Here is a 114,041-nt window from a genome sequence, read left to right on the forward strand (position 1 = left end):
GGGAACGGAAGCTGGCCAACTTCATCCCCTGGGGCCCTGCCAGCATCCAGGTGGCCCTGTCAAGGAAGTCTCCCTACCTGCCTTCGGCCCACCGGGTCAGTGGGCTCATGATGGCCAACCACACCAGCATCTCCTCGGTGAGGCTCACTGTTTGCACCTGTCTTCCCATACTCGCTTCCCTGGTTGGGGCTCACCTCTCCACATCCCTGCTGCCCCTGCTTCTGGCTCTCTTAATGTGGGGATTGCCCCGCACTGGTTCCCCAGCCCTCTGGGCCATACTGCTACTCTAAGTTCTTTGTGACCCCTGCTTTCTGCACACACCAAGCTCTTTGAGCGGACCTGTCGCCAGTATGACAAGCTGCGGAAGCGGGAGGCCTTCCTGGAGCAGTTCCGCAAGGAGGACATCTTCAAGGAGAACTTCGACGAGCTGGACACGTCCAGGGAGGTTGTGCAGCAGCTCATCGACGAGTACCACGCAGCCACGCGGCCAGACTACATCTCCTGGGGCGCCCAGGAGCAGTGAGGACCCCAGGACGGGGACCTCATCTGCCTTACTGGTTGGCCCAGGCCCTGCCTGACTGACCAGCCCCTCAGAGAACCGATCAGGGACCTCACATATCTCTTCCTCATAAATACACACACACAGCTCTCTATTGGCCTGGGGACATGTTTATGTCTCCTCTTATGAGACTATTTATGTTTAATAAAGCACTGGACATAATAAGTCACTGGTCTCTTAAAGGCTTGTAGATTTGGGGAAGGGGGATGCTTGTTCTTTCTCCATCACAGTGAAAGGGTCCTTCCCGACTTCCAGCCTCTTCAACTCTGAGCAAATGCCTCCCCTAGCTTCTCCTCCCTCCCTCATTTTGGAGAACGTGGGTGGGGTCCACTCATGTGAGACATTTCTTTCCAGGGTAAAAAGGCCAACAGATATTACCTTACTCTCTCCTGACATTCTGGGTCCCAGGTTCCACCCCCCACCCTTCCCTGGATCAGGTGATCATGCCACCAGTTTCATGTTCCCACATCAGAGTGTCCTGTTAATCATCACAGTAGCAGGCCCGAGGCCACCACCCCCACCACCAGGCCCTGGGCAAGCAATAGAGTTGGTCCAAGTGCCTTTAATCTTGTAAGCAGAGTGTGCCAGAGAGCCAGTCCAAGAAAGCCACTGGTCAGGCAGCTGGAGTCCAGGACAGCCAGCTCAGGAGACCAAATCCAAAGCCTAGACTTTAAGCAGGGCCCAAAGTGGGCCATAGCTAAGGCTCCATAATTCTGTGTACAGGTGGTCTCCAGTTTAAAGGGCCAGTACCCTCCACTCCTGGTGGAAGATTGCAAGGAAGTAGTAAATATGTAGTGACCTAAATTTTCAGAATCACAAGGGCAAAGCAGGTTGTCCCTAGATCATGGTGGATTGTCAGGACCCCTCTTAGGCCCTTATGCACCCCAAAGGTGAGGTTTGGGTAACAACAGCAAACATGTATATTGGCACTATGCTAGGCACTTCACATTATTTTGTTCAATTCCATGAAGCGATAGATATTTTTTTTTTTTAAGGTTTTATTTATTTATTTGGCAGAGACACAGCGAGAGAGGGAACACAAGCAGGGGGAGTGGGAGAGGGAGAAGCAGGCTTCCCATGGAGCAGGGAGCCCGATGCGGGGCTCGATCCCAGGACCCTGGGATCATGACCTGAGCCGAAGGCAGACGCTTTTAACGACTGAGCCACCCAGGTGCCCAGAAGCGATAGATATTATTAATCCCATTTTATAAACGAGGAAACTAAGACTAATCATGGTTAATTTACCGGTCTCCCACCTAGTAAATGACAGAGTTGGGAGTCAAATCCTGATTTGACTGACTGGTATCAGTATTCCTAACCATTGCATGTCCTGCCTTTTGTGATATCTTACGGGTTAGTATAGAATCATCCCATTCCTGAGGTCTGGGGCCACTGGATGAGCCCATGGTTGTCAGAGGATGTGAGGACGTTGAACACCTGTGCAGATGGGGCAGGTGCAATCCCAGGCTTGGAGGGAGGGTCAGCCTCAACTGACTTCAGGTAAACCTACCAAGTGTCCCCAGCACCCAGGGCAGGGTAGCTGGGGACCCGGGCCTGCCTTCTCATGACTGTCACCACCAGGGTCTCTGGGGCCCAAGCCAGAGGGTCAGCCCAACGGATCAGGATTGGGGCTGGCGGAGCTCAGCACGCAGGTGAAGGACCAGCCCAAGAAGGTATCTGTGAGTCCCTACGGGGGCTGAAGAGTACCCAGGAACTTTGGGTAAATTACGATTTTTTTTTTTCTCCCGGTTCATTGTTGACCTGAGGACATCTTTTACCTTCCACGGACCTACTTATGTTTAATAAAGCTTTGAATATGAACAGTGAGAAACATTTAGGCCAGGCCCTTATGAACAAAAGGGACTGACGGGCAGAGAACGGGCAGTCAGAGGCTGGGCCCTGGACTGCCTGAGGGGTGGCAGGGAGGCCGTTAGCCTGTCACCACCACAGTCAAAGCATGAACTTGTCACCTTCAGTTGCAGGGCCCGCAGGAGGCTGACTCAGGAGAGCCAGCCTGGTCGGTGTGAAGCAGCCGCCTATCGCCCCAGTACAGAGGATGACTTCGGGGGAAACCGGCGTGCACCTGGTGCCTTCTGGGCTCCACCTCTGGCCCCTGCACCACTGGGCTCCTTGCCCGGCTCCTCTCCCTTTACCGCCTCTGCCCCTGATGACCAACCTCTCATCACCTGGGGTATCTGCGTGAGTGACTGGTGCTGAGTGGCGGTCAGGAGCACTGGCGGATGTGGCCACAGGCCCAGGGCCTTCCTTTGCCAGACCCAGTTAAAGGGTGTGGAGCCCCCGGGGGAAGGAAGCACCAGGTAGTCCAGAGTAAAAGTACTCCAGTCCCCAGCCCCGAGCGGGGAACACCCCGCGCAGGTGGGCCTCCTGGGAAAGGGGCGCTGGATCTGCAAAGACGCCTCCGTTTTCCCACTGCCCAGGGCCAGACGCTACCAGCACGGACACACCTCGGTGCCAGCTTCAAAGCCAGGCCCCTCCCCCAAGGCTATTTGCAGATCACCCATCACCCCGTGCCAGCACAGCCCCTCCCAGTTCTGGGCCAGCGGCAAACCCCGAAGCGTGTCAACTAGGGGGCAGCGAGGAGGCCAGGTGGAAAGGGAGGAGGGCCTCTGGGGATCAGGGCAGCAGGTGGTGCTCGCGGGGAACGATCCGTGGTCCGAGAGACTGCGTGCGAGCCGCCCAAGTAACCGTCCCGATGAGAGGCGCGGGCAGCTGCCCAGAAAGACCGCTCACGCCCAGAGCAGGAACGTCTCCGACTGAACAAGTAAGAGAAAATCAGCCATTTCAGGGTAATATCCCCAGGACACCCGTGTGATGTGACCCAGGGACAGAGATCTGGTATCAGGAAGCACTTTATAATAGAAAGAGAGTGGTATAAGCGAATCTGGAATTTAGGATTGTCACTTTGGCAAGTGGACTGGGATGAGGGGAAGAGGGGATGAGCACAAGGGTGGGTCGGGAGCTCACAGCGCAGACGCCGGACAGGGGTGGTGAGTCAGTCCGCTGAGCCTCATCCGTGGTCTCCGCTGGTCACCAGCACGCTCCATCTCCCTAGAAAGGGGCCCTCTGCAGTGGAGAGTCAAATCCGACACCAGTACCCCTTCCAGGAAGGCCCATCTCCACCACTTGCTCACTTTCCATTCCTCTTGGGTATCTTAAGCAGGTAAGGGGCTGCCCTAGGAAAGTAACCGGAACATTTTAAACTAACATTCTGATTTTCTAATCCATCATTTATAAGTTTTAACGAAATGCCCTAGGGCCTGATCGCTGCCGCGTGAATTGGTAAAATCGAGTTTCTTGCAAAGCTGCATGCTCTGTCAGTCAAGGTCTCATACCCCCGTGAGACCCAGCTGGAAATACCCTCCTCGTGTCTCAGGCACTGCTGGAGTAGTGACCCTGGCCATGGGCTCCAGAGGTAGGCAGGTTGTCCCTCCAACCTTCAAATCCATTATGAATTATGAATAGGGTGGCCAGCTCATCCTGGTTTTAGCACTGAAAGGTCCAAGTCTTAAGAACCCCTCAGATTCGGTTTTAACTAAAATTTCCACATTCCCTCAGTCCTGAGAAAACCAGGATGGTTGGTCATCCTAAATGAAGGAACACCACAGAGAACAATGAGAAAATCTTGACGCAGTATAGATGAGTGATCAGGGCTGAATTAAGGTCCGGTAGACAGTTGTTACTTTTGTTCATTAATTAAGCAAGCATTCATTAAAAATAGAGACCAAGTTGTCCATCCAGCTTCATAATGAACACTACATAAGGGGCTTTCTAATTTTATTGGGGGTAGGAAATATAATATATAATTAACTTAAATGGAATATCTATAATATATTAATATAATTTTTGCACGTGATCATATATTTTATTATTCTGCCTTTTTTTTTTAACTACGTAAGCTGCTCACTCAACATGGGGCTTGAACTCATGACCCTGAGATCAAGAGTCTTATGCTCTACCAAGGTGCCCCTGTTACTCTATTTTCTTAATTAAATGTCTTAAAATATACGTTGTAAAATTTTAAATGCTATAGGTAAAATATTATACAAAATAATATTGAAATCATTATTGAGCATTTAATATACGCCAACTACTGTTCTAAGCACTTTACATATATGAGCTCATTTAATTTTGACAACAACTATATAGATAGGTACTGTCTTATCCGGATTTTTACAAATAAGGACACTGAAGCTCAGGGTCACACAGCCGGGCAATGGTCTTTCCTCCCCTGGAAAGAGAAAACTTAGGGGGATGCCTGGGTGGCTCAGTCAATTAAGTGTCTGCCTTCGGCTCAGGTCATGATCCCAGGATGGTGGGATCGAGTCCTGCATCGGGCTCCTTGCTCAGAGGGGAGCCTGCTTCTCCCTCTGCCTGCCGCTTCCCTTGCTTGTCCTCTCTCTTATCTCTCTAACAAATAAATAAAATCTTTAAAAAGAGAGAGAGAGAAAACTTAGGAAGAGATGCATTAGCTGCCACATATATGGTGGGCTCTCAACTGCCGGAGTGAAGGGCATCTACCGTGACCCTCCAGGGAGCAGAATGGGCCTGGTGGAGGGAACTATGAAGGGGCAGGTTGCCGCTCTGCGGCAGGAAGAACATCCACATGGTTGCTGCTGTCCTCAGGTGGAATGAGAGGCCACATGGACTGTGAGTCCCCCTTCACTGAACTCAGGCAAGCAAGTTCTGCATGATGACTAGCCTGGAACAGTCGAGTCCTAGGAGATGGATGAGATGACCTTCAATGTGCCTTCCAGCCTTAAGGATTTAGGAATTTCTTGGAAACCAATTTCATTTATAATAAAATGTATTCATTTTTAATTTGTACTTATTTGTAGTTACATTTATTTTTTAACGAGGCTCCATGCTGGGTGTGGGGCAGGGGTTGAACTCACGACCCTGAGATCAAGACATGAGCTGAGATCAAGAGTCGGACACACTCAACCGACGGAGCCATCCAGGCACCCCATGCATTCGTTTTAAAAACAATACAGGGGCACCTGGGTGGCTCAGTCGGTTAAGCGTCTGCCTTCGGCTCAGGTCATGATCCCAGGGTCCTGGGGTCGAGCCCCACATCGGGCTCCCTGCTCGGCAGGAGGCCTGCTTCTCCCTCTCCTGCTCACCCCTACTTGTGTTCCCTCTCTCGCTGTCTCTCTCTGTCAAATAAATAAATAAAATCTTTAAAAAAAAATAAAAATAAAAATAAAAAATAAAATAAAAACAATACAAATACATTAAGACCTACTGTGTGCCTGAACCCTTTCCAGGAACTGGGGATCCCTAGGTGCGTAGGCCAAGGTCCTGAATGTCAAGAAATTCACAGCCCGAGACACCTACGCAGCAAAGTGACAGTTAAGGTGGTAAGGACACAGCAGCAGGATCGCAACAGTGTGTGCTCAGTAAATATTTACTGAGTGTTAGCAAGAACGAAAGGCTATGGGAGGCCAGTGTGGGAGTCACACAGAGCAACGATCATCTGACAGGGTCGTGAATTCTGAGGAAAGCTTTCCAAGTGGAGACATACGAAAAGGTAGAGGGGCTATAGCATGTGCTAAGGTCCTTGCTGGCAGGGAAGCGTGAGATGGAGTTTACTTCTCTTCTGCGGCTCAGCCACCCCCTTCCTGTCAGCTGGGGAGGGGAAGCTCACACCAGGCAAATGAGGTCACCAGAGCCCACCTGGGGCCGAGGGAAGGCCAAAGGCAGAGAAAAGGGGTCATGGCCTAACCCAGGTATGACAGAAGGCTTCCCAGAGAGAAACCAATGGGGACTTGTGTGCAGGGGAGCATTTAATGTGTTGACATCCAGAGGGAAAAGCATGGTAGGCAAAGGGAAAAGGACCTGAGGGGGCCGGAAGGCCTAGAAACTGGACAGTGGGTTCCGGAAACTGCAAAGGCCCAGAAGGTGCATTTGGGGAAGCAGCAGGAGACAAGGTCAGGTTGATATTCCAAGACCAGACAGGTCATGCAGGGCCTTTTATGCCATAGAGTTTGGACTTTATTCTCCGAGCAAAGGGGAACCCCTGAAGGCCAGCTGGGAAGCTAGAGCCACCAGCCTGCCCTTTCTGGACTTTTCACCCAAAATGACACCATACCCCTGCCCCACCCCTGCTTTCTATTCCCTCCTGTTCCCTAACTCTTTCTGCAAACCGGTATTTGGCAGAATCTGATATCAGAACTCTAGCCTACATCTTGCTGCTCCTTCCTAAAGGTGGATTCTTAGGGGCTCCTGGGTGGCTCAGTCGGTTAAGCAATTAAGCGTCTGCCTTTGGCCCAGGTCATGATCCCAGGGTCCTGGGATGGAGTCCCACTCCCTGTTCAGTGGGGATCCTGCTTCTCCCTCTCCCCCTGTCCCTCCTCCATGCTCGTGCTCTCTCTCTCGCTCAAATAAATAAATAAAATCTTTAAAAATAATAAAGGTGGATTCTTAGATACTGCTGCCCATGCAGAGGGCCTGCTTTTTAACATTTTGTTCTCAGGTACCATGGCCTGCCCTGCCTTGCCCTGAGCTGCCCCAGACCAGCTCTGCTCAGTAGACTGCCCCACTTTCTCCCCTCCCCCAAAGCCCTCACAGATCATTTCTGACCAGGCACCCCCGGGGCCTCCTGCCATGTTCAACCACGACAAGCCCCTTTCTGTCCCCAGTCCACCACATGCATAATTTCACGTTATTTTGTTAGTCTTATCATTGTATTTTTGTCATGTAATTTCCTTTTATAATACTCTCAATACAACCCCATGTGTTCTATAGAATGTTCAGGCAATCTGGCAAGAATTAAGTTCCAACAAATCATAGATTTAAAAATATGTACCCTCAGGGCTCCTGGGTGGCTCAGTTGGTTAAGCGTCTGCCTTCAGCTCAGGTCATGATCCCAGAGTCCTGGAATCGAGTCCCGCATCGGGCTCCTTGCTCGGTGGGGAGTCTGCTTCTCCCTCTGACCCTTGCCCCTCTCATGCTCTCTCTTTCTCAAATAAATAAAAAAATCTTAAAAAAAATATGTACCCTCAAAAAAAATGTTTAAGGGGCACCTGGATGGCTCAGTCAGTGAAGCGGCTGCCTTTGGCTCAGGTCACGATCCCAGGGTCCTGGGATTGAGCCCTGCATCGGATTCCTTGCTCAGGAGGGAGTTTGCTTCTCTCTCTCTCTCCCTCTCTTCTCTCTCCCTCTCCCCCCACTCATGCTCTCACTTGCTTTCTCTGTTTCTCTCTCTCAAATAAATATCTTAATAAATTTAAAAAATTCTTAAAAATAAACTACGTACCCTCTTCTTAACAGTTAACTCAAATATATCAAGAGAGCTTTTTTTGGTTCATTTTTGAGAGCAATCAAGACACGTGGATATGAAACTTGGACCTTCTCTTTCTGTTAAAAATGAAAAAAATATATATCACATATATAATATAATACATATAAAGGGGAAATGTAGGGCATAAGATTCTAGCTACAGATTGATTTTCTTTTTTGAAATAATGATAGATTTACAGGAACGTGCAAGGCAATGTGCAGGAGGTGTCCTGCACCCTTCACCCGTCCCCCATATTAACCTGTGTAACTGTAGTACGATATCAAAATCAGGAAAGTGATGCTGGCACAGCCCACAGAGCCTATGCCTGTATAGGATGCTATATATAGTTCACTCATTTGTGTGTGTGCAGCTCTATGCAATTTTACCACATGTCTACCTTCCTGTAACCACCACCGTAATCGAGACACCTTATTGTACCAACAGTGCAGGACTCTCTCCACCATCTCGTGACTCACTTTAATAGCCATACTCACCTTCCCCCTGCAGCCTGAATTAAATATGAAAAAGTATTAAATGGGGCACAGAAAAAATGCTACAAGAAAATACACAGAAATGATTACCAACAGATGTCTGGGTTGTTAGATAATGCTTAATTATTTTTTACTTCATTTTACAATTTTTCAACCGTTTCTATTTTTCTTCGGTGAGAACGCATTGCTTTTTTTTTTTTTTTTTTTTAAGATTTTATTTTTAAGGGGCACCTGGGTGGCTCAGTCGTCAAGCGTCTGCCTTCGGCTCAGGTCATGATCCCAGGGTCCTGGATCGAGCCCATTGGGCTTTCTGTTCAGTGGGAAGCCTGTTTCTCCCTCTCCCACTCCCCCTGCTTGTGTTCCCTTTTTCACTGTGTATCTCTCTGTCAAATAAATAAATTTAAAAATCTTAAAAAAAAAAAAAGATTTTATTTTTAAGTAATCTCTATACCCAACAAGGGGCTCGAACTCACAACCCTGAGATCAGGAGTCGCATAGCTCGCTGACTGAGCCAGCCAGATGCCCTGAGAACGCATTACTTTTATGACAAAATTCTCCTGAAAAGAATTTATAACATATACCATAATATTTATCATAGTGTGATCCAACAAATTTCAAATTGGAAAAAGATCTGGTGGATTTTAAACTGTCTTATTTATTAACTTAAAGTTTGCTTTACCAGCAGATCGAAATAAGCCCTTCCATTCCATGTGTACAATTTTTTCCATCTCCCATAGAGCAATTTAAGTAAACCATCCACTCCTTGTTCAGAATTTTATCTCAGCCTGCCTTTAAAGTGAAACTGGAATAATGTAAAAGGACATTGTTTCTGTTATATATTGCTGCATAAAATCCACTGCAAAACATAGAGGCATAAAACAGTGACTTACTGGGGCGCCTGGGTGGCTCAGTCGTTGAGCGTCTGCCTTCGGCTCAGGTCATGATCCCGGAGTCCTGGGATCGAGTCCCACATCGGGCTCCCTGCTCGGCGGGAAGCCTGCTACTCCCTCTCCCACTCCCCCTGCTTGTGTTCCTGCTCTTGCTCTCTCTCTCTCTGTCAAATAAATAAATAAAATCTTTAAAAAAAAAAAAAAAAAAAAAAAAACAGTGACTTACTGTTTCTCTTGATTGTGTGAGTTGATAGGGCAATTTTCCTGCAGGTCCCCTCTGGCTTACTTGGGCCATTACAGATGGCTGGGACAGGTGGAAAGTCCAAGTTGGCTTCATTCACATGTCTGGCAATCGGTGCTGGGTAGGGAGCCTCAGCTCTCCTCCTCATGACCTCCCAACTTCCAGTGGACAAGAGCTGCTTCCTTGCATAGCAGTCTGGGACGGTGTTCCAAAAGGACAAACCCCAGGGCGCAAACACTACCCTCTTGGGCTTGTGTCATGCCTGTTGGCCAAGGCAAGCTTTATGGTCAAGCCCAGAGTCAACTCTGGAGAGAGCTACACAAGGGCATGAATACTGGGAGACAGAATTCATTAGGGGCCATTGATGCAACAATCTACAACAGATATAAAGGCTTGCCCTTTTATAAGAATTTAAACATGGTTGAAACAAAATACTGCTTTGGGTTCAATGGTAAGGTTAAGTAATCATAAGGCAATTTCACATCTGCATATAACTCTGATTCTTTCAAGATAATTAGAAAAGGCCAATTTCCCTGTAGCTAACTTAAGAACTAGTGTCTTATACCATCCAAATGGCCAACAGACACATGAAAAAGTGTTCAATATCGCTCGGCATCGGGGAAATCCAAATCAAAACCTCAATGAGATACCACCTCACACCAGTCAGAATGGCTAAAATTAACAAGTCAGGAAAGGACAGATGTTGGCGGGGATGCGGAGAAAGGGGAACCCTCCTACACTGTTGGTGGGAATGCAAGCTGGTGCAGCCACTCTGGAAAACAGTATGGAGGTTCCTCAAAAAGTTGAAAATAGAGCTACGGTATGACCCAGCAATTGCACTACTGGGTATTTACCCCAAAGATACAAAAGTAGGGATCCGAAAGGCTACGTGCACCCCGATGTTTATAGCAGCAATGTCCACAATAGCCAAACTGTGGAAAGAGCCAAGATGTCCATCAACAGATGAATGGATAAAGAAGATGTGGTATATATATACAATGGAATATTATGCAGCCATCAAAAGGAATAAGATCTTGCCATTTGCAACGACGTGGATGGAACTGGAGGGTATTATGCTGAGCGAAATAAGTCAAACAGAGAAAGACATGTATCATATGACCTCACTGATATGAGGAATTCTTAATCTCAGGAAACAAACTGAGGGTTGCTGGAGTGGGGGGTGGGGTGGGAGGGATGGGGTGACTGGGTGATGGACACTGGGGAGGGTATGTGTTCTGGTAAGCGCTGTGAATTGTGCAAGACTGTTGAATCTCAGATCTGTACCTCTGAAACAAATAATGCAATATATGTTAAGAAAGAAAAAAAGAAGAAGAAGAATGTAGCAGGAGGGGAAGAATGAAGGAGGGGAAATCGGAGGGGGAGAAGAACCATGAGAGACAATGGACTCTGAAAAACAAACTGAGGGTTCTAGAGGGGAGGGGGTTGGGAGGATGGGTTAGCCTGGTGATGGGTATTGAGGAGGGCACGTTCTGCATGGAGCACTGGGTGTTATGCACAAACAATGAATCATGGAACACTATATCTAAAATTAATGATGTAATGTATGGGGATTAACATAACAATAAAAAAAAAAAAAAGAACTAGTGTCTTATAAGTGAGTTGCATAATCTCTTACCCAAGCAATTAGATGCTACATTCAGTTACACATCATGGCCTGAACTTCAAAAATCTATTTCTATAGGTAGAAAATAATAAAGAACTTCTGTTTTCTTAACATCCTCCAAATATAACTCGCTCTTTATTATTTTTTTTAAGAACGAGAGTTTTTTTAATAAAGATTTTATTTATTTTTTGATAGAGAGAGACAGTGTAGAGGGAACACAAGCGGGGGCGGAGTGGGAGAGGGAGAAGCAGGCTTCCCGCTGAGCAGGGTACCCGATGCGGGACTCGATCCCAGGACCCTGGGATCATGACCTGAGCCGAAGGCAGACACTTAACGACTGAGCCACCCAGGCGTCCCACATTCTTTATTTTTTTTAAAGAGTTATTGTTTAAAAACAAGTATTTGTGAAAAGTCTAATTCCCAAAAGTTATACATGAAACCAACTTTCACCTCAAAACTAATTTCTGCAAATACAGGAAATACAAAAATGGATAGGTTTTAAAATTTTTTAATGAATACATTTCTTTGTTTCCTCAAAGCACTTAGGCAAATAAAACTTAAATCCCCTGGGAATTTGGGGGCGCCAATGTTTCAACTGACCTTGAGCCTAGAGTAGTTCCTCAGACACCTGCCAGGACGCGTGTTCCCTCACCTGGAAGATGCTCCCTCCGGAAGAACTGGTCCCTGGCCAATTCTGCGCCACATCTCTCCCTGGCTCCCTTCACTCCAGCCACATTGGGCGTCACCCCAATCCTTCAGCCACTCACACTCTGGCTTCCCAGCCTTCTTCACCTGTCTCCTCCTCTGGGGTCTCTCCTCCTCACTCCACTTCCTTCATCTGGCTGGCTCCTTACTCATCCTCCAGGTCACTTACAGGTCACTTCCAGTGAAGATTTCTGGTTTCTCCATAGACATTCCACCAGGACCCTGTACTTTCTTTGCCACACTTTATTATTTTATGTTTTGGGTTTTGTTTTTTCTCCTTGAGGGCAAGGACTGACCTGTTCATCGCCATATCTCTAGTGTCTGATACATGGCAGGAATTCAGAAACATTTCTCAAAAGAATGTAAATACCAAGCAGAAAGAAAACGATAAAGAGGTCATCTGGATAGCCAAGTTCACATACTCAAGATTAGGTACTTTACCCATAGGTGAGCCTGGCAAGTCTTGACTCATAGTCTACTCACTTTTTTTTTTTTTAAGATTTTTATTTATTTACTTGAGAGAGTGAATGAGAGCATGAGTGGTGGGAGGGGCAGAGGGAGAGGGACAAGCAGACTCCCTGCCGAGCAGGGAGCCCAGTGTGGGGCTCGACTGGGAGCTTGACTGGGCCCTTGATCCCAGGACGCCCGGAGCACAGCCTGAGCCAAAGGCAGCCGTTCAACCAACTGAGCCACCCAGGTGCCCCTACCCACTCTTATTTTAAACATAATTCTAACCTATTTAGATGTACAAATTCCTAGACTAACACAAATTTGCAAGGAGAAAGGAGAGGGGTACTAAGGACTTTTTTTTAGAGTTTTTTTTTTTTAAGATTTTATTTATTTATTTGAGAGGGAGAGGGTTCAAGCAGGAGGGAGGGGCAGAGGGAGAAGGAGAAGCAGACTCCCTGCCAAGCTGGGATCCCGATGCAGGGCTCGATGCAGAGCTCAATCCCAGGACCCTAAGATCATGACCTGAGCCAAACGCAGATGCTTAACCAACTGAGGCACCCAGGCGCCCCTAAGGGTACTAGGGACTTTAAAGTAAAAGCAGTTAGGACCTGGGCTATCACCCCGATAAGGAGAAAAGAGACAGAAAAATGACAAAAAGCCATAAGGAGGGGACCAACTGGCGTAAGGGTGAACACACCTCCAAAGGAGTCCGTGGGCAGCTTAGCCAGATGCCAAGGCTAGTGTTCATGCCCATGCCTTGAGTCAACAAGAAAAGATTGAATTTCATTCAGTATATTCCACTTAAGGAAAAAGAGTGAAGAATACATTTTACAAATATTCCCACCAAAAATAATTTTTAAAGTTTTTTTTAAATATTTTATTTTTAAGTAATCGCTACACCCAACGTGGGACTTGAACTCACAACCCCGGTATCAAAAGTCACATCCCCTACCAACTGAGCCAGCCAGGTGCTCCCAAAATAATTTTTAAATGTTTTAAGTTATGGGACCTAGAGAGATAAGCCTGGTTTTCTGGGAAATTCACTTATCTACATGGAAAATCTTTCTTTTTTTTTCTTCTGATAAAAATGTAACAGTGGTCGAAAACAATAGTAAAACAATGAGGGGCTACTGCTCTTCCACTGGAAGAAGCAGTGACCTTCCTCAGGGATACTTGCACTCTGTTCCTGCTCTCCTAGCAATTACCCCTTATATTCCAATTAATGGTTCACTTCCCTGTCTTCCCCACTGGCCAACGCATTTCTTGTGGGCTGGGACAGCATCTTTTATCTCTATATCCCTGATAACTACCACAGGTCCTAGGACATTGGAGCTGCTGAGAATGAGAGAATGATGTCAAGGTCAGCTTCTCTTCCCTGCCTCTCCTTTAACAAGAAGACATGAAAAGGCTTGCCACATGTGGGACACCTGGCTGGCTCAGTCCATAGACCATGTGACTCTTGATCTTGGGATGATGAGTTCAAGCCCCAGGTCAGGTGTAGAGATTACTTAATAACAAAATCTTAAAAAATAAATAAATAAACTTTATTTAGGATAAATTCATGTGTTCACCACATTGGCCTATAGATCAGGAATATTATGACTTTAACCCTCATCAGTTTTCAAAGATAGGGGAAAGGTATGGGGTGGGAGGGGGAAGAGATGTCATTTCTGCACCTTTAGAAATGAAGTTTTTCAATTCCTTTTATGCATGACATAAGAAAAAATATCCCAAGATTCTTACACAGAGTAGCTATGGTGTCAAGGAACCAAATGGCATGATGTTGCTGAATTTCTGATATTTGATCCTTTGGAAATATTCCCAACAGATACATGATACAATATCCCATTAACACCTGAATGGAAACAGACTAGTGACAACAAGTATCTTACTTCCTACAATATCAAATAATCGTCATGAATCATGAACTGGATCTGTAGACAGCCACACCAGAATGTAGAATCAGCGGAAGGCAGGGCAGTTTCAAGACCCGACCTGCAAAGTGGGCTGGGAAGAGGGAGGGGTCAGAACCGGCACAGCTGGAAGGTCATCCATGGGGTAAAACAAAGTTGCCTACTGGATGTGTTCCTCTAAAACTACCTTGTGGTAGCTTGTCTTGGTCCAGGAGCACAGCCACTGTGAAGAGATGGCAGGGAGGAGGTGGTGAGGAGTGAGAGAGAGCCTCAGGGGACCACCAAACTACAGCAGGGCCAATGAGAAAAACACTGGGTCAAACACCACCAAATCTTGCCCAAGGCTTGAAAACTATCTTCCTTTCCCTAACCCGCAGTTCTCTCTGAGGACTTCCACTCCCTTTATGGGCCATCCTTGCTTAGGATTCCTGAACCTAGAGGGAACTGCTCCCCAAAATCTTCCCTTACCTACTTAGATTCTGGTTCTAGAAAAGGCACTATTCTGAGTAGCCCGTTGGCCTGGACCCCAAGGATGGAAATGAGTCACAGAGAGCACCGGCTTATAGAGATGGTATGAAAAAATACCAGGTTCCCTGAGGTTCATGAAAAGGATGAGTAGAGACGAACATAATAGTGTGTAGGGGCCCATGAAGGCCAGACTACTACCTCTGCTTCTAGGTCATAACCACAGGCAATGCACTTAAGGGGGTCCCCCACTCAGAGCCAGGGAGCAACCTTAACCAAAGTCTCGTGTGGCCCCTGGAAATCCTTGTGACCTGGCCCTCTTATATAAACTGAATCAATCCTAAGAGCACGATAACACTCTGTCTGCTCCATCCAGTTATGTTCGGGGATCTCCCCACAGATGGTCTATTCCAACCATCTGTGTTCCTTTGGCCACACAGTATTGTAGGCATTGCAGGGGTCCCCTGCTCATTCAGCAGGTTTCTGATCACCACCTCTAACCCATGTGTGTGGATATGCCTCTGGATTACTACTATTGTCAGATGATACAACAGCTGTTAATCCATAGGCCCTGAGCCACCAAACTGATAATTATTACACTACCATATTCCATTCATTTATATCCCTCTCACATGAACAAGGGCCCTATAAATGCATGCATTCCTTCGGCTGAGCCCTACACCAATGGTTCTTAACCTTTGCTGATTCGTGGATCTCTTTGAGAATCTGCTTTGAACCTCCCCAGAAAAAATAGACATATGGATTTGAAAACAATTTCACAGAATTCTTGACTCATAAAGCCCATCCTTCAGACCCCAAGCCAATGCTAACAATTCCTGATGGCAAGAAATGATGACATTTCTAAAGAGAAGGTAGTCAGAAGGGGGAGAGCTTCAGCTTAATTCTTCCCTACTTGTTTTCCATAGGCATAAAGGCCTCCAAAGGATGTGGGAACCCGAGTTGGTCAACCTCATCTGTGAGGTCTAGGCAGGTGCTGTCCTCACCCTGTCCACCTAGCTGAGGCAGCAGGCTCATAAGGACCAACTAAGGCAGCAGCTCCCGTCTGAGACTGACACAGGCCTCTCCCTTGCCCACCCCAATACACTCCCACCTGAGTCTAGCCTGGACCTTACACACCTTTCCCTATGGCCATCCAGGCAAGCCAGGTAGGTGACTTTGATGCTCACCTTGTCACCTAGGAATAGTGGATGAAAAGGACCTCTCCTGGGTCTGCTGGGCTACTGCTGGGTCTGCTACAGCTTCTCTATTCCTCCTTCTTCTCCCTTCATCTCTCTCTCTCTCACACACACACACATGCACACACACACACACACGCACTCCAGCCATCACTCAGAAGAGCCAGAGTCAGCATCTTGAGGGCTCCCTGTAGCAGATCTCCCAGAGCACACCTTCAGGTTGGACTCTGCCGAATTTAATGGGGACTGCCACCCAGCCACTGGCCAGATTACATTTTTTGGGTCACTCTGACCTCCTCAAAGGCCAAACATTCTCATCTGATATCTCATCTGATGCTCCAACCCTCTCTGTCTCAAAAATAACAACAACAAAACAGCCTTGATCTTGGCACAAAACTAAATGTTCACACACGCACACACACACACACACACACACACACACACAGGGTTGCCACCAGCCTTCCCCAACCTCTGCCAAAAATGATTACATATTTCTAACAAAGACTGTCTGTGAATATAAACAAGGGTCTGTGGACCCCAGGGATGGGAAGAGGTCTCCCTGCGCTTCCATAGATTGGGGACTTCTCCCACTCTAGCCTTTCCCAATCACAGGAAAGACAACCAAGGTGGCTTCCTCCTCACCATAAACATGTACCCATCATTCTAACTGATAGAGTGTTAGCAAGAAAAGCAACACTCTCAGGTACCAAAAACACCTCTCGAGATGGACCTCAGAGTCAACTCTTGATGCTGTGGACTATCACATGAATTTCCAATTCTGTGAATAACCAGGCACCAGAGTTTTATTCCAAGATCCAGTCCAATTCTGGCCTCTTACCCTGTGCTTTCAAGTAATGCAATGTAATTAAAGTGTTATCATAACCTACCTCTCAGAACATTACTAACTAGACTTATGATCTTAGGCAGGTCACTTCCTGTCCCTGGGCCTTGGTTTCATCATTCATTCACTCAACAAATACTTGTTGAGAAGCTAGTAAGTCCCAGGCACTGTGCTAAGTGCTGAAGACAACAAAGATGAGCGAGATACAGTCCGGCTGAAGAATGTCTCACTCTATTGTTTATGTGTTAATGTAAATGACTCCTCCTTCGCTGTAAGATCAGGACAATAATGGAGGTTGGACAAGGTATGACAGGAAAGCTCGGAGTAGCTTTTTGTATATTCCTTAGGACTTTCTGCGTACAATCATGCCTTACATCTTCTGTAAATAAAGACAGTTTTATTTCTTCCTTAAAAAAAAAGAGGCACCTTGGGGTGCCTAGAGGACTCAGCTGGGGGAGCTTGTGACTCTGGATCGCAGGATTGTGAGTTCGAGCCCCACGTTGTGTGTAGAGATTACCTAAAAATTGTGTGTAGAGATTACCATACCCAGGGGCATGGGGGTTTGTAAAAATAAGGGAGTTGGACTTCTTAATCAAAGAGTCTGTTATTCTTAGATCGTGCTGCATTCCAAAAGGACACAGAAGCCCCCATTTGGATATTCCACTCCGGGGCTATGTGTGCAATCCCAGCCCTCCACTAGTACAGATAAGGAGTTCACTACTGGCACTTTACCACTTGGCACTAACACCTCTCTTTCAGAGGGAATAGAAGCCAGATTCTCTTTATCAGACTTTTGCACTATCCAGTCCCAGTGATCACCTAGGAGTGTAAATGACACTTGGTCAAATCAAGTCCCTTCCAGTTCAAAGGTCAGCAAAGACATTAGGTACACTTGAGCCATACATATGCTTAACCAGCTGATGAAACAAACATGTCATTTGGGAGGGGAAAAATCCAAACCCAGACACACATAGAATGAATCCCTCATAAGGTCTTCTTTCAAACAAAGCCAGAAATAAAACCTACTGATCTCTTATTGCCGGAAACTCAATAGTCACCCCAAGATGCTGTTGAACAAAAGTCTGCTAATTGGGGCTTATGATTAACTCATGCACCAGCTATCAATAATATCCATCCTTCTAGGTTATTTTTTCTGCTTACCTGTATTTTCTATATTTACTACAATAAATATATTTTGATGTTGTAATGTTTGAACCTGGTAGAGGTTATTATTTTACATAGAATAAAGTGTGTCCTCTCCCATTAAAATATTTATTAGTTTTTTTCCTGTCTTGTAAATATAGTGGGAATCTCATACTGCCACATGCGAACTGCCTGGTAAATTCGTTATACGTAAAATTCAATTCCTACATTTTGTTCTATCTTGAAGTAGAAATGCAGGTAGAGCACACAGCTTCTCCATTCCATTTTTAATTCATATATACATCGATGTGTATAATATATATTTATTGATCAAAAATTTTATGTGTTAAGAAGCCATCTTGATGGTTGTGCATCAGTGTGAATGTATTTAATGACACTAAATTGTTCACTTAAAAATGATTAAAATGGTAAATTCTATGTTATGTATATTTTACCACATTAAAAAATAATTTAAAAGTTTTTTCAAATTAAAAATTGCAATGGACTTGTGTGTACCTTGTAACCTTTCTAAACTCACTTATTAGTTCGAGTAGCTTTTTGTATATTCCTTAGGACTTTCTGCGTACAATCATGCCTTACATCTTCTGTAAATAAAGACAGTTTTATTTCTTCCTTAAAAAAAAAAGAGGCACCTTGGGGTGCCTAGAGGACTCAGCTGGGGGAGCTTGTGACTCTGGATCGCAGGGTTGTGAGTTTGAGCCCCACGTTGTGTGTAGAGATTACCTAAAAATAAAATCTTTCAAAAAAGAAAGAAAAGAAAAAAAGGCCTCTCTACATTAACAAAGCAAAGGCTACCAGAGTCCACGATCTTTTTCTCTGTACCCTCAGATGCTTCTAAAATACACCAGGGAGGAGGAAACATGTCACAAAGATGTCAACTCAGATTAGAGAAGATAAGACTTAAATTGCTTTGATTCCAAAACGTGAGAACAGTTTGAGAATAACTCTACTTCAACCTGTGATTCACAGAAAACCACCTTAAGCCATGCATGGTTTCTGAGCCACGGAGGTGCTATGGCCCGAGGAAGTGGACACAGGTTGTTTCCAGGCTCCTTGGTTCATCAGCTCCTTATTTGATGACAGAGTGATTCAACCAGGGAGCACTGCTTCAGCCTGTTTGGTCTGGATCAATCCAGAAAATACACTCGCTGACGTCCTTCTATCCCTAATTCATAGGTGGTGACGAAGCAAATCAGGGAAGGGACTTTTCACTCGGGAATGCTCAGAACGGTCACAGACCCGCCCTGAGAACCTGCACAAAGGGATCGCCTGAGACCTGAAGGCCCTCGGGTCAACAGCTAGTCTTAAACTGGAGAGGTGAGGAGCCAGAGGGGCAGGCCGGCCAGGACTAAGAAAACAGGAGCTCCGAAACAAGCAAACAAAAACGATTCCTAAGAAGTCTGGGGAAAGAAACTGAGGGTTACCGAAGGGAGGGGGTGGAGGGAGGGGGTAGCCGGGTTATGGGTATTAAGGAGGGCACATGTTGTAATGAGCACTGGGTGTTATATGCAAATAATGAATCGTTGAACACTACATCAAAAACTAATGATGTACTATATGTTGGCTAACTGAACATAATAAATAAATAAATAAATAAATAAATAAATAAATAAATAACTATTCATAAGAAGTGCTAAAAGGTGAGCAGTGCCTGGCTGGCTCAGTCGGTAGAGCATTCACCTCTTGATTTCGGGGTTGTGGGTTCAAGCCCCCATTGGGTATAGAGATTATACACATTGGGTGTATAAACCTTAAAACAGTAAAAGTACTAAAAGGTGAAAATAGGGCTGGACCTTCCAAATTGCAATTAGATTGCTCAGTAACTATTCTTAGAACTTTGTCATGTTGATTTAACAAACCAACTTAGCAGCAGACTAAAACCTTGTCGAAAATTAATTTTTAGGGGCGCCTGGGTGGCTCAGTCCATTAAAGTATCCAACTCTTGATTTTGGCTCAGGTCATGATCTCAGGGTCCTGGGATCGAGCCCCTCTGTCAGGCTCCCTGCTCAGTAGGGAGTCTCTGCTTCTCCCTCCACCCTTCCCCTCCCCCCACCCACTTGCGCTCTCTCTCTCTCTCTCAAATAAATAAATCTTTTTTAAAAAAGTTAATTTTTGGGGCGCCTGGGTGGCTCAGTTGTTAAGCGTCTGCCTTCGGCTCAGGTCATGATCCCAGGGTCCTGGGATCGAGCCCCACATCGGGCTCCCTGCTCAGTGGGAGGCCTGCTTCTCCCTCTTCCACTCCCCCTGCTTGTGTTCCTGCTCTCATTATTGCTCACTCTCTCTCTCTCTCTCTGTCAGATAAATAAATAAAATCTTTAAAAAAAAAAAGCGTTCTACCTTTAAAAAAAGTTAATTTTTAATAACCTCCTAAATAGTCTTATTTTTAAAAAATTTTATTTGAATATAGTTGACACACAGTGTTAACATTAGTTTCAAGTCTACAACATAGTGGTCCGACATCTCTGTATGTTATGCTGTACCTAAATAGTTTTAATTAGCCAAATACCCTAGCCTGGCATAGCTGGAGGGATGTATTGATAGCATAATAAACATTAGTAGAGAGAAAATGGACCAAAAATTTCAACATACATATAAAAACAATGGAAGCTCTAGAAAATAAAGGAATGATAACTCAATCCCAGATGCTTGAAGAGATCAATTTATAAAATATAACAACACATTAAAGCAGTCGTAGGAAATATTGTATCTTACCATATTGGAGATATTTTTAAATTTCATCAGAAAAAGAAAAACCTGTGAAGGCATAGAAGCGCAAACGACAAGGATCAGAGTCTGCTTCTCCCTCACCCTCTCCCTCTGCTTCTAACCTGCTCATGGTCTCTCTCCCTCTGTATCTCTCAGTCTCAAATAAATAAATAAAATCTTAAAAATTTAAAAAAAAAAAAAAAAAAAGAGTGAGAGAGAATCCTAAAAGAATATTCTCAAATTTATACTTGGGATACGTTTTTTGTTTAAAATCAATATAAAGAGGCGCCTGGGTGGCTCAGTCGTTAAGCGTCTGCCTTCAGCTCAGGTCATGGTCCCAGGGTCCTGGGATTGAGCCCCACATCGGGCTCCCTGCTCGGCGGGAAGCCTGCTTCTCCCTCTCCCACTCTCCCTGCTTGTGTTCCCTCTCTCGCTGTCTCTCTCCCTCTGTCAAATAAATAAATAAATAAATAAAATCTTTAAAAAATATATTTAAAAAAATCAATTGTGAAGCACATAGGTTGTAATCACAGGATACTTGCTGCTTTTTATGTTTTTAAACTTCCAAAATCAAAACTTTGAAAGTTCAGTTGTGGACTGTATCTTTTTAATTTTAAAATGTTTAGGTTTTTTATTTTTATTTTTATTTATTTTTTTTTTTAAAGATTTTATTCATTTATTTGAGAGAGAGAATGAGAGAGAGCACATGAGAGGGGGAGGGTCAGAGGGAGAAGCAGACTCCCTGCCGAGCAGGGAGCCTGATGCGGGACTCGATCCAGGGACTCCAGGATCATGACCTGAGCCGAAGGCAGTCGCTTAACCAACTGAGCCACCCAGGCGCCCAAAATGTTTAGGTTTTTTAATGTGAAGTGCATTGGCTGGATCCTGAGTGCTTGATTTCAGCCTGGTCAGTTATGTTGCTTTTTAATGCTCTGGCTTCAATAAGAGAAATAAAAAGACTCAATTAAGCATATTGCAGAGCAGTGCTCCTTACACTTTAATGCGCATACAGATAACCCAGGGATCTGAAAATACAGATTCCATTCAGGGGATCTGGGGTGGGATCTGAGCTGATGTATTTTCACGAGCCTCCAGGTGATGCCAAGGGAGACCACAGCTAGAGATCAGTGGCTCTCCAAATGGGTGCGTGAGAATCACCCGGAGGGAGGGCTTGTTAAACCAGATTGTTGGGTTTCTGATTTAGAAGTTTAGAAATTCCGCATTTCTAACAAGTTCCCAGGCAATGCGGATGTTGCTTGTCTGGAAACCACACCACTGCTGTCAAGGAAACACTATTAGATTGTGAGACAGAAAACGTGGGTTTAGGGGCGCCTGAGTGGCTCAGTCGTTAAGCGTCTGCCTTCGGCTCAGGTCATGATCCCGGGGTCCTGGTTCGGGCTCCCTGCTCAGCAGGGAGCCTGCTTCTCCCTCTCCCTCTGCCCCTGCTTGTGTTCCCTCTCTTGCTGTGTCTCTCTCTGTCAAATAAATAAATAAAATCTTAAAAAAAAAAAGAAAAGAAAACGTGGGTTTAGCCTCAGCTGTTGCTAACTGGCCCTACGACTCCATCAGGCAGAAATACATTCAGCGGCAATTAACAGAACAGTCAATTAACAGTAGGCTACACGAATAGTATAGTTTGTTTTTCTCACTTGGTAGTCCACAGGTGGACAGTTCAGGGTTGGGACATCTATTAGGAAGCCACCCAGGATACCTGGCCTGTCTATCTTTGTGTCCCACCATCACTCATGTGTGGCCTTGGTGCTCATGGATACAAGATGGTGGCTGGACCAAGTTCCAAGGAGAAGACTAGGAGCAGAGCAAAAGAGGCAGGGGCCTCCAGCTGCACTTGCCTTTTTGAAAAAGTTGCCCCAGGAGTCTTGCTCCATGACTTCTCTTTACCTTCCACAGGCAAGAACAGAGGCAACCGTACACCCATCATTGAGAGGTGACTAGGGAGAGGGGGCTGGATTCGCCAACCAACATTAATTACCACAGTGACCTCAGACATACACACAGATCTTAATATAATATCAAAACTAGAGAAGTTCCAAAACCTAAGTACACATCTCAGCTCTCTGAATCCTAGCATCCTCATCTGTAAAGTGTATGGGATGCACTATGGGCATTTTGGGCAGGACGGTTCATCACCGTGGGGCTCTTCTGCACACTGCAGGATACTGCATCTCTGATCTCTAGGTACCAAATGCCGGGATCCCCCACCCCCACTACTGTGATGAAACCAAATAGGCCTCTGCTGGTTTGCAAATGCTTCCAGGTTGGGGTGGGGCATGGGAGGGGACTATCTTGTGGGATTGGAAGCCACTGTCCTAGATCAGGTCTGGTCCACAACTGTCTGATTCTCTCTGGGCTCTTTCATAAAAGCTAGTTAGTTCTTGAAGTCCTGGCTACACAGCAGGAACATGGATCCCCATTCTCCACCTCATGGTGGATAGGTATTCCTTTAGCTCCTTATTGCTACTTTTAGACAATTACTATTGTACCTTGCTGAAAAGGACCTCCTCCTCCTTTGAGGCCCATGTTATCCACCACCATCAGATTCTTCTACCACTGGCTCCAATCATCTACCTATTTCTAAATCACTCCTCCACGTCCTCCAGAACTTCCACTCCAAGCTTCAAATTCCTCCTGGGTGACTTTTAGATCCATATGGTTGGTCTTGGCTGGACTTGACCTCCTCACCTCTAATGCCCTTTACTACTTCTCTCCTTGTCACCCACACAATGGATGGACCTCAGTACTTGCCATCCTGTGAACTACTTAAACTTAAACTTGACCGGCTCCTTCTTGCGCCACTATTTCCGGGACCTCCACGTTCTCCTTCCCTTTGTCCCATTCGTCTTTCTAATGTTGATAGGTGGATTTTACTCCAAGCTAGCAGCCCCTTCCTAGCTGCACACCCTTCTCCACACAGCTTCTGGACAAGCTGGGTCATCCCTCCTGTAGTCCCCTGATCTTCACCCCATCCTCCTGGTAAAACCCCAGCCCCGGCTTTAGCTGCCTTTCTGCCCTCTGACTTATACACTTGAGCAGCTGAACACAGCCGGAGACAGTGCACACCCACGCAAAGTGTTGCCGTGACAACCGGGTGGTGGGCCTGTGGTCCCTCTGCTCGTCCTTGTCTGCCTTCTTTGGTTCCCTACCTTATCACCTCCCCTGTCATTCTCACTCTCAGCAGATAACTTCACTCCTACTTGACAGTGAAAATAGAAGCCATCAGTCAGAAGCCCCCTCAACTTCCTGCCCCCCACTGCCACCCCACTAAAACACTTATTTTTATCTACACTCATCCTTTCCTCCCTTTTATTGTGGGAAAAGTTTCCTTCCTGTGGTTAATCCCTCCACCTGAGCCCTGCATCCCAATAGCTCCAGCCTCCTCAGGGACCTCGGCTCTCAAAGTCCCCTCTCTGTGCCTGCAGCACCACCACACTGAAACCTCTCCCATGTCCTCGAACGCAGTGTTCTCCAGACCCCACGTTCCCATCTCCACGGTGCAAACCTCCCCTTCTCTCTTTTCCTTTGCAGCTGGAGTTCCTAGCCTTTTTCACACCATGGATGCCTTTGGCTGCCTGGTGGATAATGTTCTTGAATGCCTCAATATGCATAGAATTACCATGGACCTCAATTACCGGGAAATGCAGTTGTTACAATAGATTTTTAAAATTTGTGACATCGTCATACATGTGCTTCTTTCTTTTATTCTTGTGTGTCCTTTGTTAATGCATTAAATAGCAAAATCTTGACGTGGGTCTATAATAACGCCCATATTTTTAAGTAGTGATGATTATAAACACTATTTCGCAACAGCTGTGTCAACTGTAATGTGAAGTAAAAATAGCTGTGATTTTTACAGGTGACAAAGTCACAGTTACTACTCATACTACTGAAGATTGATGCCTGCAGTCATAATTGAAGGGGAGACGATATTTTAATTAGAGGTGGGTGAAAAATCAAGGTGTAATTTTCTTCCCATCCAAGTTCATGGGTCCCCTGAATTCTTTCCATAGACCCCCTGCAGGGGATCTGTGGGCACCAGATTAAAATGCCGTTTTAAAGTCCATCCTCCCTGCCCACCTTCTTACCTTCCATTTGTGTCTCAATTTTATGATTCTCCACATATCCATTAGTGCCAACTATGTATAATGGTAAGTAAGCTTTTGCAATCTGGTTTTTACTCTCATGGGCCAGGGTCAATATCTCCACCAAAGTCACCAATGGTCCCCCAAATGTGAAGGTCCTTTTCCATCTCCATATTACTCCAAATCATTTCCTCCTTGGAATTTTCTCTTTCCTAGGCTCCTACAGTATCCTTCCCCATGGCTGTGCCTTGAGCTGCAAGTAAAAACAGAATCCAAATCAAATAGCTTAACCGTAAGAAAAAATGTATTCTAAGTTTTTAAAAAAGATTTTATTTATTTATTTATTTGGATAGCAAAGCAAGATTTTATTGAGCAATAGTAAAGCATATTGAATGATAGTACAAAGCTCCTGAAGATGGAGAGGACCTGAGAGGGTTACCTATTTATTTATTTTAGAAAGAGAGAGAGCTCGTGCTTCTGTAAGCAGGGCGGAGGGGCAGAAGGAGAGGGAGAAGGAGAAGGCAAGGAGAGGGGAGGAAGAAGAGGGAGAGAATCCCAAGCAGACTCTGGGCTGAGTGTGGAGCCCTCGAGCAGGGCTCGATGAGGGGCTCGATGTGGGGCTTGATCTCACGACCCTGAGATCATGATCTGAGCTGAAACCAAGAGTCTGACGTTTAACCGACTGAGCCACCTAGGCACCCCAAAATAAATCCTACATTTTAAGAAGTCCAGCTATGAAGCTGCTCCTGGGCTGATCAATTCCATGGCTTAGCAATGACATCCGGGACCCAGTGCCTTCCATCTTTCTGCTCTACCACCCTCAGCATGATGGCTTATCCTCAAGATGCTCTCCTCTACACATTAAAGAATGACTGTGGCAGTTCCAGGTGCCATATCCAAATGTGATAACACACAGCTAAAGAACAGAGCGTCTCTTCCTGTATGTCTATTTCTAATCAGGGAGGAGACCTTCCCCAGGAGCCCCCAGAAGACTTTCCTCACATCACATTGACCTCAGTTGCATCAGATGTCCCTTCCTAAATCAGTCCCTGGCAAGGAAACTGTGATGACCATAATTGGCTTGGATTAATCAGGATTTATTGCCAAACCACTTGGAAGAAGGGTGGAATGCAGAACAAAATCAGGGCTCTGCCAGAAGTAAGTAGGCAATCCAACCTCACTGACACACTAGTTTTTCTTCTGCTTTTTGCTGGCTCCTTCATTTTGTCCTTGCAATGCACTCTTCCTTCCTACCCCGTATGTGTTGTATTCTATCGGGTTCTCTTCCAGTCCTTTTCCAGTCTAGGACCATCCCACACCATAAATTCTCCCTGAGCGACCCTATTCACCCCTATGGCTTTAACTGCCACTTGGGTATTGCTCACTCTCCATCTAGAACTCTCTCCTTAGCTCTAGACCTGTGAATTCTCTGTCACCTACTGGGCCCCTAGCTCCATCTGGATATTCCCAGGCATCTCAAACTCAACCTGTGTATCCATGCTCCTCCTGACTTCCTTGTGTCTCAGTAATCACCCAGTGATTGAAATCTGTCCTCTCACACTCCTTCCTCTCCCTTACACCCATTACAGAATCTGTCATCTTAAACTCCTATAGATTCTTCCCACTCAGTGTTTCTAGAATCGGTCCCCTCCTCTTCAAACTTGGGCAAGGCCCTGCTCCTTTCAGGCCTGGGTGGTAACCTTGCCCCTTGTTTTACTCCAGCATACCTGTGTCACTGATGCTGGAGGGATCTTTCTCCAGCTCAGTGCCTGGTTCAGCAACCTTCAGCAGCTTCCTGTTTTGCAAGGCACATCCAGGTCTGGTCCTGGCTGACTTCTCCAGTTCACTACCTGACGCTTTCCTCCTTCACCCTAAACTCAGCATGCCATCTCTCACATCCAGCCTGCACACGTGCTGCTTCTTCCACACCAGCAGCCCCCTCAACATGCGCACATGCACAGTGCACGCACATACACATCTTTTTTTTTTCCTCCGTGTGCACTCAAAAATACTTTCATTTTTTGACAAAACTTATTTTTGTCACCTACCATGTGTTGGCCACCTTTCCATGCTGATGATAGTTCTACCTTATATTTCTTAAAAATGGCTCCTTTGTGTTCCTTAATAGGGATCACTATAAGTTTATCTAAACCCACCCCTCTGGATGGACACATGGACGGCCAGGTTGCTGTTCAGCATTATGAACACCGCTGCAGCACACATCCCTATATATATACATCTTTGTGCATATGTTCCAGCACATGTCCCTAGTTATCAGGGACCCAGGTTATTCCTGGAAGTAGAATCGCTGGGTCAAAGGTTATGTGATTTTACATATCAAGAGAACTGCCAGTTTACCCTCCAGAATGTATCCATTTAAACTACCACCAATATAAAAATACTGTATTAAAGCATCCATTTCTCAGAAGCCTCATCAACACTAGATATCTTTAAATTTTTGCTTATCTAATATTTTGCCTTAAGTTTGAATTTTTCTGATTACTAGTTAGACTGAGTATCATTTTACATTTTTATTTATCATGAACCGTTTATTCCTTTTACCTATTTTTTTGACTATTCATTCTCTCCTCCCTCTTCTTCTTCTTCCTCTTCTTCTTCTCCTTCTTCTTTTTATTAAGAAACTCTACCCCAACATGGGGCTCGAACTCACAACCCTGAGATCAAGAGTCACATGCTCTACCAACTGAGCCAGCCAAATGCCCCCTTGCTTGTTTTCTTCTTATTGGTTTGTATCCCCCTCCATTTTCTCCACCTGGCAGAAATGGAAAGCATAACCTGCTAATAACCGGGAGGATTTATGTTCAGCTCTGTATGTAAGCGTATCTCCAACCCATTTCTACAGGTGAGAAGGAGCCTCCGGCTGGTCAGAGATGGCTTCTTCGAGGAAACCCACCTTGCAATTTCTCCAGCTCAGATCAAGTTACACGTTCTAACCTGTTTGCCTATAACTAGGATTTGAAGAAGTTTTCCCACTTCTGGGAAACTAGAAGGAGGAGCAAGGCACTGTGATTAATCACAAGAAAAGGTTGAAATTAAACTCTCTCATTTCACAAGTGTTCCTAAACTGCTTACAGGTTAGTATTTTAAAGGAAGCAGACAGCCGTTCCAGACTCACGAGGAAGGGAGGGCTGGCAAGTCTACTCTCATCTCTAAAGCTTTCCTCTTCACCTGGGCACTTAGAGAGGGGCCTAGCAGAGGCTCTGAAGACAGCCAGCCCTTAGGAGCAGCTCCATCAGGGGGAGTGAGCCCCAAGGAGGAGCTCAAACTTCAAAGGGAGCACCCAGGCCCTCCCTGAAAGGGCGAGGCTGCCAGTCCTCCCAGGGGACACCCCCAACAGCCTGGCCCAAGTGGAGGAAGTGGGCTGGGAGGCTGGCGTGGGGTGAGGGGAGGGAAACTGAGCAGAGGCCTGGGAGGGGACGGGTATGGGGTAAGCCAGAGTCTTCTAAAGAAGCCCAGAGGATTCTTGGCATCCAGGGCTGGAAGGTGGCCGAGTTCTCATAAAAAAAGAGAAAGTGAGAGAGAAAAGAAAACAAAAAACTTCGTCTGAGCATGACTCTTGGCAGTGGTGCCTTCGCCAGGGCCTCTGCAGCAACTCTGAGAGAGCCCGCCAGACAGGGACAGACAGACAGCCCAGTGGAGCAGAAGAGCAGCCAGAAGCCAGCCCCGCACCAGACTGGGGGATTAGAATGTTCTGGGGGGGGGGGCGCTGCACCCACTCTTCAGTAATTGGCTTGGAGACCATTGGCCATCCATATGGAAAAGATAAAGTGGATCCCTATCTTACAGCAGGCCTCCAAATAAGTTCCAGATGAACAAAGACCTACAGGGTGTTTTGTTCAAGGCCAATTATGCTCAGAGACTAAGTTCGTCTTTGCCAATAATTTATTTAACACAGGTTGACTGTAAGAATTATAATTTATAGTAATAATATTTCACAAGCCAAGAGCATGCAGGATAATAATACACCAATAAAGAACTAACATATTCCAAACCAATGATAGATTAATTACATTACTGTTCCAGGCAAAGGGGAGATGAAAGAAATAATGTTCAATATTAGTTGAGGTGTACCTTTCTATGAGTTGGTTCTCGGTAGTGTCAGTCCTTCCGACTAAAAGCTGGGCATCAGCTGCCTGCTCAGGTCCCTCTCTGCTGGGGCACGTAGCTAGCAGGAGATGGTGCCAGTGTTGGCAGGCAAGATAGCTGCTCTGAAGATTATTCCTGCAGGGATGGCTAGACAGCTTGCACCACCACTACCTAGGAGGAGTAGCCTCACTAAGGCAGAAGCAGATGTCCCTTCTCTTCCTGAGACCGCTGTGTGGTTTAACACCACGGCCGACCAAGGTAGCCTGGCCACAGCGGGAGTGTCTCAAGATCTCCAGAGAACTATTTAGGTCAGCAAAGAGTAGCCTTGTCCAGACCAAACACTTCTGAGTTGCTGGTCACACCTCTTGATTTTTAAAGTTTAAAAAAGTCCACCATGTGATGGACACCATGGCTTGGCTGTTACTATGGTGGCAATGATGTAATGGTCCTCTCCATTCCAGGTGCTAAGAGTTCGATAAGAAAGTTCTAATACCCAACTTCAAAACAATTTCATGAGAACAAGTTCAAACCACAAACAACTTTGTCCAAAACAAGTTTTCAAAACGTGGATTTGAAGTCGTAACAAGTCAGTACACAACACAGGGAAGAAGCAAAACTACTATGGGGGATTTGGAAGGAAACATAGAAGGACAGATTTATGATACTGGGAAAGGGGATGATTCTTTAACAAGGTATAAAACATACAAAACAGAAAAGAAAAGTAGGATAACTGTCTACATTAAAATCTTCACTATCCCAAAAGACACCCAGATGCAAAATATAAAGACAAGCCATAGGGGTGCCTGGGTGGCTCAGTCGGTTAAGTGTCTGCCTTTGGCTTGGGTCATGATCCTGGGGTCCTGGGATCAAGCCCTGCATCAGACTCCTTGCTCGGCAGGGAGCTTGCTTCTCTCTCTCCCTCTACCTGCTGCTTCCCCTGCTTGTGCTCTCTCTCTCTCTCGCTATCTCTCTCTCTCTGTGTCAAATAAATAAAATCTTTTAAAAAAAAGACAAGCCATAGACCAAGTGACAATATTTGTGACCCATACAACTAAGAAGAAATTCGTAGAATATCTTATGTCTAAAAAAAAAAAATAGCCCAATAGAAAAATGGGCAGGGCGCCTGGGTGGCTCAGTCGTTAAGCGTCTGCCTTCGGCTCAGGTCATGATCCCAGGGTCCTGGGATCGAGTCCCACATCAGGCTCCCTGCTCAGCGGGAAGCCTGCTTCTCCCTCTCCCACTCCCCCTGCTTGTGTTCCCTCTCTTGCTGTCTCTCTCTCTCTGTTGAAAAATAAATAAAATCTTTAAAAAGAAAAGAAAAATGGGCAAAGGATATGAATAGGCAATTCTGAAAGGTCTAACAACCACAACAAATCAAGTCAACCTCCCTTGTGATCAGACTGTGGGGAAATTGCAATCATGAGATCCCACTGGGCATCCATGGGATGGACAAAAATTAAGATCTGATAACCCAGGTGTGGATGCGGGTATAAGGAAATGGAAACTCCTTTGCTGGTAAGAGTGTAAATTGGTACATCAATCTAGGAAAAAATATGTGAAAACTTGTAAAGTTTGTAAGCTTTCTAAAGAAGATGTACATGCCAGTGGTAGAGAACTTCATGTTCAGAAGTGACCAATCCTGTATTCATTCTATGTAATAGGGGATAAGTAGAAATAATCTAATCACCCCCGTGTTGGAATAGAATAAACTATTTTATTCATCCAGTGAAATACTACAAAGCAGTTAAAAACAATGAAATAAATCTACATGTATCAACATTGCCAAATCTAATGTAGGGTGAAAAAAGCAGGTTACAAAAGGCTAGTATACTCTGATACCATTTACATAAAATTTCAAAACAGAAAAAAACATATAATAAAAATACAAAATCATGCTTGTATGTTTAAAACTTTCTGTAATTTAAAGTAAAACAGAGGGGCACCTGGGTGGCTCAGTGGGTTAAGCCACAAGTCAGGTTCTTGATTTCAGCTCAGGCCTTGATCTCAGGGTCGTGGGATGGAGCCCCTTTTTGGGCTCCACACTCAGCGGGAAGTCTGCTTTGCCCCTCCCCGCCCCCCTCTCTTTCTCTCAAATAAATAATCTTCGAAAGAACTTTTTTTCTTTAAAAGAATTAAAAAAAATAAAACAGAAACCACAATGAGATACCACTTCACACTCAATAAGATGGCTATTATAAAACAAAACAAAACAAAAAATAGAAAGTAACAAGTGTTGGTGAGGATGTGGAGAAATTGGAACCTTTGCACATTGCTGGTGGGAATAAAATAGTGCTGCCACTCTATAAAATGGTACAGCAATTCCTCAAAAAATTAAACACAGAATTACCATATGATCCAGAAATTCTGCTTCTGGGTGTCTACCCAGGATAATGAATACCTGAAAGCAGGTACTCAAACTTATTTGTACAACCTTGTTCATGGCAGAATTATTCACAATAGCCAATAGGTGGAAGCATTCCTACAGAGGAATGGATAAACACAAAATGTGGCATATACATGCAATGGAATATTATACATCCTTAAAAAAGAATGAAATTCTGACACATGCTACAATATGAAGTCACCCTGAGGACATTATGCTAAGTAAAATAAGCTAGACACAAAAGGACAAATACATATAATTCCACTTACATAAGATGCCTGGTCAATGAGGTGCCTGGGTGGCTCAGTGGTTAAGCATCTGCCTTTGGCTCAGGTCATGATCCCAGGGTCCTGGGATCGAGCCCTGCATCGGCCTCTCTGCTCAGCGGGAAGCCTGCTTCTCCCTCTCCTACTCCCCCTACTTGTGTTCCCTCCCTCGCTCACTGTCTCTCTCTGTCAAATAAATGGGCAAAGTCTTTAAAAAAAAAAAAAAAAAAGCCTGGTCAAAATTGTGGAGACAGAAAGTAGGCTGTTCATGGGGATGAGGATGGAGAGTTACTATTTAATGGCACAGGGTTTCATTTTGGGAAGGTGACAAAGTTCTGGGGGATGAATGACAACGATGGTGGCAGAACACTGTGAACGTACATTATGCCACAGAACTGTACAATTAAAAATGATTAAAATGGTAAATTTTATGTTAGGTAGATTTAACTTAAAAATAGAAATTTAAAAAAAAGACTGGCTTGAACCCAGCCCCTCTGTCCAAAAGAGCCACCAACCGGCTTACCTACCCGCAACGCCCAGCTGACCGGGCCCACCTGGACCGCCCCTCCCCGCCCCGACACCCGGGTCTCTACTCCCCGCCTCCCCAACAAGTCTCACCGCGCAGGCGCGGAGCTGGGGGGGAGCGGTGAGCAGAAGGGGGCGTGGCCTCACACTGCGCTTGTGCCGAATTCCAGCTGTAAGTGTTGTGGGGGAAATGATGTCCCGGTTGGGCTCCTCGGCCCGGCGGCAGCCGGGAGACCCGCACTGCACAGGCGCAGACCGAGCACTCGCGTCAAAAGACGAAGAGAGCGCGCGCTCCCCACGTCCTGCGAGCCGGGCTGCCAGGCATTCGTCTCCGCCGTGACTCCCGCGGGGCGGGGCTGAAGAGCGATGCCCCGGGAGATCATCACCCTGCAGCTGGGCCAGTGCGGCAACCAGAGTGAGCGAGCGAGCGAGCACCGGGCCCCTCCAGTCTCCGGTTCTGCCCCTTCGGGTCCCACCCAGTGCTTGGCATCCTCCAGTCCCCCTTTCCCTTCCATGAATCCCCTGCCCTATTGCGCATGATGAACACGTCCCAGATGGAGAGCCGCGCCTGGGCCGTGACAGCTCCCAGATCAGGTGTCTTGGGAGCAGCCTCTGAGTGTGACAGCTTCTGAGCCTAACCCTGGGCTCCTGAGGCCTTGTGACTAGCAGACCCAGGCATCTCTCCCCATCCCCCAGTTGGGTTCGAGTTCTGGAAACAGCTGTGCGCCGAGCATGGTATCAGCCCCGAGGGCATCGTGGAGGAGTTCGCCACCGAGGGCACTGACCGCAAGGACGTCTTTTTCTACCAGGTGCCCCCAGCGACTTGGCCAGGGGGTCTGAGGGAAGGGCAGAGGCCTGGTAGCGGGAAACCCGCTGGGCAGAAGAGCCAGGGCGGCTGGCTTGAGGGGGTGGGGCAGACAGGAGCCAGAGCTGGGAGGATGGAGGACTGGGCCTTAGCTGATTGGGCCCCCTTGCTGGATGCCCCTTGACAGGCAGACGATGAGCACTACATCCCCAGGGCGGTGCTGCTGGACCTGGAGCCCCGGGTGATCCACTCCATCCTCAACTCCCCCTATGCCAAGCTCTACAACCCAGAGAACATCTACCTGTCGGAGCATGGCGGAGGGGCTGGCAACAACTGGGCCAGTGGATTCTCGCAGGTATCTGGGTGGCCATCCCAGAAACCCCTGATGTTCCCTCCCCAGGGCAAGGCAGGCTCAGGCAGCCTGGGGATTTGACTAGACCAGACTGACAATAAATAAGAGACGAAGGGATACCCTGACAAGAGGGACAGCCAGGGAGAGGTTTATGCAGACTGCAAATCATTTGCAAAATAGCTTTTTTGGGTTGAGGGTCACGGCTGAGGCTCTGCTTGAGGGTAGCAGCGGTGTCCCAGGGTAGAGTTCTTGGTGCTGAAAAGAGATACTCCCCAGAACCTTCATCCTGACCCTCCCTCCCATGTCTCTCTCTACAGGGCGAGAAAATCCACGAAGACATTTTTGACATCATAGACCGAGAAGCAGATGGAAGTGACAGCTTAGAGGTGAGGCTCTGCCCCGCTGAAGGGAAAACAAGGCTGAAAAGTGCTGGGGAAAGGTCAGGACGTACCTGAACAGGTGGTGTGATGGGGCAATTCTATTCAAAACTAATTTTTTGAGTATCCTATGTGGGATATCGAAGTAAATAAGGTACAGTACTTGTCCTCAAGGAGATCCTAATCTGGATGGCATCAGCTCCTTAGGCATGAGTCTTCCTTCCCAAGGAGTGTCAGCCTGGATGGACACAGAAGAAGCCTTGAGACATGAGTGTGTTGGGAGTGGGGAATGAGACAAGCCTGAAGCCTCTCCCCCACATCCCTGGAGACTGCCTCTCCATCCCTCCCCATGCAGGGCTTCGTGCTGTGTCATTCCATCGCTGGGGGGACAGGTTCTGGCCTGGGCTCCTACCTTCTCGAACGACTGAATGACAGGTAAGCCTGTGTTTGGGGAGAGGGCATTAGCCCTGGTTCCCTGGGTAAGGTCTTTCCTTTTTATCCCTTTTTTTCTCTTGGACTGGAAGGCCTGGCACTGTGGCTTTGAGTCATTGGTAGGAACAGAGCCTGGCCATCCAGGGAATATCTTGGAAGCAAGAACACCCAAGAGTGGGTTTGCCTAGGGAGAGGAGGGACCTTAAGGGTTTGATGGGTTTGATGCTTTAGGTTTATTCTTTTTTGACTCTGGGCTCTGAGCACTCAGTTCTGCCCTGGCCCCCCCTTTTGTACCAAGAGCTTGGTGACACTTGGAAAGGAATGGCCCTGTTAGCTCTAGAGAAGACCAAGATGGGCAGTGATGGGAGTCCTTCCAATTCACTGTGTCACGTTCCCTTTTCCCTCTTCTTCACCCCCAGGTACCCCAAGAAGCTGGTGCAGACGTACTCAGTGTTTCCCAACCAGGATGAGATGAGCGATGTGGTGGTCCAGCCCTATAACTCCCTGCTCACGCTCAAGAGGCTGACCCAGAACGCAGACTGTGTGGTAAGCACCGGAGAAGGGAGGAGGCGGCTTTGGTCCACCTCCTCAAACCAGTGAGACATGGACACCTGACCTTCGCAAGCCCCTGCCCAGAGAACAGAGGACCAACAAAGCCATACCCGGTGGCCCAAATTATGAACTAAGGACTTGACTCCAAGTTGCTTATAGTCCCTTTAGGCAGTAAGGCTCTCAAGAAAGTGTATACCCCCTGACATATGTCCCCAGTTAGCCTATTTAATGCCTATTCATGCTTAAATTCTCAGCCCAAGGGTCACTTTCTTAGTCAAATCTTCCCTGACTGCCCATTCAAGGTCAAATTCCTTTGTACGTATTTCAGGCTGTAACTGTACTTTTCTGTGAGGGGCACAGACCGTGCCTGTTTTATCCACCATGTATCTCCAGAGCCAGGCATAGTGAATGGCACATGGGGACAATCCCATTTGTTTACTGGGGAGTAGAAAAGTGTCTTGTGATGCCCCTGAGACAGTGCCCCTTTTTAAAGCTAACACACCTACGTCCTGGCTTTGGAGTTTAGAGGGGGCTAAGCTAATAACTTATCTCTCTGCCTGCTTTCTCCTCAAAAAGGTGCCGTGACCCTCTTCTGTCCCCCCCCCCAGGTGGTGCTGGACAACACAGCCCTGAACCGGATCGCCACCGACCGCCTGCACATCCAGAACCCGTCTTTCTCCCAGATCAACCAGCTGGTGAGCCCCCACTCCTGGACTCCCTGGGCTGGAGCCCCCCCTCACCGGAGTGTCGTCTCGGGAAGGGAGCCCTGTCCCCGGGGCTGCGGCCCACGACGCGCGCTGCCGTCCGCAGGTGTCCACCATCATGTCAGCCAGCACTACCACCCTGCGCTACCCCGGCTACATGAACAACGACCTCATCGGCCTCATCGCCTCGCTCATCCCCACTCCCCGACTCCACTTCCTCATGACGGGCTACACCCCGCTCACCACGGACCAGTCGGTAGGAGCAGCCCCGGCAGGCCCTGCCCTCGCCTTTCTCTCCCCCCGCTGCCCCGGGAGCTGCCCTTTGAGGCCCCCAGAGGCTCTGTGCTCGGGGACTGGTACGGACCGTCCGACTCCACGCTGACCTGCTCTCCTCTCCTCTCCCCTCTGCCCCTGGCTCCCCGCAGGGCCCGGGCTCTGTGGGGTCTGCGGACGCTCCCGCACAGGGGCGTGCCCTGGCTGAGCTGAGGAGGGCTCAGAACCTCTCTCCTGGTCCCAGAGCAGAGAGGCTCAGTGTAGACCTGCGTCTCGAGACACTTCCCCAGGAGACCGCACTAGCCCGAGTCTGATGGGGCTCAGGCATCGGACTGGGCCCTGGGTGCCGGCCTGGGCCCTGGGGCCCGCTGTCCCCGCAGGTGGCCAGCGTGAGGAAGACCACGGTCCTGGATGTCATGAGGCGGCTGCTGCAGCCCAAGAACGTGATGGTGTCCACAGGCCGGGATCGCCAGACCAACCACTGCTACATCGCCATCCTCAACATCATCCAGGGGGAGGTGGACCCCACCCAGGTAGGTGAGGCCCCTTCGTGCCACCCCCGGAACCCACGGGGTAGAGGAGAGGCTACCACCACCACTGTTGTGTGTTGTGTGCACCCCCTCCCCCCAGGTCCACAAGAGTCTGCAGAGGATCCGGGAACGGAAGCTGGCCAACTTCATCCCCTGGGGCCCTGCCAGCATCCAGGTGGCCCTGTCAAGGAAGTCTCCCTACCTGCCTTCGGCCCACCGGGTCAGTGGGCTCATGATGGCCAACCACACCAGCATCTCCTCGGTGAGCCTAATCTCCTGGTCTTCTTTGACCACTCTGTTCCACTAGCCACTCTTATCATTCTGCCCCATTCCATTCCAGCCCCTTATCTCGCACTGGTTCCCATCCTGGAGATTTCTATCTCTTTCAGCTCTTTGAAAGTTCCTGCCAGCAGTATGACAAGCTGCGGAAGCGGGAGGCTTTCCTGGAGCAGTTCCGCAAGGAGGACATCTTCAAGGAGAACTTTGATGAGCTGGACACGTCCAGAGAGGTTGTGCAGGAACTCATCGACGAGTACCACGCAGCCACGCGGCCAGACTACATCTCCTGGGGCACCCAGGAGCAGTGACTTCCTCCCCACCACTTCCCCTGGACAGTAAGCACAGTCCCCATAATGCCTGGTCCCTGTGACCCAGATTCCCCTCCCCCAAAACCTTTCTAGATTCATCTCCAGCCCAGGCACTGGCCCTACTTCCTCCCTTCTCTGCCCCGACCTTTGATATGCTTGTTTAGCTCTAGTGAAGTAATAAAGCTTTGTCGTGAATATAGTCAGAGCTTGGTTGTGGATGTAGTCAGGGCTTGGTCTGTGAATATGGGGGGATGAGCCATGTTCCCTCCCAGTTCCCAGGCATGTGGCCTTTACCTGCTCTAGCTTCCTACCAGTAGTCCAGGTGTCAGTGTGGTCACTGTTTCCTTTGGCATACCTGGCCTAGAACCAGGCGGCTCTACTGGAGTCAGCCCTACCTCTCAAAATTACAGAGGGTTACTGAAGTCTGCTCTGTCCTCGGTGCCTAAGCTCCTGCCCCAGGGTGGATCAGCATTACCCCAGACTCTTCCACTCAGGGAGTAGGCCGTGGGGGCTAGTGAAGGAGGGCCTGCAGCATTCTGAGCAGGTCAGGAAACCTGGGACTCTGGATTCCCAGCGCCCAAGGCTATTAGATCCTCAGGAACGCAACCCAATTCAACCTAACTTGATAAAGCAGGAGCGGAACTCAGGAGTAGGGCTGAGCCCATCCTGATAAGGTGTTTGTTTATCTGTGCCAGAGAAGTTCTTGGGTCTGATCCTGCCCCAAGCTTCTCTCCATTCCAGACCCAAAGCAGTAGGCACACCGAAATGGACCCAACGAGGGCCCAGAAGCTGGACACTGGGGTAGGAGCTGGGTAGCGCCAGGCCTGATGACTCACTGCCTTCCGGCCTCGGGGACGCCAGGAGGCCACCCCTGTGCCACTCAATGGAGAAGTGAGTGTGAGTAATTGCCAGCTTCCAAAACTGCCCTGCTGCCTGCCCCACCCAGCACCCTGTGGCAGCCTGCTGGCGAGGAGGAGGTTAAATCCAGAAGGTCATGGAGGGTGGAGCCCTGTGGTGTCCAGACTCCCCTCCGTGCTGGTAAAAGCCCAGAATGTGGGCGTCCCCAGGGGTGGAGCGCTGAGCTATGGGACTCTAACTTGTCCCACTGACAACACTCCCACAGGAAGCGTTTGTGTAAATAAGGATTTTTTTTTTTTTTTTGCTTCTCTTCTACAAATAAATTAAGAAACAAACTAGAAAATTGTCTGCATCCATTGCAGCCCTTGGGTGTGGGGTGCGCCCTGTCCCTGCAGGGCCAAAAGGGTCCATGGTTTCCTCAAATCTCAGAGCAGTCCAGGTCCAGGCTGGAGGCAGAAGGGAGGTCGTGACCTCTTGGCAGGCTCAGTCCTGCAGCTGCCCCAAACAACCAGACTGTCCCTGGGGCTCGTCCAGGCCCGGGTGCTGGCTGGGAGGGGAGGTGTCTGGCAGGTCTTGGCATGGAGGAGAAGGGCTGCTGCAAGGCCTCTCGGGGGAGGGATTGGGCAAGTAGGCATTCACCAGCTGCATGATCTCTTCCACCTAAGAGAGGGCAGAGGTCAGAGGGCAGTAGGGGCCACTGGGTTCTCCTTTGTCTCATCTTCCACCCAGGCTCCTGACCAGGGCCTTCCGAGAGCTGCCCCCCTGCAACCTTTCCCTCCTCACCACGGCGCTCTCCCTCACTCATTATGCGCCAGTCACACTTGTGTCTTTCTGCTTCTCCAGGATGCTGTTGTCCTCTCAGGGCCTTTCCACCTGCAATATCCTCTACCTGGAATGCTGTTGCCCAGATCTTCCTGTGGCTAGCCTAAATGTCACCTCCAGTATCCCTTCCTGACTGTCCTACCTAATGCTACGACTCCTTCCAATCTCTTCGTGTCACCCCACCCTTACCTTGGTAGTATTTATTCCTGTCTTATATAGTTTTCGATTCCTTCTGGAGTGTCTGACAGCCTGCTCTAATGTAAGCGCCTTGAGCTTGTCTTTGATCACTGCTGGATCCCCGGTGCCTAGAGCTGTACCCGGTTCAGTGTTTAATAAAATGTTTCTTGACATCCTTTCCCTTCCTTCCTCCTTCCACACCCTCTTCCCACTCACCTGGGGGCTCTGCAGGAGGAGCTGGCTCTCTCCCACCCTCAGTGCCAGGGTGTGGGGGCCCATTAGCTGGCAGGCGGCCACATGGCCATAGCTGACACTGTGGACGGGCTCTGTCTCACCGGGCCGGGAGAGGGACATGGCCTTGGCCCCCAAGCCCAGGCATAGCTTCTGTGGAGTGCCCCCACCAGGCTCCTACGGACAGATAGGTAGAGTCAGGGTGGAAGGAGGGGACCCCGCAGCATTATTTTTGGTGGTGGTGGGGGCGATGGCTGTGAGCAGGGAGTTTCCCCGTCCCCTCTGTGATCCACACTGCATGTGTGGAGGGGCTTAAGGCTCCGGAGAGGTGAGAGCCCAAGGGCCAGTGTGACTCCTGGGGTTTGGGAGGGGCAGCTGTGCTGGGCGGGGGGAGTGAAACGACCCACAGTGGGGCCTGTGGCTCTGGGGCAGAGGTGTAGGGCTTGGGCCGCCAGAGTCCCCTCTCCCTTCTCCCCCTCACCGTGCTCAGCTCCAGAACGTCATACCGAGCAGCGCCGAACCCTGGACACTGCGCCGCCAGAGCCAGGTAGGCAGCCATGGCCTCAGCTCGGCCCATGCCCCGTAGCCGCTTCCAGCCGCCCAGCACAGCGGCCGCCCTGCCGGCGCCACCGCCTCCCTCGCGGGCCGCGCTTCCCGCCGTGCCGCCGGCCCCGCCGCCGCCGCCGCCGCCGCGCCGGGTCCGCTCCGCGCGCCTCTTGGCCAGGCCCGGGCTCCAGATCGCCCCGGCCAGCAGGGCGGCGGAGGGCGGAGGCCTGGGGACGGGGCGGGGAGGGTCCTCCCGCGGCGGGGCGGAGGGCGGCAGCAGGCGGTCCAGGCGCGGCAGGGGCGCCCTCGGGGAGAAGTCTCGGTGCAGGCTCTGCAGACGCAGCGCCGCCAGGGCGCGCAGCGTGTCGTCGGGCGGGGGCGGCCGGCCGCGCAGCAGCAGAGCGTGAGCCTAGGAGGAGGCACCGGGTGTCAGCGCGGGAGGGGCGGCGAACAGCCCCGGGGGTGCAAAATCTGAGGTCTGGGTCCGAGTAAAGCCTCCCGCGAGGTTGCCGTAACTGTTAAATGTGACGGCTCGGAAAGCGAGGGGTTCAGTCCGGGGGGGGGTTTTGGGGGGGGGTGAATTCCGGAGATGCTCACCTGCTCAAAGAGGAAAGGCAGTTCGTGACCGTCTGGGGACAGCCCCTCAGGGTGCAGGGGCCCGTGAAGACGCAGACATAGTCTCCAACCAGAGTCCGGCGAGTCGTCTAGCGCGGCTTCCTCCGCCGCCAAACTGCAGAAGAGATGAGGACTGGATGCCAGGCAGAAGCGGGACCCCCTCCAAGGCGCTGGACACCGCTGGCGGGGGTGGGGGGAGGAGCGCGACCATGCTGGGGGCGGGGCCAGATGTCTGGGACGCCTGGAAACCCGACAGCAAACCGCCCGCGGGCAGGGCCCCTCTGTGAACCAGCAAACGTGACTGTGCAGGGCAAGTGGCCAGCGCTCGCAAAACGTTTGCACAGGGATTGACCGGAGCTGAGAGGCAGATGGGTTAACGGAGAGCGGGGCTGGGGCTGGACATTTACTTCTCAAACCTGGTGAGCACGTCGGCCATGAGAGTACCCCCAGCCAGGGCTCGCTCCTGGGCTCCTCGCTGCTCGTACAGCGCGAATGCGTTGCGGCTCCGGGCCAAGCCCAGCCGCCCCACCAGCTCTCGAGCAACCTGGGGCGGAGGAGGAATGGGAGGAAAGTCAGGCCGCGCCGGGGTCTCGCCAACTGGAGAGCTCTTTCAGGTCTCCAGGTCCCGACACCCCTCCTCCTCCTCCCCCTCCTTACGCAAATGATGCATCTCAGACTTGGGCAAACCTAGAGCCCAGGCATCAGGACAGCCGGGCATGGGAAGCTGGGAGGAGGGGTTGAGGTTTCAGGGGTCTTTTCTCGCCTTACCTCGCCCGCCGTGGTGTGGGAGTCTATGGTCACAGGGCAGGCACCAGCCCCCGGACAGTGCACGGTGCATAAGAGCTCCTGCCGTCGGCTCAGCGCTGAAATCTCTGCCAGCGAAGGCACCAGCTCCCGGCCGCGCGTCCGGCCCAGCGCTTTCCTGATGAAGCGCGCGTAGGCCGCCAGTTCTGTGTCCGGGAGCGCCTGCTCCGTCCTGGGTTAGGGAAGACCCGAGGGTCAGTGCCCAGAGGGCTTTCCTTCTCCCTCTCCCTCTCGCCTTCTTATCGTCTCGTTTCTTTCCTCTCATGGATTCCCTCCCTTCCAACTCAAGTTGCTTGAAGGTAGCCACCAGCTCTCTTCTGAATCTACCCTTGGAGCACTGCATGGAGCTGAATTACTTTCAAAGGCCCTGACAGCTCTCTCCGAACCTCCCCCTCCCACTTGCCAAAGTCCCCCTGATCCTCCTTCGAGATGAAATCCAAAATCCAGTCCCATCCCGCTGTGCAACCTAAAAGCCCTGGCTGGACTGCCTCAGCCCGGAGGAAAAGCAGCCCTTAGTAATTCCTCTTGCCCAAAGGGGGGCGCCTCTTGTAATTCCTCCGCCCGAAAGTGGGATATGATCTTGTCGTTCCCACAAAGACGCTGTACATATTAGCAGCGGTCAAGTCTCTTCCCTTCTTTGGCTGCAAGTTCTCCACCCGCCAATTTGGCAAGGCCTGTCATTCTCTCCCAGCCCTGTAGCTCCCTCCGCGCCCCTCCCCCTCACCTCTCCAGATGCCCCAGGAGGTGCCCCCGCACAGCTCCCCCGGGCCGGAAGGTGCAGCTCATGCAGGTGAGGAGCTGCCAGTACCGAAGGGCCGCGGGGTCTTGGGTAGCTGGGGGCCCGGGGGGCCCTGCGGGGCCCGAGGTCTGCTTAGCCAGCTGCAGGAAGAGCTCGTCGCGGAGCGCGGGCAGGTCCCGGCAGGTCTGGAGCACACCCTGCATCAGGGGCCCGGGGCGCCGCGCCCCCTCGAGCGCCTGCAGCGCCAGGAACAGCCGCACCGCCTCCTCGCGCAAGGGCGCGTAGCCCGGACCTGCGGGAGGGGGGGGGGGCGGAGGGACGGTTTGGAGAGGGGACACAGAGCTGGGCCCTGGAAGGAAGGCATGAACCAGGGAAAGGTCAGAGGGAGTGTAAGGGGACAGGGGGTGGCAAGGAGGGGAGAGTACGAAGGACAGGAAGAGTGAAGGGAAAGCAGTGGTCCCCACAGAGCCTCCCAGGCCCCTCCCCGTCCGGAGCCCCTAAGGCTGCACTCTGAGTTAGTGAGCTACAGGGGTTGACTAAAGGACACAGGTTCAGACCCCAGATTCTATAATTGGGCACTAAGAGCCATCACCATGGGCCAGAAAACAGGCTGGACCAGGAGTCGGGAAACAAGGGTTCTTCTCCCAGCTCCCCTTAATCTTCTAGTTTTAGAACCGGGACTGGTCACTATTCATTTCTGGGAAGAGATATAGCTGGATGAGGCCAGCACATTCTCCCAAAGTGCTGGCTTTTCCAGCACTTGTAAACATAGTATGACAGGGGCTCAAGAGTATAATGAAAAACAGAGTGTAAAAACTCATGAAGGAGTATCGGTAGTCAGAATGAGACCCATAGAGAAGGGGGTCAAAGGGGGCCTTTTTTCCTGTGCCGGCTTTCCTCTCCTCCACCCTGGGTATCAGTCTGGTCAGCTTCCATTCTCAGCCCTTTGAAAAGTGAGGGGCTGGGCCCCTTTTGGACTTCTAAGTCCTTGTCAAGTGAGGCATTCAGATTCCCCGTCCAAGGGACTGGAGCCATGCCACCACTCACCTGGGGCGCTGACACCGTAGGGCAGGGGCAGGAGTGGAGCATACAAGGCCCCACTGGTGTGCCTCAGAATTGGGTTCCGTCGGTAAATAAGGGCCACGGCCTCCGGGTCCCCACAACTCTCCTAGAAGCCAGGGAAGGGAGTCACAGGGATGGAAAAAGGGGCTCCCCATGAACTCAGAAAGCTTCTGGGTCCACCACCCTCCTCTTTCTCCATGAAGTCCCCTCTTTCACACCTGAATATCCCTAAGCAGCAGCTGGGTAGGGGTCTCCAGCGGCGCCTTGGAGGCGATCACTTCTCGCAGCGCCACCCCCCAGCGTTCGGCCTCGGCCTGGCGGGGGGAGCAGAGCCGGACGCTGTGCTTCCGGCCCGACACGGTCACTGACCACAGACCTGGGAAAAAGAGGCGGTGGAGGGCAATCAGGGCCGGCTGGGGCCGATGCGCAGGGAGGTACAAGAATCCCCACGAAGTCTCACCGGTCTCCTTGGGACGGCGCTCCGGGCCGGTCACCGAGCACAAGCTGGTGAGCACGAGGCTCCCGAGGCGCCGCGCCCCCTTCCCGCCGCTACTGAACTGGTCCAGGGAGTCCCGGGTGAGCACGAACCAGGCCCGGCGCGGGGGCAACCAGGGCCGAGCCCCTCCTCCGCGGGGCTCTCTGTACAGCCAACCTGGGGGAGGGGAGGGAGAAAAAGGGGGTGAGCAGGAGAAGACGTTATCCCCTGGAGGGTTGGGATTGAGACTTCCAGGGTGCATAAGGTGGGTCCCCACCTTTCACGACGACGTCCGGGTCCTCCTCAGGCGGCCCCTTCTCCGGGATGAGGCTCCGTGTCTCCTCCCAGCTCTGCAGCCTGGGCCAGAGGGGAGGGAGGGTTGGGCGAGGCTGTCGGTCCCGCACCCCGCCTCCAGGGGGCTCCTCAGTCGGGGCTCCCCAGACCGCGAGGGGAGCCTGCTCCTGGCCTGGACACCCCTCCCCCAGGCTGTGGGAACCGCTGGGCCGTTCTGACCTCGCACCAGAAATAGCCCAGACCCCCCCTTTCTCCCCGCGCCCCCAGTCGGACCGCCCCGCCGGGACCCCGGCCAAACCACAGCGTCCGGCGTAAGGCCTCTCCCTTATTGCACAACTGCGGAGGGAAGACAGCGAGGATTGGGGTCCCGGGAACAGGCTGGGGGCTTCATACCCTGAGACGCAGGGGCCGAGCTCACCTGTCTGAGACCGGCCCGCTCCTCACCGGCTGAGTGAGCGTCACGTCCAGGGGGCCCTGGGGAAACAGGCGGGGGCAGCCCTCAGGATCACAGCCGTCAGCGCAGGATGCCCGTGGCTTCTGCCCCCCGGACAGCGCTGCTCAGGGAATTGAGGGATCAAGGAGTGGGGTCGTGACTGTGAGGGAGAGAGCTGAAGCCAGGAGGTAGCCCCTTCTGCCAATCTCTACAGAACAGCCCCAGCTAAGAAGTCAAGGCTCCCGCCTTGTCTCTGTTCCCCTTTGAAGATTTAAATCAGGGCTGGATAGGGTGGAAAGAGCACTGTGCAGGGAGTCCAGTCGGGAGACCTGGGTTCTAGTAACAGTCTGACCACTAACTCGAACCACTGACTGGCTGTGGAACCTTCACAGATCCTCTCAGTCTTTGGGCCCTAGCTTCCCCATCTTCAAAAAGAGAGAGGTGGATGGAGCTCCTTCTTGTTGGAAGTCACCCCCTCCTCCTCATTTTCCCTTCATTAGCTGGCAGACAGGCAGGTGGTGGGCACAGAGGTGGATGAAGGGAAGAGGGACTCCTTCAGTGTATGGCTTTCTCCAAGAACGTCTTATGCCCTCCCACAGACACCCCTGAAACTCAACGATAAGCAGAGACCCTCCCCCTTTGCTAGGGCTCAGGAAGGGCAGGCTGAAAACTGGCACACACTCTCCAGGGGAGGTACAGTTCAGGATTTTGCCCTTCTCCCCCCTGCCCTGGAACTTCAACAGGAGACTGGGGTCTGAGAGAGTCCAAAAACCCGTCCAGGAGCCAGGTCAGGCAGGAACTGTGCCATGGTCCCATTGCGCCCAGACTGTTAAAGCCAGGACGGGGAGGTGGGGGAGGGGGGACAGGGACACCTGTCCCCAAGCTCGGGGGAGGGGGGTGGAGGTGGAGCATGAGGGAGGCAATGGCGTGGTTCACAGAGCCGACCCTGCCCAGGCTGGAAGCTTGGGGACGCCTGGGTCCTGTGCCTTCCTGGGATGCAGATCCACCTCTTTTCTGGAGGGTCCAAGAGGAGTTCTCAGCCACACCACCGCGGGGGCAGGTGCTGACCACTCTCTTAGACCAAGTCTCCTAATGGCAGTCCCCTGCTTCCCTCCCTCCACCCCCCTCTATATTTATCCGCCCTCCGCCTCCGCCAGGTGCTGGCGCCGGCCCCAGCGGCGCAGCCCGCCCCACCCGGGCACCGAGCCACCGGGCCTGCTGGGGACCCCTGAGCGGGGGATGGGAGCCTGACCCAGGCCATAGCACACGGGAGTCTGGTTGCGGGTGTGCAGGGGAATCCGGGAGGGGACCTTAGGGGATGGAGGTCTTCCAGACCAATCGAGCCTCAGTTTCCCCACGGGGAGATTCCACAAAACCGGGGAGCCAAGTGTCCCTCACCATCCCCTCAGGGATTCCCCAGGAGCCTCACCAGGGAGGGCCGAGAGTTCTGTCTTGAGTGGCAGGGTAATGACGAGGGGTCCTCGAAGAGTCGTGGCCCCCAGCTCCCTCTCCGTGGGGTCCCTGCCACGGACCCCAATCTGAGGATGCTTTCTCCCCCTCTCCCAGGTCCCCGCGGCGGGAGCTCCGGCATCTGGCCCCAGCACTCAGCGCTCACGAACTGGGAGCGGAGCGGACCCAGGCGTCCGAGCCGCCCAGCCGGCCTCGCCACATTCCTCGGCGCTGGCGGAGGCGGAAGGAGACGGGATGGGACGCGGGCCCGGCGGGGAAGGGAGAGGCAGGGCCAGGTCGGGCCACGCGTGACGCCTCCCCTGCCTCGGGGCCCCTAGCAGGTGGACAGCGCCCAGCATGTGGCGCGAGGCCCACAGGCACATCCCGAGTAGGGCTGCTCCTTGAGCTCCCGGGGGCTCCTGGCCCCCCAGGCAAAAACCTCTCCCACGTCCCCGTCCGCCAAGAGCACGGCGTTTGGCTGGAGTCTGGAGCAGGATCAGACGTGACGGCCGCTTGTAGTGAGAGATTGAGACAAGGCTCCAAACCCCCAGGGACTTACCCTCCCGCCGCCCGCTGGACTCGGGGTCCGCAGCTCAAAGGTCTCCTCGTCCTCGTCCTCGTCCCCGTCCCCGCTAAGCTCGCCGTCCCCGTAGTCCCGGTGCAGAAGAGTAAAGCCTCGACGGCAGCAGAGGAGCCACCACAATCCCCCGGGGAGAGGCATCCGGGCGAGCAGCCGGGGGATGGGGGCGCGGGCAGCCGGGCCGAGCTGCAGGGGGTCGGAGAAACTGGCGGGGCTCCGACCCCAGCGGGGGAATGATGCGGCGGGAGGAGGGGAAGGGAGAGGGGGACAAGGAGGAGGCAGTGTCTGGCGCTAGGGTGCAAGGGGTCGCTTGCTAGAGCCTGCGGGGGGCTCGGGGTCTGGGCCCCCGGAGGGGGAGGGGGAAAGAGTCCAGGGCTGGGGGGGCAGCAATGTCCGGAGCTGGGAAGTAGTGTCCGTTGTAGTGTCCAGCCCTGTGGGGGGCAGTGTCCGGTGCAATGTCCGAGGTGGGCAGTTGTCCAAGCTCCAGGGAGGGTCGTGTCCGGTAGGGTGTCCGGTGGCCGGGGCCCGGGCCGCGCGCGCTGCGCTCCCTGCAGCCCCGGGACTGGCGCGCTAGGGGCGCGAGCACAGCGCCGGGACCCCGCCTCCCCAACCCCCTCCCCTCTGAGGCCCCCCCCACCTTTCCCTCTTCTTTCTCTCCTCCCTTCTTTACAGGGCAGGGTGCAGTTTTCGTCACAGCCTCCCCTGCCCAATCCCTGTGCCTGGCGCCGGGCGCGGCCACCAATCAGGCCACTGAAACCGCGGCGGGTTGCATCATGTGCCCCTGGCTTGGTGACAGCGGGGAGGAGCAGAGGAATAAGGAGGGAGGGGGCGGTGCGATGTCAGCCACGCCCCCGTCCCTGAGGTCGGACGCGGAGTGCTAGTGATGTCACGGAAGCCCGCCTTCATGCCCTTGTTTTAACTCTTGGCTCACCAACCAACAGATTAAAGACCCTCTGGAGACGGAGCTTTGGAGAACGAAGGGCATAGGGCATAGAGGAAGGCCCCGACTGCTGCTCTCTCAACCCCTGTCTCGTCTCAGGGTCCCTGAGAAAGGAAAGATCTTCGGCTGCCTGCGCCGGGCACAGCTCTAGAGGCGGCCCTCCGTCCCTGGATGGAGTAGTCCAATTCTTTGGTCTGAGTCACCTCCTTTTTAAGGTGAAGAAACTGAGGCAGAGACTCGGGGAAGTGCAGACCCAGGTCGGAAATAAAACCTAATTTTGAGCGCACAGCTCACTGAACTCCAGTGGGGAGAGTGATTTAAGATTCAAGGCAATTCTGCGGTCTTGGAATAGAGTGGAGGCCTCTCAGGGTGAATAGCCTGAGGTTCTGTGTCGGAAGGGGTTAAGCGAGGCGCTAAAAGGACGGGGCGGGGCGGGGCCGGGCCGCGGACGGGGCGGGGCCAGGGCGGTCGCGGGCGCGCGCGTGCGTTGCTGACTCAGCGGCGATTCCCGCGGTCTCCGGTGGAGGGTTCCAGGTTGGCCCCCCGTGGCTGGCTTGTAGGACCTTTGGGAGATCAGCGCCATCTCCGGGCCTTCCCCGGATCCTGTCTCCTGGTGGCGGTGGCTTTCGGTCTCAGCCGCCGGAGGCTCTAGGAAGGAAGGCTTGCCCGATCTGGGCGGGGCGGGACAGGGCGGGGACGTCGGGCCAGCGCCTCCCTTGAGACCTCCTCGCCACGCCACGCCCTTCTTGCCCCGGGTCCCCGCACTCCAGGCTGGAGTGGTCGGGGCAGCTTTGCTGACCGGATATTAAACTGCGAGAGTTGTCGCACGTGAACACCATCCTGCCTACCGTGCTCGTGTAAAACAAAGACCAGGCATCAATGCGACCGTCTCTAGAGGCCATCCCGGCCTTGCCCTTGCCCCAGATGACAGTGGCCAGCACTGAGATTTCCTGGAGATGGAGACGTTCGAACCATATACTCTCTTCCCTGTCTGGATCCCAGGCCCTTGCCTGCAGGAAAGTTCTTTCCGATGTCTAACCTCTCTCTTTCCGGCAGGCTCAGTGCATTTCCTCTGACCCTGTCCCCAGGGAAGATGGAGACATCCATCTGCCACCCCCACCACGCCCATGATAACGACTCTGGAAATTTTCAAATTGGAACCCTCTCCTTGGTTTTTCTCCAAGGTGAAAAACTCCGACTCAACTTTTTCAATTACCTTTTTCTTTTTTTTCTTTCCGCCACAGAACCTTAGAAGGGACCTTAAAGTGGTAATCTAATCCAAGAGCCTACCCCAAACGGGAATCTCCTGGCCACTGTCCCTGCCTACCACCACACCACGCACGGGCACGCACAGTTCCCAACAGCCTTGGCCTGAACATTCCGGAGGCCAGGAACTCGGTACTTGCTAAGGCAGCCATTACTGGATAGCACTGTGGTTGTTAGAAAGCTCTTCCTTGTGCTACTTTAAGAGGAACCCCAGCCCTCCTCGTCTGGCAGCTTTCCCACCTCACATCTTGTTCGCAGAGACCAGGTGAAGGTGGAGGGGGTGACAGTGCCTAGAGCTTCAGCAGGCTCAGCAGCTCTGCACCCCCACCCAGACTCTCAGCGCCTTCCACTCACAGCCAAGCAAGTTGAAGGGGGAGGTGGAACCCACCGGTTCCAAGTCGGTGACTCAAAAATAGTAACAGTTGTTGGGTTGCATCTCATTTCCATGTTATCAATTTAATGTGGCAAAGTACAGAAGCAATTCCTTTAGGTCCCTACCTCCTTCTCAGTGTTCCCCCACCTACTCCCTTTTCCCACTATCCTCCCTGGAATCCCGCCCTCCCCCCCCAGCCCCCACCCCCCACCCCTCTTGATTCGCAGCCCTAGTAGTCCCAGGAGGAGACACTGTGGGTCTCAGTGGGAGCCGAACAGGAAGAGAGGCGGGGCGGGCGGGGGCAGCGGCCGCGGGGGTGAGGCCCTGGGCTGCAGCTTCCACCCCGCAGCAGCCTCCGCAGGTCCTGGCGGAAGCGCAGGCCCAAGAAGGCGTAGAGCACGGGGTTGAGGCCGCAGCGGGCCAGGGCCAACCCTCCGGTGACCAGCAGCGCCAGATCCTTGCGCTTGCTGGCAGGGCAGCTCCGCTCGCGGGCAGCCAGTAGGTCGGCCGTATCCAGCAGCAGGGCGAGACTGTAGGGCAGCTGCAGCACCACGAAGGCCGCCACCAGGGCCACAACGACGCGCAGCGCACGCCGGCGCTCGGGCCCCCTGGCGGCCAGCAGCGTGCGGCCCAGGAGCGCGTAACAGGCGGCCATGACGCCGAGCGGCAGCGCGAAGCCCAGGACCACCTGCGCCATGGCGCTTGCCCCCTTCACCGTCTGCGTGAGGCCCTCGGGGAAGACGAGACGGCAGCGCCGCTGGCCTTCCCGCTGCCCGTCCTGGCTGAAAAGGAGAGCAGGCAGCGCCAGAAGCAGCGACAGCAGCCACACGATGGCTGAGACCACGTGTGCGCGGCCCGGAGCAGAGGGCCTCGGTCCAGCGGGGAGGGCCCGCGCGATGGCCACGTAGCGATCGGCGCTGATACAGGCCAGGAAGAGGAAGCCGGCGTGGAAGGAGGCGGAGTAGAGGCCCGAGATGGCGCGGCAGGTGGCACTTCCCAGACTCCAGCCCTGCAGAGCCCCGGCTGCGGCAAAGGGCAGGGTTAGGGCCAGCAGAAGGTCGGCCAGGGCCAGCTGGAGCAGGTGGGCAGAAGTGGGCGAACGGACAGCACGTCGGGCTGCCAGATGGGTGGCCAGGACCAGGCCATTGCCAGCCAGACCCAGTGCAGCCACCACCAGGGAGACACTGGGTTGGAAGGCCCTACTGAAGGCCTGGACATCCGCCTTGTAGCAGAGCTCTGGCAACGGCTCGGCGGAGTATGCCTCCTCATCCTCCCCCGAGTAGGGGCCCCAGGAGACCTGGGGAGGGCAAAATGAGAGAGACCTTATGAGACATCTTCCCACACCCTTCCCCCTCCCACACATACTTTCCAAGCTGGGAGCTGCTGCGTGACAACAGTATAGAGGGAGAAGATACAAACTCTTCTCCAAACTCTTCCTAACATACCCTCCAACAGGCCTTGGCTTCCACTGCACCCCTCCTGCCTCTGCATCCAGCTTCCTGGCCGACCTTGACTTTTCTGGATCTCAGTTGCCTGATACATAACGTGGAGATTAGAAATCCTGACCAGCCCAAGTGGCACAGTTGTTTGAAATAAGGAAGATAATGGATGTGAAGCATCTGTGCTCTCCTTAGGCCAAGGTTTCTATTATTAATAGATCTTGGAGCTTCAGTTCTGTTTGCAGCGCCCTCTCCTGGAAAGAACACCCACATGCAGGCTTTGCCTCGGAGCTGGTCCCTGGACTCCACGGCACGGTGTGGAGAGGGTTTCAAACGTCTTTTCCTTTCTCCCCTCCCCCCCCCCACCTCTAACTTCCAGTACAGGTACACTGAACTACTCATGACTGGGGGAGTGGGGGAGTCTCAAGGGTTACGGCTCAGGTTTTCTGGTCTCTGTTGCAACCTCGGACCTCTAGGTTCAGCTCACCATTGCCCTCAGCCCAGTCCCATCCCCCAACCCCAGCCTCACATCACCAGCCCCATCTGTCTGGAAGGTCCCTGGTCCCAGATGGCTCCAGATACCCTGGATAGGTCAAAACATGGCAGAAGCTTGTTACCAGGTGGAGAATCCCATCTCTTTGCCTTACCCTCCCTCTCTATAACCCTTCCCCCCCCAGCCCCCACTCCCACCTGCTCTGCGGGCTCCGTCCCCATCTCTGGCTACACAGGTTTCTGAAGTATAGCCACTGGGGAGAGAAGTTAACCTAGAGGGACAGGAAGGAAGGGGCGGGGAGAGGGACCAAGAGGGCGGTGGGGATTAGGGTCTGTGGGCTCTCTTTACCTAACTTTCCCATTCCACCCCCTGTTTTTGTTTTCTCTTTGCCCTGCCAGTAGAAAAAGAATGGGTTTGGGAATATCATCATTTGCTAGCTACCTGTGTGATCTTGAGTAAGTTTACCTCTTTGAGCCTCGGGTTTTTCATCTGCAAAGTGGAGTGAGGTAAAAATGTCGAATTCACAGGGTTATGAGGGTGCCTAGCACAGGTGCCTGAGGCATAATTTGCCTTCAGAAAATGTTAGATTCTTTTACTTACTCTTTTCTCCATCTCCAGGTACTCACCCCCCGCTTTTCTTGGATTTTTCGGGACCTCTCCACTGGCACTAGCCTTCCTTCCCCCACCCCTGCGGCCACAGTCCCTGCCAGCCTCGGGTTATTCAGGGTATTTCCCGGCGGCTGGAGGCTCTCTACCCCCGCCCTTTCGCAGCAGGGCTGAGGCGCGCGCTTGCGCGGGGTCCGGGAAAGCGGCGCGTGCCGGGAGAGAGAGGCTGGGGAAGGGGGGAGGTGAGAGGAGAGAGGGTGGGAAGGAGAGAGAGCCGCGGAGAACCTGGAACGACAGAGAGAGAGAGAGAAGGGAGAAGGGTTGGGGGAGAGACGAGGATAGAGGAAGGGGTGAGCTAGGAGCACAGACAGCGATCCGCTGCGAACCCCAGGAGGAGAACTGGGAGCCCGAGCTGGACCTGGAGCCCTAGCCGGAGCCGGGCACTGGGAGGCGGCCGCCGAGACCCGTCAGCCCTGCACCATGTGTCTCCGGCTCCTCTGCATCCTGCTCGCCGCGGTCTCAGGAGCCCGGGGCTGGGGCTACTGTGAGTGCCGGGCTCAGGTGCAAGCAGGGTGGGGCCAGGGAGTCCAAAGCCTGCAGGGCGGGTCCAGCCGCATTGCGGCTAGGTGGTCGCGGGTCCCTTCCCTGGCTGGCGCGCGCTTGCTCGTTCCCATCCTTTCCTGCCTCTCCCCCGCGCTCCGCAATGCAGCTCCGAGGCTGGCGCGCGCTCCCGGGCTGGTGGCTGGGCTCCGAGGAGCCGAGGATCCAGTCGGCCCCGCGCAGGGATTTGGGACAGGGATCCAAGCGGGAGCTGGTGCCTGGGCTTGAGGGTTGGGGATAAGGGTGGTACTGGTGATCCCAGCTGGGGTTAAGGTCTTGCCAGGGCCTGGGGCTGGGCTTGGAGCTGGCCTGGGGGCTAGGGTTTGGGGCTGGGGCTGGATTTTGAGGCTGGAATCCAAGCAGGAGTTGGTGACCCTGACCGATGCTAAGATTGGACATGAAGCTGGTGATGCTGGTATGACTGGCTGGGTTTGGGACCAAGGCCTGGATTTGGGGTTGGTGAGGGTTGGGGATGCTGATGAGTGGGATTGATGATAAGGCTAGGGCTGGATTGGTGCCTTGGGCTGACTCAGGTTCTGAAAGATGCTGAGGTTTGGGGTTGTGTTTAGGGGAGTACTAAGCCTGGGCTGGTACCGGAGCAGTCACAGAGTTAGGGAAGGTCTGGCCTAGGGGTCCCCCCAGAAGGAGAAGGCAGCCTCCCCTGAGTGTGCAGCTGTTGCTGCAGCCCAGGTTGAGCGGATGGCTTCAGTTAGTGCTGGGGTGGCTGCTGGAGAACAGAGAAGTAAGAGCTCCAGTGGCTCAGTGTGCGTGGTCTTTGGAAGGACCTGGGAGGGGCCGCGCGAACAAAATGTCTGTTTCCCCAACCTAGACGGCTGTGACGAGGAGCTGGTCGGGCCTCTGTACGCACGCTCCCTGGGCGCCTCCTCCTACTACGGGCTCTTCACCACGCCGCGCTTTGCCCGGCTGCACGGTGAGCGAGGCACCGCCCCAAGGCGTGGTGGGGGCTCCGGAGGGGCTAGGGAGAGCCAGTGGTAAAAGCCCTTGCCTCTTCTATAGGCATAAGCGGATGGTCTCCCCGAATTGGGGACCCGAATCCTTGGCTCCAGATCGACTTGATGAAGAAGCACCGGATCCGAGCTGTGGCCACCCAGGGCTCGTTTAACTCGTGGGACTGGGTCACACGCTACATGCTGCTCTACGGGGACCGAGTGGACAGCTGGACGCCATTCTACCAGCAAGGGCACAATGCGGTATTCCAGGCCCCCTGTGCACACACTCGGAGAACCTCCTCAGTTCTGCATCCTAGGCTGGGCACTAGCTTGGGGGAGATGGAGGAGGTGATGGTGGGGACACACGTGAGGAGCAGTGACTTCCAATCTGGGGATTCAGTCCAGAGGGACGGTCAGCTCACCATGTGTGCAAGACTTTCTCAGATGACAGGGTTTAACATACTTTAGGGTCAAATCTAGGAGAGCTTCTTGAAGGAGGGGACATCTGAGTTGAGCTTTGAGGAAATAATAGGATGGCGGGAGAGGGCACCTGTTTTTCTAAAGCCACGAGGGCCCAGGAGATCAAGGAGAGTTTCCTTTCTGGAAGTTGATATTGGCTGGGTGTGACAGCTGCCTGCTGGGAGGCTGTAGAGAAACGAAGCAGAGGTGGGGACCTGGTCTCTCCTCTCCCCTTCCCCCTAAGACCTTCTTCGGCAATGTGAACGAGTCGGCGATAGTGCGTCACGACCTGCACTACCACTTCACGGCGCGCTACATCCGCATCGTGCCGCTGGCTTGGAACCCGCGCGGCAAGATCGGCCTGAGGCTCGGCCTCTACGGCTGCCCGTACAGTACGAGTGCGGAGGTCGTGGCGGGGGGTGGCGGAGGGGAGGCTCCGGAGACAGTCTTCCCGGTCCTCGGCCCACCTACTGTCCTTCGCGCAGAGTCCGACGTGCTCTATTTCGACGGCGATGATGCCATCTCGTACCGCTTCCCGCGAGGGGTCAGCCGGAGCCTGTGGGACGTGTTCGCCTTCAGCTTCAAGACCGAAGAGAAGGACGGGCTCCTGCTGCACGCGGAGGGCGTCCAAGGCGACTACGTGACACTGGAGCTGCAGGGGGCGCACTTGCTGCTGCACATGAGCCTGGGTGAGCTCCGCCGCCGGCCGGGCGACCCCGGCTGCTCTGCGGCCACGCCCTTCGCTGCTCCGCCCCCGCGAGGCCGCGCCCACTCCCGCGCTCGCCCTTCCTTACTGTTCGGACCAAACCCACAATTTGGTGCTCGCAAAACACTGGACTCCGAGTCAGGCGATCTGGATGCCAGTCTCAGCTCCACCTACCAGTGGTGTGACCTTGGACAAGGCACTTCTCCAGTCTGTTTCCTCATTGTAGAAACCTTATATATACTTTGTGTACATATACATATAAACCCAAGAGTTGTTATTTTGTATCTCATCAGCTTTTCATAACATCCATATGATGAAGTAGAAGCAGCTAGTGGAAAACGGGGGCTCAGAGGGGTTAAATGACTTACCCTAAGTCACATACTCGCCGGTGGACCCCGCTCCATCCCAAGCTGAGGACGTCCAAGCTCTATATGCCCTGGGCCCTGTGCCAACCCTTCTCCGTGCTCCTGGCTGCTGCTTCACCTGGGGGCTAGGCCTCTCTGGGGCTCTCCAGGTTGTAGGTCTGACCCTGCTCCTCCGTCCCCCCAGGCAGCAGCCCCATCCAGCCCAGGCCCGGTCACACCACTGTGAGCGCTGGTGGCGTCCTCAACGACCAGCACTGGCATTATGTGCGTGTGGACCGATTTGGCCGGGAGGCAAACCTCACCCTGGACGGCTATGTGCAGCGCTTTGTGCTCAATGGTGACTTTGAGAGGCTGAACCTGGACAACGAGGTGAGCAGAGTGGTTTATTTAGTCGAGTTGGGGTGCTGGGCGGGTCCGTGGGGGACAGTGCTTTCCAGTTCCTGAATATTCTAGCAGCTCTTGGCAAACTTGCGGCTCACGGGCCTGGGTTGTTGTGGCTGTTATTGCTGTTAACAGGCCGATTTCCTGGGCACCGCCCCCAGAACAACTGACATGGGATCTGGAAATCTGGGTTTTGGGGATCCGACAAGATGAGAAAATTGCCCCATTGGATTGCCCAACTCTGTGGCCCTGATCTGCAGATAAAGAATCCCAGACAGGTTAATTGACCTACCCAAGGGCATGCAGCCAGTTTGTGGTGGAGTCAGGGCTAGCACCCAAGCCTGGGGAGGCCCAGCGAGCTTCCAGCTTTAACATCGATACTGCGGAAATGTGCCTGGGAAAGCGTGGGGCGGAAGGGAGAGAAAGTGCGCGTGCGCGTTCTGGCACCCAGGGAACCTAATCCCCCACCCCGCCCGCAGATGTACATTGGGGGTCTGGTGGGCGCTGCGCAGAAGAACCTGGCCTATCGGCATAATTTCCGAGGCTGCATAGAAAACATAATCTTCAACCGAGTGAACATCGCAGACCTGGCCGTTCGGCGCCATTCGAGGATCACCTTCGAGGCCAGTGGGCTGGGGGATCAGGGAGGGAGGGACATCAGAGCTGCTTGGAAAGCAAAGAGAATCAGATAAAAGCCGAGGATTCTTCTCTCCCCAGCCAAATGCTCAAGTGGTGGGGGAGGCACCACGGACTCACAGGAGGTGCAAAGGCCACCCCTCCCTAACCCCCAGTTAAGAAGCTGTGGTCTGGTCTAACCACATCCTCAATTAATGCTTGAGGAAAATAAGGTGCAGGGACCCGGGGTGGCTTGGCCCGGGATCACGGAGTTGTACAGTGGTTGAGTCCGGTCTTGAACCCAGGTCTGTTTTGGTGTGGTCCCCGCCCCCCACGCCACCCCAACCCTGCAGCGAGTATTCTAGTGCCAGCCAGGAAGCCAGTAGGAAGTTGCCTCTCCAGGCTGGGAGGAAGCGAAGGAGGCGGTCGCCCTGGAGACGGTGTAAAGCCGGGATGGCCAGCAGAGGGTCCCCCAGGGCCGCCTTGGTTGGAGACCCCCTCCACAGCTGGTTATGTTTGTGGGGGCTGGGAATGGTCAGAGTGGGAGGTCCCACCCCCTCCCCCGCACACACCCCGAGGGAGTGCGGTGAGGAGGGTCTTAGATCGGTCCGGAAATTGAATTCCCAGCAGAGGCAGACAGCACATTCATTCTCTTGGATGCTGATGGATCCTTACTTCCGTCCTCAGGGTAAGGTGGCCTTCCGTTGCCTGGACCCGGTTCCTCACCCCGTCAACTTCGGAGGGCCTCACAACTTCGTGCAAGTGCCTGGCTTCCCGCGCCGAGGCCGCTTCGCCGTCTCCTTTCGCTTCCGCACCTGGGATCTCACGGGGCTGCTACTGTTCTCCCGCCTGGGGGACGGGCTGGGCCACGTGGAGCTGATGCTCAGTGAAGGGCAGGTCAACGTGTCCATCGCGCAGACTGGCCGAAAGAAGCTTCAGTTTGCTGCTGGTGAGGGGTGGAGAGTGGGGGGAGGCGGGAGGCGCCGCCAGAAGGCCAGAGAAGGGCAGAGGAGGAGCGGGTGCGGGCCCGCACGGAGGCCCCTCGCTTATTGGAGAGGGGTGAGGGGGGGAAGGGAGCAGGGCAGGAGGACCCTGAGCCCTGGGGATGGGACGGAGTGGACGGGGGTGAGGAGTCAGATCTGAGCCGCTCAGGCTGCTGGGAGAGGCAGGTAGGCTGAGGAGTCCTGGTCTCATCTAGTTCCAGGGGGCTCCAGAAGTGTTTGTTACTCGTTTGCGACTTTGCCAACTCTGCCTCAGCTGCTAGGGTTAGTGAAGACGGTCAAAGATGTCACCACTCAGTGTGATAAGTGTGATGGAGAGGGGGGTGCCTGGGTGGCTCAGTCGGTTAAGCATCTGACTCTTGATTTCCGCTCAGGTCCTGATCTCACAGTGATGAGATGGTGCCCCTAGTTGAGCTCCACACTCAGCGGGGAGTCTGCTTGAGATTCTCTCTCTCCCTCTCCCTCTGCACCGCCCCACGGGCACTCTCCACTCTCCTCTCTCTCTCTCTCAAATAAATAAATCTTTAATATATATTATAGATTATATTTAATATGTTATATATTATTTATATATTTAATATATTATATATTTAACATATGATATATTTAACATTATATATTTGATATGTTATATATTTAGTATGTTTTATATTTAGTATGTTATATATATACATATATGTGTGTGTGTGTGTGTGTGTGTATATCTAATGTAATGGAGGGCACATAGGCACAGAATGAGGTTGCTGCTTCCCTGCTCAAGACACCCTTATCTCAGAATGTGTCTTCCCACACCCACACCATCCTTTTTTCCTGTCCAGGGTACCGCCTGAATGATGGCTTTTGGCACGAGGTGAATTTTGCAGCCCAGGAGAACCATGCAGTCATCAGCATTGATGACGTGGAGGGGGCAGAGGTCAGGGTCTCATACCCTCTGCTGATCCGCACTGGCACCTCATACTTCTTTGGGGGTAAGTGGGAGCCAACCTGACCAGACCCCTGTCTCTGGGTGGGAAGGCATCACCAAAGTCCCCTCAGATGGGGCTACCTGGAGATTTGTAGGGATAAATCCCTCTCTCCCCTCTGGAGCCTTGGGGACTGGAAGGTCACTGCCATTGTCTCTTGGCCCCCTTCCTTCCATCATGTCTGGCTTTCCTTTGGCATCTCCCTGGGGGAGGGTCTCTGGGGTCTCCCCTGGGGAGGGCCTCACAGGGGTGGTTGCTCCAGGTTGTCCCAAACCAGCCAGTCGATCGGGCTGCCACTCCAACCAGACGGCGTTCCATGGCTGCATGGAGCTGCTCAAGGTGGATGGTCAACTGGTCAACCTGACTCTGGTGGAGGGCCGGCGGCTTGGATACTATGCTGAGGTCCTCTTTGACACATGTGGCATCACTGATAGGTATCCAGAAGCCCCTCTCCCTGCAAGAGGTGACCCCTCCAAAGCCCTCTTCGGTGGTCTCCCAACGGGAGTGGCCTTTCTCAATAATCTCCCTTCTCCTGGTCCCAGTTCCTCAGTCTCCCACTTGGAGATGACTCCTCCTTGACCTCTTGTCTCATCCTCTTGTCCTTCTTTACCTGGTTCTTCCATTAAAGTGACACATGCTCGGACTGGAAACGAAGCATCTGTTCTTGGTCCTAGAGGGTTTTCTTCGGGGCGGGGGGGGGGGGGGGATAAACAGTAGTCCTTGAGTCCTGAGGCCTGCCTAATGTGCCAGCACTTAGGCTTATATCTGGCTAGTTCCTCGGGGTGCTGGTGCTCTCAGGAGCCAGAAGGGAAGTTTGTAGGGATCAGACCCCACGCTCACGCTCACAGTAAGGCGCCTTCCCTTGGTGCTGACCCTCTTCCCTAGGTGTAGCCCTAACATGTGTGAGCATGATGGACGCTGCTACCAGTCCTGGGATGACTTCATCTGCTATTGTGAACTGACAGGCTACAAGGGGGAGACCTGTCACCAACGTAAGCCGGCTGGGGGATGGGGGCCACTCCGGGGCAGGGGAGGCCAGGAGGTTGCTGGGGATCACGAGGCTGCTAGAGCTGGTAGGACTGGCCCTCCTAGCCCTCTGACCCCATAACTGCTCTTTCCCCACCCCACGACCTACCAGCTCTGTATAAGGAATCTTGTGAGGCTTATCGACTCAGTGGGAAAATTTCTGGAAACTTTACCATTGATCCTGATGGCAGTGGCCCCCTGAAGCCATTTGTGGTGTACTGTGATATCCGAGGTCAGTGGCTCTGATGGGTGGTGAAGGGGCAGCTGACAGGGCTGTGAGGGGGTGTGGGGGAAACGGGATTGAAGCAGGGGGACAGGGTCCAGCAAGATTGATCCTGTGGTGGGGGGTAAAGGATGACAGAGGGGAAAGGGGACACTCAGGAATTTGTAATCTAGCTTTGCAGATAAATTCCAGCTTCCCGATCCAGTCCAGCTGTCCCATCTCCAGCCTCCAGGGTCGGGGGCCCAGAGCTGGGCTGGAACAGAGCTGCTGGCCACATTTATTGGCTCTGAGGAGCAGCAATGGTGGTGGAGGTGGGCAGGGAGATGGGTAGAGAATGCCCATCTCGAGCCAAAGCTCTGTCCCTTCCACTCCCCCAGAGAACCGGGCATGGACAGTTGTGCGGCATGACAGGCTGTGGACAACTCGGGTGACAGGTTCTAGCATGGAGCGGCCATTCCTGGGGGCCATCCAGTACTGGAATGCCTCTTGGGAGGAAGTCAGTGCCCTGGCCAATGCTTCTCAGCACTGTGAACAGTGGATCGAGTTCTCCTGCTACAATTCCCGGCTGCTCAACACTGCTGGTGAGGGCCTGGGCCGCTGAGGGCCTGGGCCGGTGAGGGCCTGGGCCAGTGAGGGTGGGCCGCTGAGGGCCTGGGCCGCTGAGGGCGGGCCGCTGAGGGCCTGGGCCCCTGAGGGCGGGCCGCTGAGGGCCTGGGCCGCTGAGGGCCTGGGCCGCGGCGGGCGAGGTGCAGCGCTGGAGGAGAGACCCGTGGGGGCTTGGGAGGAGGGAACCAGAGGGCTCAGCTAGAGCTCTTGAACATCCGAGCAAGGATCTGGGCGGGTTGGAAAGGGGAGAGAGGAGCCCCGGGGCTAATGGAGGGCTGGGGCCTGGAAACGGCCTCCGCGTCTTCCCCAGGAGGCTACCCCTACAGCTTTTGGATTGGCCGAAATGAGGAGCAGCACTTCTACTGGGGAGGCTCGCAGCCTGGGATCCAGCGCTGTGCCTGTGGTCTGGACCGGAGCTGCGTGGACCCCGCTCTGCACTGTAACTGTGATGCCGACCAGCCCCAGTGGTGAGGGGCGAAGGGACAGGGCGTTCAGGATTCCAGGGGCAGCAGAACAGCAGGGCCTGAACCACTGCATCCTGCCCCCACAGGAGAACCGACAAGGGACTGCTGACCTTTGTGGACCATTTGCCCGTCACCCAGGTGGTGGTGGGGGATACGAACCGCTCCAATTCTGAGGCCCAGTTCTTCCTGAGGCCTCTGCGCTGCTATGGCGATCGTGAGTGGCAGACCCCTTTTGTGTGCCCTCCCAGGGTTGGCTCTCCAGTTTCCAAAATTTAGGCCACCTGACCCACTGCGGGTCTCTAGGACATCCTGCCAGACACCCAGCTCCTGCTGGGATGGGACCCCTTCTGTGTTGTTCCCTGCACCTCATTCTCTTTCATTAGACCCCTTCTTCTCCCCTTGGCTCCCCGCCCCCAGCCGTCCCCCCTGCCCTATCTTCCCCCACCCCACTGGGGGCTCCCTTCCTTCACCCTCCGACCTCCCTGACAAGGCCTTCCTCCTTCTGCTTTTGCAGGGAATTCTTGGAACACCATCTCCTTCCACACTGGGGCTGCCCTACGCTTTCCCCCCATCCGTGCCAACCACAGCCTTGATGTCTCCTTCTACTTCAGGACCTCGGCTCCCTCGGGAGTCTTCCTAGAGAATATGGGGGGCCCTTACTGCCAGTGGCGCCGGCCTTACGTGCGGGTGGAACTCAACAGTGAGCGGGCAGACGCCGGGAGGGGCGTGGGCTGGACGGAGCTCTCTGGGCCGAGGTGGGGTAGGCAGAGGCTGGGGGAAGGGACAAGGGCAGATGCCAGCACGGAAAGGGCTTTGGGTAACAGTAGGTTCTAGACCCGGGTCTGTCTTGGTAGCTGGCTGGCTCTGTGAGCTTGGGCACTCACTTCAGCTCTCCGGGCTTCAGGCCCCGTGCGTGTGGGTAAGGCAGCGGGACTCCTGAGGTGTTTTCTACCTGACTGGCTATGCTTCTAACCTCAGAAGTGGGGCTGGGAAGCTGGCTCCAAGGATCTGCAAATTTGGTAGAGACCAGGAGCATAAGGTTTTAAGGAGTTTATGGGTTTTGTCCCAGGCTGAGGACAAACTGGAGGGACATTCAAGGAGCTCTGAGGAGTGAAGAAGAGAGCTTGTATGGGGTGAGGAATCTGTGAGGTCTGAGTCCTTTCTCCCCACCCCTGCGTTGTCCAGCATCCCGGGATGTGGTCTTCGCCTTCGATGTGGGGAATGGGGATGAGAACCTAACAGTACACTCGGATGACTTTGAATTCAACGACGATGAGTGGCACCTGGTCCGGGCGGAAATCAACGTGAAGCAGGCCCGGCTCCGTGTGGACCACCGGCCCTGGGTGCTGCGGCCCATGCCCCCGCAGACCTACCTCTGGCTGGAGTACGACCAGCCCCTTTATGTCGGTGAGCAGCAACCCTGCGCCGGGTCTGAGGCCTCCTGCGCCTTCCCGCCCTCTCACCGCAGCTCTCCTGGCTTCCAGGAGCCCCGTGTCTGAGGTCCCCATGCCCTCTGCTGCAGAGTGGGCCAAGAGCTCACCTCTCCTCTCTAGGCCATGGATTTTATGCCATGATTTCGTTCCCCTTGGCTCCCTCCCCAACCCCAATACTTACCCCTGTCTCTGGCTCTACACCCATTTCTTGACCGGCCCCCCCTTCCCAGGATCTGCAGAGCTTAAGAGGCGCCCCTTCGTGGGTTGCTTGAGGGCGATGCGTCTGAACGGAGTGACTCTGAACCTGGAGGGCCGTGCCAACGCCTCGGAGGGTACCTCACCCAACTGCACGGGCCGTTGCGCCCACCCCCGCTTCCCCTGTTTCCACGGAGGCCGCTGTGTGGAGCGGTACAGCTACTACACGTGTGACTGTGACCTCACGGCTTTCGATGGGCCGTACTGCAACCACGGTCAGTGCGGCTGCTTATGGGGGACCCGGAGCCCTAGGGCGCAGCGGGGTGCAGGGAGGGCAAGGGAAGGACGGAGGGTGCAGGGTCAGCACCAGGGAAAACTAGAGCTGTCCCTGGGTTCCTGAGTGCTGAGGCGGGGCCGTCCGGCAGCTGAAGATGCCGGGCGACTCCAAGTCATAAAGTGGGGCAAGGAAGGGATGGTACGGTTGGCTCGTACTAAAGGAACTCAAAAGCAACCGGCAGATAACGTCCCCATCTTCCCACTGTCACCAAGATAGCAGAGATTAGCCCCCTTGCAAGCATACCCACCGCAGGCGGCGCGATGCCCTCCTATGCCATTTCCTAGTTGATGATCGCTGAGCTCCTAAAACACGTCTTACAGCCTGGTTCTCGGTTAAGGCAAGCCTTGACATTCAGCACCGCAAGATTCCGCACACGCACCCAGACTGCATCCTTCCTAAGGCTGGCCTAGGAGGATGTGCACGCAGGTAGGTTCACGGTGTGCGAAGTCTGCCGGAGCAGGGAGATGCAGGGACTCGGGGACCAGCAGAGGACCTTTCGTCTTGGTTTGGAAGTGTGAGTGGTGGCGAGTGTACCAGAGGGGGTCACGATACCTCGATTCTTTTTTTTTTTTTAAAGATTTTATTTATTTGTCAGAGAGCGAGCACAAGCAGGGGGAATGGTGGGCAGAGGGAGAGGGAGAAGCAGACTCCCCGCTGAGCAGGGACACCGATGCGGGGCTCGATCCCAGGACCCCGGGATCATGACCAGAGCCGAAGGCAGATGCTTAAACGACTGAGCCCCCCAGGCGTCCCCATGATACCTCGATTCTAATCTTGGCTCTCCGCGTACTGCGTGTCCTTATGGCAGTCAGTAGCCAGTTCTGTGCCTCAGTCTCCCCATCTGTCAAAGGCACGGGTTGTACTGGATGATCTTTTCCATTTCTCATGGTTTTAAGATTCCATTCTGGGACAGATTCCATTTCTGGGACAAGGGGACCTACCGGTGAATGGAGGCATGCTGTGACCGCGGCAAGGTCCCAGGGCGGCGGTGAGGATGACATAACAGTGTCCGAATCCGGGAGTGGGGGCCCTGACCTCACTCCATCTGCCTTCAGATATCGGCGGTTTCTTTGAGCCCGGCACCTGGATGCGCTACAACCTGCAGTCGGCGCTGCGCTCGGCCGCCCGGGAGTTCTCGCACATGCTGAGCCGGCCGGTGCCGGGCTACGAGCCGGGCTACGTCCCTGGCTATGACACCCCGGGCTACGTGCCTGGCTACCACGGGCCCGGGTACCGTCTGCCCGAATACCCCCGGCCCGGCCGGCCGGTGCCCGGGTACCGCGGGCCTGTCTACAACGTCACGGGAGAGGAGGTGTCCTTCAGCTTCAGCACAGACTCCGCCCCCGCCGTCCTGCTCTATGTCAGCTCCTTCGTGCGGGACTACATGGCCGTGCTCATCAAGGAAGACGGTAAAGGTCCCACAGCCCCCCTCCTGCCCCAGCTCCAGCTTCCGGCAGGGCGCCCTCCACTCTTCTAACTACTGGTTCGCTGGTTCAAGGCCCCCCCGAGCGCTCTCCGAAGACAGGGGGCTGTGGGAGCCCAGAGGAGACGCCCCTTCTCCCCCCCATCCCACAGGGACCCTGCAGCTGCGGTATCAGCTGGGCACCAGCCCCTACGTGTACCAACTGACCACGAGGCCCGTCACTGACGGCCAGCCCCACAGCGTCAACATCACCCGCGTCTACCGCAACCTCTTCATCCAGGTGCGCGCGGAGGGAGGCAGACCAGCTCAGACGGCGCCCAGGTTGCGGCCCCCGGGGGAAAGGCCAGCTAGTTAGCATGAGTAGGGCACATCCCAGTTCAGCGTTTGGCCTCCTGTGACCCTCACACGTGCCCTGGGAGCTCGCTCGGGGAGGCAGGCGTTCTTACGTCTGTTTTTAAGTCAGTGAACGGGCTCCACAAAGTTTTCCACAAAGTCAAACCCCTGGTGGCGGCAACGACAAGGCCCAGATGAGGCTGTTGGGTTTTCCACGCCGAATCCTTCATCTGGGTGGCTGTCCACCTAGGACTGAGCTAGGGCTCCCCAGCAGCGGGGGCGGCACGGGGGTTCAGCGGGGTCTTGGCTTCGTCAGCCTCTGGTTCTCCCTCCCCCTCAGGTGGACTACTTCCCGCTGACAGAACAGAAGTTCTCGCTGTTGGTGGACAGCCAGCTGGACTCACCCAAGGCCTTGTATCTAGGGCGTGTTATGGGTGAGCTGTGGGTGCGAGTGTTTGGGGTGAGGGGTTGTGGGCGAAGCCCCTGGAGCCCAGGGGAGCGAGGGACCTGGGACCGGCTGCGAAGGCGGTGATCATGAGGAGCAGGAAACCTGTGGACGGCGAGCGGTGAGCGGGGCGAGCCTAGGGGTGGCCCCAGCCCCCGTCCCTCTGGGCCTGCCTCTCCCTCAGAGACCGGGGTCATCGACCCAGAGATCCAGCGCTACAACACACCGGGGTTCTCGGGCTGCCTGTCTGGTGTTCGATTCAACAACGTGGCTCCCCTCAAGACCCACTTCCGAGCCCCTCGCCCCATGACCGCTGAGCTAGCCGAGGCCCTTCGAGTTCAGGGAGAACTGTCTGAATCTAACTGCGGGGCCATGCCACGTCTTGTCGCAGAGGTGCCACCTGAGCTGGATCCCTGGTATCTGCCCCCAGGTAGGTCCAGGGGACACACAGAAGAGGGGCGGTCGACAGGGAAGGGAAACGATTCTTAACACGGAGGAGGCTTCTCCTAACTGGGGCTTTCTCCTCTTCAGACTTCCCGTACTACCACGATGAGGGATGGGTGGCCATACTTTTAGGCTGTGAGTAGCAATGATCACTACCCTGACCTAATTCTACCCTCCGTGGGCATCCCCTCCGTGCCCCATATCCCCAGGGCTGAGGGGGGCGAAGGCACTAGGCGCGTGGGGGTGCACACACACACGAGCTAGGCTGTGCGGACGGTAGGAGAGAATTGAGCTGGAGATTCTTCAAGGTTTGAGGATGCTATGGACTTTTAACTGAAATGAAATATTAAAATGGGGCTATAGCTAAAGGATGAGGAAAGGGGGTGAAGTAACCTCCAGAGAGGCGAGAAACTGGGGTAACTCCAGGGATGTGGAAAGAGAATACTAGAAATCAAAGACACCAGGGGTTAAGCCAGGAATTCAGACCTGCCGGACACTTGGGCCTGGCTTGCCACGCTCAAACTGCGGACGGTCATACACGTATCCTTTTGGCCAAAAGCATACATGTGTGTCTGTGGAGATACCCCCAAGAACGGCTCTGAATTGTTCCTTCTTTCCCTTTCAGTTTTGGTGGCCTTCTTGCTGCTGGGGCTGGTGGGGATGTTGGTGCTCTTCTATCTGCAAAATCATCGCTACAAGGGCTCCTACCACACCAACGAGCCCAAGGCCACCCATGATTACCATCCTGGCAGCAAACCTCCCCTACCTACTTCAGGCGCTGCCCAGGTCCCAGCCCCTACACCAGCCCCAGCCCCAGCCGCAGCCGCAGCCCCAGCCCCAGCCCCAGCCCCAGCCGCAGCCCCAGCCCCAGCCGCAGCTCCAGGCCCAGCCCCTGGTCCCCGGGACCAAAATCTTCCCCAGATCCTGGAGGAGTCCAGGTCTGAATGAATCAGGAGAAGGGCTTTAGGGACCAAGTCCATCTCCTCTGAATCTCCCAATTCCCACCTCTCCCCACCCTGTCAGGGACATTTGGCTCCTCTTAGCTGGTTCTGCTCATCCAGAGGATGCCCCTCCTGCCAAGTCTGGTAGGCAGAGCTACAGATGGGACCAAAGGGAGTGGCCGACCTCACTGCCTAAAGCAATGCTCTCCCCGTCCCCGTTTCCCTAGGCTCCTGGTTGTTTGCCTGCCCCAAAGGAGAAGCTCCATGGGGTAGAGACAGGCCCTCTCTGCCATCCCTGTCCCAGCTGCTGCCAGGGATTAACAACAGAGTGCAAGGGAGATTAACTGCTTCCCTTCAAATATTCAATCTCAGCAGGGACAGATGTGTGGGATTGCAGGGATGCACAGGGCATGGGGGGAGGAGGCTGCTAAATCATATCCCCTAGCCTCCCCCCTGCCCTGCAGAATGTCTTCCATCTGCTTCCACTCAGTTGGGGGTTAGGGAGGGCTTTGTTGCTGTTCCCCACCCTCTCTTTTTTGTTTTGTACAGAGACCAAGAGGCCTCGCTTTTAGCACCTTAGTACCTCCGCTGCTTCACATGCTTTAGCCAAAGCCATAAAAAAAACTTGCAATGTAGAGAGAATAATGCAGACACACCGACTAGCCAGCCCTCTATTCTTCCTCCCTCTTCCAAGATATGCAATAGCCTTGGTGCCTGTCCAAAGGCTTGGCCCCCTCTCCAGTGCATGAGGAGTCCTCTTTCCTCCGCTCAGAGATGCTGCTTCGTTTGCCCGGGAGGTCCTATTCTTTATATATATTTTTTGTTGCAAAATCTCTCTCTAGAGAAACTCTATATATTACTCTAATTTTCTAATTATCAGTTTATATATAAAAGAAAAAATCAATCGACTGTCCTGTGCTGTGCCCACAGTCTGTGGTTTTTGCTTCTCCTGTGTTGGAAGTCTCGTGAGGTTTGCTGGCCACTCACCCAGTCCGACCCAGCCTCCACTCTGAAGCCGTGCGCTCAGAGCCTGAGCCGTCCTAATAAAGCAGAGTGGCAGAGCCCCAGTCTGTGCGTGGTAGCTGGCGTCGTGGCAAGGGGATAAGCGGGATGATTTTAAAGGACCCCATCTGAGGGCTCAGGAATTTCTACGGGGAGCCCTCAGAGTCCTTGCATCACCGACCAGGAGCCAGATTGGCTCTCGCCAAACCCCTCACCTCCCGTAACCCCAGATCTCAGTGGACAAGTGGGGATCAGAATGCTAGTGCGTCAGTCCGAGCTGCCCCCGTGCTGACGCCCCTGGATCCTTCCAGCCCCAAAGTACACAATACACGACTTGCCAAGATGGATTCTACCACTTTATTCAGGTAAGAGGTCACGAGCCACAGGACTTTAAAGTGCGTGAAATTCACTGGCAATAAAGCCGCACGTATACCAGCCCCCCCCCAGTCCCCACCACCTTGCTCCGTCTGTCATTCCACGGTCTGGGGGGAGGGGTTGAGACCCGTCATTGAAGGTGTGGGGTGGGGGGACAGCGAGGGGAACAGGATGGGAATGCTGGCGGAACAGGAGTATTAGTGGTCTGAAACTGGGAAGGAGGGGGTTCTGCACACTGAGGGAAGAGAGGGATCAGTCTAGCCTCTCAACGGCTGGATATAACCTGTTGCCCATCTTTTCCTCACAGCCAGCCCCATTTCAGACAGACCCAACTCCTCCTCCTTCATTTGTCTCTGGTTTTTCCCTGTAATTTACGAGTACTTCAGAGCCCACAGTCCAGTTAGGAGGTGTCTCCAGTACACAATGAATACAAACCACTGCAGATGGAGATTTCAGAATCATGGTGGGGCTGACCAGTCAGGTGGGAAGAGGCTTCCGTCAGGAGCCGGCTGGGCGTGTGCTCAGGGCTGAGTGCATGTGTGCCCACAAGTGTGGTGCGTGAGGATATGTGAGTGTGTGTGCACGTCCCACCAAAATCCCTAGGCGACAGTTTGGCCAGAGGGAACCCCACTCCTTGCTTCATGGGACAGCCAGTGGGGTTGGAGAAAGGGAGTGGTCAGTATAGACTAGGGAAGAAAGGCTTGGATTCCCTAGAGAAAAGAGAAGCCGGCTCCCTATTCCAATATTCCCTGGGCCAGCCTGTCCCTGCCCACATCCTTTTTACCCAGCACAATGCTCCTTATTACCTGCCAGCTCAGCACACTGGCCATAGACAGGGTAGCTCCTCGAGCCAGCCCCATCCTCATTTACATCTTGTGTGGCAAGGAAGCTCCTCCTTACTCCACCAGGAGCTGAGACAGAACTGGAAGGGAATCTTCCAACCCCTGTCCTTCCCCTTCCCTTAGGAATGGGGCTTGGGCAGGGACCCCAGAGACCTCAGCTCAAACTTCACCTCAATCTGCAGACCTTCTCAAAGAAATAAAGTGCTTTGCTCATCATGACTCCCAGAGAGAATGGCACCGTGGACTGGCGCAGGAGGTTGGCCTGCTTCCTCTCAACGCTTCAAATACCCTCTGCCAGTGTGTGTGGCGAGCGTGATGCCGTCCTAACCACGTGCAACTTGGGAGCCCCTCACCCACCTCCAAACACTCAACTCACCCTTTCCAACAGCAGGTGCATCAGACAGGAAAGTAAATCACCTTCAGAACCTCACCCCTCTCTAGTCCAGGCCTTCGCCCATCTACCCAGAAGAGATAAGCAACAGAGGCCCTGTGGGCCTGGCCTCTAGAGGGAATGAAAGGCCTGAAAACAACTCCATAGCCCGGAACCAGCGTGCTCCCGCCCAGCCCGGCACGACCCCCTGCTCCTTCAGTAGCGGCACGAGGGTCGCCTGCCGGCACCGAGCCACAGCTTTGGGAGGAGCCGGCAGCGCACTGGCACCTGCTTTCGGGAATCTGAAAATGTATCCACCCATCTCCAGAGGAGAGAAGGTTTCTCAGAGCCTCTTGGGCCCCAGGCTTAGCAGTTTAACTACGGTCACCAGGACGGCTCTCGCTCTCTGTGGAAGAACAGCACTTAGCTCTCCTTCTCCCAGTGTTGAATATCCACACTCAGAACCCACACTCTTTGAATTTGAACCCTGCCAGGAGGGAAGAGGTAGTAAGGTGACCCGTCTCCCCTCTGAAGTCAGTCTGTGCCCCCCGCCAGGCTCGCCCTTAACGCAGGCCACTCATGAGCTCCAGGTACCAAACTTCACTTGGCCAGTCCTCTCCAGGTCCTATGACCACAGAGAGAGATGCCGGCGACCCAATTACACAAGGACCCTTGACTTGGAAAGTTAGAATTACAGGCCAGTGCAGGTGAGGAACTGCCCAGGTTGATTGCCGAGGCCCACGGCCTGCGTAGCGGACCAGAAACCACTGAGTCACCCACCCCTAGCCTGTGCTCTCTTCCTCTGAGGCCTGAGACTCGGTCTCCCACTTCTGCAACTCTCTCTCCTGGGGCCCAAGCCCTAGCTGCCTCTGTGTCCCCTCTCACTGAGACCGCTGGTTCCCACTGGCCACAGCCGAGGCCTCGCTGCAGAGGGAGTGGGGGGGGGGATTCTCGGTGTGGGAGACACGTAGTGCAGGAAACTCGAGCAGCGGTGGTGTGTGCATGAAGCAAAGACAGTGCCGCTACCATAAGCGCTGGCGTGGGGCCCAGGAGGGCTAAAGGACATCGGTCTCCCTCTCGATCCCCACGTACTTGAGGGCATCAGCTTGGCTGTACCTGTCCCGGGGCAGGAGGAACCAGGTTACTGTCAAGGCTTTTGTGAGTGAACAGATGGAATCCCCTCCGTTTTGCTCCCTCTCCCCGTCCCTCAGAGCAGTTTACAACTGACGCCAGGTACCCGAGAGCAGAACGAAGAGAAACACTTGACCACCACCACAAGACTGTCTCCTTCCTCCATATCACCCACCTGAAGTCCCCAAATCAATTCTCCCTCCCAAGGACCATTTCCGGCCACCTCACCTGTAATCAAAGAAGAGCTCTTCACCAGCTTGAATTGCCCTTTTAGCAAAGATCCCAATGCGATGATCCCCATTCACCATGACCACTGCAAACAGGACAAAGCCAAGGCTAGGTTCCTAGTCAGCTCCAAGCCAACAACCGGTGGTGCTAGGCTGACTTTCTCCCAATTCCCAGTGAAAACATAAAGTGGAATTAAAAAGCAGTCAGTGATGACAGTTGCCTCTGTCCTTTTAGATCTGTTATTCTGGCTGGTGATATAGGAAGAGAATTCTCTTTAAAAGATTCTTGTTTGTGGGAAAATGGTTATAATGTATTCAGTGAAGAAAGCCAACTACAAAACAGACTCAAAATGATACTAGATGTTAATCATGACTGTCTTTGGACAAAAAATAACTCAGCAATGAAAAAAGTTACATAACGGATAGAAATCATAGTAAATAAAGCATCCATCACCCACCCTCCCTCCTAGGTCACTGGGAACTCACCTTTGGCATAACAGTTGGGGTTCACTGAATGGTTTGCAAATCGAATTTTGTTTCCTTTCCGGGTAGCATCTACTACAAAATCTATATAAAGAAAGATCATGAGCTCACCAGGCAAATCCACAGCTTCTTGAACCTGATTTCAAAATCAATTAAATGGTAACAGAAATAATCCAGTGGGAATTTTGAAGACCAGCAGCACGCATCATAAGAATATGGCCTCATGTGGGTGCGCTCCCTTTGGGTCCCCCCATTGCGCTCCCTTTGGGTCCCCCCATTTTGCTGGAATTACCGATCGCCTCTTCCCATCTACTGGGCAGGGAGATTTCTGAGGTGTAAGTGCTCAGTGTTCCGATTATAAACACAACCCAGAAATGGGGGTTCTCCCAAAGCAAGTGAACTGTGGCTCGTCGTGTCTTCAAGTTTAACCTGCTGACATCCAGATGGTGGAGAAATCATAGCTGATCTGAACGTGGGCTATTGTAAGGGCAATCTGGTAGAAAGACCTGTCTGAGACCACCTTGGGCCAGAGAAAGAGACTCCATACCATTGTTGAGGTTGAAGAGGAAGCTGGACATGTATTTATCATAGACCTTCCCCCGTCGATCAGCCTCATCCTGAGAGATAAGCTGCAGGGACAGACAAGGAACAAACAGGGGATCGGGCTATCTGCTCAGGGCATGGTACCCTGCCCACAGAAAAGGCTGGGAGGGGACAGTGTCACACGTAGGTGCTTACTGAGTATCATGATGAGAATCACAGGAGACAGAGCTCAAGTTAGTTCATTCCAATACCCACCCAGTGTGACCAGTATGAAGACTGAAGAGAGTTCCCTGCCTGCCCCCCTTGTGTGGCCTGAGTTGGGAAAGAATTTCAGAAGAGTGGTTTATCTCAGGACTGCAAACCCTTCTGTGGGATCCCCCAAGAGGCCACACGGGAACTCAGCTGAGTTATTTAGAGAGTAATTCATAGAAGTCTGGCCCACAGAAAATCAGAGTTTCTCATCAGTATCTCCCCAGATAGGAATGTGGTCCAAACTGATAGCACTCACCTCACCACAGTATTCAGAAATGAATTCGTTCTTTTGCACAGACTCCTTAATGAAGGTGCCCCATCCGGCCACATCTGAGGGGGCCAGCAGCAGGTGCTGGGGAGGAGGGAGTCAAACCTCAGACTACAGGGCATGTGTGAGTGGGCGGGGTGTGTGCTGGGTGTGCACGTGTGCTGGGGGTGGGCAGGATGGAAAGAACAAGCAACTGTTAAGAGGATCTGAAAACAGAAAAAGGTCTAAGCCATTCTGTTCTGGGGAGAGGAAAAACAAAGAAGGGAGGTGGCGAAAGGAAACATGACACCTCCTCCTCTAGGCCCGGGGGCCTCCTGGACCCAAGTCGCAGGGACTCGCTGGTGCAGGTCAGGTAGAAACAGACAACACCCGTGACATGTCTGTCCTCTCTGCTCCTCTCAGGCTGGCCAGTTCAGGGGTCACGTTTCTAACTCCTCCCCAGGACAGAAAACTTCACTAATTCAGTACACGCATGTCCCTTGGGATTTGCGGTAGAAGCCCTCCAAGGGGCCAGCGGAAAGAGGCCGCTGGGGCCAATCTGTCTTTCCCCCTCCGTTATCTGGCCCGCAGGCCCAAGAAAAGCCCTCACCTTCTTGAGGCCTCGCTGGATGCTGCAGTTTTTGCAGGAAACCACCTTGCAGTCCCAGTGCTCTGAGGCCCCACAGGTGAGGCACAGGTCGGGGTCACACTCTCGCACTGCCAGGTAGCAGGGACACTGCTTGGTGTTGCACTGGGTCTTACAGCGACAGCCAGGAAAGCGATTCTGACCTGGGGGGAGAGGGGCGGTTAGGGACAGGGGCAGGCTAATGCTGGGGCTCAGGTCTGACTCCAGGGTCAGCAAGGAATGTTGTGTGTTTGGGGAGAGTTGGCAAAACAGATGAGAAGCTCCCTGGCCAATAAACATATAGTCCAGTTTCCTTCCAGAGAAAATAGAGTGCCTCCCAACATTCATGCCTGGGAGTCAAAAAAGCAGGTTTGACTACTGAGAGGTGTTTCCTAGAGATTCCTCAACAATGCTCTCCCTCCCCCTTGTTCGTGGAATTTGGAAGGGAGGTGGTGGGTGGCCCAGAGAAAATGAAATCAGTGCTTTTCACTGCTAAAGCATCACCATCAAAACAAGAATCATTTTGAGAACAGAATGCATCCGTTCTAAGCTGCCCTCCTCCACCCACTGCCCTCCCCAGCACAGTGCCTCTCTGCTGTGGCTGAGACTGTTATCTGCCAGGGGTTAGAAGGTATTTCCAGCACAACTGCCTGGGCACCAAGTTCTGCAGGCTCTGGGGGCTGTTCTCAAACCGCTCAGCCCCGAGCGGGGAAGGGCACGGTGTGATAAGAAGTGAAGGAGAAGCACGTTTAGCCTCTGTCCTACTTCTGCTGATCCAGACGGCCCTGATATGAAAACTCCAAGTATTAAACTAAATACGTGAATCATAACCTGTGTCTGTTGTAACACAACATCCTAGAAAGGGAGGCTGTGACTGAGCCTGAAGGAAAAAGAGTCCCACGTTTCTGATTTCTGTGTAATTGTTGTTTTTAGAATGAAACACCTACGGGTTTTTAAAAAATGACTTTTCCAGATCTTAAGTATCTTGTTTCCTCTGCAGAATGCTTAAAACACAGCAGAGAGAACCTCAGAAGGCCCAGAGGCAGCAAGGGGCGCAGGCGGGCTGCACCAGGGCCGACTGTCTGGGAGGACTACCGGGGAAAGTGGAGAACGCTTACAGTCCGGGTTGCACTGGCAGAACTTCTCACAGAAATTCTGCGTCATGATGCAGGGGCAGGTGCTGTCACAGGGGCGGTCTGGATGGTCGCAGGGCTGGTAGTTGTACACTTGTGTGGAAGAGTTATCTAGGAAAGAAAAGAGTAGACTTGAACATTGCTGTGCCCACGCCCCCTGGTTGTCCTCCCTCCCAACTGTGCAATGGCCCCGACTGGGGGAGGCTGTCCCAGCCATCATCGTAGGCACACATTTAGCACCCGAAGCGAGAAGCACTCAGAGATGATGGTTGTTCGGCAGCTACCATGGGGTGATTTGCTTTGCGGGGAGAGTGTGGAAATGGCCCGGGACAGGAGAGCCATTCCAAACATTAAACGAAGTCTGGAACCTGGCAAATGGCTCACTAGGCAAGTCAGAGACCACAAGTCTCACCACTCTGCTTCCAAAGAGGTGCTCTCAGTTGCAGCAAGAAACTGAGCTGTTCTCAGCTGCTGCAGACAAATCTGCAGCCTGCGGAAGCGGTGCAGGGTCAACAAGTGCCGCTGCAGCTGGGGCAGGCGGGGGACCACAGGGGTGTGACCTTGGGCTGAACTGCCCAAGAGTGCCCTGCTGCAACTTACCTTTCTTCAGCTGAATTTTCCTGCAGTGTGCAGCCCACAACCTAAAAAAGAGAGACGGATGGGCCTGGGTCATGACTCTAGGGAACTCTGCAGCTTTGGATAAATAACAATGCGACCTGCTCTGAGGGACTGTGGTTTGATGACTGGGGACTATCCTCCCCAAATCCCTTCACAGGAGGCCTCTACCCTGGTAGGTGGATGCTAGAGTCCAACTGGAGTCCAGCTGCTCTATGCTTCGAGATTTAAATATAAACAACAAAGATGCCTAAAAACAAACACAAAACCCAATCCTCTGTGTCTATTATAATGCTATTGTTTCTCCCTCTCCCTCTCCTCCCCACCTCCCTCCTTCTCTTTGGGGAAGGTCGGGGGATGTGGAGGAACTGCAGGATGGGGATGTAGGAAGAGTTTTCAGGAATCTGCTGAGTGAAGGAACTGAGGGGGAGAAGAAGCTACAGGGACTTCCTTCTCCATCTAGAATTGGTGTCAGTTCCTTCCTGCACTAGGTGATAGTCATTAGGGAGCCAAGGCAGGCAGAATGTTGAATTTAAAAAAAACCTTCCAACCCTAAGCAAAGGCTAGCTAAAAGACAGTGTTATTATGCAACTTAGAAAAATAATACAAGTGCCAAAAGAAAAAACTCTGGTCAGAGTTGAGAAGTGGGAACAGTGGTCACTAACCACCCAACGAGGAGAAATGGCCTCAGGGTGGAGCCATGAGGCCAGCTCTCATCCCACTGGCCAGGAGCTTAAAGGGAGAGCAGACACTTATCTCCTGGTCCACAGCATCCAGGGACGGGAGAAGGGCTGGTCCGAGGCACAGACCCACAGGGAACATGGAGAAGGCTGGCCCTTTAGTTGTGCAATGCTATACTCAAGAGGGAGGCAGTTGGGGAGTCCAGGGGGAGGTCAGAGCACGGGGAACAGAAAGTCCTTTGTCCAACCCTTGCCTGTGCTTTCTTTTCTTCTTCTGCGACGGGTTCATGAGCTCATCTGTTGGCAGCTTCAGGATAAGTGATTCTTTGACTGCAAACTGAAAGACCTGGAAGAGAAATCCAACAGGACCTGTCACTCCTTGAGCCAGGTGGTCAGATAAGTGAGCCAACCAGGTGCTGGGCATGGGAGCGTTCTGGAGAGCTCGAAGGCAGCTGACCGAGCACTTAGGGAGAGACAGAGTGGCACTGGGATATCGCATCACTGGCCTGGAGTTAAATCTTCACTACCTAGCCTGACTCAAGAAAAGAGAAATACGGAGCACAGTTACAACTTTCCTGGTCAGTAGCTTTTGATACCTCTGCCTACCAAGCCCTGAGTGGGATGATTCTTATCAACATTATCTGTCTCTTCTTAAGAAGGGTGACTTTGGGTACCTTGCGGAACTGAGTGGAAGAGAGGACACAAGCAGCACCACTTGGCTAACCACTAGCTCCCCCTGCTGGTATGAAGAGGGCAGAGTCTTGTCTATTTCAGTAAGCCAGCATTTCTGGAAGGCTGGTTTCTTTTCAATGTGCTTCTTTCCTATAGCATTCGTTTTTTTTTGCTTCTTCTTTTCCTTTTTGGCTGTGGGCCCTCTTGAGATTCTGTGAAAAGCACAAATCTTCTCGGGAAAATACACACAAAATTGTGTTGCACATGATTCTGTAGATTTTTAGGTTAAGAACCTGTGCCTCAAGGAAATAGGTATGAGCTCCAAAATGAAAGAAAAGGGCACTTCTCTTTACGCTTCTATTGCTTGTTCTAAGTAGAGGCATCATGAAGAAGAGGCCACAGAGACTCCTCCAAAAGTCAGGGAGCTAAGCAGCATGGCACAGTTCTGGTGTTCCTTTCCTATTGGACAGACCAGCCCTAACACCCGGTGACTCCCTGTCCCTGCTCTTCGGTCTGTCTTCTCCTTGCAGTCAGGCAGAGACGGAGGGGCACTGGGACACCAGGTCCCACTGCCTCCAGAGCATCAGCGGCTGCTACCAGACTGTGATTCTAGTGATGCCATGAATGAGAAGGGTGCGGTCCAGGCCCAGCTATCGGGGGTGGCAATTAGAAAAGCTAGCGATAGAACATCTGGAGGAAAAAGCAACTGAGGAGACTGACAGAGGGGCTGGGAGTGGCAGCTGCAGAAGCAGGAGCAGAAGCATGCCAGATAAGAAGGTCCCCTGAAAGACTTGGGAGCCCCTTCTAGGAAAGGGGTACACATTTAGAAAGACAGACAGGAACCAGAAACAAAGAACAAAGACCAAAAAAAGCTAAAAGAGTATAGAAACATCCAGAAGAGTTAGATAGTGGCTAGAGGCAGAAATAAGAATTCAGCGAAGAGGAGAGCAGGTCCCCACGCACTGCGAGGCCTGGCATCTGCAGAAGGTCCCAGGTTTGGGGAACCCACCTCATGGCCCAGAAGCACCCACTCACGAAGGACTGAGCCTAAGACAGCTTCCCTTGAGATGGGCAGCCACATAAGACGGCAAAAGGGCCGACAGAGCAGTGGATGAAAGGAGGGCCGCGCGTGTCCCTGCTCTTCTCTGCTAGTACCTGCTTGCACGTCTTGGTGCCCAGAAGTCTGGCTATTGAACAGAAGTTGTTGAAGTAGGTGCCATGAAAGACTCGAAAAAGGGATTCCTCAGCCCCAGTCCATTCCACAGGCTCCGAGGGCGCCTCCACTACACAGAGCTGAGGTGGGGCCGGACTAGCCTTCTGCTTCGTGGGGGTCTGACAGCGAGAGTTGGCCTCTAAGAGAGGAGGAGATAAGAAACAGGACAAGAGAGAATGCAGTTGTCATCAGCAGCTTGCCGCAGACTCTGAAGGACTTCATGCTGCCCTGAGGAACCAAAACATCTCCTGTCTCTACTGCCTATGGCGAAGCTGTAGAAAGAACTAACCGTTTTTAAAAGGTAGTTAACTTCAAGTGTTAGGCAGTGATCCCGCGTTTAGCAGAGGCCTTGAGTAGAAAGAAAAGATCGCTTTCTGTTCAGTGTACCTGAGGAACTGGAGGCCCAGTCATTGCCTGTATCCCTGTCACTGTCCCCTTCTTTAGTCTCAGCCACAGCAGAGGCTGAAGTGTTGGAGCAGGAAGGACTGACCATGTGGTGCCTTCGCCGGCGGCGACCGGAGCACTTGGAGCGAGGGTTGTGAAGCATGGCGTACTCCTTTGCTCCTTCCTGCAACAGATATGGTACAGCTGGGAAGTGGGAACAGGCCCAGAGTCACCATCCTGAGCCCCTCCTCACAAACCACCTTCTTTAACACCTGCGCTTACGTGCAATGACCCTGTCTTTTTCTTGCTCTGTACCATGTCAGTGTGACCATATAAAAGCTGCTTAACAAACATTCTAGGGGCGCCTGGGTGGCTCAGTTGGGTGAGCATCCGACTCTTGATCTCAGCTCAGGTCTTGATCTCATGGTTGTGAGTTCAAGCCCCGCATTGGGCTCCCCACTGGGTGTGAAGCCTGCTTAAAAAAAAAAAATTCTCAAACTTATAAATTTATCTAAAAAAAAGATATAATCTATGCATCTTCAACTTTCCAGTGAGTTGTATCTAAAACTCATTTGCATGTCAGCTATATAGAATTTGAGAACACATTCTCCTGTAGATGAGGCAATGAGGTTCAGAAAGGGGAAGGGACCTGCTTCTCTTATACTCTATTACCATGTATTAGTATATATACTAATAGAAAACACCATATAGTATACAATATACAGTACAGTATTAATACAATAAATGTTATGTATATAGTGCATATACTAATATATTATACCATATATATATATATATATACACCATATATTAGTATATAGCTCAGTGTTCCAGAATAGGAACAAGAATCAGGGCTCCCTGTCCCCAGGTCACATTGTTCTTTTTATTCTACTGCATTGCTTCTGTTTCAATAATAAAATATGTAGTCCTTAAATTTGTACAATATCACTAGTTACTTCTAGAACTTTCCTCCAAATCAGTATGTTAAACTTGGAAGGATATAGTTCATTACTTCATAGCTATGCTTTATTAAAAAAAAAAAAAAGACCAAATAACTATCATTCAGCTTGATCATCTATCTTCTCATCAGACTTGGTTCCCAAATACTTCTAGCTGTTTCTGAAAACCAAATCTACTGTAAAGGATAAATGTTTACTATTACTAAGGATATTCAGATTAATATCCTGCAGGCCTTAAAGGAAATTCTAAAGGAGAAGTTTTAAAATTAATTGAATCCAACATCATGTGCCTGTGCTACCGTGTGCACACAAAGCATCGCTTACAACTATTCTAACTCAAAAGGTTTAACATAAACATAATTAGCCTCCAGAGCTAATTTTAGCTCATGGGAAATAGAGGGTAGAGAAACAAGTTAAGTAACACCAGGAGAAAACCATAGACAAATCCAGAATATGGGACAGTATTCTACAAGACAATGAGCCTGGATTTTTCAAAAAGAAAAAAAAAATGGCGTGATGATTTGAGATTAAAGGAGACTGAAAAGACATAATAACCAAATATGACACATGACTGGATGACCTTGGTTTAGAGAAAACCCCAAACCCAGCTATCCTTGGTGCAGCTGAAAAAATTTAAATATGGAATGCACAGATGATATTATGAAATTCTTGTGAATTTTCTTAGGTGTAATAATGTGATTACATAAGAGAATGTCTTTATTTTTAGGAAGTGCATGCTAGGGCGCCTGGGTGGCTCAGTTGGTTAAGTGACTGCCTTCGGCTCAGGTCATGATCCTGGAGTCCCAGGATCGAGTCCCACATCAGGCTCCCTGCTCAGCAGGGAGTCTGCTTCTCCCTCTGACCCTCCCCGCTCTTGTGCTCTCTCTCTTTCATTCTCTCTCTCAAGTAAATAAATAAAATCTTAAAAAAAAAAAAAAAAAAAAAGGAAGTGCATGCTAAAATACTTTGCGAACAAGTATCTCAATGTCTGCGACTCATTTTCAAATGGCTCAGCAAAAGACATGCATACACAAATAGAAGGACAAAGTAAATATGGAAAAAATGTCATTAAATCTAAGACAAAGGTATCTTTCACCTTCTGTGCATGATTGAGAATGTTCTTAATAAAATGTGTGGGGGAAAATAGTCGAGCATTATAGCTGAATATGGACTGACTTCTAAAAAGCAATAAAAGAAAAACACACACACAGAGACATACATTTTGGGCACTGACGGCATCTTTGTGAAGCATGTACAGGGTCCCAGGGTAACTGATGTGAGAGGGACAACATATAAATGCTGGTAAGTTGATATAACATGGTGTACTTTTTAAAAGTGTGGAGTAATTTATTTATTTTTTTCAAGATTTTTATTTATTTGAGTGAGCAAGAGACAGAGCAAGTCAGAGACAGAAAGAGAGAGAGAGAGAAAGAGAAAGTGTGCACATGTGGGGGGAGGGGCAGAGGCAGAGGGAGAAGCAGGCTTCCCGCTGAGCAGGGAGCCCGATGCGGGGCTCGATCCCAGGACCCTGGGATCATGACCTGAGCCGAAGGCAGACGCTTAACGACTGAGCCACCCCAGGCGCCCCACTTGTTGCTATTTTAAATGGGGATTTTTCTTCAGTTATATTTATATTGCTTGTATATCACTGTCACCTTTCTTTTTTTTTTTTTAAAGATTTTATTTATTTATTTATTAGAGAGCGAGCGAGAGAGAAACAGAATGAGAGGCGAGAGGGTCAGAGGGAGAAGCAGGCTTCCTGCTGAGCCGGGAGCCCGATGTGGGACTCGATCCCAGGACCCTGGGATCACGACCTGAGCCGAAGGCAGACGCTTAACCGACTGAGCCACCCAGGTGCCCCAAGTGTGGAGTAATTTAAAAAGCACGGCCTGTGGAGTTCGACCAGAGCTTTAATTTCATCATTGCCACACCACTGACAGCTTAACAAATTTTGTACAAAATACCCATAGTTTCTCCACTCAGGATGTTGTTGGAAGCATGAAAGTAAGATAATACGTGGTAAGGGCCAGTGTGGTACTTGGCACGCAAGGAGTCAATGCACATCAGGGAGAAAATAAATCAGATGAAGTCTATTTGTTCTTTTGCTATTATCATATGACTCATTTTCCGCATGTATATCCAGTGGCCCTTTCTACCATCTTTTCTTCTATTATCCCACTAAAGATGGTCCCAAAGGCACTTGATTGTATAACCTAATTTTAATTGGTAGCAGGAATTTTATTAAGGTATTTTATTCTTTATCTACCCTCACTGTATGGTGCAGAAAGCAAAACTGTGTCTTTGGCTAGTGCAACTGAACCTATTCCTTTCGAGTTCTAAGCGTACCGCCTTTCCACGTGAATGCAGGGGAATTTATCCTGCTGCATAAAGTCTGTCCGTCGGGGAAAGGTCCATCTGGCATCTGGCTGTTTACCTTACAATGAAACATCAGTGCTTTCATGTGTTATTTCTCCTATGTTTGTATGCATTTAAAGGAAGACAGCAAAGAAAATGCTGTCATACACAGCACTCCTCACTCCATCAGACTAACTCACAGTCCTTAGTATCTGGGAGCTCCTTAAGAGCAGAGGTCATGGGGCGCCTGGGTGGCTCAGTTGGTTAAGTGTCCGACTCTTGATTTTGGCTCAGGGTCATGAGATTGAGCCCCATGTTGGGCTCTGCACTCCGTGTGGACTCTACTTGAGATTCTCTCTCTGCCCCTCACCCTGCTCACTCTCTCTCTCTAAATGGATAAAGTTAAAAAAAAAAAAAAAAGAGCAGAAGTCATGTGTTATCTGTGCTTTATGACCCCCAGAGTGCTACATTTTGGCTCATTTGGTTTGTATTCTCAGCAGCAGAAAACAGAAGGACCATTTCCTGCTAAATTTTCAACAGAGTTAACAATGGCAGAACAGTTTAAGAACATACCAGCAAGGCGTGCCAGTCTGGCTCAGTCGGAGGAGCAGGTGACTCTTGATCTCGGGGTCATGAGTTTGAGCCCCATGTTGGGTGTAGAGATTATTTAAATAAATAAAAGTTAAAAAAAAAAAACAAACATACCAGCAAAAGGAAGCAGTCTGTGCCACATGGTTCTGGTTCAATCTTGATCTCTTTGTTCTTGCGTTTATATACATTAGGGGTAGCGTGAAAAGCTGGAAAAAACAAAACTGTCCTGTTTCCAATGGTTCATCCACTTGATAGGATGGGGAAGAACAAAACTGAATTAGGGAGTCATTGTGGGAAAATTTAGATATAAACAGCTACCATCAGGGTGCACAAAATTTAATCATTTCTGACATCAACAATCCTTTCAAAGCTAATAGGTACAGGGACACTTAGGTTGCTGGTTATTCTGTCCTGACCATGCAAAGCACATCACACTACAACTGAACAAGTGAATATCGAACCGGCCCTTTGTAAAACCATCATCCGATCAGAAGCCAGGAACTCTGTATGATTAACTGAAATAAACAGAAGGAAATGGAGTTTGGGGATGGAGAACAGGAGAGCATTTCAGAGTCGCCCCACTCACGGTGAAGGAAGCAGTCATATTTGAAGCAGCGTCGACAAAACAGCGTGTGGAAGGAGTGCAGAGACTGCTCCCGCTGCACGGACTTGGCATTAGGGCCGTCGATGTTGGGTGTGCACTGAGGGGGAAGTGCATTGGGGTCTGACATCTCCGTTAGCTCTCGATACCTATTTTTAAAAAGAGAGATAAGAATTCCTTCCAAGGAAATGTCTTCGCTGAGAAAGTACAGACTGCATACGGCCACCCATCCAGGTACAGCCTGCCAAGGGAGAATGGGTTTTTTGTGGGCTTCGTTGATGACGGAAGGGTGTATAACTAAGTGGATATGTCATTGCAATTGTGCCGGGCTGGGCATATGTCTGAAAGCAAAGAGAGGGCAGGCGAGAATTCTACCACTGAACCACCCATGCGAAAGCAAAGAGAGGGAAAGATTTGGTAAGCATGGTGCTGGAGTAACTCTGCAGAAAAATGGCAGAATTTAAAAAGTTCTCTGCCCAAACTTATTCAAAATCCAGCAATGGTGACCCTTGATATGGGAATGGGCATTTAGAGGTAAGCAGGCAAGCAGGAAATAATCAGAAGTGCAAGCAAATCACAGTGTACTTACCAGAAACAAGGCTTTTTATTAACGAAAAATAGGCTTGAATAACAGTTTTGCCTGAGCACTCTACATGGCCTGAGCGGGACAGCTTTCCCTACCTCTCCTTCATATCATCTGGAACACCATTCTCAGGGAACATTGAGGCAATTGCACTGAAGATCATGTCATTTGGGAACTGTTTCTTGGAACTCTTTTTGTTGCCTGAATTGGAAATGACAAAAGACTCCTGAGTGCTATAATCAGAGTATGCAAACAAAACTGTTTGGTCATTTTCCCTTAGGTCACAGCATTTTGATTAGAGCAGCTTTGTTAACCTAACCACTGACTGTTTAGGAACACATAAAGAAGGTCAGTGCTATCTGGACTTATCTAATAGGCTACCAGTAATAAGGAAATCAGAGTCATGTATACGTTAATGACAAAACCCACAGTCCAAGATGGAAACTAGAGGGAAAAACATGAGTTTTCGTGGAGAGATGTGAGTATTGAAGAATGCCATCATAACGATGGTGCTGAAGAATAAGACAGTGACATTATGTCCCCGGACATCTAATTACATAACAGAGAGCATAATTAAACATTAAGTTAATTAAATATTAACAACATGGAAAAATGCTTATGATAGAAGATCAAATAAAAGGGATATAAAATTGTGTGTGGGGGGGGCATGATCCCATTTCACATGATGCATATAAACATGTTGATTTATACATGTACTTTATTTTTTATTTATTTATTTTTAAAGATTTTATTTATTTTTTGACAGAGAGAGAGACAGTGAGAGAGGGAACACAAGCAGGGGGAGTGGGAGAGGGAGAAGTAGGCTTCCCACGGAACAGGGAGCCTGATGTGGGGCTCGATCCCAGGACCCTGGGATCATGACCTGAGCCGAAGGCAGCCGCTTAATGACTGAGCCACTGAGGCGCCCCATACATGTACTTTAAAAAGCCTGAGATACAGTTGACATATAGCATAATATTTATTTTAGGTACGTGTATGTATATACTCTCTGCGTGCGTGTGTATACACACACACACATTTTTTAGATCTAGAAGGAAATATTAATGCTGATTATTCCTTGATAGTAAGATTATAGGATAATTATATTTTCTTCTTTATAACTTTCCATGTTTCCCAAACACACTACTTTGTTTTCCTTTTAAGTGGACCAAATGAGAAGCACCAACAGCCTTTAATAATCAACAATTCTGTTTCTCCCTTCTTCCCTCTCCCTGTCACTTTCAAAATGGAATATTTACCTTCAAGAGCGTGTCTTTTTCTCTTTCTTGTTACTGGCAGATCTTCTTTGCTGTCATCTTGCTTTCCATCTGAGGTGTCATTGTGCCCTTCCTCCTCCTCATCTGAGTATTGATTCAGAGCATCTACCAACTCTAGGAAAACTGCATCACTAATCAGGACAGATCCAGGGATCATCTCTGGAACATAAAGATTAGATGGATGAGCAGTGATTGTTTCATGCTCCATCAGTCCTTCTAGGAAGATTTTCTTGTACTCACTCCTGAGACCTAGATAGATAACATATGTACATTTTTATATGAACAACCAGGAAATTACAATAATTTGATTGACTCTTATAATGGCAACAGTTCAGCTGGCTGGAGTGGGAAATCCAGTTATATAGGCTTTATTCTTACTAGGGTAGTTCATTCCTCAGTCACAGATCAACCTGTATTTATGGTCCAAAATCTCAAAAAAGTGTACAAAGGATACAGATGGAACAGAGAAAGAATGATAACATGAAAATGTACTTGGTTTTGCTGCTGATGGCTTGGTAGTGACTTCTTTGAATCAAAAGACAGCATTAGCTTCCTAAAATCATACTATATAGGGTTACACTAAAACCTAGGATAACGTCTTTGAACACTAGGGGGCGCTGTGGGTAGACAATGCATTTTCAACAGTACCCACAAGTGTCAAAACAGCTGGTGAGGCCATTGGTTTGCAAAACCATGGGTAGTCTCTCCCCATCTTTCCACTTCTTACACACTGGCAGCCCTTTCTAGAACTACAACTAGATCCGAGTGACTCGCCTTCAGGATCGTCGGAATATTATAAGCAATTTCTGGGAGTTCAGGGTATATCTGGATCAAAGTAGGACAGAGAGATTATGCTCATTGCCATTCTCAGAGAAATGAAGAACAAAATGGCTTTGGATGGATTTATGGAAAACTCCTAAGATCATACTTCTTTGTGCACTGAACTTTCTCTCCAGCCACTGATTACTATATATATAAAATCCTTTTATGTCCCAACTCCTTTTACTTCTTAATTTACATTTCTTTTAATTTTTTATTTAAATTCAATTCAGTTAACATATAGAGTATTATTAGTTTCGGGGGTAAAACTTAGTGATTCATCAGCCACATATAACACTCAGTGCTCCCCACTCCTTTTAAAATTTAACTGAGGGGGCACCTGGGTGGCCTAGTTGGATAAGCATCTGGCTCTTGGTTTTGGCTCAGATCATGATCTCCGGGTCACGGGATCAAGCCCTTCATCGCTCCACGCTCAGCACAGAGTCCGCTTAAGACTCTCTCTCCCTGGGCGCCTGGGTGGCTCAGTTGGTTAAGCGACTGCCTTCGGCTCAGGTCATGATCCTGGAGTCCCAGGATCGAGTCCCGCATCGGGCTCCCTGCTTGGCAGGGAGTCTGCTTCTCCCTCTGACCCTCCTCCCTCTCATGCTCTCTGTCTCTCATTCTCTCTCTCTCTAATAAATAAAATCTTTAAAAAAAAAAAAAAAAAAAAGACTCTCTCTCCCTAAAATCTGTAAGAAATTTGAAAACATCTTACAGAAAAGCTGTCAGGTGTATGTAGGCCACTTAATCACTGAATATCTTGACCTGTCGACCTCTCATTGAGTACATTAGCCATTGATAATCTGCCAATTTAAATGGCCCCTGTTTAAACTCTCATGCTTTGGAGACATACCTGTTCCAGAAGATAGCACTGAAAGTGCCACATTACACTTCTGTGGGATCTCTGCTAATGGCACTTGGGAATTGTTTTAGTTAAGTCATTTTAGATAAAACATTTATTGTCACTGGATCCAATTGTCTGGTATTGAGTTATCAGTTCTTAGAAGATAAAGATTTTGAAGAGGTATGGGAGGAAGGAGTACATTTTATAAAATGTTACAATGAAGCTCAGAGTGACCTTTGAATAGTAGGAGTGTTAGTATGTTAAAAATCTGTAATGGACAGTTAAGGGAGTTACCAGACAGAGAGAGAGAGAAACGTGCAAGCTTGCCAGGCAAGGACTGCAGTAGAGATTTTGTCTTTATCAAATAAACTTAAAGGAACAAGTTACAGTTAAAGTTTGAATGGGAGAGCCTGCCATTGTTGTTCCACATTGGATTGTTGCTGTTGACATTCCTTTGTTGAGCCTACATCTTCATAAGCTCTTTATCAAGTGTCTGTAGAACACCTACGTCTTCATAAGCTTTTTAGCAGGTATATGTTGAACACCTCTGTTCATGGTCAAGACAGGATCAGAGGCCATGGATACTGACAACTGATTTGTCTGTTTTCCTCTTTTTCCATGACTATATCTACTGCCTCGTCTTGGTTTATAAACAAAACCTGGAAAACCTACAAAAATAAGTGTTTTGTGGCTTATCTAGGAATAATACAGAAAATATTGCTGTTATTTTTGGTGAAGAAAATCAATTTTGTATAGTTTATTTCAACCTAAATAAAATGTGAATTTTGTTTAAAAAAAAAAAAAGACTCTCTCTCCCTCTCCTTTGGCCCCTCCCTCTGTTCTCTCACTCTCTAAAATAAATAAAAAAACAAACAAACAAACAAACAAACAAATAAAATCTGACTGAGGACATCCCCCCCCAACCCTGAGGACATTTTTAATATAAAATGTTTACTCCTAGCCACGTGATGACACTGAAATATTCTTCAGCCTGTACACATGAGGCAGCAGATAAAAGCAAGATGACGATATACCCCAGAAGGGGCACCACTCTAGTAAAGTTTTCTCCCAAAGAGCCCAGCACCGCTACCTTCTTCACCATGGACTTTCCCGTCGTAGTTATTGATCAGCTCCTCAATGAAAGTCTCATCTTCTTCTTTCACCTCATCTCCCATGTAGGGAATATTGCACAAAACTGTCTCATCTTCTACCTGAAATCAAACCAGATGTGATTCATTCCATGAATCCACTAGGCATCTCCTCTTTCATGTTTAATGGAATCTTTACTGGGCCTTTTTTGCGGCTTGAATTTCCTGAAAACGCCTTTGGTTACAGAGTTTCCTGCATTTTTAAAGACTGGCCATTTATGTTTTGCCAGCAAAACCTCAAGTGGGAGGGGGCAATGTTACTCTTAGGGAAAAAAGTAAGTTTAACTACTTGAGGATATCAACTACCAAATGTTTAGCCTGATCCTAACAGTGGTATTTCCACCAACATCTAGAATCTAACAGCATACTTATTATTCACAGTGATTCCATCTATTATCTAATTTTATCTACTAAACATCATTGTAAAACAGGTACAAATATCACTTAAACAACAGTCTAAAAAGTCTTCAATTTTAATTCTTCTCATAACTGGAGACACACAGATGAAAAGGAAGGCTTCCAAGAGTATAATCTGCAATATAACTAGAACAGTTAGCACAGAAACTGGGCAACCATAAAGTTTCTGGATATTCTATTATACAGACTAAGACTAACCTCCCATAATCATAATAAAAAACTATGATTATAACTCATGTCAATCACACTCAGTGGGAACTTAAAGTGGATTGCAGCATGAGCTATGAACATTTCCTGGCTAAAGAAACAATACTAATGGATTTTTGGTATTGTTGTTGTTCAGCAGAAAACACGGTTGTTTTTAATTCCCCAAGTATTAAGTAAAATTACTGTGAAGTTTTATTCTAACAGATGATTCCCTTTTGTAAACCTATATCCTATTCCAGTCAGAACTGTCACCAGGCAGATGATAAACAATGGCAGTATTTAGAGAGGACTGCTTATCAGAACCAAAACTAATCCTAGTAGGAATCAGTATAAAGGCCCAGATGAAAGGCTCACGGATCCATGTGCACCTCTGTTATCTCAGTTGCTTTTATAGCATCTTGCCTTTAGGGGATTCAGAAAGGATTGCTCCCTCAGCAGGGAGATGTCAACCTCCTTAAGCCTCAAGTGTCTGATTTAGACTGCATTTAACTGCATGTTACAAAATTGGGCCAAAATAGTAAGGGAGAATTGGAGTCTTGCCCAGTCTCATTCATTCAAAAAGGAACCAGTCCTAACAAGTAAGAACAACTTGCTATATATATACACATATATATTTAGAGTAAATATATTACAACAACAGCCTGCCCTGCATGTCCAAGCTTTGTTAAGTATAATCTGACAACCTTTACCCTAAGAGAAGTGCCAGCATACAAACATAAGAAAATCATACAGTTTACACAATTACCCCAGTGCTTTCAACACATACCATAAAGTTCTGCTGGAGAGGGGACCAGGAATACATGATGGGAACCAATGCAACTGTGTTCAGAGACCTCATTAACATATGTTGGCTTGCAAATCCTGGGAAAATGCTCTCTATGGTACACTGAAATATAAGCAAAGACAATGGAGAGGGAAACGCAAGCACACAACCCAAGAGAGAACTGCAGTTTCCTTCCAAGTTGATCCCAGTAGTCTTCTAATTCTTACAAGTTAAGAGGGCTTTTAACAATCAGCTCCGAAGAGGAACCACTGGACTATAAACCACTGCAAAGCAGGGGCTATCTCTTCTTCATCTTTGTGTCATCTACAGACTCCAGCACGGTGCCTCTCACACTCAGCTGGTGTTTATTTCAATTTAAAGCTGCTGGTCTCCTTGGGCTGTACACAACAGCAAAGGGCCTCTGAAAGTCCTAGGAGATGAGGAAGTTTTCCTGAGGACCTAAACGTTAAGAGTGTTGACATCAACTTAGCTGCAGAGGTGATGGAGACAGTACAGGGGAAGTGAAACAGTACAGAAACTATAGTCATATTCTGTTTTGGAAAAGAAAACTGCTTTCAATACACTACCCACTCTTTATATTTTATTTTATTTTATTTTAATCTATTTATTTTTAAAGATTTTATTTATTTACTTGAGAGAGAGAGAGCACAAGATGGGGTGGAGAGGCAGAGGCAGAAGGAGAAGCAGACTCTGCCGAGCAGGGAGCCCGATGTGGGGCTTGATCCCAGGACCCCGGGACCACAATTCAAGCCAAAGGCAGATAGACGCTCAACTGACTGAGCCACCCAGGCGCCCCTACTTTTTATATTTTAAAAATATTATCTCTTTTTAAGAAACTAGAATGAATTTTACATTTATAAGAAGGAATATCCCTTTGATCAGTGTATTCCTGCCCATTATCCTGGGCACTTCTTTTCCAATATCAAAGTACCAGACGTGCCAAACAAGGCACAAACAAGGTTGTTTTGAAGCTTGTACACAGAGCCCAGGAAATCAGACACTAAATGTTTTGTTTTTCTGTTTAAAAAAAAACAAAAACACTCATGATTATACTCATTAACTGAGGAGAATAATAGGTGAATAGACTATTCTTTAAGTTACAGATTTACCATCCTAGTTATTCAAAGCTGACTATAATAGCCGTATCTATTATCCTTATTTATTTTCTAATACGTCACGAATACAGAAAACAAACAACTTCAGCCCAAGGAAATGAGGAAGGCTGAGCTTAGACACCCGGAAGTACCTTTTTGAGAAAAGGATGCCCGCTCACGGGCTTCATCAATTGCACAGGTTGGACACGAAGCTTCTTCCATTCTTCATTGAGGATCTGGGTTTTTTCTTGAACCTTTGCAAAATTTGCTACATACAGAGCCTAGAAAAGCCAAGGGGAAAATGGTTGGGATTTCAAGAGAAGAGTTTTAAAAAGCCCAGCCCTCCACATTGGATCAATATATTAAAATAGATAACCCGGGGGTTATTTTTGACCTTGGCGCCCATATTTGCCTGAAGCCGTTTCAGTTGCCGGAGTCGCATGTATTCAGATTTGACTTTTCTTTTCCAGTAAGTGATGCATTTGGACGTTGGGGGATTTGGCATATCCATTTTGCTGTAATCTAAGAGAGCCAGACATGAGAAAAGGCATTTTACTGTCTGGAAATGAAGAATTCCTCAAACTCAAACAAACATGGTCAGTCATGCTTCCATTCCCACTGCATTTACTCATAAAAACACTGTTTAAAGAACCCAAATCTGTGAGTTCAACAAAAGGTTTCAATTAAAAAAAAAAAAAAAGATTTCACATCAGTAATTCCTGGCCTGATCACCAAAAAGCTCAGTCTCTGGCCTCCTGTGGTACCTTGTTTTTATTTTTTTTAATTTATTTATTTTTAATTAATTCATTTGATACAGAGAGATACAGAGAGAGAACATGAGTAGGGAAAGAGGGAGAGGGAGAAGCAGGCTCCCCACTGAGCAGGGAGCCCGATGTGGGGCTCGATCCCAGGACCCTAGGATCATGACCTGAGCCAAAGGCAGATGCTTAACCGACTGCGCCACCCAGGTGCCCCGCCTACTCAACACCCTGACTAAGAGAAATGTTCAGCAGGGATCAAGTTAATATCAAAGAGCTTCAGGGGCACCTGGGTGGCTCAGTCGGTTGAGCAACCGACTCTTCGTTTTGGCTCGGGTCATGATCTCAGGGTCGTGAGATCAAGCCCCATACTGGGCTCCATGCTCAACCCGGAGTCTGCTTGAGACTTTCTCTCTCCCTCTCCCTCTCCCTCTGCCCCTCCTCCCACTGACTCTCTCTCAAATAAGTAAATATTTTTAAAATTAATTTAAAAAAAGAGCTTCATGCATAACTTGCATATAGAACAGAAGACTCCTGCCATGGAAGAAGGAACAAAGTACAGTTATCCCTCTTGTCTACAGAAGATATGTTCCAAGACCCCCAGCGGATGCCTGAAACCATGGACAGGACTGAGCCCTACATATACTTTTTCCCTCTACACACACACCTACAATACAGTTTAATTTATAAATTAGGCACCCAAAGAGATTAACAACAAAACCCAACAATAATATAGAGCAATTATAACAACAAAAAAGAGCTTCATGAAAAGATCCACCCCCACTATAAAACTGTACCTGCCAAACTGTCTGAACCCCACCACATACCCAGCAATAAAGGTAGGAAATGACAACAGCATAATCTCATCTCCACGTCAACAGCAAGACACAGAAATACAACACTGCAAATCACTTTTTTGGGGGGGGGGGTTTGAATTAAGGTTCAAAGTTCTAAAAAATACTTATTGTAACACATTCTACCTACCTCATAGAATGCAAGGGGAAGTATCTGGTTTTATAATGTGCCTTCTGTTCTTCAGAGGAATGGCAAGACACAAAGGCAAAACAAATGTTCAGCTTTTCAAAAGAGAATAGACAGTGGTTTTGAGTCAATGAAGCATATTTTTAGACCCTGATACTCTCAGTAGGATGCTCACCCAGAACTACACAGACTTTGAGATCTCTGCTAACACTATTTCTACATGTAAGTCAGGCCCCAATCATACTTGATGCCATTTGTCCTTTCTTTTATTAAATTCTATCCTTCCAGTCACGTGTGCAAATATATTCTCACAATTACCAAGTTCACGTTTCTGCTTTACTGAACCAATTTCCAGGCTCAGCCAGCAGACCCATCAATTGTTTTAGATAAAGAACAAATATTAAGTACATGTAAAAATTCAATAAAATCTATGAGGTTATGTTTTTATTCATATTAACTACTGAGATTTCCTAGAGAACTAGTTCAATTCATTTTTTAAAAAAGATTTTATTTATTTATTTTGATATAGAGAGAGAGACAGCAAGAGAGGGAACACAAGCGGAGAAGGCGGGGCTAGAAAGGGAGAAGCAGGCTTCCCGCGGAGCAGGGAGCCCGATGCGGGACTCGATCCCAGGACCCTGGGATCATGACCTGAGCCGAAGGCAGACGCTTAACGACTGAGCCACCCAGGTGCCCCTAGTTCAATTCATTTCACCTAGCATTTTAAGTTAATGAAAACATTACAAGGAGCTATGAAGTGTCAAAATTTGAAACAGAAACTAAAGTTTCAGGCCTTGTTTTTTAAATTTTATGAAAAAAATCTTCTTTTGGAGTTTAAGAACATATTTCTTCTAAAGAAGCATTTTTAATTACCTCTTTTTCTCCATAAGGAATGACAGCACCGACAAGAAAACAGCAAAATTTAACCCACTATTTCACATCTGTCACAATCAGACATGATTATAATATCTCATGCACATGGACTTTAAGAGACTATACCTGATTGTTTCATTTGAAGAACCAAATGGATTAGGGTAATGCGATGTTAAATTTAGAGGATAAAGGAAGGAAAGAATAGCAAAGAAGCAGACAGACTCACTGTGTTTACTGTTAACTCAATCAAGTGATTCAAGCTCTTAAAAACAGAATTCCCTGTGAGTTAAATATTATCTCTCTGGGGTAAGGGAACAAAACAACAACAGCATCATCTAAGAATCTGAATCCCAGACTGCTAAGGTGCTGGGGTTACAAAAAAAAAAAAGATCTGAATTTCTTTCCCACAAATTGCACCATCTCGGGGCGCCTGGGTGGCTCAGTCGTTAAGCGTCTGCCTTCGGCTCAGGTCATGATCCCAGCGTCCTGGGATCGAGCCCCGCATCGGGCTCCCCGCTCCGCGGGAGGCCTGCTTCTCCCTCTGCCACTCCCCCTGCTTGTGTTCCCTCTCTCGCTGTGTCTCTCTCTGTCAAATAAATAAATAAAATCTTTAAAAAAAAAAAAAAAAAAATTGCACCATCTCTCTTCGTCCTATGTCTTTTTTTTTTTTTTTAAATGTTTTATTTATTCATGAGAGTCAGAGAGAGGCAGCGGCAGAGGGAGAGGGAGAAGCAGGCTCCCCGCTGAGCAGGGAGCCCGATGCGGGACTCGATCCCAGGACCCTGGGATCGTGACCTGAGCCGAAGGCAGAGGCTTAACCATCTGAGCCACCCAGGCGCCCCTGTCCTATGTCTTTTAAATACTTCTCATTCCTCATGGAATGGCGCCAAAAGAGGGGCTTTTTTTTTTAATGATAAAACTATTTAAGTACATACAACACACTCACGTGTAATATTAAGTACATTGCTCACATAATTTCTGTCCTGAGCATAAAAATAGTCTGCTCCAGAAAATGATAAAATGATTCAAATCTAGTTTAAAACTGCCTCTCTCAAACACCTTAGGTTACCCCTATTGAGACCCAAACGTTATAGATCATAATTCAGTGAGACTTCATAACCTAAAAATTGGTTTTGAACTGCAATCCTTCTCCCATTTTCTGGGGGAGCACATTTCCCTTTTTGCAATAGTAAGCTTATGTCAGGTTGCTCTGTCCATTTAAAACTGGGGATCAAATAATGGAAAAGAATAAAATCCACAGATGCTAGGGTATGTATGTGTAGATTTCTTAAGAGATGGCCACAGAAAAATATCAATATTTTTGTTAAAGAAAGGAGTTATAATTGAAATGTGATCTACAGTCTGTAAAAAGAGATGACAGGACACACAGTCCAATAATCAATGGCATCATTTCTAATTTTACTCAAGTGCTTTATTTGGCCAGAGGAGTATACAGTACACACGAAAATGCCATTGAATTTTAACCAATCACAATGTAAAGTAAGTCACACTTCCTCCTTTTACAATTAATGTGATATCTGAATCTCATGTGACCATGAGCCAATATTTATTTTGCCTGGCTTTTTAATGGGTCTTCAGAGTCTCTAAAAGTTTATTTGGCAGTTGGTCAGTCCCCACTGAGTGTATGAGGAAGACAAGACACACTGTTTGGAACAGATAGGTATGATTAAAATAAACACCTGAAACAGCCGTAAGATGGGTTCTCATAGCATCTGCATTCCGACCAACAACTATCACTTCAAGATTTTTTTTAATTTAAAAAGCAAACAAAAACTCATCATTCAGTAGAACCTATTTGGAGAAATGAGTTCATTCATCTTGGGCAAAGGGAGTGGCACACAAAAAAATACTTTATATTTCTACTAGATGGATTCTTTAGTTACTGACACATGCAAAACAGCCATTTACATTCCAGTTAAGTACTAGGCCAGTACTTTACAGCTTTTCATTATATTCACTTAAACATTGAAAATAAACTCCAAAACATAGGATGTTTTGGTCAATAAATTTAAGAATAAGCCATATATATATATATGTATATATATACATATACATATATCTCCTCCAACTTAATAAGATCACCCAATAGAAAGTTGGCAAAAAATTTGAAAGGATACTTCACCAAAAAAAGATATAGGAATGGCAAATAATTGCACAAAAAGATACTCAATATCACTATTAGTCATTAGGGAAGTACAAATTAAAACCAAAATGGAAGCGCCTGGGTGGCTCAGTCGTTAAGTGTCTGCCTTTGGCTCAGGTCATGATCCTGGGGTCCTGGGATCGAGCCCCGCATCGGGTTCCCTGCTCCACAGGGAGCCTGCTTCTCCCTCTCCCTCTCCCACTCCCACTCCCCCTGCTTGTGTTCCTTCTCTCGCTATGTCTCTCTCTCTGTCAAATAAATAAATAAATAAATAACATCTTAAAAAAATAAATAAATAAAACCAAAATGATGGGGGCGCCTGGGTGGCTCAGTCGATTAAGCGACCAGACTCTGGATTTTGGCTCAGGTGAGGATCTCAGGGTCATGAGATCCAGCCCTGAGTCAGGCTCTGTGCTGGGTGTGGAGTCTGCTTAAAAGATTCTCTCTCCCTCTTCCCCTTCCCCAGTGTGCTCTCTCTCTCTCTCCCTAAACAAAACAAAACCCAAAAAGCAAAAACAAAAACAAAAAAAAAACCAAAATGATGGACTACAACACCCCCACTAGGATGTCTAAAATCAAAAAGATTGATAATACCAATTGTTGGTGAGGATGTGGAGCAACTAGAAACCTTGTACCTTGCTGGTGGGAGTGCAAAATGGCAGAGCCACTTAGGAAAACAATTTGCTAGCTTTTTTTTTTTTTAAATAAAGTTAAATATATACTTACCATACAACTTGGCATACAGTTTCTATTATTTATCCGAAAGAAATGAAAATATATGTCCCCACAAAGACCTCTACACAAATGTTCATAGCACTTTTATTCATAATAGCCAATAAGTAGAAACAACACAAGTATATCTATGAATTGCTGAAATGGATACAAATTATAGTATATACGTAGGATGGAATACTACTCAGCAAAAAGGGAATGAAGAGTTCCTCCTTCCTACACATGCACAGTATGTCTGAAAAGCATTATGCTAAGTGAAAAAAATCAGACACACAAAAAAACTATGTACTATATGACTCCACTATTAGTGCATTCTACTAGAACGATTCTGTAAAGGGCAAATCTACATTGACAGAAAGCAGATCGGTGGTTGCCAGGGGCTGAGGTTGGGGAAAGGGATTACATGGAAAGAAGCATAAAGGAACTTTCTTGGGACTCTGAAAAATGGTCTCTACCATGGCTGTGGTGATGCTTATATGACTAGGCACTTTTATGAAAACTCATTGAATTGTATATATAAAATGTGAATTTATCATATGTAAATTTTTACTTCAATAAAGCTGATTAAAGAAAAAAGTAAGTCTTTCTTGATGATAGATCAATCCAGTAATTTTCTAGAGATCTTTACTATAAAAATCAGTATGCAGGGGAGCCTGGGTGGCACAGTAGGTTAAATGTTGGACTCTTCGTTTCAGCTCCAGTCGTGATCTCAGCATCATGAGATCCTGCCCCACGTCAGGCTCCACGCTCAGTACAGAGTCTGCTTAAGACTCTCTCTCCCTCTGTCCCTCCCCCCTGCTTTCTCTTTCTCTCTCTAAAATAAATAAATAAATCTTTTTAAAAAATCAGTAGGCAATTCCACCTTTTAAAAAAACTTCGGGTGAGGGCACTTGGGTGGCTCAGTCGGTTAAGCATCCGCCTTTGGCTCAGGTTATCATTCCTGGGATCTGGTCCCGCAACAGACTCCCTCCTCAGCAGGAGTCTGCTTCTCCCTCTATTCCTCTCCCCTGCTAGTGATCTCTCTTTCTCTCTCATGCTCTCTCTCAAATAAATAAAATCTTAAAAAAAAAAAAAAAAAACTTTGAGTGACTTCACAATGAATAATAACAGTAGAATGATCAATATTGGTTCATTAACTGTAAAAAAAAATGTTACCTGTATGCTAATGTAAGATGTTAATAATAAGGGAAACTGGATATGGAATCTATGGAAACTCCTTCTACTACCCTTATTTTTTTTGTAAACTTAAAACTGTTCTAAAAAATTAAGTTTATTTTTTTAAAAAGTTGATAATTGGAAATAAGAACTACCTTATTGGGGTACTGGGGTGGCTCAGTCGGTTAAGGGACCGGCTCCTGACTTCAGCTTGGGTCATGATTTCAGGGTTGTGGGGTTGTGGGATCAAGCCCCAGGTGGGGCTCTGTGCTCAGTGGGGAGTCTGCTTGAGATTTTCTCCCTCCCTCCCCGCCAGCTAAAATAAATAAATAAATCTTTAAAAAAAATAATGACTATCTTATTTACATGTCAAATCTCCACAAAAAAAGAAAGTTCATAAAAACTGAAATCTTTCCCCAGAAAATTGGATCTCAATTTGTTTCAAAGGCTAAAACTGGAATGTAGTCTATCACTAGTTGGAAATGGGAAAACTTTATTGAAATGTTTGGAGATAAAACATTTAAAGAATATTCTTAAATTTAGAGAGGTTGAGATCAGAATATTAAAGTTCCAAACTATGAAGTTCTTTCACCCACATACAGGGACCCCTTTGCAGAAAGAGCTTCTCTTTGGGGCAAGTTCAACATCTTTACTACTTTCTTTTACAACAAATAATTCTATCAAACGGCAGACTAAGTAAGGCTTCAGAGGCAGATGGCACTGTAGATTTTTTAATTTTCCATCTCATTCTTTCCTTTTTAGCTCCTGGTGGAGTTGAAACACAAACAATAGGGGTGAACCTACCTCTGCAAAGAGCTCTAGAAACACACAATTGAGTCATTTCGGTGATCACCAATTTCATCAACATTCCATTAAAATCAACTCTGTGGCTAAGTACACAGCCTGATAGATCCTGTAATTAGGATTTTTAAGCACATCTTTAAATTATACCCTCCCACTTGTCCAAGTTATTTACATTTGTTATTAGTTTGAGCTTCTGGGCACTCTGCATGTAGAAAGAACCTTACTAACAGGAAGCTGTGATCCTGAATTCTTATTTAAAAGAAAATTATAGCATTAATATTTTTTAGCATTGCTTGATTAAGAGAATCAGGTCATTTGCACTGGAGACAATGGTGGTAAAAATTAAAGCAGGATAAGTCTTTAGGAGACCCATAGGAAAATGTTGGCTCTCAGGATATGTAATGCTGACTTAGAAGAATTAAAGCAGTCTCCTAACAGGCTAGAGCCCTACTTGGCTGGTTCTGTACTACACTAGCACAAAGCCTAATCTTTAGTGATTGCTCATTATCATTTAATAAAAAGACTTTTTAGTTATTCCATTTCAAATCAAAGTATTAAGGCAAGTGTGTCAGAGAACAACACACAAGAGGCACTAAACCCCAACTACCAGGGCACCTGGGTGGCTCAGTCATTAAGCGTCTGCCTTCGGCTCAGGTCATGATCTCAGGGTCCTGGGATGGACTCCCACATCGGGCTCCCTGCTCAGTGGGGAGTCTGCTTCTCCCTATCCATCCCCCCTCCCACTTTCTCTCTCTCTCTCTCATTCTCTCTCTCTCTCTCTGATAAATAAATAAAATCTTAAAAAAAAAAAAAAAAAAAAAACAACCAACTACCCGTTCAGTAATTCATGATTTTAAGGTTTGGAGCACTGAGGTCCCAAATGACAGGCTGATGGAGTAAAGAGGTAGGAAGGAACCAATATTCAGATATTCTGTTTGCACAAATTAAAAAAAAAAAAAAAAAGCTAGGGACTTTCTGGAATGAAGGCATTCCCTAAGAGCAGTTTTTCCTTTTTAAACCTTCCCCCTCAATCCTAATCCTCTTCACCTTTCCCCATATGCTTTTTTCCCTTTTCTTTTTAGTTTTTAACTACCCTATGTAGAAAATGTAATGTTTTTAGGGTTGCTGCCTGGAACCTTTTTTGGTAAGTTGCTAGTCAACAATTAGAAACTTTTTACATTTAGTCCAAGACAGGAAAAAGATACACTTAATGAAATGAAGTGTTACATGCTTCAATAAGACACAAAGTAAGAGCAGGAACTGTTACCCACAGGACTAAGGAAACCAAATTTTTTATCTCAAGAATTAAATAGACAAAATTGATTATTTTAAATTGTTTTTAAAAGGCATGCTAGCTCATGGGGCGCCTAGGTGGCTCAGTCGGTTAAGCAGCTGCCCTCGGCTCAGGTCATGATCCCAGAGTCCTGGGATCGAGCCCCGCATCGGGCTCCCTGCTCCTCAGGGAGCCTGCTTCTCCTTCTCCCTCTGCCTGCCTCTCTGCCTGCTTGTGCTCTCTCTCTCTCTCTCTCTCTGTCAAATAAATAAATAAATAAAATCTTAAAAAAAAAAAAAGGGCACGCTAGTTCAAAGGCAAGTAAGTATAAGGGAAACAAGTCTGACCACATTTTCTCACTTTTTCCCTTCTCGTGAAAGTCTTCTTGGGAGTAAAATTTCATTTTTTAATCCAAGGCTCCTTATTCTATTGCTGTTTCAAAGAGAATTAAAGTAACACCATAGTGAATAAGTTATTTGCACTTCAGGGAGTTTTGTGCTTTAGCATCAAGTTCCATGATGGGTCTAAAAGTACTCTGCCAGTTAGCGGCAGAACTAGGATCCAGACTTCCGGACTCCAAGTTCCAGAGATCTACTCACTATTTATTTATTCCACAAATACTTACTGAGCACCTAACAATGTGCCTGGCGCTATTTTAGGTGTTTAGGGTATATCAGTGAATAAAACAGGCAAACATCCCTGCCTCGGAGAGTTAATTCACAGTGGCTGTGAGACACACACTCTTCCTAACAGTATTATTACATTTTTATAGATGGTCCTTTCCTCTATTATCAGTGCTTTAAAGGGGAAAAAAAAAAAAGTACTTATCTCCTAACATACACCTTCTTCTATGTAAGTAAGTAATCTCTTTTATCACTGCCACACCATCCCAGCCCTGTGGATTCCAAGGCTTAAAATAGACAAGCTCTCACAGAAACCTCTGATAGAGTTAGCACCTTCTCCGGCTGGAAACTTCCTTCAGTGCCGGTTTCCTAAACTTAAAAGCACCGGTGGGGGTGGGAGTTCTCTTCAAAGACATCACTGCACTAACCGAGGAGGAAGAGACCACACTTTCCACACCGTCTTTGCACACACCCAGTTGTTCATCGACCTCGGTTCCTTTCTCTCAACCGCGCCCCTCAATCGCTAGGCTCCCCACCCAGCTACCCCATTTAAAATCCTACATGTCACCCATCAAAAGCCCACTCTCCATATTCCACCGGGACACTAACATCCTTCTACATCCCTTTCCCTCCCCGCCCCCCGGAACAATTTCTCAGTAAGAAATAAGTTTGTCCCGCATTTCCTAACTGCCATGTCCCAAATACAACACCTTGCCTTTGCTTCAAGGCGCTTCCCCTTCTCTCCCTCGATCCTCAGGAGAGTTCTGGGGTGGGCAGGGATTGGCGCGAGACCAAATTTAGAGAGAAGCAGCCAGCCTGCTACTCGGGGCCGGGACAGGGTAGAGGCGTGCGAGGCGCCTAGCGCGCAAACGTGAAGAGGCACTCCGCACCCGCTGGACCCCGAAGTGAGTGCCCCTTTCATTTTGAGCCTAGGAACCTCCCTCGCCTCACCTTGGTCCCAGCCCTGTTTTTACTGCCGCCCCTCCCTCAACACCCCCCAAAGTCATCACAAACAGCCCCCGCGTCTAGCCCTCCCAGTGCATAGCCCCAAGTCCCTGGGAGTCCACCTCGCTAACGGCCCCCACAGGTGCCACCGCCCACCCGCGCCCTCTCCGCTCTGGGGCTCCCGCCCACCCGACCCACCCCGCCCTCCAAGGGAGTCCCCATCCCCGGGCCCGCCCCCGCCGCTCCTCCCCCGGACACACCGCCCGCCCTCCCTGCCTCAGACGCGGTCCTCGCCGGGGGCTCGTTCGTCCCATCGCCCCCTTTCCTCCAGCCCTCGGACGGGGAGGGGGCGCCCCGCTACCCCCGGCCAGGCAGGCAGTGTGTCCCTCCGCTTCCTCCCAATTCTCCGACCCCTTCGCCTCTCCCTCCCTCAGGCCACGGGTGGCGAAGTGCCGAGGCCCGGCCCCACCGCCCGGCCCCACCGCCCGGCCCGGGCTTGTTTACTCACTCACCCTCCATCCCGAGCCGCAGGGACCCGCCGCTAGGACGCCTGCGCGCCGCGGCCCCGCCCCCGCGCCGCGGCCCCGCCCCGCGCCTCCTCTCGGCGCCTGCGCACTGCGCCGCCCGCGCCCCGCCCGTGGGGCCACCTGGGCTTCCTTCTTCGCACGTCTGTCGTTTGGCGCCAATACTCCGAACTCAGGAGTCCCAGGTGATGCGGTTCGAGCCGGACGGTTTCCAAGGCGGCGCTGTCAGGGGACAGGAAGGGCTCTCGGGGAGCCTCCCAGAGCTACTAATATCTTCTTGGAGACCCTATCCAGCGGTTGCACCATCTTCATAGGCTGGCGTCAAGCCACGTTTCGCTTCAGCATTTGAAACCAACCCGGAACCGCTTCATACTGATCCCTCACACCTACCAATACCTCCAAACACCCGTCTACGAGCTCTAAATTATCCTTCTTGCTTTATTTACACCCGGCTTCCCTATTTTGTCAAAAGTTTTCCCAGTCACTTAGATTCAAATGAATAGCCTTGTATCAAAGTATCTCCTCACAAGATACCTATAAGTTACAAAGGAAAAAAAATAGTAACTTTACAGGACTGAAAGCTGGCAGACATCACCTTAAGCAAGTGGTCAAAGTTAACATCACCTTAAAATTCAAAACAAAACAAAATTAACATCACTAGTGATGAGAGACGGTTTTATTAGGTGCCCCTAGATATGATGCAATGAGAAGGGCACAAAATCCCTTCTGTAGTATTCTTGAAAAAAATGCATAAGCTGAATTTAATCATAAGGAAACATCAGACAAATCCAAAATAAGGGGCGATCTACAAGATAACTGGCCAGCATCTTTAAAAATGTGATGGTCATGAAAAACAAAGAAAGAGTGAGGGGGCACCTGGGTGGCTCAGTCAGTTAAGCAGCTTAGGTCATGATCCCAGCGTCCTGGGATTGAACCCCAAGTTGGGCTTCCTGCTCGGTGGGGAGTCTGCTTCTTGCTCTCCCTTGGCCTGCCGCTCCCCCTTCTTGTGCTCCCTCTCTCTCTCCATCAAAGAAATAAATAAAATCAGAAAGAAAGAAAGAAAGAAAGAAAAGAAAGAAAGAAAAGAAAAGAAAGAAAAAAAAAGAAAGAAAGAAAGAAAGAAAAGAAAGAAAAGAAAGAAAGAAAGAAAGAAAGAAAGAAAGAAAGAAAGAAAGAAAGAAAGAAAGAAAGAAAGAAAAAGAAAGAAAGAAAGGGACTATCCCAGATTGGAGGAGACTAAGGAAACAGGACAATTAAATGTAATGTGTGATTGTGTGATTCTGGATTGAATCCTGGTCGAGAAGAAGGACACCAGTGGGATAATTGATGAAGTTAGAATAAGGTCTGTAGACTAGTTTAAAGTAGTTTATCATCTCAGTTCCTGGTTTTGGCAGTTGTACTTCCTCAACATTTGAGGAACTTGGCTGATGGGCATATGGGAACTGTCTACCATTTGCAATTCTTTCGTAAACCTGAAGTTACTTCAAAATATAAAGTTAAAAAAAAAAAACTTAAAATACAAAATAACATTACCTTGAATTTGTCTCCAAGTACATAATTACAAAAGCCTATAATGCTCATTTTTTCAGATAATCTTCATAACTCTATGAAATAGGTAGGGAGGATTTCAGTTTTATACACAAGACTATTCTGGCCTAAAGAACTTAAAAGACTTGCTTTACACAGATGAAAAATTTCTCTGTCAGGGCTTAAACTCAGGTCTCTGGATTCCAGATTTAGGGTTCTTTTCCTTATACCAGAAACTTTGGCTTTGCTTTTTTTCTCTTGCCTCTGATTACCAAATCAAAGCAAATATTCCTTCATACTTAGCAATTTGCAATAATATTCCTTTCCATTCCCCCTGCTTTCTAGATCCATGGTTTTCAAGTGTGGCTCACATTTAAATCAGCTGGGGAGCTTTATTAACTATTGATGCCTGCCTCCCACCTCCAGAGAGGCTGATTAATTTGTCTGGGGTGTGACCTGGGCTTTAAGAGTTCTAAGAGAATCCCAAGTGATCCCATTGTGTAACCAAGTTTCACAATCATTATGCCACATAAATAATCGTTGAAATAAAGAAGATAGGTTAAAAGAGGGGGAGAGAGGCAGCAGGTTAAAAAAAGGATTATCTAAGGAGAGCTGTTCAGAAGATCTGAATATCAGGACTGAGACTGGGAAGAGATATGGGAACCATCGGCTAACACCATGGGAGTGGACTGCATTGCTTTAAGAGAGTAAGCCAAGTGACAAGAGGAAAGATACAAGATATTTTGTGGTAACAAAGAATATGTGGCTACAGAAATATTTTGAAGCAGAAAGGAAGGATGGTGAGGAGGTTTACCTCAAAGTTGTAGATCAGAGTCATGCAGCCCAGCTCAAGCTCCACCTCCTCACTAAGCCTCCCAGCCCTCCTGGATCTCCCCCTGCTTCAACCCCAGTACCACTTCATGCTCACTCCCACGCTATTAACCCTTTCCTATCCACCATGATACTTGACACAGGACTAAACCGGGTTTTAGTAATCGTTGATCACCGGAGGATTTTAAAAGCAACTTCCCACATCACCATTAAACATGGGGTTCTTGGGGAAAATTTGTTGATTGGTTCTTCCTCATTGTGATGGGAGAGAGTTTTGTTTTTGTTTTTGTTTTTCTGAGACCAGGCTCTTCCTTAAAGATTATGGTCCATGACACACTATCGGCCAATGTTTGTTTGGCCAGCTCTTCCTCTATAACTTTTTTTCCCAACCCTTCAGGTCTTTGTCCTATAAATTCATAGAAAAACTGTTGGCAAGTGGTTTGCAGCTGGACCTTTGAAAAACAGTACCATCACCCCTGCCCCACTCCTCCCAGCCCCACCCCCAGGCAGTTAATAGGAGAAAGGAATAACTGTGTCACTCCTGGCCTCCAGTTGCTCATCTTGCTCTTAGCTTGGAGGCCTCTGGGGCCGAAAGAAACTGGACAAAGTGTGCTGAGGAGCCTAATAGGGCTGGTTCTTTTTCTGAAAGTTCCTTATTGCGGAAAAATAAAATTATGTGTTTAATTTCTGTAACCTGATGCCTGATTTGCCTTGGCAGCCATTCTCCCAGGCTTGGCCGAGAGTCCAGCAATACTACTGATTAATACCAGCTCAACTTGCTCCCCAGAGAAGAAGAGCATTATTTACTTGACCATTTTCTTAAATCTCTTTTAATTTGCATGTATTTTAACATGATTTTATTGGCTTTAACATGCTGTATCTGACCGGTGGCCCCGGTGAAGCCTTGGGGAAGACTGTTCTGCTCTGTGCACTCACATCCCCATCACAAAACAAGATTTTGTTCAATCCAGTGATTAGAAATGACACGTCGTGTGTTCTGTTCCTTTTGCGGCTGTCGAGTTCTAAATGTACTTTTGTCTCCTGCTGGTCTTCAGGCCACTGGTAGAAAGGGAAGAAGATGATGCTTCCCAGAATTCAAAACAGTGCTTTCTGCACTATTCCTTTCTCCCTTCCAACCTTCCTCCATTCCTCCTTCCAGGTCCCTTTGGATGGTGACCCCTGGGCTCATTCGGCCCCTCCCTTGTAAAGCCCACAGGGATATCAAATAGCGTTTCTCCGAGGGGACACAGGGGACCGAGGAAAGGTTGGGCCCCAGACAGTGCTTGACAGGGAAGTGTAAACACAGCTGCAGAGATGGGAGCAAACTCTCCTCCCTCCTGCCTCCCCCCTCCCCGCCTCCCCCCTCCCCCAGTTCCTACCCAGAAGTAAGGAAAGGCCACCCTGCTGTGGAGAAACAAACAAAAAAACAAAGCAAAGCACAACCTAAAAGCCTGCGTGAAGGTCACCAGAAACTGGGGCTGCTGCCCAGGCTTTGGTGGGGCCAGCTGAAGTGCCAGACCCCTCCCTGAATACTTAGAGGCAAAGGAAGCTCCAAAGCAAGTTGAGGTCTGGACATTACTGAGCCTGGAAACATGGCTCAATTTTTAAAGCCTCTCCACTCCTGGACACTTTGTCCTCTGATCTCAAAAACACAGCTTTCCACCCCAGGTACTTAGCTCCTGACCCCTAGTTGCATAGGGATCATAATAATGCATTCAATTCAGCAAGTAAGAACAGGCCCACAATAAACCCTTGTTCGTGGCTGTTATAAGTTTAAACTCTGAGCCTCCAAGCCAAAATTTAGAATGGGACTCCTTAGCCTTTGTTAATTACAAAATAAATAATTCCAGCAGGAAGGGACTTTCTCTTTTGGGGATTACTTGGGTGGGATTCATGCCTTGCTTTGCACATAGTCTGAAATCTCCAACCCCACAGCTAGGGTGGTGCTGCCCGTTCTTGCTCCCTTGGCACAGTGAATGCAGGGCCTTGATCTCACGGGACACGCCTTTGGCACAGCCTTGCCTGGGAAGTAGCCCTGATCGGGTGGACAGCTAATGAGCTGTGCTTCCTTTCCGGCCATCAGGGTCCTCAACTGTAAAACTGCAGAACTAGAAAAGTGATAATAGCCTTCAGACACTGTCCATTCAGTATGTGCCCCGCATTGTGCTGAGTGCTTTACAACATGTCATCTCATTTCATGTGAAGTCAGTAGTATCCTTATCCTCATTTTACAGCTGAGAAAACTAAGGCTTAAAGAGATTCTGGAACTTGCCCAAGGTTACCCAGCTGGTTAAGTGGTGTGGCCAGGATTTGGGTCCAGTCATTCTGATCCCCAAACCCATGTTCTGAACCCCATCCCTCTACCTCCTCCTTTCTCTGAGATCTTCTAGCTCTGATATCATGATTCTGGATTCTCTCCATGGCTTTCTGTTCTCACCAGTGGCGCCAGAAAGAGAAATGTGTTTGGGATTCTGCAAATTCAGAGGAAAACAGTTCCTGAAGGGTAAGGGGCTCCTTACTCCCTGTGTGCTAGAGATGCCAATCGAAGCCAGACACTCGACAGACCCCCATATCAGTAGGGAACAGTCTGTGTGAAAGACAAACAAATCCTAACCAGACAGGAAGGGAGAGTTCCTCTTGTTTCTGTAACTTCCGCTTCTCTCTTCCCTGGCTTATCAGCAGGGTCCCACACTGCTAATGCTATGACCCTTTGAACCCCACTCTAGCTAGGATGGCGTACCAGGCTACAGAGATGCTTTTGGAGCAAGAAAAGTACATTACACACATCTACAGATTATATCCATGACACTGTACATAAAGGAACAAACATAAATCGCATTTATTTACATATTTAACAAATCACCTTTAACATTCATGTAATCACTAGACATTGGACTGGGTGTGAACCTACATTATTTTGTGTAATCCTTGCAGATGCCTGAGAGGTGGGCATCGTTAGCTCCATTTTACAGGGAAGAGCATTGAGACTCAGGGAGATTGATAACATTGGCCACGGCCACATGGCTGGTAAGTACGAGGGCTGGAATTCTATAGGCCTCCAAAGACTATATTCTTTTTTTTTTTTTAATATTTTATTTATTTATTTTGACAGAGAGAGAGAGACAGCGAGAGAGGGAACACAAGCAGGGGGAGTGGGAGAGGGAGAAGCAGGCTTCCCACAGAGCAGGGAGCCCGATGTGGGGTTCGATCCCAGGACCCTGGGATCATGACCTGAGCCGAAGGCAGACGCCCAATGACTAAACCACCCAGGCACCCCTCCAAAGACTATATTCTTTTAAATAAAAGGAGTGCTGTGTCATGAAAAGAACAAAATTATAGAACTGGAAGGATCCCAGAATATCTTGGAAATGCAGTTGTCATAAGTATATATGTTACACACTATGACGGTAAATACCATTTATCACATGCTTACTAGCACCGGACATTTGTTCAAATGCTCGACTTGCATTATCTTTACTGATGAGTGAGATACACACAGGTAACCCCATTTTGCAGATAAGAAAATATGCTCAGAGGAGTTAAGTACTTGCACAGGGTCACATACAACTAAATAAGTGATGGAGCTGGGATCCAAACTCAAGTCCATTTGACTCCAAAGTGTGCCACTAAGGTAATGGAAATCATCATCATCATCGTAAATAATGATAATAATATCCTGCTCTAAGTGCTTTATATCTTATAACTTATAAGTATTTTTATTATCCCCATTTTGCAGGTGAGGAAAATATTGCCTTTTGTAGTATTACTTAAGCTCACATCACAGATACCATACATGTTAAACAAACATATACTCCTACTGTCATATTTGCTTAACACATGTTGGATGTTATGATCTAGAAAATGTTTTCTTTCATAACGTCATGAGTGTTTTTCATTGTCCATCCAATGCTTTAAGGTCTTGGGGAAAAGGATGTGAAAAGATACTGTCTAGGGGCGCCTGGGTGGCTCAGTCAGTTGAGCGATTGTCTTCGGCTAGGGTCATGATCCCGGTGTCCTGGGATCGAGACCCGCATCAGGCTCCCTGCTCAGCGGGGAGCCTGCTTCTCCCTTTCCCTCTGCCTGCCTGTCTGCCTACTTGTGATCTCTCTCTCTCTCTGTCAAATAAGTAAATAAAATCTTAAAAAAAAAAAAAAAAAGATACTGTATATAAACGAAGCAGGCATAGTTGCAAGAGGGAAATCACTGAGAGGAGAAGCCCCACCCACCACCCCCTGGTGCCATGAGAAATTGTTTGGTTGCCCTTCTGGCTGGTCTTCCGCATCCCTTTCTATTTGGTTCTCTCTAGCAGGTTGGCTAGCCAGTTGGCATCCATCAGGTATTGTGGAGCAGAGGTTAAGGACTTAGGCTTCAGCATCAAGATCTGGATGTCTGCCAATAAGAGTTGCATGAGCTTGGGCAAATTACTTAATCTTTCTGAGCCTCAGTTTCCTCATCTGTAAATCTGTACCTAATTTGTTCATTTTTATTTTTCTGAAGATTATTTATTTATTTATTTATTTATTTATTTATTTAACAGAGAGAGAGACATGGCAAGAGAAGGGAACACAAGCAGGGGGAGTGGGAGAGGGCGAAGCAGTCTTCCCGCTGAGCAGGGAGCCCGATGTGGGGCTCGATCCCAGGACCCTGGGATCATGACCCAAGCTGAAGGCAGACGTTTAATGACTGAGCCACCCAGGCGCCCTATGGCACTTAATTTAATAGAGTTGTGAGTTTTAAATGAAACAATCTGAGCATACTCCAGGCACGCTGGGGACATCCCCATGTTATATAACATCAAAACTCTTGGGGTGTTGGGAGTGGGTAGAAGGGTTCCTGGGGATGGTTTCATAGCATAGTCCTGAGCAATGGAGGAAGAATGAAAGCAACCCTGGCATCTGGCATTGGGTCCTGACAGCAACCATGAGTCAGCCCCAGGTGTCGAGGGACCAGCAGTGTTCTCAGCACTGCTGGGCGTGTGCTATGGTCACTTGGCCATGATCCTCTTCAGTCATGCTGTCTGAATGTCATCCTTATAAATCTGGTCTGGTTTTTTTTTCTTTTCTTCTTCAGAAAAACAGCCTCCACCATGTGATGTCATGGTCTAGCCTGGGTCAGAGAAGGAAGGGAGGAGGAGGTTGTGTGTAGAGTTGGGTGAAACAGGATCTTTTTATTTCTGGAAGGGTCTATCTGGTCCTGGAAGAAACTATCCTTCTCTCCTCTTTCAACCCCATCTTCAAGACCCAGTAAGAAATCAGTATTTGGATATAGAGTGAGAAGTAGATGATAAATCATAATGCTTAAGACATGAAGCTTAGGGGCGCCTGGGTGGCTCAATTGGTGAAGCATCTGCCTTCAGCTCGGGTCGTGATCTCAGGGTCCTGGGATTGAGTCCTGCATCAGGCTCCAGCCTGCTTCTCCCTCTCCCTCTGCCTGCCGCTCCCCCTGCTTGTGCTTTCTTTTTCTCTCTCTCTCTCTGTCAAATAAATAAATAAAATCTTAGGGAAAAAAAAAAAAGGACATGAAACTTAGTTAGCATCAAGCAGTCCTGAGTTCAAATCCTGACTGCCGATTACTACCTCTGGGACCTTGGGCACATTACTCCTGTCTCCCCATTTTACCCACTGACAAGATAATTCTGATGTTACGGTAGTAAGGTTTTAAGAAATACTTGCAAAGCACTCAGCACATGTGTCAGAGAACACAATTACACGTAGTAATTATTCAATAAATGGTAGCTACTATTAAGTCCCTGGCATTGATGAGGAATATGGCTTGACCATTTTCTCTGTTTTTTACCAACTTGAGAGCCAAAGTTTTCTCCAATAACCATTCTTGCCTCTGAGAGATGGCCAGTCTCCTCACACGGAGTGTGACATCATTCTGGAGATGAGGAGATGGAGAGAGATGGAGTTGCCTTTGTCTTCCCTCCCTTAGCTAGCTGGCTCCCTGACTATAGCTCTTCTGGTCATCCCTGCTGCCTCCCTGCCCTCTAAAGAAATCTGTCTTCTCTCTCCAGCTTGGAAGGATCAGCCCCTCCCAGCCAGGACTTCTGGCTCCCTGGACCCTGACTCTCCCCCACATCCTCTCCTGTGCTCTGTTCTTTATTTTGCAAACAGCTGGGGAAGAGGCCAGCATGTGTGAATGTCTCTACACTGTAGAGATGGTAATCCCAGGATGCTCTGCATGCAGTTTCATTGTGTAGGAGGCCCCCAGTGCTTTTTACTCCCCCCCCCACCATGTTGTTCTGGATTTGTGTGTGAGTGTGTAGGGGGAAGGCTGAAGATTAGAAATGGCACTCCTAAGGTTCGAGTCACCTCTCCTCTTGCTTCAGGCAGGATGTTCCTTTGCCTGTAACAAGAAGGGAAATTTATATGGCAGTAGGATTCCCACGCAGAGTCAATCTAGTTTGGGGCCAGAAATCTCAGGTCAATGTCCAGCTGGACTAAAACTAGATTCCTCTCTTCCTGAGCACTAGGAGTGGGTGTGGGATAGGGACAGAGGACTAAGGAGGTGTGTAGGAAACAAAGAGCAGTCTCCACTGGATATAAGACAAAGACTACAGATAATACTATACTACAGGTAAAAGGAAAGAAGCACATCTATATACGCTATCGTGAAAAGAAGCCCAAGACATATTATTAAGTAAAAAAAGAAGTCACCGAACAACAGAGATATTAAATCCCATTTATGCTTTATTAAGTCCAAAAAATGTAGGGAAGTGAGTGAGAAAGGAATGCGGGTATAAAGTTTTCTGTGTTTAAATATTTTGCAATGAGTATATACTTGTGTATTACTTGCAATTAAAAAGTATATTTTTATAGCAAAAAGTATATATTTTAAGGCAGAAGTGGGCTTAGGAAGGGAAGGGAAGGGGGACCCCAGGGGTGGAAAACAGGACTTCCATAAAAGAACCAGCCTCTGTCCCTGATGAAGCCCTTCTCTGTCCCCTCGCTGCACAACATGGGACTATCTTCTATATGGCAACTTGGAAGAGGAAAGTGAGGTCTCTGGTCCCCTTTCAGCCCCAAAGGACCCTAATAGCAGACCCCCAGTTACCAGGATGCCCCCAGGGGTCCATGAAACAGCCAACCAACCAACCGGTAAGGAAAAGTGGAAAGAGGAAAATCAGGGGGAGGGAAAATTCCCAGATTTTCCAACAGGAAGGTTTAGACTCCCAAGTTCAGCAATGACTACAACAAGCTCCCTTTAGGAGGCCTCCACATCATGTTGCAAACTTAACCCCATGTCCAGGCTAAAGATAACACTTTCTACGGAGTCACCTATATGTTACCTTTTGACTCTAATGTCACGTGAAATTGTTGAGCTCCAGAGATATGAAATGATGGGCCCAAGATGACACAGCAACACAGAGACAGAGTCTGCCTTCAGAATCCTAACCAGTGCTTGCTTATTTGTTTTTATCAATGATACCATACTGCCCTATTTAAAACCCAACGTTTGTTTTTGTCAACTTTCATCTTGACCCCAACCCCCGTCCTAATTCACAGTGGGCTCAGGTGTTTCTGGCCCCAGCCCAGTGGAAATGGCTGGTTTTGTTTTCTGTCCCTCCATGTTTCCCCCTCCCATCTCATCAACCAGAAATCTCCCTCCTGACCATGTTTCCTTCTTGAAAAGGGCAATCTTGGGTGGGAGGACACGAATGGATTTAATCATTGGCCTAAAATGACTCTGAGGCTGTCTGGCTCTTTTCTGCACATTGCAGAAGATGACTATCACCAGGAGGGCTTTGGGGCTCATGCCAAGTGGGCCACCTCCTTTCTTCTTCCAGATGCCTTACTAAGGCAACCTCTTGACCCTAGCGATGGAGGAGGACTACAGGCTTTCAGTGACCATTATGCAAGAGCCTAAGACCCTGAGGTGAAGATTTGAAGAGATCACAAGGATAATTTGTGGTGGACAGAAATCAGTAAACTGGGACAAGAGCAGCAGCTGAGTCCAGGGGTCAGTGTCTGGGAGTAATTTAGGAAAGTTCAGTGCTGACAGCTGTGTCTGGAGCTGAGCATCAGGGCCAAACCAGCTCCTGGGCTGCTCGGCTGCTTCAAGCTAATGAAGCTCTGGCTTAGGACACAGAGACAGCTGCGGTGTCGCAGAAGTCAGGGCCCCTGGGGCCCCAGGCTCAGCCTGCTGCTTCCCAGCAGTGTGACCTTAGGCAAGTCCTTAAGAAAGAAGAAAAGGAAACATCCACTGAGTGAGTGCAATGCCCTTTCACATGTCATCCTCACTACTGCTTACCGAGAAGGATAATGTCCCTATCTTACATGGGGAGAAACAGATTGTCAAGGTAACCAAAGTCATTCTGGGCTATCTCGTTGTGGAGCAGGAAGACAGAAGTGGGATTTAGAGCTTCTGAGCTCAAGTTCTGGGCTCTTTCCCCTGAGTTTTAGCTTTTTTCCCCGTAAAACGGGAACAAAAACGTACCCACTTTGTGAATGAAGTCACCCATAGTAGGTTCTAAACCCTTCCCTTCTCACAACCTTGTCCTTGAAGAGTAGTGGCCACCTTCTTCCTAGGAATGGAGTCATCTTTAACTTTTGCCCCTCCCCCCAATCCGGTTTGTGGCCACCTTCTTAGGAGGAATGAAGTAATCTTACTTTTGCCCTTCCCCCCAACCAGGTTTGGGGATCCAGGCCCCACAAGGTGCCTGGAAGAGAGGGTATTTGGACTCTGGTTTCCCCTCTGCCCCTATCCCCAGACCTTCTCCCGACTCTGGAGGGCTGGCTCCCTCATCTCCTCCTCCCCAGTTTTGGCAGGCGGGCTGACATCAGTGGGTGTTCCCAGGGAAGGGGAACTCTGAGCCCAGCTCCAGGCGCCCCTTCCCCCACGGCCCAGGGCAGCCCCAACCCCCTGCCTTAGATACTGCGGCGTGGAGAGGCCCTCTGAACTCCCAGTCCCTTCCTTCTCCTCCCGGTCCGCGAGAGCAGGTCGCTAACCCCCTTCCTCGGCACCGCAACGAAGGAGAAAGGGCGATAGGGTCCCGGGAGCGGATGCTCGGAGACCCGGGCGAGTCCTGGGCGCCACGCGGCTGAGCCCAGGAAATGCATCCCGGTTCTGGGGTTACGAGGGGAGCTGTCCAGCCCCGCAGGGTGAGCTAGAAGAGAGAGTGGGCCAACGTCGACCCGGCGGAGGGAGCGGCGGGCGCCAGGGCCGGGTGGGGCAGCGACTCCCCCTCCAGCCCGCCGGCCCCGGGCGTCGCCCCCGCCCCCCACGTGGCCGCAGCCGTCCCAGCCCCTGCGAGGAAGCGGCGCGGCTTCCTGGGGCTTGGGCCGGGGATATAGGCGCCCCCGCCCGGGCCCGGCTCAGCGCCACCGCCCCTCCTCGCCTGCTCGCCGCGCGATGGCCTCGGTCCGGGCTGAGCGCGCCGCCGGCGGCCCGCGGCTCCCTGCGACCCGCGCCCGGCGACCGGCTGCGCTCCGCCTCCTCCTCCTGCTGGGCGGTGAGCGCTGCGCCCCGGGGCCCGGGTGGGAGGCGCGGGAGGCCCGGAGGGGAGGGGGGCTGGACGGCCGAGGCCGAAACGGGCCCTGGGGTGCGGGCGGGACAGCGCTGTCCTCGGACCGTCCCCGGCCCCACTTCGGTGAGGGCTCAGCGCGAGCTGCTTCCCTCTTGGAGGAACCTGGGGTGCCGGGGCCCCGCGGAGAGGTCTTGGGAGGTCTGGGGCTGGGGAGGAGGAAGAGGATTTGGGGTGTAGATGTGAGTGGGAGAGAGCTAGTATCAGACCTCTCTTCCAGTCACTGAGGCACCCCTTGGGGGCCTGGATTATTCCTTTTTCTCTTCTGAAAGTAGCCCGGACTTCCTAGGGTCTCAGATCCCTCCTCCAGACTCCACTGCTTAGATCCCGCCATCCCACCTCCCTCTCCCATTTCTGTTCACAGCTGTCCTGAAGCCCCAGGAGTCCCTGGCTCAGGTTCCTCCCACTGAAAGTAGTTTGAAGACAAAAGGTGTGTATTCCACGGCTCTGGGAGGGTGGCCTAGGGCAACGAGAGGAGAGTCAGGTCGGAGGGGAGGGTCCCTTTCCCACAACCCCCATTGGCAGCCCATTAAACCCCCGTTCTGTTCTCTCCTGGGGTTCCTTGTGGTCCTTCTCCCTCTCATCCCGCATGACCCCCACCCAGCTCTGAGCTGGCTCACCTCACAGGTGGGTTAGAAGACCCCAGAAAAAGCGTGTGGATGTCCTTGTGGGGCTGGCACATGGAAGGCATTAACATTTTTCTGAACTGAGACTCTTACCTTGGAAAACTTTCTGAGACTCTCCTGGTGTTTGCCATGTTTGAAGACAGGAACAGTGGAAATACCTGGACCCGAGGGCTTGGAGGGAGGGGCAGGGGTGTGGTCAGTGTGAGGCAATCTGTGCCCACAGAGGACAAGATGGAGAACTATGAGAGGACTATCCAGTTTTGCTGGCAATCTTATAAGGAGCAGATGGACTCTATCCCCAAGGATTGGTGCGACTGGGCCATGATTAGCAGGTAGGCGCAGTGCCTGGCAGCTTGGGCCAGGGGTGGGGCCTGCTCCTTGTGGGTGGGCCTTGAGTGAGTGTGGGGCATTCCCCTCTCTGGGCCCAACCCATACTCACTCTAGTCTTCCCTTACTCCCAGGCCTTATAGCGACCTACAGTATTGCTTGGAGCATTTTGCAGAAGTATTTCACCTGGGCTTCCCCAATCCCCGAGCAGAAGAGATCATCTTTGAGACTCACCAGATCCACTTTGCCAACTGCTCCCTGGTGCAGCCCACCTTATCAGACCCCCCAGAGGATGTGCTCCTGGCCATGATCATAGCCCCAATCTGCCTCATCCCTTTCCTCGTCACCCTTGTGGTGTGGAGGAGTAAAGACAGTGAAGCCCAGGCCTAGGGTGGTGTGAGCTTTTCTTCGCAGCCATCTTATCCTACTCCTTTTCCCTGCCACCACCAGGTCTCTGTTCCCCTCCCTGCCCTGCCTCCTTCTCTCACTCCCATGCCCACCACAGATCCTTGGACTGGTGGAAATGGAAACCCAGTGGTGTCATGGCATAAGTTCTGTAATCTTCAAAATAAAACTTTTTTTTGTACTGTCCCCTCCCCATCCCAGAATTTCTGCCATTCTCACAGCTCTGGGCCGCAGAGCTGGAAGAATCTGGATAGCAGCACTGTTTTGTTCACTTGCCTGCTCCCCACTATCCCCCTCCCCCCACCTGAAGGCCATCCCCTCCACTGCTTCCTCCCAAGGCTGGGCCTTTCCTGTCCTTATCCAAAGCCAGCACCAGGAAACATACAGGAAAGAGACTCCCTTCCGGTCTGGACAGCAGCTGGGGAGGTGTGGGGGGAGGGGCAAGGGTGGAATCTCTGCTGTGACTCTTGCAAGAAGGAAGGGGGACCACCCAGGAGCTCCGAATTTTCCTCTTCTTCATGCCTCAGTTTACTCCCAGGGCCTGGGAATAGGAACCGTGATATGACCAAAAAGAGTTCATCCCTAAGGACCTCAGGACTGAGGGCAAGGGCAGTGGGGACTTACTCTACTAAGTTCACCGCAGGACTCCCCTTCCAGGTCCCTGGCCTCATCCTATGTTGTCCTGGACCCTGGGGGTGTGGCCTATAGCCTGGCAACACACTGCCCCCTGGTGTCCACTAGAGCTAACAGCCAGGAGATGGACATGATCTGGAAGAACCTCAAAGCTGAGGAGACTGGACCCTGGGATCAGACATCTGTCATCTCCATAGCACTCACTAGTTCTTAGCTGAAACTAAGTCAGCTCTCAGCTTCCTAAGCTATACTGATACTCCCTTAAGACACCTTCCCACTTTCTAGGGACATACCTAGTCTCTGAACTCATTATTTCATATACACTCTTACATGTTCCCCAGACAGTGAGGCCCAGTTGTTCGACAGAGGACCTTAACCTCCAGTTCTTCCAGATCATCAAAAATACAAGAGAACAACTTTGTTCTCCATAAAGACACCTATTTATTCTTTATGGCACCTGGAGCCTCTTCAGGGACTTTTCCTCCCCCCCCCCCTTGCTGAAATATTTACCTCTCTGAGAACATGCATATCCATTTCCTGGGACATGCCCGTCCATTCCATAGATATATACCTGTATGCTTCCTAGAATGTATCTATTCACCCTCTGAGACAGACTTCTCTTCTCAGGACATGTCTGTCTCTCTAGAGGCATGTCTGTTTCCTAGGGCATTTTAAGTTTTCACCTGAGACAAGTCTTTCCTCTGTTTCCATGAATGCATTGGTCTTCCCCAGGGATATATCTGTTCTCTTGTTGGCCCATATTTGCCTTCCTGTGTTTTACTAATATACATCAAGGGCATGCTGGTATAAGATACTGTGTATGGTATATTTTATTGGAAAAATAAGTTAAATAAGGCTTAGTTTCTGCTCTCAATGGCTTCCATCTAATAGGGGAGCTGACATGTATACAAACAAAAGCAATGGAGTGTGTGATGAGAGTCATGCAAGGGATACAAACCAAATGTTATCTAAATGCAAAAAAATGAGGGGTCACATCTAGCTGAGGTGTGATCACAGGAGGGTGATTGTGGAGTTAGTATACGACTAGACCTTAAGATGGAGTGCATTTCCCCTAGGGAAGAGAGTAAAAAAACAGGGGTGAATTAGGAAATTATTGTAATATTCCAGGCTTGAGAAAAAGAGGACATGGGCCAAAGGAGTAATGAATGAGGAAGTAGAAAATAAAAAGTAGGAGAGATGATTAAAAACAAGGGAGGGAGGGTGCCTGGGTGGCTCAGTTGGTTAAGCGACTGCCTTTGGCTCAGGTCATGATCCTGGAGTCCTGGGATCGAGCCCCACATCAGGCTCCCTGCTCAGCAGGGAGTCTGCTTCTCCCTCTGACCCTCTTCCCTCTCATGCTATCTCTCATTCTCTCTCACTCAAATAAATAAATAAAATTAAAAAAAACAAACAAACAAGGGAGGGAATCAGCAGGATTTGGAAATGAAGGAGAGGAGAGGTTAGGGCTTACTCAGGCTTTGAATCTGAGTTACTAGGACAATGATGGAAGTAATGATAGAAAATGGCTATTAGGTGGGCGCCTGGGTGGCTCAGTTGGTTGGGCGACTGCCTCCGGCTCAGGTCATGATCCTGGAGTCCCTGGATCGAGTCCCGCATCAGGCTCCCTGCTCGCGAGGAGTCTGCTTCTCCCCCTGACCCTCCCCCCTCTCATGTGCTCTCTCTTTCATTCTCTCTCTCAAATAAATAAATAAATAAATAAATAAATAAAAAAGAAAATGGCTATTAGGAAGAGGAGCTGGCAAGAAGAAAAGGATGTACAATATGAGCTGCCAATAGAACAAGCTTTTATGTCCCACAGAGTGTTAGAAATGGGAGGGGTGGTGGTGGTGGTGGAAATACAGATTTAGGAGTGTTTTGCACAGAAATGCCAAGTGAAGCCATGAAAAGGATGAAAGTTCTCAAGACAGAAGGTGTATTGAAAAGAAAGCTGAGGTTAGAGTCTTAGGAAATATGCACATTTAAAGAATGAGGGGGAAATGAGACAAAGAGAAAGATCAGAGAGACAGTGGCAGAACAAGGATAAAGCAGTGCCATGGAAGCAAAGGAGATAGTGCCCTTTGAAAGAACATTATCAATTGCATGGTTCATCCATTCGTGCAACAGATATTTGCTGGGCACTTTGGTAGATCAGGAACTGTGCACAATGAAGGATGGACTTGAGTGGGGGAAAGGTTAAAGATCAGATAGGAAATTG

At 49.8% G+C, this 114,041-nt stretch overlaps 7 protein-coding genes across 15 annotated transcripts in view; 4 read left to right on the forward strand and 3 right to left on the reverse strand.

Annotated features, from left to right (window-relative positions):
- TUBG1 (tubulin gamma 1) overlaps window positions 1-724 on the forward strand; it is a 5,033-nt gene extending 4,309 nt beyond the window's left edge. Inside the window, exons 10-11 of the mRNA XM_032396474.1 lie at window positions 1-137; window positions 326-724. The exon at window positions 1-137 is cut by the window's left edge and continues 25 nt beyond it. Coding sequence (XP_032252365.1) covers window positions 1-137; window positions 326-523 — 335 coding nt within the window. The 3' untranslated portion in view covers window positions 524-724. The remainder of the gene's footprint in view (window positions 138-325) is intronic.
- Window positions 725-32,112: 31,388 nt separating this feature from the next.
- On the forward strand, window positions 32,113-38,567 carry LOC116626987 (tubulin gamma-2 chain). Of its 3 annotated transcripts, none has more exons than XM_032396606.1 (12): window positions 32,113-32,338; window positions 32,620-32,732; window positions 32,916-33,083; window positions 33,398-33,466; window positions 33,813-33,892; window positions 34,309-34,435; window positions 35,050-35,136; window positions 35,252-35,401; window positions 35,799-35,951; window positions 36,049-36,210; window positions 36,338-36,562; window positions 38,237-38,567. In XM_032396606.1, exons 1-11 carry the CDS (start codon window positions 32,290-32,292, stop codon window positions 36,533-36,535), a joined length of 1,356 nt encoding a protein of 451 aa, XP_032252497.1. In that variant the 5' UTR covers window positions 32,113-32,289; the 3' UTR covers window positions 36,536-36,562; window positions 38,237-38,567. The 3 variants fall into 3 exon arrangements, with proteins under 3 accessions (XP_032252497.1, XP_032252496.1, XP_032252495.1); XM_032396605.1 differs by lacking the exon at window positions 38,237-38,567 and adding an exon at window positions 37,277-37,652; XM_032396604.1 differs by lacking the exon at window positions 38,237-38,567 and having other exon boundaries at window positions 36,338-37,726.
- PLEKHH3 (pleckstrin homology, MyTH4 and FERM domain containing H3) lies at window positions 37,696-46,207 on the reverse strand. The gene is made up of 13 exons (XM_032396603.1): window positions 45,600-46,207; window positions 43,577-43,632; window positions 43,142-43,221; window positions 42,850-43,041; window positions 42,608-42,765; window positions 42,375-42,495; window positions 41,313-41,619; window positions 40,553-40,760; window positions 40,192-40,328; window positions 39,767-39,899; window positions 39,105-39,578; window positions 38,609-38,800; window positions 37,696-38,053 (listed from the first exon to the last, which is right to left on the reverse strand). Exons 1-13 carry the CDS (start codon window positions 45,759-45,761, stop codon window positions 37,877-37,879), a joined length of 2,397 nt encoding a protein of 798 aa, XP_032252494.1. The 5' UTR covers window positions 45,762-46,207; the 3' UTR covers window positions 37,696-37,876.
- A 2,221-nt stretch (window positions 46,208-48,428) lies between these two features.
- CCR10 (C-C motif chemokine receptor 10) lies at window positions 48,429-50,804 on the reverse strand. 2 transcript variants are annotated; one of them, XM_032396432.1, is made up of 2 exons: window positions 50,732-50,804; window positions 48,429-49,496 (listed from the first exon to the last, which is right to left on the reverse strand). In XM_032396432.1, the coding sequence occupies exons 1-2, from the start codon at window positions 50,741-50,743 to the stop codon at window positions 48,429-48,431; spliced, it is 1,080 nt and encodes a 359-aa protein (XP_032252323.1). In that variant the 5' UTR covers window positions 50,744-50,804. The 2 variants fall into 2 exon arrangements, with proteins under 2 accessions (XP_032252323.1, XP_032252322.1); XM_032396431.1 differs by lacking the exon at window positions 50,732-50,804 and adding an exon at window positions 49,645-50,264.
- A 209-nt stretch (window positions 50,805-51,013) lies between these two features.
- Window positions 51,014-65,707, forward strand: CNTNAP1 (contactin associated protein 1). Of its 2 annotated transcripts, none has more exons than XM_032396424.1 (24): window positions 51,014-51,281; window positions 52,167-52,268; window positions 52,355-52,548; window positions 52,991-53,138; window positions 53,232-53,435; window positions 54,002-54,186; window positions 54,678-54,821; window positions 55,501-55,762; window positions 56,633-56,782; window positions 57,039-57,210; window positions 57,662-57,768; window positions 57,915-58,034; window positions 58,403-58,606; window positions 58,942-59,098; window positions 59,182-59,309; window positions 59,610-59,795; window positions 60,281-60,502; window positions 60,759-60,998; window positions 62,116-62,469; window positions 62,636-62,763; window positions 63,157-63,250; window positions 63,446-63,691; window positions 63,793-63,840; window positions 64,331-65,707. In XM_032396424.1, exons 1-24 carry the CDS (start codon window positions 51,218-51,220, stop codon window positions 64,651-64,653), a joined length of 4,182 nt encoding a protein of 1,393 aa, XP_032252315.1. In that variant the 5' UTR covers window positions 51,014-51,217; the 3' UTR covers window positions 64,654-65,707. The 2 variants fall into 2 exon arrangements, with proteins under 2 accessions (XP_032252315.1, XP_032252316.1); XM_032396425.1 differs by lacking the exon at window positions 51,014-51,281 and adding an exon at window positions 51,465-51,752.
- Window positions 61,744-98,094, reverse strand: EZH1 (enhancer of zeste 1 polycomb repressive complex 2 subunit). Of its 5 annotated transcripts, none has more exons than XM_032396430.1 (21): window positions 97,940-97,982; window positions 88,862-88,953; window positions 87,514-87,641; window positions 87,272-87,400; window positions 86,008-86,127; window positions 84,560-84,680; window positions 81,789-81,965; window positions 80,628-80,730; window positions 79,932-80,095; window positions 79,460-79,551; window positions 75,444-75,624; window positions 74,999-75,195; window positions 73,426-73,517; window positions 72,477-72,517; window positions 71,862-71,987; window positions 70,729-70,907; window positions 70,128-70,223; window positions 69,624-69,705; window positions 69,080-69,160; window positions 68,595-68,679; window positions 61,744-61,901 (listed from the first exon to the last, which is right to left on the reverse strand). In XM_032396430.1, the coding sequence occupies exons 3-21, from the start codon at window positions 87,628-87,630 to the stop codon at window positions 61,889-61,891; spliced, it is 2,196 nt and encodes a 731-aa protein (XP_032252321.1). In that variant the 5' UTR covers window positions 87,631-87,641; window positions 88,862-88,953; window positions 97,940-97,982; the 3' UTR covers window positions 61,744-61,888. The 5 variants fall into 5 exon arrangements, with proteins under 5 accessions (XP_032252321.1, XP_032252320.1, XP_032252319.1 ...); XM_032396429.1 differs by having other exon boundaries at window positions 61,744-61,997; XM_032396428.1 differs by lacking the exons at window positions 61,744-61,901; window positions 97,940-97,982 and adding exons at window positions 65,788-68,351; window positions 98,075-98,094.
- An 11,528-nt stretch (window positions 98,095-109,622) lies between these two features.
- Window positions 109,623-113,012, forward strand: RAMP2 (receptor activity modifying protein 2). The gene is made up of 4 exons (XM_032396478.1): window positions 109,623-109,763; window positions 110,200-110,265; window positions 110,685-110,793; window positions 110,923-113,012. The coding sequence occupies exons 1-4, from the start codon at window positions 109,664-109,666 to the stop codon at window positions 111,176-111,178; spliced, it is 531 nt and encodes a 176-aa protein (XP_032252369.1). The 5' UTR covers window positions 109,623-109,663; the 3' UTR covers window positions 111,179-113,012.
- Window positions 113,013-114,041: the final 1,029 nt, after the last annotated feature.

Source organism: Phoca vitulina, unplaced genomic scaffold, assembly GCF_004348235.1.
Source record: "Phoca vitulina isolate PV1807 unplaced genomic scaffold, GSC_HSeal_1.0 scaffold92, whole genome shotgun sequence".
NCBI lineage: Eukaryota > Metazoa > Chordata > Mammalia > Carnivora > Phocidae > Phoca > Phoca vitulina.

What these genes read in the sequence shown, in the direction of transcription:
- CCR10 (XM_032396431.1), bottom strand. Translation starts at nt 50,040, where the DNA reads ATGAGTAGTTCAGTGTACCTGTACTGGAAGTTAGAGGTGGGGGGGGGG. An exon ending in AAGCCAAGGCCTGTTGGAGG is followed by an intron (nt 49,497 to 49,644) that starts GTATGTTAGGAA and finishes TGCCCTCCCCAG; the next exon opens with GTCTCCTGGGGCCCCTACTC.
- RAMP2 (XM_032396478.1), top strand. Translation starts at nt 109,664, where the DNA reads ATGGCCTCGGTCCGGGCTGAGCGCGCCGCCGGCGGCCCGCGGCTCCCT. An exon ending in CCTCCTCCTCCTGCTGGGCG is followed by an intron (nt 109,764 to 110,199) that starts GTGAGCGCTGCG and finishes TTCTGTTCACAG; the next exon opens with CTGTCCTGAAGCCCCAGGAG. An exon ending in GACTGGGCCATGATTAGCAG is followed by an intron (nt 110,794 to 110,922) that starts GTAGGCGCAGTG and finishes CCTTACTCCCAG; the next exon opens with GCCTTATAGCGACCTACAGT.
- CNTNAP1 (XM_032396424.1), top strand. Translation starts at nt 51,218, where the DNA reads ATGTGTCTCCGGCTCCTCTGCATCCTGCTCGCCGCGGTCTCAGGAGCC. An exon ending in GAAGCTTCAGTTTGCTGCTG is followed by an intron (nt 55,763 to 56,632) that starts GTGAGGGGTGGA and finishes TTTCCTGTCCAG; the next exon opens with GGTACCGCCTGAATGATGGC. An exon ending in GATGCCGACCAGCCCCAGTG is followed by an intron (nt 59,099 to 59,181) that starts GTGAGGGGCGAA and finishes CTGCCCCCACAG; the next exon opens with GAGAACCGACAAGGGACTGC.
- PLEKHH3 (XM_032396603.1), bottom strand. Translation starts at nt 45,761, where the DNA reads ATGCCTCTCCCCGGGGGATTGTGGTGGCTCCTCTGCTGCCGTCGAGGC. An exon ending in GCGCCGTCCCAAGGAGACCG is followed by an intron (nt 42,766 to 42,849) that starts GTGAGACTTCGT and finishes TCTTTTTCCCAG; the next exon opens with GTCTGTGGTCAGTGACCGTG. An exon ending in ACGTTCTGGAGCTGAGCACG is followed by an intron (nt 38,801 to 39,104) that starts GTGAGGGGGAGA and finishes ATCTGTCCGTAG; the next exon opens with GAGCCTGGTGGGGGCACTCC.
- EZH1 (XM_032396428.1), bottom strand. Translation starts at nt 87,630, where the DNA reads ATGGATATGCCAAATCCCCCAACGTCCAAATGCATCACTTACTGGAAA. An exon ending in GAAAATTCAGCTGAAGAAAG is followed by an intron (nt 71,988 to 72,476) that starts GTAAGTTGCAGC and finishes TTTCTTTCCTAG; the next exon opens with ATAACTCTTCCACACAAGTG. An exon ending in TCCAGCGAGGCCTCAAGAAG is followed by an intron (nt 70,224 to 70,728) that starts GTGAGGGCTTTT and finishes CCTCCTCCCCAG; the next exon opens with CACCTGCTGCTGGCCCCCTC.
- LOC116626987 (XM_032396606.1), top strand. Translation starts at nt 32,290, where the DNA reads ATGCCCCGGGAGATCATCACCCTGCAGCTGGGCCAGTGCGGCAACCAG. An exon ending in CCCAGAACGCAGACTGTGTG is followed by an intron (nt 34,436 to 35,049) that starts GTAAGCACCGGA and finishes CCCCCCCCCCAG; the next exon opens with GTGGTGCTGGACAACACAGC. An exon ending in GGGAGGTGGACCCCACCCAG is followed by an intron (nt 35,952 to 36,048) that starts GTAGGTGAGGCC and finishes CCCTCCCCCCAG; the next exon opens with GTCCACAAGAGTCTGCAGAG.